This window comes from Eulemur rufifrons, chromosome 1 (assembly GCF_041146395.1).
Source record: "Eulemur rufifrons isolate Redbay chromosome 1, OSU_ERuf_1, whole genome shotgun sequence".
NCBI lineage: Eukaryota > Metazoa > Chordata > Mammalia > Primates > Lemuridae > Eulemur > Eulemur rufifrons.
This window is the reverse complement of record NC_090983.1, coordinates 40,133,024-40,277,202: the sequence shown is the minus strand read 5'-3', so window position 1 is coordinate 40,277,202 and position 144,179 is coordinate 40,133,024. Positions and strand designations below refer to the sequence as shown.

Genomic DNA, 144,179 nt, shown 5'->3' with positions numbered 1-144,179 from the left:
AGAGACGTATATAAGATCACATTATTATAAAACAAATGACTCCCTAAACTATGTATACACACATATACACAAATACACACACACACATATCACAGCATGCTATATATCTAGAATATGTTTATATTCCATAAAATTATAGAAGGTTACACATGAGGTTTTTAACATTGGTACTTAATGGGAAAACTAAATTTACTGTTCATGGTAAAAAAAATTATATAGGATATAATCTCATATAGCCATGTATGAAAGAATGGTCACCTTTCATGATTACCTGAGGGAAGGGGTGGATTCTATATGATTTTTATTTTTACCTTGGTTTTTAATTTTTTAATTGTATTATTTTTTAAAATGAGCATATATGATTGAGGAAGAGGAAACTATATTCATTGTGGGAAAATTTTACATTAATGGGAATATCATAATGATAATAATTCCATAAATTCATCTCAAGACTATGTCTCCCATGTCTCTAGAACTTAAAAAAACTCATGCTAATAGGAGAAGGTATAGTGATTACATATAAGACTTAAAATGTAAGACTCTAAACATCAGGTCATGAAACCAAGGATTTTTAGCAGAAATAAAATTTAATATACATTTTAGTATATGGAAAACCTTCAAACAAGCAGTTTCATTTTTAAAATGGTGACATACTATTTCTGACATTAAATCTGAAGTAAATTAAACAGTATGTTTCACCTATTGAACAGGAAGCAGTCAGATTTGTCTTTACGATCCTATATACATATTTATATATTTAAATGAGGTTTACTGTACACAGTCTGTAATCATGTTACTTTTAATGTTATTGGTTAAATTATAAATTCCTGAGGGGATTCACAATATAATATTATCATTAAAGGAGTTTGCCATCTTTTTTGATTCTGATCTCCATGGATTTCATCATTCTGCATTATGCAGACACCAGGGTGGAGAGGAAGAGCAGACTCAGGTCCCAAAGTTAAGAGGCAGATATAAGAGTAATGAGGCAGAGCAAGATGATCACAAGGCAGAGCGTCTCAGGAGCAGGGGAAATGCCCACATTTGGAGAGCGGGGTGGGCAGGAGAATCCACTGTTGCTGTCCTGCAGGGAGGGCCAGGCTCCCCTTAGGGCCTGGAGATGGAGAGACTTCTAGGACAAGATGGGAATGTAGGAGGTTGATTAGAATTGGATTAGGATTTTGCTGTCTGCATAACTGCTGAAAATAAAAAAAAAAAGAAAAGGACAAAAAAATACTAGAATTGGATTAGGATTCAAAGGCTGTAGTGGAAGGGGCTGCAGTGCAGGGTAACAGGGGGGCTCCCCAAGGCTGAGGAAACACAGAAGGGCATGGGGAACTGGAGGCGGCAGGGGTCTGAGCTGGAATTGAGCATTTGCCTTTCTCCCCGTAAATGAAAGTTACGATCAGCAGTGATTGGCCTCCACCCAATTTGGCACAAATTATACTGGTGCTATAACTCCCTAAGGGTCTCAGGCAGTCAAAGCTGTCTCAGGTATTTGTGTACATGGGCTGGTGACAGTGGAGGAACCTAAGGGCAAGATCTCCTAGGAGTAGGAGGTTCATGGGAGTTCTGGGTTGATGGGTACTCGTGTGCTGAGCTGTTGTATTCTCCCTTTTCTGCGTAAATCACTATTAACAATGGCATTTTTGTGAGTATAAGATATCCACTCTCTGATTATGAGCTGTACTGTTTAGACTCAATAACTGAAGATCTTTGATTTTCTTCACGGAATTCAGGACATGCCCTATTTCAACTAATGCAGTAGAGTGGCTAGAGCATTGTGGTTCTGTCATATTTGGCTGTGACTGGGACTCATTTCTTTGAGCTCTCTTTGTTTCGTGAAGCTCTGTGTTCCAAGTTCTCTTGTCTCTAAGGTCCTTGGCTGATGACTGCTTTGTAACCACATTCTTCTAGCCAACATGATGTAAGTAACAGAGCTTGCCAGTAACATTCAGTATCTCAGATGGAGAGATCACTTTAGGAAAAAAGCTGAAATCGGTGACTCACAGAACCAGACTTTTGGCATACATGGGAGAGGAAAATATCAAGAAAGTCAATGAAGAAAGTATGTGAAAAGATTGTAGTTGCAGCAATTCATTCTTAAGAGCCATTGTTGGCCCCTTCTAAATTTCTGTTCTTTGACTTTTGAAATTCCTGCCTTTGTATCTGAAAACATTAAGCTATTATGAAGTAGAATTTGCCAATGCCAAATTAGAAGTAATTTTATGAGTTTAGAATTTCATTGCAAATAAAACGTTATCAAACACTTTCTTTCAATGTTTTAGTTTTGAGTTAAGACATTTCTTAGATCCAGACAATTACACTGCCAGGGAAGGTTCATATGTTTTAAAAAAATTTTTTTGAGAGAGGGGTCTGGCTATGTTACTCAGGCTAGCCTTGAACATCGGGGCTCAAGTGATCCTCCTGCCTCTGACTACAGATGCACAGTGGCTCCTGGCTCCATTTTTGAAGATATAATCTTGAACTTTTTAACAGGGATAATCAAGAACCAGTTAAGCTTGTCATGGATCTAGTTTTTATGTGACTTTCAATTTCAGATTATTTTGATCTTTTTGTTTTCTGTTTCTTAAATTAGGTTGCTTTGCAAACAACTACATATTCGATGGTCTCAGAATAGGTTAATGGTATAGGCATTTTATGGACTGCTATAGGATTAATTTAGCTTCTGGTCAATCACTTAAAGTCTTAAATAAAACATAAAGTTAATCAGATACTGACAGATGAAGAATGCTAAAATGTAACTTTATAGTTGGTCTCAGATGATTCATTAGAAAATCCTTGATTTATAGATAAGAAAATAGTCTCTAAGAGACTTAAACATTTTTAAAAATTTACCAATTATTTAGGGACAAAACCAGGGCTTCAATTCAGTTCTCTCAGTTGATTTTTAGACTTTAAATTTAACTTTTTTTTTTCAAAAATATACATGGTGAAGAAAAGGCTTCCACTAATTTCAGTGAGGTTTTGGTGTTGGTGCTTGAAGGAAGACCTTACACTGGGAAATCGTTGCCTCCGGAAATGATCAATAACACCTACTCTAGTAACATATTAACTTGTCACTTTATTTGCCTTAACAGCCCTGCATGGGTGGTCCGATAAGTTTGAACCCCGAAGGTAGTTTATAACAGTCCTTAAAAGGCATTTCTTTACTCTATTTAAGTAGCATACCCTGTTTAAGTAGCCTGTTTAATAGGCATCTGAAATCATACCAGATTTATTTTCCATAAACAACATATCCGGGCTTCTCAGGCTTGCGTTTGAAACAAGTAGCCAGTGGGCTCTAGGCATGACCATTCCATTTTTTACTATTGTCATGTCATCTTGTAAAGAGATCTGTTAAACTCAACATATGAGATTATTTTTGTTGTCCTTTCGGCAGCCTTTGACTCCTGGGGCAGGAATCAGTCATGAGATAAAATGCAGCAGCGCAGTAGAGATCCTCCTATGGCAGACGCTTATGCAGAAGCAGGGACTGAGCCAGTGAACTATTCTCTTGTTGGATAAGAAAATATCTGCCAGTTCATTAAAATAGGAATGTGTTCTGGACTTATTTTGAATAAACAGGTGGTTTTTTTTCCTCTCAGTCACCAAAAAGAAAAGATCTATTTTTGGATGTTATGGGTTTATTTTCTGGAAACAGGAGTGATCTTAGAAGACTATTGGTTCTATTGTCTTAAGCACTGCCAGAAAAAAGAAAATGGCTTCAGATCAATTATCCCAAAACGAAGGTCTTTATTTTAAGTAGGCATCTCACCTGGTTTATAAATGACAGCCCTATTTATCAAGTTTCCTGAAACTCATTGTGACCTAAGATGGTCCTTTCTGGTGCAGATGACATAAGACTTAAATCCAGAGAATACCTCTGGATCAAGCAAACATGTTTACTTCCTCAAATCCCACCCTCACCTTCTCTATGCTTCTATCTAGTGGAGTAGAGGGTTCATAAGCAAGATTAATTAGGATGGGTTATAGGAAATAGAGAAGTTATTATCTTTGTAAATATGAGTAATTTTTTATTCTAATACAATAACTTTTCAAAAATTGCTTATGCACATATTGGTTTTATAACTTTCTGTTTAAGCAGAATATTCTCTCTAACCACTCTAGGTAATAGAAGTTAGTTAGGAAAAAATGGATTGAAAATCTTTTGAAGGAAAACGAGCCCTAAATGTGGAATATACACAAAAGAGAAACTTAAAACTGTGAAAAGAAGCTTTGAAAAAGAAAAAAGAATTGCTCCTAGAGCCACAAAAGAAATAATCTGAAAGAAACAAGTTCTCCTGTAATCACTACTAGTACATTTATGACTACTGAGGTAAGGCAATTAAGGATTTATACCTTTTGTTTTCTCATCAGTAAAACTGGAATGATAATATTTCCATGCTTACTTAACAAAATGCCAGGAAAATAACTAAGCTGCCTATTTAAGAGCCTTGTTTAAGTTTTATCAATAATAAATACAATTCAAATTTAAGTTCTGATAGACATATCAGAAGATTCCTTTGGAGTTTTCTTATTTAAGATATTGGGCATATGGAAAGAATTTTTTAGGAGATATTTTAATGAGGCTATTTCTTGCCTGGAAAAAAATGAGGGTAAATTTATAACTTTGAGTAATTATATATTTGTCTAGATATCTGAGAGTAAATCTATTCTTCATATTCCACCTGAAATAAAAGAATGGAAGTTCTTAAACAAGCAAATACTGTTAAAAAGCAAGCAGAATGCATTAGTATAAATATGAGTAAGGCTGCTTCAGGGTTGACCTCACCAGATTATTGGATTATCTTGAAGTAAAAGCCATACAACTGATGTGTTTCTTGACTCTACAGTTTTAGAAATTAGATTCTTATTAGGTCATCGAGGAGATAGCAAGTCCTATAAAACTGAGTCTTGCCCAGTGATTTACAAATCTGAGATCTTAGTCTGAAATTCACAGTTCTCCCTAATGTATTTACAGCGTCCTTTAGTTTTCATCTGCTTAACAGACATATCTTGAGTACTCCCTGAGTAACAGACACTCAACTCGGAGTTGGGAATGCTTAAATGAAAGATATCATTTCTGCTATTTGAGTGAGGATCCACAAATACAAACAATTCATTACAGTTAAGTATTTATTGTTCTGGACATATATATAAAATAGAGTGGGAGACTAGGGGAAAAATCTAAATCAGTTAGATTAGGTCCTTTGCCACTAGCTGAATGACTCTTGTTTCCCCATTTTTGAGAAAGAATATGCATGCATTTTAACCAGTAACATTATACTAAGTTCCATATACTTGTATGGTTGTAGTGTATATGTATAATTTTTAAAACCAGTGATTTTTAGGATTGAGATGGCATCTATTAAATCTTTTTTCAGCCATCATTTAGAAAAGGAGCATGAAAAGCTGTGAGAAAAGCATGGCACCCAACCATACAGTTGGGTCCCAACTGCTGAATGAGAATGGTGGTGATAGTTTATGAATCTGGTAACTTCAGGTTGTTACTTTCACCTGTGAGACAGAATAGGTTATGTGGTGATTCATAGTGAAATAAATTTTAAAAAATGTTTTGTCTTCTTGCAAGATACCTATTTGAAAAACTTAGTTCTGCAATGCATTAGGAAAAAGAGGTTTTATGATGGTGCAATATGCCCCTTAAAAATCATATTGAATCTAATTTATTTATAATTTATTTAGAATATTGGTGCTTGAAAGTAAATAAATTTTTTCAGTTATTAAACCTACCATAAATTTTTTAAAATGCTTGAGGTAAGAATTATTTTAAGTCATTTTCAATTATATTTAATCAGATATTTCAGGGAAAGTGTTACTGGTTCTCAGCGGGGCAGATTTTTGGAATCTACAAAATATTGAGAGACTTCCATAGGCTAAAAAGAATATTAATAAAACTTACATCCATTGAATGCACAATATTTGCCAGGAGTGGTTTTAATGCTCATGAGCATTTCCAGTTTGGGAGCTATTATTAAATACTGATGCTATGAATATTCTTGTCTGTTGTGCCCACGTGCATGCATTTGTGTTGGGTATATATCTAGGAATTATAATTTCCAAGTCATATCATAGATACATGTTTAGCTTTAGGTGATAATACCAAACATTTTCCAAAGTGGTTTCCCCAAGTTTTTCTCCCATTTGCAGTATAAGAGAATTCCAATTACTCATTACTCCTCCTTGGTGTTTTAGCCATTTTAGTGACTATATAGTGGTATAATACCTTATGTTGGTCTTAATTTGCACTTCTGAAGTGACTAATAAGGTTGAGCACATTTTCATATATCAGCCATTTAGATATTCTCTTTTGTTAAAAAAATTGGGGGCATTTGTTCTTTTCCCATAGGGGTTCTTTTTAATTAATACATGAGTCCTGTGTAAAATATCTTCATTGCAAATACCTTTTCCTGTGATATGGTTTGCATTTCCACTCTTAATGGTATCATTTAGTAAAAAAGTTCTTAATTTTAACTTAATACTATTTATCAATATTTTCTTTATAAATATAATTTTTGTGTTCTGTTTAAGAAATATTTACCTAGCAGAGTCATTAAAAAAATACTAATATTGGCAGGGTTTTTTTAGTCCTTCAATATTGTCATTCTTTGTCCTTTAGCTTTCATCAGTTCTGTTGGAAGGCAGCTGACCTTCCTATTGCTTCTCCACTGAGGATGAGATAGGTCCCTTTTTCCTCTGCTGCTTTGAGATTTTCTATTTGTTTTCAGCAATTTGACCATGATCTACTAAGATGTCATTTTGTTTGAATTTATCCTGCTTGAGTATCATAGTGGCTTTTGAATCCATGGCTTGACACCTTTCATTAGTTTTGGATAACTTTTGGCCATTATCTATTCAAATATCACTTATCCCCTATTTTCCTTCTCTTTTTCTGGGACTCCGCATATGATAGAAATTTTCACCTTGTCCCACATGTCTTTTACATTGTTAAATTATTTTCCGTCTTTTTAAAAGTTCATGATTTTCTGGATATTTTCTGTTGTCCAGTCTTCCTCTTCACTATTCCTCTTGTTAATTATATTTAGTCTGCATCCAACTTATCTGTTTGAGTTATCCATTTAGTTGTTCCACATTTTGGTTCTCAATTTTCCATTTGACTTTTTTTTAAAAAAAAAAATAGAGTCTATATGAGTAAGTCTGTTTTTTGAACATTTAAAAACCTTATTTTAGAGTTTGTATCTGAAACTCCAGTATCTGGATCTCCTTCCATTTTTCTCTTAGTCTTTGGTCTTTTGTCTTCAGAGTGTATGTGGTAATTTTTAATTGAATGCCAGACATCGTGAATCGAAAATTAGAACAATAATTTGAGACTCTGCTTTTGCAGCCTATGAGGTGGAGAAAGATTGCCATAATGAGATTGAAATAATCAGAGACTGGGTTTCAATCTTTGTGAGCGTTGATTTATTTCTAGTTTATTTGGGTAATTCTTGGAGTGTATCTCTTCAGCAGTTCCTGCTGAAAGCCAAGGGTGTTTGTTTGGGCTCTTCTACTTTGTTGGGTTCTGAACTAATTTTTTTTTCTCCCAAACTCTGTGAGATGGCTGAAAGCCCTATTCAGCTTCTCAGTCTTTTGTCTGTTGCTTGTAAATTGACAAAGGTCTCAAGTGAATGTGCTACACAAGATAACACACTCATTTCACAGCATTTCCACTTAGGTAGACTCCTTCAGTCTTGGCTCCCTTGATAGGTCTTGGATACCTTCACTCTGATTTTTTTTTTTACATTCCATCTAAATTTTATAGTTGCTCTCAGTGGGATAGTTGGTGTAATACAAACTAGTCTGCTATAATTGGAAGTATCTTATTCATTTTTTCAAGAAGTATTTTTAGTGCCAACTGTATGCCAGGTACTATTATTTGAGGCACTGGTAGTATAGTGTTTAAACACTGTACAAGGTTATTCTTTTCATGGGTCTCACATTCTAGAGAAAAAAGTCAAAATATAAACAAATAATGTAATTTCTAATTGTGATAAAGGCTACGAAAGAAATAAGCAGTGTGATGTGTAAAAGAGTAGCTGATTATGGGCAGAAGGTTACTTTAGGTCATCGGAAAGTCTCTTGTAAGAAGGTGAAATTTGGGCCGGGCGCGGTGGCTCACGCCTGTAATCCTAGCACTCTGGGAGGCCGAGGCGGGTGGATTGCTCAAGGTCAGGAGTTCGAGACCAGCCTGAGCGAGACCCCGTCTCTACTAAAAATAGAAAGACATTATATGGACAACTAAAAATCTATATAGAAAAAATTAGCCGGGCATAGTGGCGCATGCCTGTAGTCCCAGCTACTTGGGAGGCTGAGGCAGTAGGATCGCTTAAGCCCAGGAGTCTGAGGTTGCTGTGAGCTAAGCTGACGCCACGGCACTCACTCTAGCCTGGGCAACGAAGTGAGACTCTGTCTCAACCAAAAAAAAAAAAAAAAGAAGGTGAAATTTGAACTGAGATATGAAAGATGAGAAGGAGATGACAATGAAAAACTAGGAAAAACAGAGGAAAGTATAAAGGCCTTGCAGTGAAGAGGCAAGTGGTTAGGAATTAGTGGGATGAGACTGGAGAGGTAGTCCAGGTAACAGCTAATGCACTATATATAATGGGTGGAATAGAAATATAAATGGAAGAAACCAAAAATGCCCCCCACTAAGTTTCTGACTTGAGCTACTAGTTATCATTTATTGAGTTGGAGAAGACCGAAGAAGAAGCACATTTGGAGAATTGGATATCAAGAGTCCTGTTTTTACATGTTAAGTGTGAGATATCTGTTAGGCATCCAAGAAGGGTTAAGGCAAGAGATTTAAGTTTGGGAGTTACTGGCAGAAAGATGATATTAAAGCAATGCAAATGGATAAGCTCACCTGAAGAAATATTATAGAAAAGGAAGAGAAGAAAACATATCCCAGGCCCTGGAGGATGACACTATTTAGGGATTGCACAGAAGAGTAGGAGAAGCTAAAGTTACAGGAAGAAAACCAGAATACAGTGTCATATAAGCTAAAAGTAGAAAGTGTGTCAGGAAGAAGGGACTGGTTAGCTCTTATGACTACACTAAAAAGTAAAATATGAACTAAGAAATGTCCATTGAATTTGACAATACAGAAAACATTGGTGACTTTGATGAGAACAGGCATCTTAGAGTGGTGGGGTTAGAAGCCAGACTAGAGTGTGCCAAAGAACAAATGGAGACTTCAAGTTCTAGCAGAATGAGGACTGAAGTACCATTCTAGCAGAATTGGTAGCAGAATGGTACCTCAAATTCTGGATTTATTCTCCAGTCTAGCTTGTGGATTTGCTTTTCAGAGTCCTCAAATAGCTACATGCAATCCATAACTACATGCAAAACTTCAGAGAACCAAATATAAGGAAGAATATTAAAGCAACTAGAGAGAAAAGATTACGTACAAAGAAATTGAAGGAATGGAGTAATATCTTTCTGAGAGGTAGTGAACCTATTGCCGGCCTCAAGGCCACATGTGGCCTTCTGGATCCCTGAGTGTGGCCTTTGGACTGAATTTAAATTTTACAGAACAAATCCTTTTATTAAAAAGGGGCCACACTCAGGGATCTGGACGGCCACATGTGATCTTGAGGCTGTAGGTTCCCCACCCTCATATGGGAGCAGTTATTTAAAATATGAGAGAATAAAATGAACAACTTAATGCTGTTAGATTTTAAAACTTAGGAAACATGGGAAATCTTGTGGAAAAATACAAATTTCCAAAACTGACTCAAGAAGTATGAAACTTGAATATGTGAAAGAATTTTTTTTTAGATCTACCAGACCTACCCCCCCCTTTTTTTTTTTTTTGCTGAGGTCTGGTAAACTTTTGTGAAACATATTGTTCCTATCTTATATAACCTGCTCCAAAGACTAAAATAAATGGAAAGCTTTCCAGTTATTTTATAAAGCTATTATAACATTAATACCAATACAGGAGAAAATTAAAATTATAGGCCAATATCATTCATGAACATAATGCAAAAATACCAAGAAAATATATATGCAAACCAAATCTTTCAATGTATTAAAAAAATTACAATCAAGTTTAGTTTATTCTAGAAATGAAAAAAAACGATTTAGCATTCGAAAATCTATTTATATAAGTTATCACATTAACAGATCAAAGTACAGAAACCATTTGATCATCTCAAAAGATGGAAAAAGCATTTTAAAAAAAATGCATCACCATTCATGGAAAGCTCTCTTAGGAAACTGGAGATAGAATGGAGCTTCCTTAATCTGATTTTTTTTTAACTGCCAAATCCTTCAGCAAACATTATAAAACATAGAAACATTCCCTTTAAAACCAGGAACTAAAAGAATGCTGCTATTGTTACTACTATTCAGCCATAGCCAGCAAAAAAGACAAGAAAAATAACTGTTATAAGGATTAGAAAGAAAAAAACATTTATCCAGACTGGACATGACTGTCTACATAGAAAACCCCAAATAATTTACAGATGAACAATTAGAATTATTGAAAGTTCGGCAAGTTTGGATACCACCTAATACATGAAAAATACAGCATTCCTGCATCGTCTTCTGTCTCCTGCAGCTCAGGCTGGTGAGGTGGTTTGAACATGCGGGACTGTCTCACTAGGAGCATGAGGCACTCTAGCAGATGTGGAAGATCAGGGCCTGACCTTCTCAGTTTCACTGAGAGCACAGTGACCAATTAATACTTTCTGTGATTTACAGGATGGAGAAAAGGTCCAAGGTCCGAACACTGGAGGTTCCCAGTAACTGTCTTTAATTGGAGGCTAGTCCTTTTAAATTGAGATGGTCATTTAGTTCAAAGCTGGGAAGTACATTCTAGTTCTTAGGAGGACCTCTGGGAAGCCAATCACAGGATTTCAAGCAACTTACCTACTTTTATTTGGAGCACAGATTATCCATAAATTGCCTCTTGCACCAATAATTCCATTCTTTATTACAAAATGCAAATAAAATAGAAAAATGGTAAAAACAGTAAACTTCTCACACTATTTTACTGATGGTCAAGGAAGGCCTGCCTGAAAATGAGGCCAAAAGAAGTGGTAAAACTGCACTGGTAGCTAATTCCCATCCAAGGAACCCTTAAAATAATCATGCTTTCTTAGAGGGATTCCAATACTTTTATATACAACTTTTCAAAATGAAAATTACTTTGTATTTTTTCTGATTACAAATGTAGTCAATATTCATTGTAAAAATTTTAAAGTTCTAAAAATATAAGCCTTTCTCTTAAATTCTTAGTTCCCTCAGACCCAGCTAATAACCTTGCCTTACTTTATTGAGCAAACTGAGGTGATCCATTTTTCTTCAACTTCACTCTATAAATATATAATTGGTAGATACTTTTTTTTTTTTTTGGCCAGAAAAAATTTCCTATTACTTGAACTACTTAAACTCAATGGACAGTGGTTCCATTATGTGTTAAGAACTTCATATCTTGGTAGTGGGTGGCAAGAATAAACATAGGTAGACTAAGTTTATGGGGGAAAAATAAGTTGCTGGGAAAAACAACATCTTTGAATTCTTTTTTATTTTTTCAGGCATTGTAATAGGACAAGTCATTATATTTTTTCATTTAGATTTCTGCAGCATGATTGGTTTGTGCCAGTAATCTCTACCCATGTGCTCAGTTGCCGAATGAATCCTAAATCTATTCAAGAACAATTTTTGTTACCTCATTTTTATAATTTAAGAACTTTCAGTGGGTATTTGTTACTTCTCTTAACAAATCACCCTAGCTTGGCACTGTGCCTTGCTAGCTTATACTCTCATAGATTCATTTTCTTTCCATTCACATCTTCTATGTGTTCCATGCTCATCGCCACCCCTGTTCTTTAGCATAGGCTATAGAAACTCATTCCCTTCTTTCAACAATTTAAATGCTATGATTGTCTCATGGCCCTGATCAAAAAAACTCACCCACTTCTCATTGACCTCTTATTATTTGCATTTTATTGTATATTCTGTCCTCTCCCACTGTTATGCATTTATTGGTTAGTTTGCTTATAGCTGTATAATTACCTTATCTCTGAGGCTGACTCTATGCAGGGATTGCCTGTGTGATATCCTTGCTCAGAAATATAGAAGCCATAGAAAATATCATTGTTCAGAATACTTTGTCATCCTGTTCAAGCCAAATATTCTACCATCAGAGGGTCACCAGTTTTGGAAATAACTCGTCGTCTTTCCAAATTTCAATACTGGCCATAAGAATTAAGGGATTAGGAGTTGGATAGGAGGAGTACTTCTTAGAACTAGGGCCAGGCTTAACAATCCATTGTGAGGACAGCTGAGAGTTTGCAAAGCAACATGGAATAATAGAAAGATCACTGGCATTGGACTCAGACCTGGTTCAAATTCAAGCTGTACCACATATTAACAGTTACCTTATCTTTTCCATTTTCTCATATTTAAAACAGAAATTATGCATATCTCACAGTGCTATTGTGAAGATTAAATGAGATAGCATGTATACGGTTATTATAGTTACCAGCACACAGTAGGTAGATGCTCAATAAATAGTACTTATTATTATCTCTAAGTTAAAGTAGCTCTCCACTGCATCAGATCAAGTTAACAGTTAAGTGAAATATCACAAGCCATAAAAATTCCTACACGGATAGACAGTGTTTTATGTTGAATTAGCCAGAATTCTCCTTTGAGTACCAACTTACTCAACAGTTGGCAGTTGATTTGCTTTCTAAGGAAAAATCCTAAAAAGATTGAAAACTGCCTCATCAGCTGAGGACCATGGCAGGACTCTGTCCTTGTGTAGAGGGCACACACAGTAAGACATCTAGATGATGCCCACAGTGCTGGGATGAATGTAGTCCGAAGGCAAGTGCACGTGAATTCCTATTGCAAAACAACTCCTCCTAAGATTATAGAACCTTGGCTTTGGAGGCATTTTACTATTCTTTTTAGAAATTTTTATTATAACGTCTCAGATCATCTAACTTATGGTTGAAGGGGAAGTTCACTATTTCACCAACCAGGCCATCCTATTGTAAGTTATAACCGATAGACAGTACTCACTTAACTAAATCCAAAACTTTCTGCCATGACTTCTTCCCACTGGTTCTAGTACTATACTCCCCATCAGAGCAATGTAGATAGGCATAGTCCCTCGTCTATATGAATACCTCTCAGATATCTGTTCTAATTCCTCTTAACTTCTCTAGAATAAACATCCTAATGTCTTTAGTTATATAGCTATATTAGTCAAATATTTAGCTTTAATTTAAAATTATGAGCTCATTAAAATTCATAATTCCAGGGGGAAGCTGAACTATTTTCATCAAATTGAGACAGATTGTTTTTAACAACCAGGGCAATGAGACAATGGAAAGTGAGTCATATCAAAAGGCACATATGCCCCAAGTAAAAAACAAAACATTCAATACGACATTTGAAATAGTAAATTTTGGAACAATGGTTATTGCAGTATTTATCTGATTTTTAATAATGTTTTATGTTCACATTGTATGCAAAAAAAAAAAAAAAGTTGGCCCCATTTTAATGCCAAAAATGGTCATCAAAATAAATGTAGATGAAGATTTATAGAAGCTTAGACCTCATGGGCCTAAGCAGTAATGTTTTTCTCTGTTTAAACTGAGATGAAATTATATAAAGCACCAAAACAGAGAAATAATGTTCAATTGAACAAACATTTCAAGCCTTCCATATGCCAGGTACTAGAAATGAGTCATAAAATACACAAAGTACCTAGTTCCTATCCTCAAGATGCTCAAAATGTGGGGGTGAGGGAATAAATATAGGTGACTGTAACAGACAACAAAAATAACAAAAAAATAAGACACTCATTTATTTCCAGGCATTTCTACCTCTTTGAAGATTGTTAAATTTACAGTGTCTATTAATGGTGACTTAAAGACTAGAAAATGTGTTTTAGTGTAAAATACAGATCTTTTGACAAATCTTGTATAGAAATGATGAGGCTTATTTACTGATAAATGCACAACAGAAATTTCAAGACCAAAACTTAACACAAAAATGCACACTGAAGAACTATAAGGAAAAAATGAAACAAATGAGAACAGACTGATGGTATAGTTGACAACCTATATAGTTGTTAATCTAATGAACAGATTGGATTATATAACATGTAGTCAGGGGATATTGTTCCAAAATACTCTAATGTTCTGCATTAAACTCTTATTTGGAATTTTTCCCTAGTTTGGGTCATAAGACATTTAATTACATTTGGAGAACCAGAATGGGTCTAGAGAAGCCTGATAAATGAGAGTAAAAGAAATTCTGTGAGAAAAAAAGAAATGTTTTTCCTCAGGAACAAGGTTTGAGGGGTGATTTGATTCTTGTCTTCCACATAAGAAAGACACTATCAATCATTTCTCATTTCAGTGACATAATAAATAAGACTAGAATGGCCTTAAGTACAGTTTGGAAAATTTGGTTTGAACATAAGAACTTTTAAACATAGCATGATATACTTTTAAAATATTATAATGGAAAACTGCTATGGTTTGAATGTACCCTTTAAAATTCAGGTGTTGCCAATGTGATAGCGTTAAGAGGTAGGGCCTTTAAAAGGTAATTAGGCCATTAGGGCTGCATCCTCACTAATGGGATTAATACCCTTTTAAAAGAGGCTTCCTGCAGCACCCAGCTAGCTTGCCATCTTCCACTCTTCTGCCATGCGAGCACACAGCCTCCCTCCCCTGCAGAGGATGCAACCCTTAGCGGACAGCCGAACCTGCTGGTGCCTTGATGTTGCACTCTTCAGGCTCCAGGAAATAAATTTCTGTTCTTTATAAATTGCCCAGTCTTAGATATTCTGTTAATAGCAGAACAAAATGGACAAAACCAGAAACTGTCCTGGTAACTTTACATTTTCACCTGTTTGGCTGGTTAGGTAATCTGAAGATTTGCTGTTTGATTCTGGGAAGGTGTTAAACAAGAAGAGGCCTTCCACACAGTGTGGTTAAGGTTCGCAACGAGGTTTTGAAGTTTGCTAAGGCATAGGAGCAACTGGGAGTGGTACAAAAGGGACGTCTCTGGAGCAAAGGATAAGATGCCATTTTCATATCCATAGGTAGTTCTTCATCAAGAAACATTTTAGGTGTCCTGGGCTACAGAAAGTGTTAAAGAATCAATACACATCCTCCCTTTCTGCTTCTGATTTTTAAAGCTTTGCATCCTAAAACCCTAGTCTCAGGCCTGACATGAAAATGTGTCTGTCACCTACTCAGAGAAGATATCTAGGTCTCCCAGCCAAATCCAAATAAAACCTAAGTTCACTGTTTTGGAGAGACCATTTTAGTTTGAACATAAAAAAAAAAAAAATAGCACTCAAAACCTGGATCGGTGAGAAATATATGTAGGAAATAGCCATGTTTTCCAATAACTGCTAAAAGTTTTCTTTTTCCTTAGACCAGTGGACTATTATATGGGAAATGAGGAGGTAAATCTCAAAATGAGTTTTCTCATAGGCCATACTTACGAGCTGCTATTCTATCAGGGTTCATAACCCACAATGGTATTTTTTTCTGTCTCCTCAGTAAGTTTATCTTGTTAGCATTTAAATTTTCCTCTACCTGCCCAATTGGCTTTGGCTTCTTTTTCATAACCTGAGGTATTTTCTGGGGCTGGGAGTGGGTGGGTAGTAAGCATCATTTTCTATTCTAAGTCTTTTCTATAATTTTCATACTTCTCTGTAGCATACAGTATGGCGTGGCCTCCATGTGAGTGAACACACACAAATCATTCCATCTACCTATCCAGTCCTCACCACTTCATGACCAGAAAACAAATGGAGACATTCGACTCTCTGATATGCTAGTAAGAGCCCCAGTGGCAGACAAATGAGTCTCAGGGCCCAGATCCCTTCTGACAGGGTCACATCATTTCACCACTCAGAGCTCTTTTAGAGAGGAGGTTCCTTCTGCCTCGCTGGCATAACCTCCTTTGCTTCTCCCAGTGGTGCAAGCTCTGACCGGTCTGCCTGAAGCAAAATGGAAGTTAAAGATGCTTGTTGTTTAAGTAGGGAAACCAGTGAAGGGAGCTTGCTGTCTACCTCTCTCTGATCTGTCATGAGTGGAAGCGGAAGTTTTATGGGCCTCGGGGTAGAAATGGGAATTCCTTACAGGGAAAAAGATATGGGGGTGTCTAGATTTAATTCTATTAATTGCAAGTTTATTATTTGATGTGCAATCCTCAATCCAGCTCAATACTTCTTTTCTGTCAAGAGCATGGGCTCTGGGGTGAGGCAGTTTATGTTGAAAGTACAGTATTTTGTCATTACTACTTTTATTATTTTTACTTTCTATAACCTTCTGGCAAAAAGAAGACCCACTGAACACTTGTTATAGTTCAGGCACCCGCACCCTAACATTCACCTCAGGCCATCTCTGGGGGGCTTCCTCCTCTCTCTCACTTCCTTCTTGCTTTTGAAAAGCTGTATTCAGCGCTCTTTCAAAATTCTACCGTAGGTCTCTGCCACCACTAGTGTGAGCAGCTCTGGGTTCCCACCTCTGCATCCGCGTTCGAGCCCAGTGAGAGGATGGCAGGAAGGCAGACATGCTGGCCCTGACTCCCGGCCGTAGGCTGGGTGGCTGTGAGGAAAGCCAGCCTGTTGGAACCCAGCAGCAGAGGGTGCCCCATTTCCTCAAGGCATCTTCCCTCCAGGTCCTACCATGGCACCATCTCAACCAGAGCATGGCCTGCAGTCCTGAGGAGAGAGACCACGGCTCTTCTTGTGGCCCAGCCAGCGAGGACTGGCTCAGAGGCCCTGCAGAGAGGGGAGAGGGCCGCCCCAGAAGGGTGGCAGTCCGGCTCCACTCTTTGCAGCCTGCACCCATCAGGGCAGGTGGCGGCGGCCCAGGACACCCTCCCTGAGCCACCCTGCCAGACCTGACCTGGGCCTTCCCGGCCAGCTTGGCCAGACCCAGGGTGGTGGAGGAAGGGTCCAGCCCGGGCCTGGCAGGAGCAGCTCGGCGTAGTGTGTGTGCCAAGATCCCCCATTGCCTGCTTTGTTCCAGACCAAAGGCTACCCAGAACACTTGGCGTGTTCTCGAACGGAGTGAAAGAAAGTAATGCACGTGTGTACGAGCATTGTTCTTCTGGTGGAGGCCAGAGGCTGATTTCTCACCCACGTTTCCTTTCCTTCTGTCCTGGTAATTGGAAAGCAAAACCCCTCAAATTTCTAAGTGTTTCCCCGGCCTAGAGCACATCAAGGACTGACACGGATCTCTCAGTGTGGAACCAGAGGTCTCCTAAGCGTGGTGGAGCCTTAAAGCTGGGGAAGGGAGAGGGCAAGCCAGTGATGTAAGTGAAGAATTAGGCCTAATGGTGGAGCCTTGCCTTTGAGCATAATTATTTAGCATGGTATGCCTGAAATATGGAGAGCTTAATATTTGTTTTATCTAAGTTTAATCAATTTGTATACATTAAAAATTGATACTTATTGGACAAATCAATGTAAGTATACTCACATTCTGTGACTGTCAGAATGTACCCACTCCAATTCCATTAATCACAATAGCATGAAGAAAAATTACATTTCTGGGCTACTGTGTTTGTATATAACAGTTACCTTGGCTAATTTAAGCATAGTAAAAAATAAGAATGCTTGATTCATTTAAAATCTAAAAGAGTCTGAGCTAGATTTTGCATATCTTATGTTTCTCAATTCCTCTGCAATCTAGGTTTATTTCTTTACTATGCTGTGCCTTCAAAGAGCGAAGTCTCATATGTTGGTGTACAGATTGTGAGCTTTTTAGGTTCCAGTCTTTTTCATGTTTATTTTTTCAGTCGGACTCTGGGCTTCAGCAGCCTCATCTATAATGAGAAGGAGTCAAACGAAGTTATCACTAAGGTCCCTTCAAGCATGAATTTTGCATTGACTAATCCATTGTAGAACACAATGAACATAATGGTTCTTTTGTAGTTCTCTTGGGACTTTTACTATTGCTAGGAATCGTGCTGGGCAGATGCAGGCATCACATGGAATGTGTGGCGAAGTGTAACTGAATAATGGCCATGTTTTGAAGTAGTGATGTTCAATGCTTACAGAGTGAGAAAATGGTCTTTGGAAATGTTGTTTCAAGGAGAAACAAGCTTGAAAAAATATTCTTGAGTATTTTTGGGTAGAAAAGTACAAAATGGATGTATCCTTTAAGTGTTTAAGAACTTCAAGCACTTTTGCTGTGTATACTCGTGGTGCAAACTAGTTAGGAAGGGCAGAGTCCCTGGCCTAACTCTGCAAAGCGTGGGGTTTGCGGTGAAAGCAGGTTTGGCTGCTAAGCCTGGCCCCGAGCGAGCGCCAGAACCCTTAGCTGGGAAGGCGGCGGGGAGGCTGCGGGGCTCACCTGCCCTCGTTCAGCACCTGCTGTCCCCAAGGCAGGCCCCGCCCGCGGAGAGGCCTTGGAGAGCAGCTCCTCCTCTTACCGGGGCAGAGCTCAGGAGAGTTAGCAGCCCAGGAGGCTCAGATGAGGGGCCAGGGACCAGGACAGTGAAGTGACTTGCTCGCTTATGCTTCCATTGAACTTTTGGGGGTCTAGTTCCTGTCGCGGAGGCAGCAGCGTATTTGTAATGGGCGTGAGGACGAAGGCCCAGGTCTACCCCTCTAACAGCCCAGTTCCTCCCCGCCCCTGCCTGAGTTGTGATCCTGGCACCTCTCTCCACCGCGCCAAATTCGCCTGCAGCCCGCAGAGGGCGCGCCCTCGAGCCCGGCGTCCCTTGATTGCCACCTGCGGGGCCGGCCGGGTGCGGGGCGCGAACCCGCGAGGAGCGCGCTGCTGGCGCGGCGGGGACTGCGGGAGGAGGGGCCGTGAGCCCGGAGCGCCGCCGAAGGACGCCCCGTCCTCCAAATGCTGCCACTTGACTAACCCGGGCGCTGGCAGGAAGGCGGCGCCGCTGCCCTCGCAGCTGGACTGCACTTTGCCCTCGCCCGGCCTCAGTCCTGCCCACCCTGACGCCGGCAGCCCCCTCCGGAGCAGCGCCGGCTCCGGGAGCTCCGGGGACCGGCCCAGGGCCTGACGCCCGCGAGCGCCAGATGCCTCCTCGGCCCCCACGGCTGTCTGGACGGGCGATGGGCGCACAGCTACCCCGGCGAGGTGTTGCGTAAGTGAACACCTGGGAAGTGGGCGACTGGGGCGGTGGGGGCGGTCTGTCCGTCGGTCTTTGCTTGTCAGCTGTGCCTTTCTGATTTTGCAATGCAGAAACCTGTGAGTTACAGGACGGTTTAATTAAAGTAGACATTTCTCGGCCAGCTGCCTTAGATAGAGCCTCACAGCTGCGTCCCCCTAATTGAGAAGAGTTAGCCCCTACTCCTTCCATCTTGTTCTGAGCCCCCAAATTAAAGGTATTTCATTATGAGTTGCAGTATCATTCTGCTTTTTACCTGAAGAGTGAATGAAGATTTTCAGGTAAAAGATTTGCCCCTGAACGTTATATTTGTATGCCAAGCTGTCAGAATTGTGCTCTGAATGGCATATGTTGCGCAAAGTATTAGCTCTCATGCTCTTTGGAGCTGTGGGAGGCTGAATCTTAAGATGAAATAATGCAAATAAGAAATAAAGCAGAGTGGACGGGTTTGATCCTCAGCCACTAGCCAAGGGATGTGAAAAGCAAAGCAGAACAGTTGGAGTTGTTTCTCTAACGTCTCTCGTCTGCCACCAACACCGCCCCCCCCATTCTTTATATTAATAGAAGTAGATTAACAAAATTATAAACTAGTAAATGTTCTCATCAAAGACTCCATCTTTTTAGAATCTAGTGTATATGGTATTTATCTTAAGAAAATTTTAAGATAAGAATTTAGAGGAATAAGGAATCTACTTTTATTATGACGAAGTATAAATCACATCAATATCAACAGTTGGATGTTCCTTTTTTCCTTTGGATTGCGTTGTTTTCAAGTACCTGATATGGCTATCATAAATAGATGGGAAAAACATTGAATATTCAAGCAGAATGGTCTGGAAAAATAACTTCTGTTTTGAACTTTGTTTTGCTCACATTATAAAAATTACTTATTTAGGCCCTCAATCTTACAGAAAACGGATGCTTTAAAATCACAGACCGACCTCCAGTGTATTTTAATATCTCCTATATAGCATTCCTGAAAGACCAGCTACATTTTGATCGAATACTTCAGCAACAGGGAGCTCACAGTTTGAGGTATTCCTCCTTTCAGTGAGCAAGTCCTTGTACACCAAACGGACGATTGCTTCCTTGTACCTTTCTCATTAGACCAATTTGCTAGTAGCCCTCCAACTTGTGAAATTATAAACAGGATTTTTCTGCAAAAAAGATCTAAAATTTTTCAGAGTCTGAAAAGGTTCCATGACCAAGAAATAGTTAAATGAAAGGTATAAAGTGATACAAAATAAGATTTTTGTCTCCTTCTCTTGATAGCCTTTCAGATCCTTGAGCCTTGGTTTCCTCATTGGTAAAATGGGAATAATATACTCTTACCTACCATTGGGTTACTGTGAGGATTAAATTAATAATCTTCATAAAGTACTTAGTATAGGTGCCTAGAAGTCAGTAAATGTTATCTTCAATAAATAATAGTTTTATGTTTTCTTCCTTATCTAAGACCCTTCTCTGTGCTAAAAATCCGTAGATCAAAATTTAATTCAATAAATCAGTCTAACCAGAACAGTGAGGAGTGCAATGAGTTCCCATCTTCAAACAAAATCATCTATTGCTTAATTGGCTTTTGTAGAAAACACACCAAAGTTGACTAAAAACCTCACCCCCCCCTTCCAACCTTCCATGCTTTGCTGTCAAGGTAGGCGTTATTAATTGTTTTATTATGCAATTAAGCATTTCTTGAATCTGAGCTTTTTTGTTCTGTGGGCTTGTATTACTTAAAGCCTCCCTCCCATTTCCAGTTTGTTAGATTTGTTTTAGTCTTGATTGCAACATACATCATGTTAATTCTACTTTCCGGTTTTGTGTCACCTGCACATTTGCTGAGTTTATTCACCATTCAAGTCACTGATAATATATGGGACAGGTCATTTTGCTTTCATGGTGCCACATCTAGAAGCCCGTGCCACAGCAGAAATGGTCCTGGATTTTTGGAGCCTGGTTTTAGAGTCTGTTCCTGACACCTACTAGCTTTGCGACCTTGAGAAACTTCTATATCAATAAAATGAGGTTAGTAACATCTACCTTCCAGAGTGGTGGTTAAAATTCGAGGTAATGAAAGTGCCAAGTACAATACTGGTTGGAAATATAGTTGGCCTTCAGTACATATTGCTCAAATTAATGAATTAGCTGGATTCAGCCCCGTCTTTCTTATTTAGCAAATGATTCTAGTCCACAGATCAGTATTCTCCATAAGGACAAGAAAAATTTTAATCAAATGCCTTGCTAAAAATAAAGATCTTGAGTATTCCCTGATATACCACAAAAATAAATGACATTAGTTTAAAACTGAATGATTCTTAGTGAACTGTTAGTTCCTAGAAATCCCCAACCTTTTTACTCCCTAATTAGTCCCTGTTTAATGATTAAGTCTTGAATTTTGCCAGAGATTGATATCAAACTTACTGGTCTGTAAAGCCTAGGGATTCAAATTCTTTCCTTTAGTTTTGAATATTAAAAATAAAAACATTAGGGGTTAAAAAATTACGTTTGAGTCTCTAGCCTCTTGAGACCTCCACCCTTCTCCATGTTTTTCTGGAGAGTGTCAGAGTATTTCTCTACTGACATCTGCAGTTTCTCTTAGTACCCTGGAATGTAATTCACCATAATCTGAAGATGTGGATTCTCATAAAGTGACCTCTTCCTCTTGTACCTTAGTTCATTCTTAATGAGGTTTCTATCCTTTCTAGCTTGAAGATAATTTGCCTTTAAGGAAGCCAAACAGTTGCTGAGCACTTCTGCTTTCTTTCTCTAATTAATTAATATACCATCTGCCCTTGGATTTGAGGATTTTCTAGCTGGAGCCTCTTTTCCATATAGTGAGTGTACTGTGAACACCATGCACCAAGTTGGTGGTAGAGAAATAAAACCACTCATGGTATTATAATGTTGGAAGTCTTGGCAGTAGTAAATAACTCTAGTCAGTATCTGATAAGGGGAGAGCTTTGTATTTTAAGAATTAATTTATTTTGTATAAATTCAGAATTGTGAAATTAAGGGTGTTTCACAAGAGGCTGAAGGTCACATAAATTAGTGAAGCTGAATGGGTGCCAGACCCAAGGGAGTAACAGACCTGTGGACTAGAGTGAATGACCAGCTTAGGGATATTCTAATTCTGAGCAGTTTAAACACTGCACTAGCCAAACAAAAACACTGGCCAAACACTACTGCAAGTTTGTGGCCTTTGCATGTAAACACCCTGGAAGAGGCAGAACCATGTAAATTTCACTGTTTTATTCCCAACATCTAACACATTGCAGACACATGGATATTTGAGAAATGGCTAAACTTTAATAAGCATTCATTAAGTGCCTTGAGGTAGAGAACTGTTCTGTGCAAAATAATAAAAGAAAACAATGACTCCTGCCCTCGAGGAATATCTAATCTCATTTGGGGAGATAGCATTTATAAATTAAATAGACTAGACTGATCGGTTCAAGAGAATTTTGAGTAAGAGTTGGAGGTATTCTGGGAAGTCTGCAGGAAGGAGATGGGGCTTCCCCTGTCCTTGAAGATAGTGCTGTGGTGTAAGGAAGGAAGCTGGAAAAGGGTGCTGGGTGGAGATAAGGGAAGTGCTGTGTTTCAACTTGGGGTTAGAAGGAGGAAATGAGTATGAGTGTGGCAAGGAGACTCACTTGATGGGATAGGAAATTTCCTTGGATTACTGAGAAATGAAGTCCAATGGGTAAAAACAGGGCTTTAAAAAATGTTTAAATTAAATGTACCTCTTTTGTCCCCAAAATACTGTACCATCAACCACAGAGAATAAAAATCCTACAATAACTCCTTAGGGAAAGAAATGTAGTATATGTATCATGAAGGAATTATTAAACTTTAAATAGCAAAACTTTCTGAATTTTTGATCCTGTGACCTAGAGTCTAAGTGGAACACTGTATTCTTCTTCCATGTCTCCACGTCAGAGTAATGGTTCTTTTCAGTGCTCAGAATTACATCTACTGCTGCCTAGAATTTAATGTAGTACATAGCACTTAACACTCTTATTTATGTCTCCTTCTTGTTCTAAAATATGTGAAGTGGTTTTACTACATAACATAAAGACTAAAATTCAATTTTTAGGAGAGGAAAAAAGCACTTCTCTACCCTACCCTCTTAGGTTCAGTAATTGGGGCCTGTGAATCAAACTGATAAAAGAGTAACCAGATAAATAAAACAGATTAAATTACATATGTATGTGCAGGAGTTTGCAAAAGAAATGTGATTCATGGAGATGGTTAGAATTTGGGGCTTAATACCGCCTTAACAAAGGGTGGTAAAGTGTGGAGAGGTTCTAGATCAGGTTTTCTTAACTAGTTGATCAGAAGCTACTTTTCATTTTCCTGTGAGGATCTATGTTACGGTGCTAGAGGAATTGCTGCAGACTGAAGTTCCATATTCATAGTCATAAATAGGAGTGGCCAGGTTAAGCCACATAGCACCCAAAGTAAAGCCCAGAAGGGCTGAGGGAAATGCCTGCTTGTAGGTTGGTTTTTTTTTTTTTTTCCCCTCCACCTGAGGTCCTGCTAAATGAAAAGTAGTATTGATACCTGACTTAAGAAAGCTATCACCCAATTGTAACTTTTCAAAATCCTAAATGACTGTTGGCATTTAGATTATACTACATTCCTTAATTATAATCTTAAGATATAATAATTAAAGCACTTAAAATAATTAATAATTTGATCTTAGTAGGTTTAGGAGACAATCTGGAGAAATAAGGAAATAACACAGAACACCTTCCATATTCCAAGGCAGTTCTAGATGCTTTTCATAGAGAATCTCACTTAATTTTCATGATGAATATGAGATAGAGCCTAGTTTACAGATAAAATTATATCACACAGCTCTACCCAGGTTTATTAGAATCTCAAACATTGTCCTTTCACTTATCAAAACTATTTTCTCTGCCTCTCCATTGGGAAATTTTGGCCCCAAGTGTGACCACATGAAGAGTCATCTGAGGCTGCCCTGTTGGCAAGCAGCTGCCCACCGTATGTGTTCTGTGTGCCTGAGGGCGAAACCAACCAGTCAGTTCCTAAGGACCCTACAGTAGTGTTCTTTTGGTGACTTTCAGACTAACCAAAGTCATATTTACAGTATTTCCTAGCTTTTACTTTTTGGTGAAAGAGAAAGAATATTAAATTTAAATTGAGTCCATTTCTGTTTGCCTGTTTAACTGGTGTCATTTGATCCTTATGAACTTAGTCCAAGTTGGTGATTCTCAATATTCCCAGTACAAAGACCTCCATTTATTGTCCAATTTTCACAAATCCCTATAAGAAAATATATTCTTAGCATCCATTATTAGAGAACAAATAATGACAAATATGCTATTAGGAACTCAGTTATACATATATTTTTATTGTTGTTCTTGTTATTTTTTTGAGACAGAGTCTTGTTTTGTTGCCCCAGGTAGAGTACAGTCGGTGTCATCATAGCTCACAGCAACCTCAAACTACTGGGCTCCAGTGATCCTCCTGCCTCAGCCTCCCAAGTAGCTAGGTCTGTAGGCGCATGCCATGACACCTGGCTAATTTTTCTGTATTTAGTAGAGACAGGGTCTTGCTCTTGCTCAGACTGGTCTCGAACTCCAGAGCTCAAGCAATCCTCCCACCTTGGCCTCCCAGAGTGCTAGGATTACAGGCATGAGCCACCATGCCCGGCCAGCTATATATATTTTTAATGAACTCAGTTATGTTTTTAATGAATCGGCATTTTTATTAATTGCATCTACACCTAAATTTGAAAGATCCTATAAATATGCATAAGACTTTTTTTAAAGACTATAACATGCTTTATATAGAGAGTTGCATTAATTCAGGATAGGGCCCATTTCAAGCCATAACTTGAGATATAAAACATCTTAGAAACCTGTGTAAAGGCTTATAAAATGGGACAATAATAAAATAAACTGCCTCTATTAATCTAGTATTTAAAATGCACTTCCAGGGATTTAGTAGCCTGTTTGTTTACAGAGCAGATTTTAGAAGTTATGTGGGGTTTTTTTTGCTGGAACTTTGTGTTGGGCCTAGCCCATATCCAAGTTAAAGCTTTTTGTGATACTTTCCCTGGCATCTTCCCAAGGAGCTTACTCCTTTTAATGACACTGCACCCAGGATGGAGGACCAGAGCTCCAAAAGGAACTATAAATAATGAGCTGCAGGAAATCACATTTTCTCTTTGAAGGACCCAACAGAAGGCCCAGTAGTTGCTAGACCCATTCCTGGGGGAAATGCCAGGGCTGGGGCTGCTGCACTTTATATACTTAGTGCTTTGAGGCTTGACACAACATTGAAACATGTAAAAGGGGCTTTCTTTTCCTCATGTATGACTGTGTGATGTGTATGTATGTGTCTGTGCATTGGGATTCGGGGGAAGAGGGAGAGGGAGTGGTGGGAGGAAAGGCACTGTTAGATTTTATTATTTTTAGCTGGCAGTGGCATGAACAATTAGCCACCTCACCTATTAGGGCAAAGATTAAACAAATTAAGACCTTCTCTGGACATCTACACTATTTGTAGCCTGCATGAGTTCTCATCTTGGTCTTTCTCTCTCTTTTTTATTTTATTTCATTAAGTAAATTTTGAAAGCACTTACATTCTATGGACATAGGTCCTGAACACTTATACTCCCTCAACATGGACTGACTGGATGGTTAAGGAATGTTCTCACTGAAAGCTCTGTGTATCTTGAGATTATATGCTAAGGCATAAAAGATATTGATTTAAATATTTTTGAGAAATTTTATTTGTTTAAACATTTTATATTTCTGTAATCAGCCAGTTAAAATGACAAGAAAGCCAAAATACTTTTCCTGGTTAACATACAGCATTTAATGTATCATGCCTTCAACTGACGGCCATAGTGACTTCCCACTGACAAATGAACAGACTGAAAATTAACTCAGGACAGCTGATCACATCTGCTGTCCTAAGGTTAATCATATATCTGCTTAACCATTAACTTGCGTTAACGGTTAACATTGTTGAAACTTTATTTCTTCTTTATGAATCAACTATGTTATTAGGGGATACTGAAATTATACAAAGCATATTTGTTCTTCAGTGGTGTACAGGCTTGGATTGTAATTGCCTTTTAAGATTCTATCAAGTATTTAAACAGCTGCTACTATGAACAGTACATGCTTCACACAAAACTTTTTTTTCTCCTTTAGCTCTGACTTTAAGGATCATACTTTCTCATTCATTATAAATCTTAAGAGGCTTCTCTGGGATGGAAACTACAGAGCTAAAATCTGACCATGTTAAAAATATGTGGGGCAGTTTACCAATCCCATTCTGTTAGGGTAACTGCAACTTCTCTCAACATGTAATGAGCAATTAGGCAGCCAGTTAGTGGAGCAGTTGATTACCTAACAACATGAATATATCAGTGTCATTTTACCCAAGACAGAACCCGAAGGCTAGAGCTGACAGCTAGTCCTGGGGTAGTGCCCACAGATCTGCTGGGGAGAGCTCTAGGCCATAATGTCCCTGCTGGTGGTCGAGAGACCAGGTCAAGGACAGGGGCAATGACAAGACAATAATACGAGACCCTGGGAAGGAGCTGCCTTGGTCTTTACTGGCAAGAATTAACTTCAAAGTTGGGGCGGAGGTTCTATTAATGTAAATTCAAGAAGAGGAGGAAGTTTAACACTTAAAAAATAATCTGTGACTGGAGAAAGTATCGTTGGAGCAACTGTTATTCCAGGAAGAGTCTGGAATTAGCAGCGGGAGGTCCATGCTTACTTGCCGTAAGAACTTTCTCTGGGTCAATTTCCTCTGCAAGTGGAAACAGCCAGGCCTAGCTGTCTATTTCATCTACTAGTTGGGAAGAGGTGGTAAACATAATATAAATTAGTCAGCAGAAGTGATAAATAACTGAAGAACAGTCATCTTCTATCATTGATAAAAGCACTATGGCTAAACCAGCTGAAGAGTGACAGCATAAATATTTTACTATCTATTTTGAGGTCCTATAGACAATCTAGAAATATGGTCAAACTAAAGAGAGTGGGGGGTATGAAGTATTATTAATCTAGTTCTTCGGATAAGGTTATATATCTCTCTCCCCACTCCATCCCTCTTAGCTACAAGTTCAGAAACAGCACCATAAAGGACAAAGGACTCTCACATCCAATTTCCAATTTACTTTCTCTTTTATTCTCATCAATCTAAAGCAGAGCACTCAAGGAGGTGAGAAATGAAGAAAGCCCTTGAACTGGCAACTGGTGGTAGGAGTAGGTGTGCTCTTCTCTAGGTCCAGAAGAATATGGCTGCTGGGTTTGAGCTGGTTTTAGGCCAGCGTGCAAAGGAAACAGCAGTGAAGCACTGGAGAAGTATAGCACAGGGAGCCGGTCTGTGCTCTGCGTGCTGCCCAATCCCTTTAAGAGCTGGAATTTTAGACTGATTTTAAAATTCCATGTGACTGATTCAAACAGGCAGTCTTTTTAAGGTACAAATACATTAGTCCCCTGGATTTAGGTGTCCCAGAATGTTCTCAAAAACTGATCTGTACATTTTATTAAAGTAAAAATTGTAGTGAAATGTAGTGAAATGTACACAGATGTTAAGGGTACAATCTGACAAATTTTAACAAACATATACCTCATGTAACCAACACCCCAATCAAGGTATAGAATGTCTCCATCATGTAGAAAGTTCTTTCACGATCCCTTCCAAGCAGTACTTACCACCTCCCATCGAAAGGGAACCACTATTATGATTTCAATCCATAGGGTTAGTATTGTCCAATCTTGCAATTCATATAAATATGATCAGTCTTTTGTACCTGGCTCAACATGTTCCTGAGATTTTGGGCAAAATGTTTGAGATTCATCCATGTTGTTGCATGTACCAATAGTTTATTCTTTTTTTATTGTCAGGTACTATTCCATTTTAAGGATATCTCCAATTCGTTTATCCAGTCACCTACTGATGGGTATCTGGGTTGTTCCTATAAATAGCTTTGGTTATTATAAATAAAGCTGCTACAGACATTGGTATATAAGTTTTTTTTAACAGACATGTTTCCATTTGTCTTAGATAAATACCTAGAAATAAAATGGCTGATTCACAGGTTAAGTACATGGTTAACTTTGTAAGAAACAGCTAACCAGTTCTTTAAAGTGGCTGTACCCTTTTACACACCTACCAGCAATATATGCATTCCATGTCCTCAACAACACTAGGCTTTTTAATTTTAGCCATTTTAGTGGGTAAAGGTATTGTGTTTTTTGGAAATATCTTTTTTATTTTTAACTTACATACAGTAAAACTGACTTTATTTTGGTGAACAGTTCTATGAGTTTTAGTACATGTATAGATTTGCCATAGCTATCACCACAATCAGGATAAAGAATAGCTCCATCACCCCAAAAAAGCTCCCTCCTGCTGCCCCTTTGTAGTCACAACCTACTCATACCTCTAACTCGTTATCTGTCCCTATAGTTTTGCCTTTTCCAAGATGTCATATAAATAGACTCATGTAGTAAGTATAACCTTTTGAGACTAGCTGCTTCAATCAGCATGCCTTTAAGAATTATCCATGTTGATCGATACTGTTATGTCCAACTTTTGGCAATTATGAATAAAGCCATGATGGACATTTGTATAAGTCTTTTTGTGAACACAAATTTTCCTTTCCCTAGGATAAACAGGATTAGGATTGCTGGGTCATATGGTAAGTGGTTGTTTCAACTTCCTAAGAAACTACCAAACCGTTTTCCAGAGTGGCTGTCATTTTGCATTCCCACTAGCAAAGTATGAGAATTGCAGTTGCTCTGCATACTCACCAGTACTGGATATTATTTTTACTTTACCCATTCTAATAGGTATATAGCGGTATCTTATGGTTTTAATTTGCATTTCCCTAATGGCTGTTAGGATGTTGGGCATCTTTCATTTGCTATTTTATTTGCTGTTCATAGGTGGTATTGGGTGAAATGTCTGCCTAAATCTTTTGTCCATTTTTTAAACTGGGTTCTTTTTCTTGCTATTGAATTTTGATTGTTATTTATATACTCTGGATTTAAGTCATTTATAGGATAGATGGTTTGCAAATATTTTTTACATTTATCTTTTCATTTTCTCAACTATGTTTTTTGCAGAGGAAAAGTTTTCAGTTTTGATTTAGCCACTTTTATAGTTCATGCTTTTGTTGTCACATCTAAGAACTCTTTGCCTAACCCAAGATCATGAATATTTTCTGTCTTCAAGTCTTTTAGTTTTACATTTTACACTTAGATCTATGATCCTTTTAAGTTAATTTTTGTATGGAGTATAAGGTATAGAGTTTTTTTGTGGGGGAGGAGGGTATATGAATATATACTTGTCCCAATCCCATTTGTTGAAAAGCTTATCCTTTTTGTATCATTTTTACACATTTGTCAAAAATTAGTTGACCATATTTGTATGGTTCTCTCTCTCTTGATTCTATTCTGTTCCATAGATTTGTGTCTAGCCTTTTGTCAATATAGCATCGTCTGATTACTATAGTTTGATAGTCATTCTTAAAATTAGTCATATGAGTACTCCAACTTCGTTCTTCTTTCTCAAAATTTTGGCTATTTTAGTTTCTTTGTATTTCCATATACAATCTATAATCAGCTGGGGTGTGTGTGTGTGTATATATAGTTTGTGCTAGGATTTTGATTGGAATTTAGAATCAATTTGTCACTGTCTACAAAAAGGCCTGCTGGAATTATGCTAAGTGTATACATCAGTTTGGGAAGAATTGTCTTAATATTGTCTTCCAAATCAAGAACAGTGTTTATGGGCCAGGCTCAGTGGCTCACGCCTCTAATCCTAGCACTCTGGGAGGCTGAGGCGGGAGGATCACTTGAGCTCAGGAGTTCGAGACCAGCCTGAGCAAGAGCGAGACCCCGTCTCTAAAAAAAAAAAAAAAAAGAAATAGAAAGAAATTAGCCAAACAACTAAAAATAGAAAAAATTAGCTGGGCGTGTTGACGCCATGGCACTCTAGCCAAGGCAAGAGAGTGGGACTCTGTCTCAAAAAAAAAACAAAAAAAAACCAAACAAACAGAAAAACAGAACAGTGTTTATCCCTCTATTTAGGTTCATTACTTTTTCTTAGTAACAATTTGTATTTTTCATGTATAACATACATGAAATATACGATGTAGCTTTCTTTCATATACTTTGTTAAATTTATCCCTAAGTGTTTATATTTTTGATGCTATTGCAAATGGCAATAATCTTCTGCTAAGTACATGGAAATAAAATTGATTTTTGTATGTAACTTTTATATGTTGAGACCTTGCTAAAATTACTTATTCTAGTAATTTTTTTTATATAATCCTTAGGATTTTCTATGTATACAATCATGTCATCTGCAAATAAAGGCAGTTTTCTTTCTCCCTCAATCTTGATGCTTTGTATTTCTTCCCTACCTCTCCTTCCTTCCTCATACCAGGTAGGACCTCCAGAACAATATTATACAAAGAAATCATGAGAATGGACATCGCTGCCTTGTTCTTATCATAGGGAAAGGTGTTGGGTCTTTCACCATTAACATTAGTTTGAGGAAGGCCCTCCAATCAATACTTTTAAAATTTTTATCATGAATGGGTGTTTTATTGATTGCTTTTTCTGTTTCTATTGAGATCATCTGGTTTTTCTCTTTTTTATGTTACTATAGTGAATTGCATTTACTCACTTTTGAATGTTATACTGCATTCCTTTTATTTCTGGTATAAATCCCACTTGGTCATGATGTATTATCCATATTCGATATGCTGGATTCAATTTGCCATTTAAAATATCTGAGTCTATAGTCATAAGGGATATTGGCCTGTAAAGTTGAGCTTTGTCTTTGGTCTTGGTAACAGGGTAATTCCAGCCTCATATATAATAGAATGACTTTGGAAATGTTTCTTCCTTTGTTTTCTGAGGAGTTCGGGTAAGACTGGTATTACTTCTTCCTGACATGTTGGTAGAATTCTATCATGTAGCCATTTGGGCCTTGGAGGTTTCTTTTTGGAAAGATTTAAATTACAGATTCAATTTCTTTAATTGATATAGGGCTATCAGATTTTTTTTTCTTGTGCCAGTTTTGGTAATCTGGTATTGGCTTAAAGTTCATATTATTCCTCTGTTAGCCTTTTAAATGTATCTAGAATCTGTAGTAATGTCCATTTTTATATATCTCGAAAACATGTGACTTCTCTTATTTTTCTTCATCAGTTTGTATAGAGATTTGTGTATTCGAGCTTTTTAAAGAACTGGCATTGGTCCCATCAATTTACTCTACTGTTTGCTTCATTAATTTCTACTCTTACCTGTATTTCCTTCCTTCTACTTACTTTGGGTTTACTTTTCTTTTTTAGCTTCTTAAAAGATGAAAGCTTAGATAACTATTTAAATTTTTCTTCCTTTCTGTTACAAACATTTAAATCTGTAAATTTCCTTCTAAGTTTTAACAATGTATTTCAAAACTTTGTTGTGTCTTTTAATTTCCCTTGTGATGTCTTCTTTGCCCCATGGGTTATTTAGAAATGTGATGTTTAGTTTCCAAATATTTGGGGCTTTTCTGACTATTTTACTATCATTTATTTCTAATTTAATTCTGGGTGGTTGGAATATATGCTCTGTAAGATTTGAAGCCTTTGAAATCCGTTGAGACCATCATATAAAGTCAATCTTGGTGAATGTTCCATAGGCACTTGATAAGAATATGCATTATAGTTATTGGGTATAGTGTCTTATAAATGTCAGTTAACTCAAGTTAGATCATAATGTTGTTCAAAACATATTATTACTTGTTTTTTTCTTTGGATATTCTATCAGTTACTGATGTTTAAATTTCCAGCTATGCTTGTAGGTTTGTTCTCTCTCCAGTTTTGTGAGTTTTTAGTTCTTCATGTATTTTGAAGCTGTTATTAGTTACATACACATTTATGTTAAAAGTGTGCACCTTATACCTAGCATATAGTTGGTTTATGTTTTTTTAAAATTAGACTTTAGAGCGGTTTTAAGTTCACAGAAAAATTGAGCAGGAAATAGAAAGAGTTCACATATATCCCGTGTGTTTGTGCACACACAGACACAGCATTCCCCACCGTCAACATCCCATACCACAGTGGTGTATTTGTTACAACTGGTAAACCTACATTGATCCATCTGTATCACTCAAAGTCCGCGTTATATTAGTCCATGTTCATTTTTGGTGTTGTGCTATATAATCTATGGGTTTTGACAAATGTATAATGATATAAATTCACCAGTATAGCATCATAAAGAATAGTTTCCCTGCCCTAAAAATTGTCTGTGTTCCACCTATTCATCTAACCTTCCTCCATAAACACTGGCAACCACTGGTCTTTGTACTGTCTCCAAAGTTTGGCCTTTCCAAAATGTCATATGGTTGTAATCATCATAAATTATGTAGCCATTTCAGATTGACTTAATTTAGTAATATGCATTTAAGATTCCTCCTTTCTTTTCACAGCTTGATAACGCATTTCCTTCTAACACTGAATAATATCCCATTGTCTAGATATACCACAGACATACCACAGTTTATCTAACTGAAGGACATTGTGGTTGCTTTTAAGTTTTGGCAATTATGAATAAAGCTGCTATAGACATCCCTGAGTAAATTTTTGCATGGATGTAAGTTTTCAATTTATTTGGGTAAATACCAAGAGGCACAATTATTGGATCGTATGGTAAGAATATGTTTAGTTTTGTATTTCACTAATGAGTTCTGTTGCTCCACATTCTACTAGCATTTGGTGGTGTCAGTGTTTTGAGTTTTCGCTATTGTATCACTGTTGTCTTAATTTGCAATTCCCTAATGATATCATGTTGAACATTTTTCCATATGCTTATTTGCCATCTGTATGTCTTCTTCAGTGAGGTGTCTGTTCAGCTCCTTTGCCCATTTTTTAACTAGGTTGTTCATATTGTTGACTTTTAAGAGTTTTGTATACTTTAGGTAACAATCTTTTATTGTTAAAAGCCTAGCTTTTATCAAATAGGCTTTTACAATGTTTTCTCCCCGTCTGAGGCTTGTCTTCTCATTTTCTTGACCATGTCTTATATAGAGCAGAAGTTTTAAATTTTAGTGAAGTCCAGCTTACCAATTATTTCTTTCATGGATCATGCCTTAGGTGTGGAATCTAAAAGGTCATTGCCAACCCAGGGTCATCTAGATTTTCTCCTATGTTATCTTCTAGGAGTGGTATAGTTTTGTGTTTTATATTTATTAATATGTCTGTAATCTATTTTGAGTTAATTTTTGTGAAGGGTGTAAGATCTGTGTCTAGATTTCTTTTTGGCATGTGGATATGCAGTTGTTTCAAAACTACTATTTATTGAAAAGACTGTCTTTCCTCCATTATATTGCCTTTGCCAAAGATCAGTTGACTTATTTGTGTGGTTTGGATCTTGTTTTTTAACCAGTCTGATCATCTCTGCCTGGTTTTTAGTCCATTTCCTTTCAAATAATTTTCTTATATGGAATGCAATCACTTTGCTATTTGTTTTCTAATTGTCCCATTTTCTTTTTTTTCCTATCTTCCTCCTTTCCTGTCGTCTTCTGGGTTAAATCTATCTCATTACTCATTGTTTGTAAGTCATACTTGCATTACCTTTTTAGTGGTTGCTCTGTTTGATTTTTAAAAATCTTTTCTCCCATTTTTCAGATTGGGTAAATCTATAGATCTATGTTCATGAATCCTTTCATTTGTAACATTCAATAGCCCATACAATCAGTTTTTCATTTCAGATATTATACATTTTAGTTCTCAGGTTTCCATTTTACAGTTTCCATTTTTCTGACATTATTTGTTCACTATAATTGTTTTTTCCTTTATGTTCTAATATATTTAAATAGCTGCCTTATTAGAACTTCATTAACAGAACTTTAAGAAATGCTGGGTCATTTAGAGATCTATTTCTAACAATTTTTTTTCTTAATTGTGGCTCACATTTTCTTGCTGCTTTATATGGCTGATTTGTTTATTGATTTATAGACATTGTGAATAATACCTTATAGCAAGTCTGGATCATGTTATCTTCCTTTAAATGGTATTTTATTTTTTGTTAGAGTGGGACTATTTCTATTTGAATTAGTGGAATGTGGCTCATAGGCTAGCTGGATGTTTTTATAAATGAAGTTTTATTGGAATGTAGCCACACCCATTTGTTTATATATTTTCTGTGGCCACTTCTGTGCTACACCACCAGAGCTCAATAGTTGCGAAGTAGACCATATGTGCCTTAGCCCATTCAGGCCACTGTAACAAAATACCATAAACTAGGTGTTTGTAAACAACATAAAGTTATTTCTCATAGTTTTGTAGGCTGGGAGTCCAAGATAAAGGAACTGGCATATTTGGTGAGAGCCCACTTCCTGGTTCATAGATGGCCAGCTTTTCATCGTGTTCTCACAAGGTGGTGGGGTCAAGGGAGCTCTCCAGGGTCTCTTATAAGGGCACTGATACTCAAATACCACCTCCCAAAGGTCCTACCTCCAAATACCATTATATTTGGGGTTGGGGGCATAAACATTCAGTGGATAGCAATAAGGCTCACAAACCTAAGTCATATGCTATCCAGCCCTTTAAGAAAATCTTTGCCAACTGCTGCTCTAAGGGATGCTCCTGACTCCTAAGATGGTGTCACATTTCTTAGTAGTAACTAAAAGCCTTAAGTGTTCAATGAGATTTCTGTACTCTGGCTGAAAGCCAAGTCTCAGAGCAAGTAATTTTTTGCTAGGTCTTGTAGATCCTTATCCTGCATATGCACATCCCAGCACTCAAACAAGTACCATGCAAATTTCTGCCTCCCTCCCCAAAGTTCTCTTTTCTCTTGCACTGTCTTATAAATTCCAGTTGCTTGAGAACCCAAACCTCTGCTTCTTCAGCTTAGAATTGCCACTTCTGCTTGGGCTCAACATCCCCATGATAATGCCAGAAGATACCCACAAGCAGAACCCTGGGATGATCAAGTGTGGGATTTAACATCTTGTGTATCCCTTCTCGGGAATCAGTCCTGCATTGCCTGTCAGGCTCAATGCCTGAAAATACCGACATATTTTGTCTTGTCTGTCACTGTAGTCTGAAAGCAACCACATGCAATATGTAAACAAATGAGCATAGCTGTGTTCTGATAAACTTTACAAAAACAGGCAGCTGGAATTTGATTCAAGAACTATCATTTGCCGACCCTTAGTATAGATAAATAAATCTAAGCTAGCAAAAGTTTAACTGCTTGCAGTTTTATAAAATTTTCAAGATTTTTAAAAACTGTTTTCCTATTTTGTATATTGCCATTTTTGTTGAGTGATTACCTTTTTCTATTGATAAGATAAAGCTGTTGTTACCTCACATTTCCTCCACGTGAAAGGGACTTTTACATGCCAGTGATCGTATTTTGCATTTTATAACTTCAAAATGAAACCTCCCTTTTCTTGACAGATAAACACTACACGTGAAGAGTGTTGAAAGGGAACATCGATTACTGAAGTGACCTGGAGAGGGAAAGCACTGGTCAACATCACGTGGATGAACTCTCATTTTCTAAAGATGCTGCTAAAATAGTCTTTGCTACTGCTTTCCTTCATTAGTCAAAGCTCTGTGTAACATGGGTTGTATGAAATCAAAGCAAACTTTCCCATTTCCTACACCATTTGAAGCTGAGAAGCAGCATGCGTGTGAAGAAAGCTTTATGCCAGAAGGGAGCCTTCCACCTAGGATGCCTTCTTCAGCTACTGTCAACAAAGAAGGGAAGCAACACTCAGAGACCAATATTGTGGTCCTTGAATATGCACACCGCCTGTCCCAGGAAATCTTGCGTGAGGCCGTGAACCAATGGGCATTCAATAACATCACATACTATGACATCCCATTCATCGAGTGTGATGAGGGGCCTGATGCTGTAGGATGACGACACTTTCTTGACTGAATATGTAGTTGGTGCTAGCTTAAATACATGAAACAAAAGCAAAAACTGGTGTGAATAAGTACAAATAACTCCATCTGGATGTAAAACATGTCTATGATAATGTCACTAGTGTAAGAATACCTAAGATGAAATATGTTTTAAGCAGTTCTATGTTAACGGCAATTTCTCTCTGCATGGGCTTGGATTTTAGTCATTTGAAGGGCTGAATGGAGGTCCTATGGCACCCAGTAATCAGCTGTATGTCACAGCACTTTCTTCCTGAGGCAGTAATGATATCACCAAAGAAAATGCTGAGGAATAAGTGCCCCAAGTTCCAAATGGTTAAAGACATTTCTTTAACATAAAATTTCTGTTAATTCACACCCCCAAAAAACCCCCAGATATAGAGTTTTCTCAAAATGCCTTAGCAAGGGAATGGCACTCAAGCCATAGTGATCAGCATTGGGTCTTAACACAAATGATCTAGCATTAGAAAGCAACCCATGTAGAACTGGTCCATCTTGAACCGTCTTTAATAATTTATTTATTTTTGTAGATGAAAAGCATAACCACCACCTTGAACCTCAGGGCCCTAAATAGCTACAGCTGTTACTGAATGACTTTGAATGACTTAAGACATTGCATATAAAGCCATCTTAAAAAGATGATGATTTACAGAAGCCATAACATTAGTATTTATTGCATTGAATTAATAAGAAGCCCAGTGATATAACTATACAAAGAAAACAAGTATGGGTACCTTTTATAATAGCAATCCAGTAAATATTAAAAATAAGCAGTCTACCTGCAAAGTAGAAAGCAAAACCTGGCATCAGTACTAATTATATATTAAGTTTTACTGCCTCAGATGCAGAGGGCTGGAATATGAGCCCAGATAATGCATGAAGATTTATAGTTGTATTACAAGACAGAACACTCCTTTCGAGGAGTATTCATGTATTTATTTTTTTAGTGGTAACACATGCCTATAGGACATTTGTAGCCACCTACCATACTATTTTGATGAGTCTGGCTATCTTTGGGGGAAGGGGAAGTCTTTCCTTTTACTGTTGCAGCACACACATACACACTTTTTAAAAGGATTAAGTAGTGATAGGTGATTTAAAAAATTACGGGGGAAGATGTAACTTGTAGGAAAATTGGGACTGAGTTTCTAGAATAATCTTTCCATCAAGATTTGCTACACATTGAGTTTAAATGGAAATTATTTAAGCCTGGGTATGTTAGATCCTTTTATTAATACACCATTGTTATTGAAATCTAAAGGCAGAAAAAGGTTTGACCTTTTTAATGAAATAAATATGAATATGACATTATAAGCAGGTAGGAATGCTACCTTTAATTTTAGCAATACTTTGAAACTCACAATCACAGTGAATTCTCCAAGTTACGCAAGCAAAGTTATTTGAAATGAGTGATATGCCATCTTTCAGTTGCCTCTGGACACCTCATCATTCAACTTTAATTCTGCCTAGTCCCAGGATTCATACTGCCCCACTGTACTTTCAGTCTAGCAACTTATAGAATAGGAAAACATACATTCCTCTTCGTATAAGGATCTGAAATCATCAGGCTAAGGGCACAAAGTTTCCCGTAAGTATAAAACATTTCCAGGTCACAAAGAGAAGTTTAGGTTTTTAAGTGTTTACTCAGACAAAAGCCTAGATGGGGTGGTTTTTCATTCATTTTATCTCTCATGTCAGGATATTTGCTGCAAGGTTATTTGATATTTAAAAGATATAATTAGGTGTATGGAATAGTAAGTATTATGGTGAGGACACAGAGCCACATAAAGCAGCATGTCCCATTAAATTTGTCAGTATACACTGAGATAGTGACTAACAGGTTTTGGTTATATCTAAACATTTTAACTTCATGTTCCTTCTCTGCCCTGGGCCCCTGTCTCCCAGGGGTGCAACAGGGATGCCTCCCAGATCCATATCTAGCAAAAAGTCTAATCCCTGTTGCTACCCTCTCTCAGCAACTATGGCAGTACAGTTTTGTCACTGAGAACCCACCCCTGTGCCCCTGAATAATATTTTAATAGAGTATATCTTGTGTACAATATCTCCAAGAGACTTATCTTTGAAATATACGCTGCATTATATGCCAATGCATGAACAAGGAACTACAAGACTTGCATAATCAGTGAGCTAATGGATAAACCAAGTTGGGGACAGGTGGGAGCTGAACAAACAAATTTGTACTACATATGATAGTCATCTCATCACAATATAGTTTGGCCTAATGACAAGATGGATAAGAATATCTTTGATAGGATAATTAGCCTTCCTTTAAACATTTATATTGAAATATTGGCTTTACTTCATTTTGAAGGTCTTTCATGAACAATAAAAAAGGAGAAGGTCTACTGAGAGGGAAGGAAACATATAGAAGACAGACAGAATTTTTAGCTACTGGAAAGGCAAACATTTGGAACATCTAGTGTAAGGGCAAGTGAGCCTCCACCAGCACAACAAAGAACCTCCAGGTGGCAACTGTGGAAACAGATTATCAGAGAAAACAAACGTGCCAATTCCTTATTTAGAGACTTACCTAACCCCACAAACATGCATCACTGCTGCCTTCCCCAGTTGTCTCTTATATGCTGTTACATTTCAGTTACATGCCTTTGATCCAAGAGTTCTCCACTTTTAGTTGCCTTATCAGTTCTTTGCAAACTGCCTGTGATTTTAACAATTAAAGCACAATTTTGAAGGGAACAAAAAACAATTATCATCTTAGTCCCACAGGAATATTTTGTGTCAAATTGCCTTATTAGTATTAAAAACAGACACACTGAATGAATAAAGTAGCATAATACTCATATCCTACTTGATATTATTGGCATTTTATGAGATGAGGGAAGTACACTTTTGTATTACATAGTTTTAGAAATCAAAAGTTATAGATACTTCGTAAGTAATGTCAAGGAATAGCAATTTAAAAACAAAGTTTTAACAAACAAATACATTGTTTGCTGAATCATAACGCCCTCCTTCTATATTTGAATGACCAAATAGTACATGTCTTCCTTGGCACTATGGGCTGAGAAGTACTACCCTGCATCTTAATTTATAAAACTCAAGTTTTGTTAACAGATTCTTTTCTCTGTAGGACTTAGCTATGAAGTGGTATATTTTTTCCAATTAGTTTTGTGAAAACTTTTTTTGTAACTGTACAATAAAAGTCCAGTTGCAATTAACTAGCTATGAGTTCTTATTTAACTGAAGGCAAATGCTTTTCAACATTATATATTATACTTTCAAATCTTTTAACAACAAACACATTTTGTGCCTTGTTAACAAATGTAAAAGTGAATAAAAATCCATTTATACAAATAATTTCTTGGATCACTCAGGTCCAATTTAGGAATTTTAGGAATATAAATGAAAACATGTTCAATATCATGGCATCTTTACTCCAGATCTGTTCCTGAATTTTTTAGAAGAAAAATGCTTTATGTAAAACAGATTAAGAACTGAGAAAATTTAAACAAATATCTTCTGGGCTGCAATTTTTTCCTTTATGAGAAGGGCACAGGACATAATCTTTTATGTCTCTTTCAGCTCTGTTGGCTTTTTGTTCTTACAAACCTGAAGTTCTCTTAGTTTCTAAGGGGCATGGGATGAAGGAGAAACTATAACAAGTTACAAAATAAATGATAAACTGACCTGTAAAAATTATTCTTACCTAGAACTTTGAGTCTATAACATCTTGCAGTTTCTTGTATACCTTAAAAAAACACTTATTTTGTCAACAATATCAATTATTGAAGCTATATTTTGAATAAAAGTCTTTTCAATTAATTTTTTCTCCCAATTTGCACCCTGTGTAAGTACAATTAACTTATCACACATAAGTCTGATGTAAATTACAAAAAGCAGAATGTCTCTATCTTAGAGATTGGCAGTTTCCTAATTTCTCATTCTGCCAGAGTAACAAATATTACAAATAACAAGAAATAATGCTTTCACTTTTACCCTGGGAAGTTATTCTGATTACTTTAAGAAAGGCCAAGGCTGAGTTAATAATACTAGAGACACAACTTCATAAAAATCTTTTCTCTTTGCCCAAGATATCTAATGTTTATAAAAGGAGCTTTTCTGCTACAGTAACCCAACTATTTAAAAATACACTCTTATATGGAGGAAATTCTGTGAGGCATTAACACAGTATCCAAAAAAAAACCTTTCAGCATCTTTATTTTTGATAATCTATACCTAAGTTTATTTAATCAACATATAAACCACTACCAAAAGCCAAACCTAGTTCCCATTTCAATTAGATATACTAACTCAAGAGAATGACCTTTGAATTTTCCCATCTTTTAAAATGGGTTGGCAAACTCTTCCTGACAAGAACCAGACAGTAAAGAATCTCTGTTGTAACTACTCAATTCAAAGTAGCCATAGATAATATGTAAAACACGAGGACAGCTATGTTCCAATAAAGCTTTGTGAACACTAGTATTTGAATTTCATATAATTTTCACAAATCATGAAATATTAGTTTCTGATTCTTTTCCCATTTTAAAATACATAAACCATTCTTAGCTTGCAAGCTGTATAAAAACAGGCAGCAAGCTGGATTTGGCCCATACACTGTCGTTTGCCAACCACTGCTCCAAAATATACCTGGAAAAGGCCAGTCACCTCAAAATTTCAAATCACTGCTTCCTAGAGCCTTAAAGTGATTATTCACATCTTCATCAGTGACTTCTTTTAGACTAGCTGGTTTCCATTTTGGACTCTGGTCTTTATCAATTAAAACTGTCAAGAGAAGATACAGATGTCAGTACATTTCTTTCTGTTATTACCAGATTTTAATTACTAAATTGACAGAAACTATCTTGTACTACGCATAATTTTATATAGCACTTCCCCCCCCCAAGTTTAAGTTTTTGCATATGTTCTACTTTTCTTTTAAATTAAACCCCCAAGGAATTTGTATAGATAGCAATATATTATACTTTTGATGACTGGTGTGAATATTTTCTAACTTTCTAAGCCTCACGTCTAGCTTTAATAAAGCCTACTTAACTAATCCAGTAGTTGAAACATTGGAACTCTTTATTCTTCTTCAAATAAAATTGTAAATGAAACCTCCATGTTACAAAACAGCTAAAACCAGAGTTGGTGTGGTTTAAAAGGAAGGCAGAGGAGGGCAGAGGTCCCAGACGTGCCTACTAACCTCCTCCACATGGGGTTTTTGGGAAGAAAATTAATCACTTAAGGTAGAGAGAAGGGGACTTTATGCATAATTAAACGTGGATATTGTTGTTCTGCTGAATCCTCCAGTTCAGACAGCTCTGAGTTTAAAAATCAACCACCTTCAGGATATCACAAAACCTTTTATTTCTCCTATTTCAGTGTAGTCATCACTTAGTGTAGCCACATAGTATCCCCACAGGATTGTAAGTATGAGACAATTTGTAACCTCTCTTATTAAAGGGAAAGCAATGTCTATTTCCTGGTTGTGAAAGTATACTGTAGTTATACAAATGGTATCATTTTGGAAACAAGGTGGGGGGTATGCAGGATCTCTATATTATTTCTTACAACTGCCTGTGAATCTACAATTATCTCAAAACTTTTTTTTTTTTAAAGGTATGATTGTGGCAGCAAATTTCTAACCATGCTTAAAATGTACATAATCCTTGTGAAAAATGGAAATATTTAAATATGCAAACACTATAGTGAAATGGGAAAACCTAATTTAGCATTCAAAGGCTAAACGGTTAAAAAGCAGCAGTATGGGATCCAAGGAAGGAAGACTGCTTTGGTAGGCAGAAGGAAGCTTATATGCATTTAAATGGGATACTGGAGGCTTTTAAGGTTTGGCTGCCTATACTATGAGATTTTGGTATTGGCTCAGTAGTGATATTAAACACTGATGCTCTGATCCCTACCACTTTGAAAGTTTTATATATTCCCTGGATGGTATAAACAAAGAACGATCCTAGGACATTCTTTCCACAAGAATCTCTTCCTCTTTAAGTGTTCTGGCCAATACTAACTACCTCCTTGAGATCCCACTGAAGAGCAAAAGCAAAGAGAATATTAATCAAATTGGTGTTATTTTATTTTGAGCGAACAAAATTTTTTTACCTAAAACAGATATAGCTTAAGTTCTTGCCATGTAGGCAGCTCAAGTTTTCAGAAGGTCTCCTGAGATACCCACTCAAACTCCATTTGGTAACTATCTAGGCTCTACTAAAATAGCCCATTTTCTTCTATAACCAGAAGTAGTTTGCTGTAGATGTTAAAAATAAGAATTTTTAATAACTGTTTCCCTAATTTGCTAGCTTATTTTGATATGCTAACACATTTTTATAATTAGCAAATCATCGCAAACATTTCATTATGTAAGAACACTAAACAGTTTTCTTTCTGAATAAACAAGCTATGCTGAAAGAGGAGACAATATATTTTATCTTCATTAAAAACTAGCATAAGCACTTGCTTTATGAATCAGAACTTTGATGCTGCTTGGTTTCAATGCTTTCTTTAAAATAACTGAGTACTTATCTAAAAACAATACCTTTCCTTATTAAGAAGGGCTGTTATAACATATAATGAATACTTTAGCAACATAACCCAAGCAGCATACAAGGTTCCCTAAAATTAGAGGTTTAGGCTATAATCTACATGCATCAAGAATTTGCAGAGATTAATGGGAAAAATGCATATTTTACTTTTTCCGTAAAATCCAGCCTATGACTCAACCCTATGTGTCTTCTAAAAGGGTTTGAATTAAGTGCTTATTTCTTATATATCATGTGATTGGTGTTCATCAAAGCTTAGAGCTCAGAGAACATAACCTTTTATTCAGACAAAAAAGTATAACCAGAGTCTGTACTATATTAATATGATTAATAAAAACATAAGAAAATTAGATATGTAAAATGCATATAGAAGGAAATAACTTGTTTTATACAACATAAATAACAGCTCTATATAGGGATATGTATTATACATAAAAAGAATTGTTGCAAGTTTGCTAGGAAAAAAACAACCACTTCACTTGCTTTCTCTAAATATTCTGATTTTGGAGATGATAAGCAAAAGTAGAAAGTATTAATAAGAACATTAGCAAATGTTACTAATTATGTCATATGGTTTTTTCCCCCAGCAATGTTTAACTGTTCAAGTACAGGCAAGAAGGTGGGTAATAGGGTTTGACTACTGCTTGATTTTGCAGGGCCAGTACAAAACAGGGAGGAAGGGTAGGCGACTTGAAGGCTTTTTGCCGGGGAATAAAAGGCCTCAGCAGCAGGATGAGTTCACAAGCTCACACTGCACTTATCAGAGGTAAGTCCGTGACTGTAAGAGCAGAATTACCTCTTAACATATAAATTGGGGAGCAGTGCCACATTATGTGAATTTTTTAAATAATATTAGTTTCGAGGACTGATCTTACCTTATATCCCAGATGGTAATATTTTTAAAAAAAACCACACACACACAGAATTTTGCAAACTTTATAAAGGTTTAATTTCACTAAAAATAACAACAGGTTGATTATCCCTTGTCCAAAATGCTTGAGACCAGAAGTGTTTCAGATTTTGGGATATATGCATCATACTTATGCTCCAATGGGCATTCCTTTAATGCCATGTCAGCACTCAAAAATTTTTGGATTTTGGAGCATTTAAGATTTCAGATTTTTGGATCTGGGATGTGCAACCTGTATCATCTGTAATTAATAGCATATGCTCACAAATCTACTTCCCTAATGTCCAGAAGGAAACAACTATATGTCACTTACCAGCTCTAACGCCTTCATGAAAGTCATGACCTTCCTGAAAGAAAATTGAGATTAAAGGGGGTAATCTCTAGGTGTTCTTATTGCTGGTGATCATCTCTCTCCTCCACCCACTTCAGCCTCCCACTCTCATGGCCACAACCTGAACCATGACATTCAGAGACTGGGCCACCTCTGATAACCCACTCTCTGATCACCACCTCCTGATCTTATAACATTTGTGCAGGTATCTCCACTGCTACAAATCCTTGCTCTTACTGAGGTCCACAGATCCTATGACTTTCTTCCATCTGTGTTGGCTTCACTTTGCTCTTCACTGAGCCCAGTTTCGTCAGTCCTTTAATATGGTCACTTTCTTTGAAAATGTCCTCATCTCCCTCAAACCTCTTTCTCCTTTATACAAACCTGGCAAAATCCCGGCACCAGCTGAACCCTAACATGTACCTCTGCCTACATTTGAGCAGCTAAATCTTGCTACAGAAAATCATACATCTGTGACTGGTTTCATTTAAAATCCATGATCACAAATCTCAAACAGGCATGCAAAACTGAACAATCCATGATCTCTTCCACACTCCCCAAGATAATGATTTATAAACTGTTTTCCATCCCTCTCAAGCTCTACCCCTAAAGCACACTCTACTCTTACTACAAGATACAGTCTTGTCTTCCTACCACTAAAACACCTGCAGCCAAATACACCTGTCTTCCCTTTCATGACTATGGAGGAAGAAACCATTCCCCTTTCAAAGGCCAGTCCTCATGTGCACTCCAATTCCCACCCCCTCTTCCATCTGCACACCAATTCCCACCTTCCTCAAGGGGTTATCTACTTCTCCTTTTCTTGGCATCATCAATGTCGACAATATAACTGAACAGCTGAGTGTCTACAGTTCAAATGTCTGGATTCACATCCTGGTTCTAACTACATATTAACCATGTGTCCTTGGAATAGTTTTTCTAGTCCCCAGTTTCCTTACATGAAATGGCAATATCAACATCATCAGATTATTTCAATCCATAACCCAGCACAGTGTCCGACACATGGCAAGCGTTCAGCAAATGTTAAGTATTATTATCAATCTCTACTGGATCATTCCCAATCATTTACAATGATGTTCTGGTACTTTCCATCTTACAAAATAAAAAAGAATCCTCACTTGATTCCACAGTCTCAGTGTCTACCCCATTTCTGTTTCAAGAGGAGTTATATACACATATTATCTCCACTTCTTCACATCACATTTTCTCATTTCCTCTCCAATTTACTGCACTTGAATATCTGCCGCCACCACTCCTCTAAAACGGCTTGCCAACGTCACCTACAACTTCAGTGTTGTCAAGTTCAAAGGACACTTCTAACCTCAGCTATAGACACTGTGGCAGTATTCACCACTGTTCATCACTCTCTCCTCCCCAAAACATTTCTCTCCTGCTTTGTGACACCACACTCTCCTGGTTCTCCTACCGCTCGGTCCTTTTTCCCCCTCCCACTGCTCTTTCTCTCTCCCACCACAAAATATTGAAGTTCCTTGGGGCTCAAATCTGGTCTCTTTCATTTTCCTTCTATGGGATCCTATCCATTCATTGCTCAACACATGACCTTGGTGATCAGTTCTATTAAAGTAGACGATTATGGCATACCTCTGCTCAAAACCATCTAGTGGCTTCCCATTTTACTCAGAACAAAAGCCAAAATCCTTACAGAGACCTTCACAGCCCTGTACACTCTGCACAGCCTTTCCCTACATTGCTGCCTCTGGCCTCATCTCTCACTCTCCACCCACTCTGTGCAGCCTCCTTACCATTCCTAGCACAGGCGGGCACACTCCTGCCTCAGAGCTTTGTACCTGTGGTCCCCTCTGCCTGGGATGTTCTTCCTCCAGACACTCGCATGGCTCACTTCCTCACTTCTTTGAAGTCTTCACTCAAAGAATATCTCAGTCCTTAATATTTGTAATTATGTACTATATATTTTATGTATTTATTTTTTTTATAGTCTACTTCTCCACTATACAGTAAGTGTTCCTTAGGGTAGGGATCCTGTCTGTTTTGTTTACCTATGTATTCTTGGTCCCTCTAACAGTGCGCCTAGCACATAGTAAGCACTCTCATTTAGTAAATAAATTCCCAAAGTGTTTTTTTTTTTTAATTGGTGCTAGTGTTTTTCAAACTTAAACCTCTAATTCATACCTCTAAGCTCCAGCTCCTAAATGTATTCTCTCCCTCACATCCATCATCAAATCCTATCAGTTCTATCTCCATTTCTCTCAAATTCATTTATTTCTCTCCATTGCCAGCATGCTAGTTTAGTCTAAACCACTTCTATTTTACTCCTGGATCACTGTAGTGAACTCGTGTCTGGTCTCTACAGCCACTTTTTTTTTTTTTTTTCCTTTCTCTTCAGACAATGCCTCACTCTGTCACCCAGGCTAGAGTGCAGTGGCATCATCATATTCATTGCAACCTCTAACTCCTGGGCTCAAGCAATCCTCCTGTCCCAGCCTCCAGAGTAGCTGGGACTACAGGTGTGTGTCACCACGGCCAGCTGATATGTTCACTCTTGAACCCCTCCCTATCTCCACTCAGCCATAATTACCTTCTTAAATCAAATCAAATGAAAAATCAAATCACTCCCTATTAAACCCAAGAGGCTTTTCAATATACTCATTTCTCCTCCTTTAGGTCACAGATCTCAAAGATGTCTTCCCTGACCTACTTAAAGCAGGCTTCCCTTTGCCTCCCAACTCCCTCCTGTCCCTGCATCATTCTCTGCTATTACCAACCCTGTGTGTTTCCTTTAGAGCACTTACCATAATTTATAATTATTTTATACTTATTTTGTTTACTTGTTCTTTAGTCTCGGTAGACTAAACGCCATGAAATCAAAGGGCTGTTCTTATTCAACAACATAACCCTAACACTTAGCACAGTGCCTGGTACGTAATTAACATGTCTGCTGAGAGGATGAAGGAAGGAAGGAATCAATCTAGGTAATGCAGTAAAAGTGCAATGGAAACCGTGGACTGACTGTGTGAGGTACGCAGGAGAGTGGCCAAGAGCACTGGCACTAGAGTAAGACTGCCTGGTTTCACGTGCCATGTCTCTGTCACTTAACAGCTGCACGACCTTAGGAAGGTTACTTCTCTATGCCACAGTATCCTCACCTGTAAAATGGAGACAATAACAGTACCTATCATTCTAGAGTTACTGTGAGATTTAACAGAGAGAATGCATATAAAGTGCCTAGCATAGTACTTGCATATAACAAACACTCAATAGACTTCAGCTGCCACTGACATCCTATAAGAGTGAATTTAAGACACTGCAAATAGAGCTTTCTAATTAGATGAAATGCTTTAAGTATCTTAATAACTATTTCAAGACATTAAAGTATATTAGGGGCCTGGATGTGGTGGCTCACACCTGTAATCCAAGCACTCTGGGAGGCTAGGGCGGGAGGATCATTTGAGGGCAGAAGTTCAATACCAATCTGATCAAGAGTGAGACCCCATCTCTACCAAAAATAGAAAAAAATTAGCCAGGTGTGGTGGTACACACCTGTAGTCCCAGCTACTCAGGAGGCTGTGGGAGGAGGATCACTTGAGCCCAGGAGTTTGAGGTTGCTGTGAGCTAGGCTGATGCCATGGCACTCTAGCCCAGGCAACAGAATGAGACTCTGTCTCAAAAAAAAAAAGTATATTAGCAATGTCTGCCTGCTGGTTATTAAACCAAATATTCCTTTTAGTCTGTAAGTTTGTTACTAAATGATATGATGCTTTTTAAGGACCCTTTGAACATAAGGGATGGTTCTGCCTTTAAAGAGTTTATCATCTGAAAGAAGAAATAACTATGACTTTGCATGTTTCATGAAATCAATATTCCATGTGATTACTTTCCACTTTAATTATATTTACAATGGTACTCTCAGCACTTATTAATTAAAACATGTAACTGATTAAGTTCCGTCTGTGCATTTATTTTATACATATTTGCTTATAAGTAATATCCCTCATTTTATAATACCAATGAGGGAATTCACATTTAGAGAATTTATGCTTCTTACCCAAAGTCACAGAGATCATGCCTAAAAAATGGTTAATTTCTACTTTGAATTCCACATGAGGTTAAAGGATTTCTTACACTTACATGCAAATGTCATTGCTATTTCATAAAGGCTTAATAAAAATCTAGGTTGCAATACTTCCATACACTTAAAGCTAACTGGCCTTTTGTGTTTTTGTAAATTTACAGGTATTATTTTCATGTTTATATTGAATGTATTTTACATGTTCTACAATGAACATTTACTACTTTCATAACTAAAAAATGACAATTAAAAAAAATTCTTACCATACAAGCTTGACTTAGCCGATACTCCATGGTTAATACTTCCTGCAAGGTCTTTGAAGACCCCTCTATGAGTTGCCTTAGTGTGATCTTTAGAGAGGTTGGAGACATCTTACTAATTACCTTTTGGGAGGAAAAATACTAGTTTTAGCCCAACAGCTCCTTTATTGTCTGTAATAAACTGTATTTCCATATAAATCATATTAAAATATGCCCCTTAATAGTACTTTCATGTGTTAAGATTATACCTTAACCTAATCCTGCCAAAGCAGGATTAAAAGTTTTCTAATCTATTACAAAAACATTATTCCACAAATAGAATAAATTCTGTCCCTGTAACTTAAGCAATAAAATAAACCTACATTTGTAGTTTGCGTGGCATAAATTATGATCCCAACTAGCTAATTAATAAAATCAACACCTTAAAAGCTATTCATATTCACAGAGGATATTTAATTTTACAATGTAAAGAAGGTGAAGGAGTAGAGAAACAGTAGCTCTTCCTTCCCAATTTGTGACTATGAAGAAGTGTCATAACTCCAGTCTTCACCTAAAAATCTACTTACCTTGGAAGTAAGGAGAGAAAAGAAGTTACTGTGAGGCATTCTTGTATGATATTTAAATATTTAATAAAATAAGAATTACAGATTTGCCTCCTTGGCTACAATGCTATGCCGCTTCTTTTGAACGCAAAGATGTTATCACTAGTTCCAATACATGTGTATGACTGTAATGTCAACAGCTGCCACAAGAGGTCATTACATGCTGTGTACATCTGATGCCTGCCCTTTCCTTTGTAATTGCAGTGCACAGTTTTCAGGCTTCTTGTTCAATGGTCTCAAAGGTTTAGACTTTACTTGAATTCAAACAATTCTCCACTTCAAAATTCTATATTCTTTGTAGCATCCTTAATTCTGGCAACCAGATTGAAGGAACAGACTGAATGGACAAGACAGTCAGTATCTTACCTAGCAGTTATCAGAGATTAGAGGACTATACAGGAAAAATTCAGAGGTTAGTATCCTACCTACGGCCACAGTGCTGCTGAAGAGATGGAAAGAAAAATGATTAAGGGCTGTTATAAAAAACAGTTCTTCATGGGAACTCATTCTCTGTCCTAGGTGCTTTATGGACATTATCCCACTTAATGCCCTTGATAGCAATCCTGCTGCGCGTTCTCGCCTTTCTTGTTGCAGGCCGTGGGGACGTGGGGATAGTGGCGCCTCTGTAGCAGTCTGTACACTGTGCTAAGAGGCCCCTCCTTTTCTGTAGGCAAGGAGATAATGGATCCATTTTGCTGACAAAAATCACTGGTTTGCTTTAGCAGGAGCAATACCCATATTATCTAAGGTGCACACCTGGCAGAACTTCATTCACAATGCTAAAAGGTACATTTAAGGGAGTGACACAGCCACCCTCTGGCTTTTCTAGTCTGCACGGTCAGTGAAGCTACAACTCCCTTCACGGCTGTGGTGTGCGAGCCCACAGGCATCCCTCAGCACGACCATTACAGTTAACTGCTTATGGCTTCTATTTCTTGGTTTGGCACTTTATGTGCCATCTGGATTTCTCAAAACAAAAAAAAATCTGTCTCTTGTTATACTTTCTCCGTTTGCTACCAATTAATTTCATAAGAAAGGCCTCTAAGGGGACCCCATGTATCTAGGCTTGTCTCAAACATACACAAAGAAATGGGAAAACTTCATTTAAAAGTCTGTTGGTTCAGAGATTTCTGAAATGTATTTTCAAAAGCAGACATTACATAAGAAGAAACTGGTGTACTGACCCAAGGATCTTTATAGTTTCCAACAACTTTTAGTATGCTGGCAATTGAGCACAGAAGCTTAGGGTTGGGACTCTAGGGTCAGACAGCTCTGGGTTGGAATCCCAGCTCCACCACCTCCTAGATGACTGACCTTAGTCTCCTCATTTGTACAACAGTGATAATAATACTACTCGCCTCATAAATGGTATGGCAGTACAGGGTAGTGCAATGTGTCAGAAATCAAGCAAAACAGGGAAGGGAAGGAATATTTATGGAGCACATTTCCCTTAGCCCTCAAGGAAGTACTTTAACATGTTTAATCCCAATGTGGGAAAGGGCATGGCATGCCCACTTTACAAATGAGGAAACCAAGCTCTGATACAAATTTGTCCAAGGTTACATAGAAAGTGAAAGAGCTGGAATCCAAACCCAAGGCTGCTGACTCCAAAGCCTACCTCCTTCTACCATACAAGGCTATAAAAGCAGTCAAGAATGTCAAAGGCTGAAGAAGTTGAAAAAAATAAAGAGTGACGAGGACACTGCACCAGGTAATAAATAGAAGTGAATAAAAACTTGTTTGTATAATTTTGATGGCAAGAGGGAAGATAAAGTCTGGATGGTAGCTTGAAGAAAAATAGTGTCAAGGAAAGGCTTTTTAAATTTTTTTTGGAGGAAAGCTTTTTGGAAATAATGGCAGAAGAAAATGTGCCACTAACTCAAGAAGGTAAAATTGAGGATACTGAAAGAGGGAGATGACTGATGCAGTTAATCCTAGAGGCAGAAAAGGACGGAATGAGAGCGCAGACGGGGCCCCTTGGCAAGGAAATGAGAAACATGGTAGAGGAAATCAAAGGAAAGATGAAAAAGTTAAAGGGGTACATATAATGTGGCTTCAATCATTAAAAAGGAAACACATAAGACCATTCTGAAAAATCTGATAAATGATTAGGACTTGAAACTTTTTCCAGAAATGTGTATTGATACAATTCTGTACCCACATAACATATTTCTACTTCTTGTAAAACACTGGTCAGTGTTCTAACCAATTTATCTGACCCTTGAAAGAGTAGCTGTTTAAAGATTAGTGGGAAGGAAGATTAGTTGTCCCCTGCTGTCCAAGAGCCAACATCTTTTTTCCTTTATCAAAAGATTCACATTCTCATCTCAATTCAACAATATTACCGAGCATTTATTATGCAACAGACACTTCGGGAGAGACATATAATAAACAGGACATAGTCCTTGCACTCAAATAACATTATCAGCATTATGATCACTGCCCTTTGGGTAAGACTCCCAGGAACTCTTCTTTTGACAAGTTCCTGGGAACTTTGTCAAAGTCCTGGGGAATTTCTAACAAAAGGAAAACTCAGGTATTGCCTCCACCCTCCGCCTTCAGGAGACTCCCAGAACACCCAATCATATATAGTGTGACATGCATTATCAACAGAAAAACAATATTCAACATGCCTACTGATACAATTAGAAAAATATTCAATACACCTATTGATACAATTAGAAGAATTCTACCAAGTAGGCCTCAGGGTTGACTGAAAGGCTAAACAGATATGTACCAAATCTTCCTTTGATTCACTATGTGATCTTAGAAAATCATCTTTTGAGGTTTTTTTTCCTTTATAAAAAAGGATGTTATTTATAACATTTTCTAAAACTCTAGGCTCTGTCAGATTCAATCCCGAAAGAAGGAACTTGTTATGGCTAATTTTATTTGTCAGCTTGGCTGGGTCATGGGATGCCCAGATACCTGATTAAACATTATTTCTGGGTGTGTCTGTGAGGGTGTTTCTGGACGAGATCAGCCTTTGAATTGGTGGAGTGAGTAAAGCAGATGGCCCTCCCCAGTGTCGGTGGGCACCATCCAATCCGTTGAGGGCTGCAACAGAACAAAAAGGTGAAGGAAGGTTGGATTAGGCCTCTCCTTCTGTCTGACTCTCGGAGTTGGGACATCAGTCTTCTCACACCTTCAAACTCAGACTGGAATCTATACAGAAATGAACTGGCTCTCCATCTCTCAGGACTTCAAACTATACCACCAGCTTTGCTGGGTCTCCAACTTGCTGACAGCAGATTGTGGGACTTCTCAGCCTCCATAATTGCTTAAGCCAATACCTTACAATAAATCTCTTTCTAGATATTTTATATATCTCCTGGTTCTCTGGAGAACCCTAATATAGAACTCTGTTTAGTAGCCATCTATTAATATATTTAAATCATTTTACTTTTTAAAAATATATTAAAAATAGCACTGATACTGACTTCCATCAAGTAGAGAGATGATGAACAGGAAATGAGGGCTTAAGAAGCTAATTAAACAAATTGGTTTGTTCCCTAACTGAAAGGAATACATAAAGGTATAGGATGAATAAATATGGGTATAATTTTGCTCTCCTCTTAATGCAGGCTATAGCATATTTCAAATCTACTAACATGCTGTGAGATGAACTTTCTAATCCTTCCATTAAGAAACCAAATTCGGCCGGGCGCGGTGGCTCACGCCTGTAATCCTAGCACTCTGGGAGGCCGAGGCGGGTGGATTGCTCAAGGTCAGGAGTTCGAGACCAGCCTGAGCGAGACCCCGTCTCTACTAAAAAAATAGAACGACATTATGGACAACTAAAAATCTATATAGAAAAAAATTAGCCGGGCATAGTGGCGCATGCCTGTAGTCCCAGCTACTCGGGAGGCTGAGGCAGTAGGATCGCTTAAGCCGAGGAGTCTGAGGTTGCTGTGAGCTAAGCTGACGCCACGGCACTCACTCTAGCCTGGGCAACAAAGTGAGACTCTGTCTCAACAAAAAAAAAAAAAAAAAAAAAAAAAAAAAGAAACCAAATTCACTATTTCTAAAAACTTTCTTTTAACTGATAAAAATACCATCTAGAAACAAGTGTAAGTAAGCTAGAGATGACCACTTAAGAAGTATTCAATGTAGTTTCCACGTTATAGAGGTCAGAAGAGAAGGATAAAGCATTTGTTCATATTACACTCCAGAAATAGTTTAATTTGAACAGCAAATATTTTTAAACACTTGCAAGGTATAAGAGAAATAAACCAGTGCAAAACAAGTCAAAACATAAATTGCCTGAAAGAGTATAGAAAGCATTTTGAGTTGAAACAATATTTTCTACAAGTGCAAATAGTACATAGATAATTAAACTAAGAAATACTACAGTTAGAAGCATCTTATGTGGCTGGGACAAGATAAGAGGAAAATATATGCAATACATCTATCAAAGGACTCATATCTACAATATATAAAGAATTCCTACACAAATTAATAACAAGTGTTCAATAGGAACTTCACAAGAAGAATACCCACATGGACAATAAATATATGAAATGGTGCTCAACTTCTTTAGTCATCACAGAAACTACAAATTAAAACCACAATTAAAACCACTATCTTATATACCCCAGAATGATTAAAAGGAAAAAGACAAATATTAATAATACCAAAAGCTGGTGAGACTATGGAGTAACTAGTACTTGAACATAAACTGGTATAACCATACTAGAAAATTATTTGACAGTAACTACTAAAAATGAATATACATATACCTGATGATTTTGCAGTACTGCTCCTAGGTATATACCCAATAAGAATGCATATCTATGCTAACACAAGGCATATACAAAAAGGTTCACAGCAGCACTATTTGTAACAGTAAAAATCTGCAAATAACCTCAAATGTCCAACAGTAGAAATGAATAAATAAAATGTAACACAGAACACAATGGAGTATCTTATAGCAATGAAATTGCACAAACTACTGTTATGTAGGTACAGTGTGGATGAATCTCATAATGTTGAGTAACAGAAGTGAGACACAAAACTGTATAATTTCATTTACACAAAACTCAAAACGTATGGTGTGAAAAGCCAGCATAATGGTTATCCTGAGGGGAAAGGCAGTGACTGGCAGGAGACACAAGAAGACATCTGGGGTGCCCTATAATTTATTCTGAGTATTGGTTACATTCATGTGAAAAAATTTTGAGCTATACATATATGATTTCTGTATTCTTCTGTATGTAATATTTCAAAAATATGAGTTTTTAAAATACAAATACTCAGACAAAACTCACAAAATTCAAGCTCTAAAGTATAATAGAAGTCCCCTCACAACCAGACTCCAATCATTTTTGGCCATATTTTCTGGTACATTACTCTTTGTTCCTTGCTCTGCACACTCTAAACACTTGTCCTTTGAGTATACGGTTTGTTCTGTCTGGAATACCCTTTGCCACTTGGCAACTCAATCTCATCTTTTAGACTTTGCTCAGATATCACTTCCTCTATGAAGCCTTTCAGACTCCCTCCATCATTTTCTGGACGTACACAGTAATTCATGCAAGCCTGTATTTTGGCAGCACTTACCATACTGTATCATAATTGTTTATGTGTGTGTTCCACTAGATTGTAAACTCCCTAAGATAGGTACTGGACCATCATTTTTGTACTTCAGTGGCCAGTATAGCACCTTAGCCATTCATTAATTTTTCATACTCATCATGAAAAATGCTCTGTGATAGGTGCTTGGAGATACAGGGATAAGCAGGCTTCTCAGGAGCTCACAGTCTATGCTAGATATCACTCAATAAAGCAAAGAGATAAGAGGTACAGAGAAAAAGACACAACAGAATAGAGACAAGCAGATAGAGTCACATAGACTTTTATAGGATAACTCTGCCATTTTGTGGTTGCTTACAATATTGCCACTAAAGATCTGAGGCTGTGTTGTGTTTTTGTTTAAATGGGAAATATCTCTTAGCATTTGCCCTCAGGATTGAATGAAATTAAGTTGAAGGAAGAATTTAAACCACAACTAATAAGTCACATCATCTGTTATTTTCAAACCAAGAAGCAAAAGCCCTGTTATATCTTGCATATTAAATAGGTCTTTGATTTTTTTAAACTAGTTTAAATGAACTATAGTTAGGATTTATGTTTTGCTATGAATTGTAAACATTTTCCTAAATAAGTATCTTATACATTATATATTTTTAACTATAAATCTTTTCAAGAAGTGTTTAGACACTAAACCAATACAAATACAAAATACTTAAACAAGTCAAAGTCTACTTCACTGATTAGTGCAGTTTCACAGAAACATTTTTATTTTTTAATGTATTTTCACCATTCTGAAATGTCATATTACCATATAAAGACCAAACAGTCCTTTGGTTAAAGAAATGGCACTAGTATTTCTTTTTTCTTATCTACAGTAAAAGGCTTAGAGCCAGTGCAAGAACAGCGTCTTTTATAAACTGATCGTAAGACTTTCCTGGTAATTTCCTAAAAGCATCATCAATTTAAATAAAATCAAAAGATAGTATGTAAAGATGCAAGTATTGCCAATTCATGATATCCTAAATGCTCACAATAGCGTTTAGGGTCATTAAGGTCCATTAGTGGACTGGAAAACTGTCTTCTCTTCCTGTCTACATAAATTCATACATTTTCCCTTTAAAGTTAATTTGTAGTCTTGCCCCAAAGGCACAATGTATCCATCAACACTGCCATTAAACCGCTCTTATTAATAGCAATAAACAGGTAGTATAATGGGTACCTTCAGCAAATATAATGCATACCTCTATAAAGCAAGCTATTTTTTAACATAATTTACTATGTCAATTTTATTTCTTAAATAATTAGTTTTACTGACATATAACGTATATGATAAAATTTGCTCATTTTAAGTGCCTTGTTCTATAAGTCACTGTATCCCAGGCTGGAATACAATGGTGTGATTATAGCTCACTGTAACCTCAAACTCCTGGGCTCAAGCAATCCTCCTAGCTTAGCCTTCCAAGTAGCTAGGACTACAGGTGCTTGCCACCATACCTGGCTAACTTTTGTGTGTGTGTGTAGAGACAGGGTCTCACTGTGTTGCCTAGGCTGGTCTTAAACTCCTGGTCTCAAGCAATCCCCCCTCGTTAGCCTCCCAAAGTACTGGGATTACAGGCATGAGCCACCACACCTGGCCAGTTCCATAAGTTTTGATAAATGTATACAACTGTATAACTATCTCGACAATCAAGACATAGATATTTCCATCACTCCAAAGAGTTTTCCTTATCCATGGCAACTGATCTGTTTTCTGTTTCTGTAGTTTTACCTTTTCTAGAATTTCATAAAAATAAAACCATAAAGTGGTCTTTTGTGTCTGCCTTCATTCGTTGACATAATGCTTCTGAGATTTACTATGTTGTTGCATGTATAAGTAGCTCATTATTTCACTGTTAGGTATCCCTAACATAAGCCACCCACTTGTTATTCAGGGCACTTAAATAGCTCAATTAGCTTACATGGATTATTTGGCACCATAAACAACCTACATCATAAAAGACAAATTAAAAAAAAGGTGTGAGGAATTCCAACCTTAAAGACAAAAAAAGAAAAGGAAAAAAGGTGCAATGGGACTTTGGAAGAAAATCTAAGAAAGGACATGAGAAGCCATAAAGTAAGGTACTATGAAAATTCTATCAGTTGCAGAGAATTTACAATTTCCTCATTTTTTTTTTAAAAAAAATGCTATCCTATAGTGATTAGCAGTAAAAACCTTAAAAAGGTACAAAGAGATTTTAAAAACACCGTATGTTTTTATTTAATGATTGACAAATACACTGAACAGATTGTATTCTTCCCCATAATCTTGGAGAGAAAGGAACCTCTAAGACATAAAGTAGATAGTTGCAACTGAGAAAACACAGACATAGACTAGATCATGGAGACCTGCAGAAGAGACAGGAATCCCCGAAGAGTCCATAGGGCTTAGGAGCAATCTCAAAGGCTTACTGGGAGAAGTGTTAGAAGCTTTTTAAAAATCTTTTCAAACATTTGATCTACAAACCTTTCAACAAATCACTAACAGCTATTTTCTCCTTCAGAGTTGTTCTGTGTTTCTAAATGACATAATTGAAAGCAGCCCTGTATCTAAGCTCTGCAAGGAAGACTCAGTGGGAGTGTTTCGATCCTCACATCATGTTCCCAGAAGACACTAATATTCTGGAGCTACATTCATTCACCAGAGCCGTAGATCAACTGAATAAAAATGAAAACCTGTCCTTCCAATGAGAGTGCTTATCGTGATCCCAGCTGTGATTTGTGGTTTGTCAAGTATTCGTTTCTGAAAGCAGAATAACCATATGGCCAGAGGAATGGAAAGAAAATTAAAAGACCATATAGTTCCTAACCCTCCGTTTTGGGGTAGGCCATTGGTTTTAAAATAATACGGTTAGTTGCATATCTGTACTGCTTTAAAGTGACATCACATAGCCTTTAAGGTCATGTGCTGCATGACTGCTTTCAAATGAAGTTGCTAAGTACATAATTAATTAGGCCCTATTGCTGGGAGAAAAAAAACAGGAACACTAGTTTTTATATTGCTCTGGAAACAAGAGAACCAACTTAAAGTCAGAATCCTTGAAAAATAAAATAATTATTTACATTTACATAATCATTCCTAAAAGTCGTTAATAGTAACAATCTACGTTTGTGAGTTAGGGAAATGCATGGCTGGGCTACCTACTCTAATTTATGCCTATCCTTGAAAGTTAATAAAATTCTAATACTGAATAAGATCCTAAGAGGCAATTAACTTGGGATCTCCTCCATAAGAATACAGTAACAATGGGGAAATGTTTTCATCTTCACAAGAGCTTACTACAATTTTTAAGATTTCTGACAACTGAAATACTGTGATATCTATAAATAGAAAAATACTATAACATAAAGACAAGCCAAAACACCTTTTAAGTATGAAGGAACATACTTTTTCTTTCCTTTACCTAGAAGTCTGAAATACACCAAGTTCCATCATCATACAATATGTCCAAGAATGTCAATACCTAGTATGCACACATTTATACAAAAATAGTTTTTCTTCTGCTGTTACTAGTTGAGTTATACCGTAGAAAGATCAAAGTGTACCTAATGCAGAAACGTTGCTTAAGACTCAGTTATGGTGGTAGATGGAGTCTCTTGTTACTTTAAAACGGATCACTTTTTATTAAACCTCCTGCTTAGAAAAACCATATGCTGATCTATTGCATATTAAATAGAATTTATAGATCAATGTCACAATTGCAGTGTACCATAAAGTGACTACTCTTCAGTGACTCAACTCTTCTAATATAATAAAAATGTCCCTAAAAGCTTCCCCCACAGGATAAGGACTATTTGGAAATGAAGCAAGCTTACTAAAGTCCTTCTCTGCTACATTTAAAGGACATAAAACCAGGTTGGCTTTTTCCCTCAACAATTTAGACATGGCACTTGGGTTTTAAAAATTAAGGTCAAGGTTAGTGGAACTACTTTCTGAAGCTCACTTGAATTTGGAAAAAAACAAACAAACAAAAAAAAACAATGCAGTAGGCTATGTCACCACCACAGAGCACTGATACCCCTCAGAGAGGCTTCCCTGTCACAAGACTTCACCATGATCAGTCAGGGCAAAAAGGATGTCAATATTACCTTCAACTGCTCTAGGGCAAAAGATGAACCATCTTTCCGTAAGTTTTCAATAATCTGTTCCATAGTATTGGCTGAAAAACAACTATAAAAAAGGAAACGTGATTTCATCAATGTGCAAATGATTTCTTATTTCTAACATACTAATGAATCTGAATATAAGCCCACCCCCACTCCCATCTCAATAATGAAGAATTTTCCAATCTATTTTACAAGATGATGAAATAAAACATTGCTTCCCTAGGTAAGCATTTGCAGTGTACCTTCACTAATGCAAAATAAAACTCAAATTTTCTCTTTTGCTTTCTTGCATCTATTGCACTTACATATAAATAAATATTTCAGCTATGAAAAACTGACGCTTCTAAAATGTAGACATGGCTATCTGATTTTCCAATAGTTTTCCTCCTGTTTCCTGAATCTACTCTGTCAATCTTTCAAAATCACTTCACAAAACCTTTTTGCTGATCACCTTGATAAGACCTTAGATGATAACGTCACAAAGTTAATTCAATTATTATTTTCTAGCCTCTCCCACTTAAATAAAAAATGATATTTTGCACTAAGATGAATAAATTAGCATAGTAATTACTTAAATATAATGAACTTATTTTGCCTGGAAAGAATGGAAAAGAAGCTACTTTCAGAGGTAAGTGAAAATAAAAGCACTATGCTATCTAATCTCAGAATTCTGTGCATTATCAAACACAATGCAATTACAATGTTAGCAAATTCGATGTAATGTAGTCTTTCCAAAGGGATAAATATAATTAAGATCTCTAAGTACCTGTTTATTTTGTCCATGTGTTCCTCGAGTATAAAAGACTTGTCTTTATCAATCTTGGACTGTTTGAAAAGAAAAATCTTTTAATAAATTTGAAGTAGCTCAATTTGTACAAATTCTTATAAATTTTATATTTAATGACACACTTTGTGACAGATTATCACTTTTAATCAAATTACATCTAAGAGACTCAAATAACTACTGTTGTATGCTCAAAATTCACAGTAGGTAGTACTCTAGTTCTTAAGTGTCGAGTGTAAACGTGTTCTTGTATTTTTATTTATACGTCATTACGTATGGCACATTATCATTAAAACGTATCTATGCATTTAAGGACTGTAAGAGACCTGAGAGTTCATCCTGCCCAAATTTCTATCTGAGCTAGTAATTCCCACTACATCCCTGCAGCTCCGACTTCCAGGGAGAGAAAATAGTACCTCAGGAAGAAGCTCACAGGTGCAGGAACAACTATGATAATTAGGTTTCTGTTATTGTTTTAATTCTGGACCAAAAATCAGTTCTCTCATGTTCATAGTTCTAGTTAATCTCTTTCACCTTAATAATTTCCCACATGGCACAGTTTTGTGTCCCCTCACAATCTAGGTGACTTGTTCTTATGGACAAGTTCCAGTTTATCAAGGTCACTCTTCAAGTGTAGGACACCTACCTTAGCTACGGGTGTGGCTGGAAAAGCACAGACGGTTCTACGTGCCCTTGTCTGCATGGATACAACACTTTTACCAATAGGACTAACTCTGGGTTATTGCCGAGACAGGCCTATTATGTGACTGATTTACACTGAGCTCCAATCAATAAAAACTGTCTTTTTTTTTTTTTTTTTTTAACCTGTGCCATTGTAGGCTGTGTTTTTCTCATCCTGTAATTAGGAATTTAGTACTTTGGACTGAAGTGCAAGATTTTCATTTATCTTTATTAAATTTTACATTGTTACTATTAAACATCACTCTAAACTCATAGGATTGTTTTTTCATCCATATTTTTATCTATTTTTCTTAGTTTCAAATCAACTTGTTCAAAATGCTGTCAACAGTCTCATCGAAATCACTGAGAAAAATACTGAGTCCAAGATGACTTCCCTATAGACTAATCCTACACATTTAACAGAACTCTTTGATAAGGCCCTTCAACCCCCACACACCACAGTATGTCCCATAGGTACCCAACTCGATAACATGAGACTGTTAAATGCTCTGATAAAAACGGATGAAGTCCTCATGTGCTCTGTAACCATATTCATTGCACCACGTACTCGGTAGCCCTGTCAACCTGCACGCCTGTTCTTCAGTTCTGGGTAATTTTTTTGTGCTATTTCTCTAAACACTTCCTTCCCTTTATCTTCTATTATGAATTCCTAATGATTAAATATTGGACCTCCTGGAATAATACCTCTAATTTTCCATTATCTCCCTTTTCCATCTCATCATTCTTCTTAGTTTTCTTCAATCATCAATTATTAATCTATTTGTTGTAGGGTTTTTTCATTTTTGCTATCATATTTTTAATTTACAGGCAAATTTCATTTTATTATGCTTCGCTTTATTGCACTTTGCAGATACTGCATTTTTTTTTTTTTTTTTACAAACTGAAGGCTTGTGGCAACTCTGCATTGCAGGTCCATCAGCACCATTTTTCCAACAGCAGGTGCTCACTTCATGTCTGTGTCACATGTTGGTAATTCTTGCAATATTTCAAATTTTTTCATAATTGCTATATCTGCTATGATGATCTGTGATTCGTTATCTTTGAGGTTATCATTGTATAATAGTTGTTTTGGGATGTCCTGAACCGTGCCCATATAAGACAGTGAACTTAATCGATAAGTGTTGTGCATGTTCTGACTGTTTCACCTACTGGCCATTCCCTGACTCTCACTCTTCTAGAGCCTCCCTGTTCCCTGAGACATGACAATATTGATATTAGGCTAATTAATAACCCTACAATGACCTCTAAGTGTTCAAGTAAAAAGAAGAGTCACACGTCTCTCACTTTAAATCAAAAGCTACAAATGATTAAGCTTAGTGAGGAAGGCTTGTCCAAAGCCAAAAGAGGCCAAAAGTTAGGCCTTCTGTGCCAAAAATGCCTGCTTAGCCAAGTTATGACTGCAAAGAAAAGTTCTTGAAGGAAATTAAAAGTGCTATTCCAGTGAACACACAAATGATAAGAAAGTGAAACAGACTTATTGCTAATATGGAGAAAGTTTGAATGGTCTGGATAAATCTAACCATCTACAGCATTCCATCAAGGCAAAGTTTAATATAGAAGAAGTCTGAAGCTAGTAGAGGCTGCTTCATGAGGTTTAAGAAAAGAATCCATCTCCGTAACAAAAAAGTGCAAGATGAAGCACCAAATGCTGACGGAAAAGCTGCAACAAGTTATCCAGAAGATCTAGATAACATCATTGATGAAGGTGGCTACACTAATAACAGATTTTCAGTGTAGACAGGACAGTCTTCTATTGAAAGAAGATGCCATCTAGGACTTTCATAGCTTAAGAAGAGAAGTCAATGCCTGGCTTCAAAGCTTCAAAGGACAGGCTGACTCTCTTGTTCAGGGCTGATGCAACTGGTGACTTTAACTTGAAGCCAAAGCTTATTTGCCATTCTGAAAATCCTAGGGCCCTTAAGAATTATGCTAAATCTACTCTGCCTGTGCTCTAGAAATGAACAAAGCCTAGCTCACAGCACATCTGTTTACAACATGGTTTACTAAATATTTTAAGTCCATTGTTGAGAACAATTGCTCAGAAAAAAAGAAGATTACTTTCAAAACATTACTGCCCACTGACAATGCTGCACCTAAGTCAGCCAAAAGCTCTGATGGAAACACATAAGGAGATCGATGTTGTTTTCATGTCTGATAACACAATATCCATTCTTCAGACCACGGATCAAGGAGTAATTCTGACTTTCACATCTCAGTATTAATATTCAAGAAATATAGTTTGTAAGGCTATAGCTGCCAGAGATAGTGATTCCTCCAATGGATCTGGGCAAAAAGAAAAGTGAAAACCTCCTAGAAAGGATTCACCATGCTAGATGCCATTAAGAACATTTGTGATTCATAGAAGGTGGTCTAACTACCAACATTAACAGGAGTTTGGAATAAGTTGATTCCAACCCTCCTATATGACATTGAGGGGTTCAAGACTTCAATGGAGAAGGTAAGTGCAGGTGTAGTAGAAATTGCAAGGTAACCAGAATTAGAAGTGGAACCTGAAGATGTGACTGAATTGCTGCAATTTCACGATAAAGCTTGAACAGGTAAGGAATTGCTTTTTATGGATGAGCAAATAAAGTGGTTTCTGGAGATGCAACTTACTCCTGTTTAAGATGCTGTGAACACTGCTGAAATGACAAAGGATTTAGAATATTCTACAGACGTAGTTGATAAAGGAGCAGCAGGATTTGAGAGGACTGACTCCAATTTTGAAAGAAATTCTACTGTGGGGAAGACACTGTCTAACAGCATCACATGTTCCAGAGAAATCTTTTGTGAGAGAAAGAGTCAATGGATGTGGCAAACATCACTGTAGTCTTATTTTAAGCAATCGCCACAGCCACCCCCAACCTTCAGCAACCAACAGCCTGATCAGCCAACATCCATCCACATCAAGGCAAGACCCTCCCACTAGCAAAGAGATTACAACTTAATAGACTACAGTGTAAACATTTTTATATGCACTGGGAAAACAAAAAATTCATGTGACTAGCTTACTGTGGTGGTCTGGAACTGAACCCACAGTATCTCTGAGGACAGCCTATTATTATCCTTTGAATTCTTCTCTTTATAATATCTGTCATTGTTTCATAGATAAAATGTTTTCCTCTTATCTGAAGATAAAAATTACAGCTTGGTGTTTTTGTGGGGTTTTTTTTTGCTCTTTCTTGCATTGTCTGCTTCCTTCCAATGCCTTTTTTGTTTTGGCCCAGCAAAATGTGTTATTCTGTGTGACGCACTAAAATTTAGAATCTTTATGTGTAATATAAATTGCAGTTCTAGGAGTGTCAATTATATGATGCATTATAAGATGATCAGGCAAGTTCCTGGGTGTGTTATTAAGGAGTCCATGAATGTCCACATTGATGGGTGTTTTTCCTTTTTCTTCCAATGTATTGCTTGGGAATGAGGTAGTATACAACAGTTCTGCAAGCCAACTAGGGAAAGGGGCCAGAGGTCTTCCCACTTATTTAGGTAATTAAATATGAAATGTCTGATTTTGAATCAAAAGTTTACTACATCTCAAACAAGAAGCAGTACAATTAATAAACTATGCACCTAAACTAGGTTTTGCCATCTTAAGGGTAGCTTGTCTATGTCACCAGCGAAGAAGCCTGGAGAGCAAGTGGTGATGAAATCACGAAAGTCATTTTTCATAGCTTGTTGAGAACTGAAGATTTTTCCTTGCAAGAAATGGTCCAAAGCCTGGAAAGTGGTAGTCAGTTGGTGCAAGTTCTGGTGAATATGGTGGATGATAGCTAGTTTCCAAGTCCAGCTTCTATAGTTTGAGCAGCATTGTTTTTTGCGACACATGGTCTTCCAAGAGGATTGGCCTGTCTCTAAAATCAGCTGCTTAATTGCAAGCATCCTCATTATTTCGTCCAACTGGTTGCAGGAGACATCTGCTGTAATCCACTGACCAGGTTTCATGAAGCCGTAGTGGTTAAGACCAATGCTGGACCACTACACAGACACCATTGGCTTTTTTGGATAAATATTTGGTTTTGGGCTGTGTTTTGGCACTTCGTCTTTATCTGACCATTGTGCCAAACAATTCAATTGTCAAAAAGAATCCATTTTTCATCACACATTGTATGGTGTAGAAATGGTTTGACTTTATGTCGTGACAGCAAAGAAAGGAAAACTTCGAGACGATTTCTCTTCTAAATGCTCACTTAATTCATGTGGAACCCATCTATCCAGTTTCTTTACCTTGCCAATTTGTTTCAAATGGTCCCATATTGCTGGAATAGTAACATCAAACCTTGCTGCTAATTCACAGTAGGTTGAGGTGGATTTGCTTCCACTACAGTTTTCAATTCATCATTATCTACCTTGGTCCCAAGTCACCCACATGCCTCATTTGCAAGATTAAAATCACCAGAATGGAACTTCTCCAACCATCAACATACTGTGCATTCGTCAGCCACATCCTTCCCAAAAATTTCATTGGTATTTTCAGCTGTCTGCGCTGCATTGGTTACATGACGGAATGCATATTCGAAAATAACAAAAATTTTTTACTTATCCATGGTTTCACAAAAACTGCTTTAAGAAAAACTTCAGCAATCACAAACCAAACCATGTGTTTGAAAGAATGAGGATGTTCCTTCATGATAAAAATAAAACAAGAAGTGTCAAAGTGAAATGTCATAGATATCAACTGTCAAACTTAGTACTTAAGGATATCAGACATTTTATACTTAACCAAATAGTATGTTTCACCTCTTTTCAATATAGCATCTCACCCATCCTGCCCTCACAGCTAGACCCGTTTCCTGTTTGATTTGCTCTAAGGAATAAGCCCCTACTCTTCTGCCAGACTATGAGAGGACGGCTGCTCCTGGTTGTACAGAACAACTTCTGGAGGTCTAACTGCTGCTTATAAAAACTTACCAGAAATTTTTCTCTTTTCTACCCTACTCCAACCCCAGTCTTCCAAGGGACTTGACGACTTTAGAAAAGTCTACAGCAAGAATCAGCTGGCTTGTTCTGGCTTCCCCCACTGAAGGAGATGATTTCGCCATTCTTAGGTCTAAGTTAGTTGCCCTCCCATTTCTGATTTCAAGCTTCCAAAATACTGACATCGCAAGTCTACCAGTCTCCTCGTCTGTTCTATTTGTCATTGCAGATTTATGCCTTTTTTATTCCTTTATTACAATTTCAGTGGAGTTTTAGGAGGAAGCATATATTCAATCATCATGTTTAACTAGAAGTCATGCAGTGTTTTTTAAAGATTCCTGGCTCTTACAAGAAAATTTAAGTCAGACATTAGGAATTAAAAGTAAATGCTACAATATACTTTATTATTAAATGGATTTGTATCAGAGTTCACTTTAGCAACTCTAGAAATAGTGTCAACATTGAACATCCATTACAGAAATGTCACACTGTGTCGTAAAAACCCTTGCAAGGGCTGACCACAGGCAATGTACTGAAGTTCACTGAAATGGAAAGACAGCTGTGCAGTTGCACCGTGAAGAAGTTATCTTACTAGTAGACGGCTATCCTAACGATTGTGAAACACTGATCCTCCCACCAAGCTGTAAAGTATAATAAATAAATCCCCAGTACATTTATTTACATCCACAAACTATAATATTCACCAACTGCTAATTTTTAATCACTTTCCTTTCCCCATGAATTAAAACCTGAGGTTAGTACATTAACAAGATTACCTCTGTATGGTAAGTTTCTAAGACATCCGCAATATTTTCTTTTGAAGGAGATTTCAAGGCTAACAAATCTTCCTCTAACATGCTCAACTAAAGGGGAAAAAAGGAAAACAGATTTGAAACCTCATAGAAAGAAAGCTTTTTAAAAATCTCATATTCTTTTATAGAATCCTTGTCTTAAACTTATGATGCTCTCTCTTCAGCTGAGTCACTGAAAGAAATTTTGACTAAAGTTGATACATTTTTATTCATTAAAAAATATTCACTGAAGGTGCACAGGCATTCCCGCATAGCAAATGTTGCCTCACCAGCAATGGACAAAAATGGAAGAGAAATAGACACATTTATCTTTGTTTCCCTCCAGCTACTGAGCACTTGAAATGTGGTATTGTGACCAAAGATCCAGGTTGTAAGTTTATTTTTAATTAATTTTAATTAAAATTGCCACACATGATCAGTGGCTATCATAGTCAAGGCACAACACTATAATATAGCTCCACTTACCTCTCTATCTAATCCCTTACACATGTATCCTATACTCAGCCAAACAGGACTTTTCACTGTTTCTGAAACATAGCTAACACTTCCCTACCCCTGTGGTTTCATTAAATGTGTCCTCTACTTGGAATGTCTTTTCCTGATAATACACACCTTAAGGCCAGGTGAACTGCAAACTATGAAAAAACTTCTAGTCCTTTTTACAGGTAAGCTCTTCCTCCTTTCAATACTTTGAATATTTTCTTTGTATTCTATTTTTACACTTATCACACTTTACTCTGTCAGATGAGACAAATGGTTATTTATATTTTGCACCCACCTCTAATCCCATCCCCAAAGTGTATTATTCATTTTTGTATCCTGTACAGGCCCTGAGTATGGCATTCTACCACCAGTAGACATATTCTACCCACCCACGTGGTTCAGGGGTGAGATAAGCCAGTCCAGCCAGAGTGAGCTAAATCAGCTGAAGCAGAATAAATCCTAGGTCTCTTGCTGGAAATTCTGGGCCAAAACTACCTTGAACTGGGTTTTCTGTTACATGGAACACAAGGAGTTTCAACTACTCTAGGAATACTGTCGTCCCATTTTTACAGATGAAAAAACTGTAAAATGGGGTCAGAGAGGCTAAATTCAAGCCAAGATTCATTTAAATTCAGGCTGTCTACATATTCTTTGTCTCTATGTTGTCCTGTGCTAAGAAAATTGGCCACACTGTTGCGGGGGAGGGGGAGGAAGACAAAGTAACATGTGTTCCATAGTAGATATGCTTTAGAAAAGTCTTAAGATATTTTATAAATGCAATTATTTTGAATGCACTTGGGAAATACACAACCAAGAAAACCCTTCAGAATGTCTTTAAAAAAGAAAAGCCTTTTAATATATATATATTTAGATTTTTTTTAGACTTTCTTAAAGTAGGCATTACTGAGATTCTAATTATTCATTTAAAAACATTCTCTTCAAGGTGCCAGGCACAATAGCCCTGAATCCAGATTTGAGAATTGCGTAAGAGGAAACTGAGAATTGGACAGGCTAAGCACCTTCCCCAAGGTCACACAGACAGAAGCAATAGATCCAGGATTTCACATCCATGTCCACCAAAAGCCTATGATCTCAACCACTCCCAGTGCCTCCCCATGGAATATTTTGTGTTGTCATCCCAACAACACAAAACACACATCCAAACAATTACCTTTTCAGAATCTACAAAGTGTGTAGCAATTCCTGCTCTGTACACATCTCTTCCTTTTAGTCTGAATCCTGTTAATCCAAGGAAGTAACCAAGTTTTCCTTGAAGTCTTGGCAAGAAATAACCTCCACCCACATCAGGAAATAATCCTGTAATTAAATATAACAAAAAGAGATAACAGTGATTCAAATGAAAAAGACCAATACAATGTATTTTAGATCACACAACCACTTCTCTGTGGAGCTTGAATCTATACTACAAATATTATTAAACTAAGTACTGTACAATACAATAGGTACCACAATAGACTTGCTTTTGTGCTACATAAAAATTGTGCTAACTTAACTTGGATATTTTTCAAAATCTTCCTGTCTCATTTCTATAGAATTCAGTAAAGTATGTGATGACACAATGTTTTGTATATTAGAAGTACTCAAAAATGTTTCCTAAATTTTCTTACTACTAATTTACTTTTTAAGAATCTGTGAAATAGGAAAAAATATTTTCTTTCCAAATAATAAGCACAGGAAAAAAAACACATACAGAACCTATGGGATATTATATTATGGAAAAATTCACTATTACCATTTAAATCATTTCCCAAATTTAGTCAATTGCCTAATAGTCAAGATATTTAAATATTGATGCCATAACCATTAGGCCTACTAAATGAACAAGTTTATACCTAATAAAATCACTTGCATTTACACTTTTCTTAACCATCAGTATTTTTAAAATTCCCTCTCTACTGGTAACAACTGAAAATAGCATATATACAAATAATTGCCAGCATACTAATTTTGGTGTTTAAAGTCTCCTTAAACAATTGTGATTCTCTAGTTTTGTAATTCACATATCCATTCCAAGGTTGCTTCATTTGATGAAGCTAAGACAAAAACACAAGCACTCAAATTCTTTCCAGTTCTATTTGACAAAAAGTTTCTAGACTTAAAAGAATAAGCAGCATGCTACTGTGAATAGAAACATCTCCTAGCAACTCAAGCTAGCTAGGTCTCCAGCTGGACTCGCAACCTGCCCCACCATTCCCACCCTCTTCCTCCAGCATCACCCACCTCAAAAAAGTGTGCAGTCATCCAGCCTCAACACCTTCTCCTGTATCATCAGAGACCTTGTCCCTTAATCCCTACCAGGAACCACAACCTGTTGATTCCTCCTCCAAATGTGTCTCCACACAATAGCCAAAATGATCTTTTTAAAAGACAAATCCTGATCAGAGTCTTACGTTAAATATAACAAAAAAACTCTTACATGGCTGCCTATTCCTCTTGGATTAAAACGAACACCTCTATCAGTCTTCAAGGCCCCTAAACACTTTTTCAATTACATCTCTTACTGCTCACTTACCTCATTCCAGACACCCTGGCCTCCTTTCAGTTACCTAACATTCCACACTCCTTCCTGCCTCAGAGCCTCAGCAGAATTCTGCCCAGGTGAGAACACCCTCAATCCTGAAATATGTTCTTCTCTTCCAGGCCACCACATTCTCTCTTTTGCCCACTTGCCTCAATTGTTGCTTCGTTCCAGTCTCCCTTGCTGGCTCCACTTCCTTTCCTTGAATTCTTGCTTTCTGTGCCTAGGCTTGATATGGGGCTAACTCCTCTTCCCTATGTATATTTTCCTGAGCTCCTATGGCTTCAGATAGCATCCAAATGCTGATTACTTCCTGTTATGGACTGAATTGTGTCCCTCCAAAATTCCTACATTGAAGCTGTGAACTAATACAAAATCCCAAGCCCCCCACTGAATGAACAAAGCCCTCTTGGCCAAGGAGACCTCAGAGAAAGCTTAAAACTGAGTTCCCAGCCATGACAGGATGTGAAGTCAGACATGCCTTATTTTACCCCCTCCCTTGCTAATGCCATCAGACTTTTTTTCCTAAGGGATAAATAGAAACCAATCTCATGATCCAGATCAGTATTCTTTCCTGGTAAGAGACCCCCAACCATGAAGTGGGTTTAACTAGTCTATGGAGCACTGCAGAGAGGGTTTTCATGTCCTTGCTTCACCTTTTTGACACAAGAGAGTGGCCATTTCTGAACATGGACCCCATAAAAGGGCAGAAAGCTTGACTAAGCAGGTGAATGTTTCTCTTTTCATAAATATTCATGATTCCTCCTATAGCTTGTTAAATAAGCATATTTGGCCATCCTGCTTAGTATAAATTCCTTGTTCCCGCTATCTCGGCCTCAAAGCATGTGTTCCTGGCTTCTGGCCAGGGCTCAGCTTTCTAGCCTCTTGGAATGGCCACCCACAGGTTGTAACCTTTTATGAGAAATAAAGCCTTCCTTTCCAAATTTATGAACCTCATCATTTTCAGTTAACAAAGCACCACCCGCAATGTGACTGTATTTGGAGACAGGGCCTCTAAGTAATTAAGGTTAAATGAGGTCATAAAAGTGGGGTCCTAATCCAATAGGACTAGTGTCCTTATAAGAAGAGGAAGAGAAACCTTTTAAGAGGAGGAGACATGCAGAGAAAATGCCATGTGAGGACATAGCAAGAAGGCGGCCATCTACAAGTCAATGAGAGAGGCCTCAGAACCACCTGGTTGACACCTTGATCTTGAACTTTCAGCCTCCAGAACTGTGAGAAATAAATTTCTGCTTTTAAGCCACCCAGTCTGTGGTACTTTGTTACGGCAGACCTAGCAAACTAATACACTCTCAAACCCAGTTATGCTTTTTCTCTTGACTACCAAACTCTTAGATCTGCCTTCTAGACATAACCACATGAATAATAAACATCTTGCATGGAAGATGGCAAAAACACAACTCTTGATTCACATCCCTCCAACTGCACTGCTCTTCCCTTAATCAGCCTCATCCATCTAGTAGCACAAGCTAAATAAAGACCTTGGAGTTATTCCTGATTCATAATATCAGCAGATCCGTTAAGCCCAAAACATTTGTCAAATCTATTCACTCTAGTCAACTCTATACCTCTACACTACTCCAAGCCAAAATCTCCTCTCTCTAGATCTGTGCTGACCAAAAGAACTTTCTGCAAAAATGAAAATGTTCTATAATTTGTGCTGTCCAATAAGTAGCCACTACCCACATGTGACTATTAAACATTTGAAATGTGGCTGGTGTGACTGAGAACTGAATTTATTTTGTTTAAATTTCATTAATTTATATTTAAATTTAAAAGGCCACTCTACAGCTAGTGGCTATAATATTGGACAGTGTAGCTCTAGAATAATGTAATAAGCTCCTAACCAATCTCACTCTTTCTACTCTGGCACACCTACAATCCATTATCCTCAAAGCAGCCAGAGTAATGGTATTAAAATACAAACCAGATCATGTCAATCCCTGACTTAAACTCTTCTGCAGCTTCCCATCATACTTAGGTTTAAACATAAACTCTTCACCAGAGCCCCCACATGCCTCTTCAAGAGCTTATTACATCACTTCTGCTCTTGATTGGGACACAGTTGCCTCCATTTGGTTCCCTGAACAGGCAAAGACCCTTACCTTCTGGTCTTTGAACTAACTTTTCCCAACAGCACAATATTCTGCTCTTGGATCTTAATACTGCTAGTTCCTTCTTGTCATTCAAATTTCAGCTTTAAGGACATCTCCTCCAAAAGCCTCTTAAATCATCCAATCTAAAGTAACTATCCGAGAGACTTAAACTTTGGACAAGACAGAGTAACAGGGAACCAAACTTACCCCTACCCCCACCCCAAAACAACTATAAAAACCAGACACGATATACAAAACAGTAGTGTTTTCAACACACGGGACATCAGGCAATAAAGAAAAGTGATCTCTGAATATCAGAAAACAATTAAGGTAAACCTTACAAAAGCTCCAGCTTAATGCCTTGAGAGAGTTTCCAGGCCCAACCCAGTCCTTCATTTGAGAAGAGGAAGCTAAGAGTCCAGAAAGACCAAGACAGAATTCCCATAACAGAGTACCAGAGAGGAGGCAGCTGCAGAGAGAAAGCTCTGGAGAGCTGCAGGGGGTCTCCTTTAAGTATTGATATTTAGCTTAGGACTGGTCAATATACATGTACATGTGCGTGAGGGAACTACCTGAGGCCAAGGAAAGAACCACAGGAAAGGATTACAGAGAACAGTACTGGGAACCCATATAGGGCTGAGAACAATGCATGTTCCTACCAGCCAGACTAGGAAAATTCATGATTCATAGAGCCCTGGGTAGGATACAAAGAAGGACCTTGTCTCAGCAGTGGGAAACATTTAGCCCTAACCAGAGTGCTGTTCTAATCCTACGTGGGGAAAAAAAAAAAATCTTAAAACAAAAATGTTTCCAAAGAACTTAAATTCATCTGAGAAGAAAGCTCAAAAATATTTATAAAAATACAAAAATATCCAGCACCCAACTAGGTAAAGTTTACAATATCTAAAATACAACAAAAAATTACCAGCCATCTAAAAGAGGAGGAAAATACTACCCATAAGAAGGTAATAAAAAAATTAAAATTGATTCAGAATTGACATAAATGTAAGAATTAGCAGACAAGAATATTAACAGTTACCATAAACAGATCCCATATGTTCAAGAAGTTAAATAGAGACATAGAAAATATTTTTTAAAAAAGACCCCAATCATGCTTCTAGAAATGAAAACCAAGATGAATGTATAAACTGAAAAATATTGGAGGAGATTAAGGGCAGATTAGACTTTGCAGAAGGATAGATTAATGAACTGAAGACACAGGAATAGAAACTAAAATGAAAAAGAGAAAAGAAAATTTTTAAGAATGAACAAAGCATGCGTAAGTCATATTAGTATAAATGTAAATGAAGTTCCTGAAAAGGGGTTGGGTGGAAGAAAAATATTTAAAGACATAATGGCAAAAAAATTGCCAAATTTGATAGAAACTATAAGCCTAAGTAGCTCAATAAACACAAGCATTAGAACCATGAAATGCACCAAGGCACATAATAATCAAATAGCCCAAAACAAGAGAAAATCTTAATAGCAGCCAGAGAAGATAAAAAGACACTTACTAACAAAGGAACAAAGATAAGAGCAGATTTTTCATAGGAAACAATGTAAATGAGAAGACAGTGTAGTAACATCTTTATATTACTGAAATTAAAAATCAGAATAGGCAGGGCGAGGTGGCTCATGCCTGTAATCCTAGCACTCTGGGAGGCTGAGGCAGGAGGATCACTTGAGCTCAGGAGTTCAAGACCAGCCTGAGCAAGAGCGAGACCCCATCTCTACAAAATATAAATTAGCCGGGCATGGTGGCACATGCCTATAATTCCAGCTACTCTGGAGGCCAAAGTGGAAGGATTGCTTGAGCCCAGGAGTTTGAGGTTGCAGTGAGCTATGATGACGCCACTGCACTGTAGCCCAGGCAACAGAGCAAGATGCTGTCTCCAAAAAAAAAAAAAAACAAAAATCACAATAGAGCTGCCAAGTGAGAGGGCAGACACCCATAGTCCCAACTACTCTGGAGGCTGAGGTGGGAGATTATTCGAACCTAGGAGTTCGAGTCCAGCCTGGGTAACACAGCCAGACCTCATGCCAAACAAAACAAAAAATAAAACTGTTACTATTTGCAGATGCTATGATTATTTTTTTAAAAAATTAGAATTCTATATCCAGGTCTCAAAACCAATGAACACAGCTTTCATCTGAGGAGACTGGAGAAAGAAGAGCAAATAAAACCTAAATTAAGCAGAAGAAAGGAAGTAATAAATAGCAGAGTAAAAATCAACAAAATAAAAAATAAATGAAAACAAAAATCTGGTTTTTTTAGATCAATAAAATTAATAAACCTCTAATTAGACTGATCAGGAAAAAGGAGGGAAGACATAAATGGCCAATATCAAGAACAAGAGAGACATTTATAAAGCAATTTATAAAGAAAACAAATATATTTCTCACAGTTCTGAAGGCTGGGAAGTCCAATATCGTGGTACCAGCATTGGGCAAGGGCCTTCTTGCTGCGTCATGCAGAGGGTGAGAGAGGAAGAAAGAGCAAGAGGGAAGGGGGCTGAACACATCCTTTTATCAGGAACCAACTCACAATAACTAACCCTCTCCGGAGATAATGGCATTAGTCTGTTCATGAGGGCAGAGTCCTCGTGACCTAATCACCTCTTAAAGATCCTACCTCTCAACACTGTTGAATTGGGGATTGAGTTTCAACGTGTGAGCTTTGGGAGACACATGCAAATCATAGCAATTATGAACAACTTTATGCTAATAAATTGGATAAATTCCTCGAAAGACCAAAATTACCAAAGCTTGTGCAAGAAGAAATAGATAACTCGAACAGACTTACATAGTATCTATTAAAACTTTCAACTTATAGTTAAAAACCTTCCCACAAAGAAAACTTTCTACCTAGATGGCTTCACTGGTAACTTCTACCATTTATTTAAAAAAAAAAGATACCAATTCTACACAAACTTCCAGAAAATGAAGCCAGCATTACCCTGGTACCCAAAGTAAGGACACTGCAAGAAAATCCCAGAGCAAATCTCTCATGAACATAGCTGCAAAAATTCCAAATAAAATTTTAGTAAAGCAAACCCAATAACATATAGAAAGGATAACACATCATATCCAAGTGAGATTTATCCTGGCAATGCCTGGTTGGTTTAATGTAACACCAATCAGAGTAACTCACCATTAACAAACTAAGAAAAAAAATTATCATCTCAATATATGAAAAAAATAACATTTTACAAATCCAAAATTCATTTCTAATTAAAAAAACCTCAGCAATCTGGGACTAGAAGGAAACTTCCTTACTCTGATAAAGGACACCTATGAAAAATCTATACCTTAATATAAAACTTAATCGGTGAAAGACTGAATGCATTCTCCTAAGATCAGGAACAAGGGAAGATCAGGAACAAGGGAAGAATGTCCACTCTCATCACTTCTATTCAACATTGTATTGAGAGTTCTACCCAGTGCAATAAGCAAGAGAAAGAAATAAAGCGTATCCAGATTCGAAAGGAAAAAGTAAAACTGACATTATTTGTAAATGACATATTGTCTATTTAGGAATGCCAGTGCAATTTACAAAATAGCAACTAACACTAATAAGCTTGGTAAATTTGCACTGTACGAGGTCAATACAAAAATCAGTTGTATTTCTATATACTGGTAACTAACAATCAGAGCTGAAAGTTTTTCTTAAAATATCATTTATAATACACCTTGCTCACAGGTCTGAAGAGTCAATATTGTTAAGATGCCGATTTTCCCTAAATTGATCTACACAGATTCTAGACAATCCAAATCAAAATCCCAGGAGGCTTTTTTGTTGCAATTGACAAACTCACTCTAAAATTCATATAGAAATACAAAGGACCTATATAACCAAAAGAACCTGAAGGGAAAAAAGAACAAAACTGGAAGGTTATTACTACCTGATTTCAAGACTAACTATAATGTAACAGTAATCAAAACAAAGTGATATTGGCAGCAAGATCAACATAAAATAGACAACTGACAAAGGAGCAAAGGCAATTCAGTGGCAAAACAATAGCCTTTTCAACAAATGGTGCTGGAATAATTATAATTTCTATATACCAAATAATAAACTTTGATCTGTATCTTTGATCTGTACCTCTCACCATATACAAAAATTAACTCAAAATGATCACAGATATAAATGCAAGAATATATTACCTAAATAATCTTTTATCTAAAATTACTATAGTGTGTATCTCCAGTTAATATTCTTGGTTTTGTGTTTTCAGATACAATTATTGGGCTAATATAAACTTCTAATTATCTTCCTGTTTAATTTCTTTTTTAAAGTTCTTTCATTGTATCTCACACAATGTTCCATCAATTCCTTCAACAGCATAATCTAAAAGGTATGAAAAGAAGATGATTCTAAAAGTAACCATTAAAAAATTCTGTTGTTTTGTTTTGTTTTACCTATTGCTGTTTCTGGCATTGCAAAAAGAGACTTTTCTGTAGTCACTCGGAATTGCCCATGAACTGAGAGACCAACTCCCTGGAGAAATAAGGCAAAACAATTGGTTTAAAAATAATGCTTAAAAAAAAACAAATTCACACACTCACAAACACTGCAAAGCAAGTAAAATGTCTTTAGATTTCATAGGAATTTGTTTCAGAAGATAGGTTGGAGGGTAGCTCTAAACCATACCATTTCAGACAAACTTACTGGACAAAAATATATGGGAATCGCTGATATCCAATTAGATTTGTTTTAGCCAAGATATTTCCAATTAGTATTCTATGTTATGCTTCATGTCCTCTTCCCGAATTCCCTCTCATTTCAAAACAGATACAGGATTTTAAAATAACTCTTCCCTGAACCACTGAGAGTTGCTTATTAATGTAATCAAAAAAGCACAACCAAGTCAGGAGCAGTGCCATACACCTGTAGTCTCAGCTACCTGGGAGGCTCAGCTGAGGTGGGAGGATCACTTGAGCCCAGGAGTTTGAGTCCAGCCTGGGCAACATAGTGAGACTCCATCTTTTTGAAAAAAGAAAAGAAATACAGTCAAGCTATTCTAGCAAATTTCAGTCGCTTTGAATAGAATATTAACACACTTTATTTATTCACATATTTCACAAAATAAAATTAGCAACATTTTTCTCAGATATAACATTTAATGGGGCCAATTATATAACTGTCAAAAATCGGTTATTAAACACTCAAGTTTTAGAAAATGAAAAGATTTGGCTGAAAGCCTCTATCTGTCTTGTTAAATGGCACTGAAAGCAAACATACCAATCATCTGTGAATACTAGATGTTTTTGAATAAGTTGATATGAGAGGTACACACATAATGACAAAGTACCCAAGTTTATGTTAGTTGCTCACATTGTAACATACATTTCCTATGTTATTTTCTTTTCACATTATTCAGAACTTCTATTTGATTGTTTTAGTTCTCATTCTCAAGAGTTTCACCAGTTTCTCTTTGACATCACAGAGTTAAATGACGTAAAACATAACGTATCTGGAACAATGTTAAGCACTTAAAAGTTCTATAAATGTTAGCTAAAGAGAAAGGGCCTCATTTCTGCTTCTTTTAATTTTCATTACAATTTCCTCAACTCCTTCAAGTGTTTTCACCTCATTTCAGCCACTTATAAGTTCTTAAAACTTTTAAGCATTTCATTAAGAAAATACTCAGAAAAATGTATAACTTCTTATAAACTTTATATACTGCATACTACGCTTAAAATTTAAAAGGTCATGTCCATAAACATGAAAATGAATAAAAAATTCTTCAGTCACCTCAAATCCTTTGATGTCAGCATTTAGAAATTATACCCACAATGTTGGATATACTCTGTATAAGCAAATATGATTATGTTATAGGTATTCTATTAGGACATAGTAAATGGAGAATATTAAATTATATATATTTCAAGACTACATAAAAATCTTATAAATTCTTATAAAAATAAAACACTAGTTATAGTAATCATTCCATGTATTAAGTGCCCTTGCCTTATATTCTGTTCTCTTAGTTTATCACACTGCAACTGAAAGTTAAGGAATGTGTTGCTAAGAACTTTAAAAGGGTTGGACGGGATTAGCAGTTTCAGACCATGTCCTATTGAGCCCTAGGACTCAGAAGAGCTGGTTCAGTCTAGAGCTATCTAGAGCAGTCTAGAGCTGCCCAGTCTCCAGGCCTCACTGGCTGACCCTACCTCAATCATAACTCCTCTGGTTATGCCCCCACCTCTTTTAATTAATTTTGAATTCCACAAACAGAACATGACTATATTCTCCTTTATTAAACATTTACATATAAAGGTAAAGTCTGACCACAACCTGATCCTAGTCTTGTCATTTTCTCCCCAGAGATACACAGCTATTATCAATTTGGTAAGTAACCCTTCAGATTTTTGTCCCCCAATGTAATACTAATATTTGAACAAATGTGTATATCTATATGAGATATATTTTCTATGCAATAATATATAATTGTCTATATATAAAACTCAAGCTGCATTCCATGGCTTGCAAAACTCTACATAATTTGGCCCAGCACCTCTCTATCTCCCTCCGCTCTTCCTATGCTCATTCTACTAGCCACAGGGGTTTTGGGTCATTCCTCCAAAATTTCAAGCTTTTACAATTTGAATTAATCATAAAATTTTAAAGTGAGAAAGACATACCAGAGAAAGCCAATGCCTGTTGGATCACTAATTTTTTCCTCTAAAGAATCTGCTCTGCCCAGCAGTAGCTGAACCAGAAATGGGAATAGGACCCAAGGGCAGCCAATCGCGACTAACCAGAATACTGAGGGCTGGGGAATAATGGGGGTGGAGGAGGGTGTGAGTTAGATACAGTTCTGATTCTTAGGTATTTAAACTAAAACACAGTGGGCAGCTGTCAGTCGATGACAGGCAACGAAGCTTAAAGGTCATCTGAAATTTGAGCAACAGAAGACATGACCGCCAAGTAAAAGCTGAAATTATATGGGGTAGGGACCAAAAAACTGAAAAAGCTGTAGCTTACACAAGACAGAAAACAAACATATAAAAATGTTTTTCTATTTCTATAAAGAAAAATAGGCAAACAAACTACTTAAATTTGCCTTAAATCCACATCTGCAGTCCAGTTTTCAGGAAGATAAATAAACTCTGAGGCAGTTTTGTCCTTGTATTCACATTTGATCCCTGAACTTGTCTAATAACTGCCCCATTCTCTTTTGTGGATCCGTTTGAGTGAGCCTCTATTCTTTGCAATTAAAAAAAAAAAGACTCTTCACTAGAATTTTAATTAGAACCAGGCCTACATTCTGTTAGGCTTCAGCATCACACAACGTAAGCCCCTTTAGTCCTCTGGCTCCCAGTATACACTCATTGCAATACTGCTTTTCCTCCCAGCACAACTTCCTAACACTGCTCTCCCTGACTAGCCATTCCCATTGCATCTTCTGGAACCCTCATTCCTTTACAAAAGAACAATGTAACAGACAAACTTCTCTATAGAGGGCCAACTCCACATCCTGAACTCCAGAGAAAGGAATTTATAAGCCCCATATTTTTTTCGTGTAGAAACTATAGATCCTGTACTCACTGATTTAGTTCTTTACCTTTTATTACACAATATATTTTGTTTCAGATTTGGCTGATGACAGTAGTGAATGAAATAAAAGATTTCAAGATTTTAGTAAAACGTTATTAATGAAAAGCTTTCGGAGTAACTGGACACTGACACAAGTAGCATTAAAAGCCAATTTTAAAGCCTGTCGATAAAGATGAAGGCTGGGAATATTCAAGCCACCTGACTTGGAGATACTGGGAACGAAAATGTTGATCCATGCCGAATGGGATGTAGAACCCTAATGGCAGATTCATAACTAATTCTTCTACCTTACATCAAAGGATCCATTACAGGTTGCTTCCAAGAAGTCCCCCTTAACTTCTGAAATTTGATGTTTTATTTAACCATTATTCTTAGTACTCATTTGCTAGACTAAAAAGGCTTCAAAGTCTTCAAGTTTTATTGTGTTAACTAATTTTTATACAGATTCATTCTCCAAATGTTAACACTTTATTCCAATTCCTACTCTCCTCAAATACCCTCCCCATATTCTACTAAACCCAGTAGTCAAATCTCATGTTTTATCTAAATGAGTATACCAATAGCATTTCACAGAGTTAAATGCTCACTGCTACTTTATGAAACGCTTTACTTGGCTTCGAGACATATTTTCCTGTTTTCTTTCTATTTAATTAGTTGCTCTTTCACTTGTCCCTGACGTCAAAATGTTGATCTGTCACAATGAGCAGATGCCATCCTACTCCACTTCACCTACACTCTGTCCTGTGTACATTCATTCCCTGGGTGATCTCTCCCAACCCCAGGATTTTAAGCACCATCTATAACATTAATGACTTAAATTATTTCTCCTTTCCCAATTTGTCTACCCAGTTGTTACTCTAGCAGCCTATATAACATCTCCACTTGAACGTCTTAATAAATACCTCAACCTTCACACATCAAAAGTAAATATCTTGATTTCTCCTTAAATATGCTCCTTCCCTGTCTTCCCTATCTCAGTAAATAGCCATTCACCAGCTGCTCAGGCCAAACACGTCAACGTTATTTTCCTTCCTTCCTATCCCATAATCTAATGTATGAACTGTCTTGACAACTCTAACTTCAAAATACATGCTGAATTGGGCCATTTTTCACCATCTCCCCCAATTACAACCATACTTGAAGCCACCACCATCATCATCTTTTACCTCGGCTAGTTTCTCCTGCTCTATTTATTCTTGCCACAATCTATCCTCTACACAGAAGTCAAAGTAAGCTTATTAAAATGTACAACACATTATGTCATTTTCCTGCCCCAAAATTCTCCAGTGACTTCCCAGCATACTAAACTATTAATGCTATCATTATGGCTGATAAAGTCCTATGTGACCTGGTCCCTTTCTACTTCCATAATCATGTGGCCTACCATTGCCCACTTCCATCACTTTCATTCTAGTAAGCCACACTGGCTTGTCTTTCCACTCTCTTAAGTGACATAAAATATACATTTAAAAGCACATAAACAGTAACAAGTATTAATAGTAAGCATACGGTTTCAGTGAATTATCTTAAAATGAACACACTCACGTAAACCCAGATAAAAATGATCAGAAATTCCTTTACGCACCCTATCAGTCACTACACCCTCCATCTTTCAAGTAACTACTATCCTGACCTCTAACAAAAGATTAGTGGGTTTTTTTCTGGTTTTTATCTAGATATAAATAGAATATATATTATCATCTGGCTTCTTTCAGTCAACATCATGTTTGTGAGATTGATTCATGTTCTTATGTGTAGCCATAATTTATTCTTTTTCATTGTATACCATCTCTTTGTATGAATAAGCAACAATTTGCTAATACATTCTACTGTAAATAGCTATTTGGGTTGTTTCCCGTTTATGGCTATCACAAATAACAATTTAATAACCATTCTTATACATATCTTTTGGTGCATGTGTGCACATGTTTTGGTTGGGCATATATCAGGGAGTAAAACTGTAAAAGAGTATTAATTCATTCAACTTTAAAAGATATCAAAACAATTTTCCTAAGTGGTAGTACCAATTTCTACTCCACCAGCAGTATATGACTCTGCTGCTCCACATCCTCACCAATACCTGAGTTTGTTTTTCACATTTTAGCCATTTTAATGAGGATACATTAGTATTTCATTGTGGTTTTAGTTTGCATTTCCTTGATAATACATGTAGTTGAGTGCTTTTCTCTGTTTATTGGATTTCTGGATATCCTCTTTTTGCAGTGTCTGTTCTAATCTTTTGCTCATTTTTCTACTGGATTTTTGTATTGATTGGTAGAAATTCTTTATATATTCTGTATATAATTTGTCAGATATATATTTCAAATATCTTTTCAGTCTGTGGCTTTCCTTTTCACTCTCTTAAGGATGTCTTGGAATGAACAGAAGTTCTTATTTTTAATACATTCCAATCTGTTGGTTTTGTTTAGTATGCATTTAGTGTATTCTTTAAGTAATCCCTCCCTACCCAAGATATTTTCCCATATTATCTTCTAAAATATTAATATTTATACTGTATTATCGTTCATATTTAGATCTACAATCCCTCTAGAACTGATTGTGTTTATAGTGTGAGGTTTGAGACAATATTCATTTTTTTCTATATAGATACACAAATGACTCAACACGATTTACTGAAATGAGCCTCTTGGTTTTTTATCCAGCAAGAAGTAATCAAAAGATGATTTTATTTAATAAACCCCTTAAAGTTTATCACTGGATTTGGTATGCTAATATTTTAAAGATTCTTCATCTGTGTTCATAAGGGAGATTGGCTATAGTTTTCTTTCCTTGTAACATCCTTTGTAGGTTTTAATATCAAGATTATGCCAGCCACATCAAATGTAGTAGCAATGTTCCCTCATATTCTATTGTCTGGAAAAGTCTGGGTAAGATTTATATTATTTCTTCTTTAAATGTCTGAAAGAATTACAAAGTGTATCCACCTAGGACCGAAATTTTCTTTGTGAAAAGGTTTTTACAGATTTACTTTCATTAACAGTTATTATGGATTCAATTTCAATAAAGATTTTTTTGTGTCAGTTTACATACATTGTAGGAATTTGTCCATTTCATCAATATTTTGAAATATATGAGCATAAAGTTATACATAACATCATATCATCTTTTTAACGGTTATAGGTTTCCAGAAGGATGTACTCTTTTTCGTTTCAAAATTTGTAATGTATTTTGCTTTTTATCAATCTCACTAAGGATTTATCAGTTTTATTAGCCTAAAAAATTCTGGGCTTTGATAATCTTTACTGTTTATTTTGAATTTCATTTATTTCTACTTTGATCAATTCTACATTGTGATGTCATGCAAAGTGTAGTGCTTATGTTCCAAACATTCGGGATTTTCCAGTTATCTATTATTGATTGCTAACTTAATTCCATTGAGGCCAGAGAACATATTCCATAAGATTAATCCTTTGAACTATATTGAGACTAATTCTATGCCCAATTTTGGGAAATGTTCCATGCACACATGAAATGAACATGAAGTCTGCGGTTACTGAGTACATGTTCATTATTTATTAAATAATGTTCATTCAAATCACACATGTGCACGTAAAATATGTATATATGTATACATACTGAGTATGTTTCTGTTTTAAGCTATTATTGAAAGAAACGTGTTCAAATCTTCTTCTATGATTGTGGTTTTATCTATTTCCGCTCTTAGAGCTTTCCATTTTTTTTATAAGATGAGTCATTTTTAAACGTTTGAAAATATCACACCAGTAGAGTTATTTCAGATACGTAGAGGTGTGTTCCTATAGTTTTCTCAGCTTTATCACTTAAGAGTCAGGGTGGCCTGGATTCAGAGTGGATTCAAAACCCAGCTTCAAATCCTCCCAATTCCTGACTAGATTGAGATGATCTGTTATTTTTAATGCCCTTAGTCTAAACACCTACCAGAAACAAAGATATATCTTCCCTGGAGGAAGATAGTATCATCCTAGGGCTCAAATAATCTCTACATTTTTAATACTCAATTATAAATAACTCAATTAAAAATAATCATACAAGAACAGACCACAACTAAAAGCAAAGAGAAACAATATACAATAGAAACAGATTCATAGGACATTCCAATTTAGATGTTATATCTAACTATTCTATAATTATGAAATATCCTGGCTCAAGTAAAAATTTTTACCATAAAATGTACCTCATTTAATATTAAAATAGCTACATCAGCTTTCTTTTAGTGTAGGATATCTTTTTCTTTCTTTTGCATATAAACCTTCTCTGCCTTATATTTATGGTGTCCCAAGCACTCTGACAGTCATTGTTTTTTAACTGATTATTAAACAATCCTTTCATAGTAATATATTATAATCTACTATAAAGAATGCTAATATGGAAAAGTATAGATAACAGTTGAAACAAAAATGGAACAAGTCTATCAATGTAGTCAAACTCATACTCTGCCCATCACAAAAATGAACATACTTATTAAAATCTTGCCACCCCTAAAGGCAAAAATTGGGCAATCTAAGACTTTTTTTAAAATTAAGAGACATAGCTAGGTGTGTTTTCAGATAGTTCCAATAGGAGAAAAAGTTGACGCAGCTTTATGGCTTTTAAAGATCATCTAATTATAATTAGTTAAAAAGGACAATTTAAATCATTCAAAAATATAAATATGTTAATCAGTAACTAGGAATAAGCATTCACTTCCACATTTCCAGATATTACCATTCTAAACAAAAAGCTATTAAAAAACAAACAAACATGATAATCCTTGCCTTTACAAGCGCCCAGATGATGCTCAAAGGAAATGTTCATTGGGGCTATTCTGGATTTTTCAATCTAGGATACTCAACTGCTAAGTGATTCAAATATTCTAAAATTTTAAAAAATCTGAAATCTGAAATACTTCTGGTCCCAAGCATTTTGGATAAGGGATACTCAATCTGTAGCATTTAGACTGTCAAGAAAGGGGAGAATTTCAGTCTTTGAGGATACATACAGGTGGCAGACCTGATGGGAGAAGAGATAATTTTTTTTTTCAGGGGAGCTCATAAAACAAAACTTTCTCAGGGGTTTCTCATCTGAACCACAGATCATTGCAAATGATATGACTATTTTCTCAGTTCTCCAAGGATAATACATAACTGGTACCATTCTAGAAGCACAGGACAGAAATAGGAGATAATTCATTATGGCAATAGCTCTCAAACTTAACATGATTCAGAATTACTTGGAGGGCTTGTTCAAACAGAATGCTGGGCTCTACCCCTAGAGTTTGACTCTGCTGTGGGAACCAAAAATGTGTATTTTTAACAAGTTCCCAAGTGCTTCTAATGCTGCTATTGTAGGGATAGTATCTTGAAAACCACTGCCTTAGGGCACTAAGACTAAATTCTCTGGTGGAATTCTGGTTAAGAAAGGCTAATATATCTTCATTTGAAAGTCATTTATGTGCTTTAAAGTATTATAAATATGGAAAACAGAGACCAGTAAGAAGCAGCAGTATCATCTTTACTTCTACTCAAAACATCATCATCTTGATTTGTTTCACTGAGGTTTTTTTCTTTAGAAATAAACAAAAGAGCCTTGGCTGTTACACATGTAGGAACATACAGAAATACTGTACCAACCTGTACATGCAGGGGGGCTAAAAAATATGGCCAATGCATTTAGACATCGTATGCCAGAGCAATGATTCTCAGGCTTCTATAAAAAGATGGAAGTTCTGCCTACTATCAACACCAACGGGCAGTTCACCAATCCTTTCATATCAACACTAATCTTGAGTTATAATTTTGAGTAATCTCTTGGTCAACTAGAACAAATATTTATTGAAATATTTTCAACCATGATATGTCAGCAATATATTTTCTAAGCCCATTCATTCCTGAGAATATTTTTCTTTTATATTTATACTAAATGACAACTTAGTTGGGTAGAAAATTCTTGGGTCTTAACTATTTCACAACTTTTCAATCCATTTACCTTCGGCACTTTGTATAACAGAGAAGTATGAAGCCAGATTTATGTTTCTTTGTATATAACCTATACCCTTCCTTCACCCTTGGCCTGAACACTTGCAGTTGTTTCTTCTTTCTTTAAGCTTGTAGTTAAAAATATTTACCTAAGCTTTTGCCTAGGTGTGGGTCTCTTTTTGGTGATATTATCTGAAATTTTGTGTTTCCTTTAATTACATATGCCTCAGGTTGGAAGTTTTGGGTTTTACTTAAAAGAAAGTCTTCTTCAATTATATCTGACCATCATTTCTGTTCCAACTGTTTGAGTTATTTTCAATGGAATATGTATCATTCCTTTGTTAAGTTCCCAATATCTTTCTTTCATAGCCGTTACCTTAAAACATTCATTCTCATCATTTTTATTATTTTTCTTTTTTGAATGTCTTATGAGAGCTTCTCAAGTTTGTCCTCCACAGATATAACTGCACTATCTGTAATATCAAATTCAACTCTTTTTAATCCATTGCCTTCGAAGTGGAATGTCAGTTTTGCTATGTATTTTAGCACCTAGTCATCCTTCCCCACGTCATCTGTTCCCCTTTTCAGCCTGTAGCCCTTTCATCTGAGTCTGCTATCTCCTTATGGGGTTTCTTTCCTGTTTGGGCCACATTTATTTTTTACATGCTACTGGGTACACCCAATGTTTTTATTTTCATTTCTTCCTGGTTCCTTTCACACTTGTGGGGCAGCTCTTCCTTCAGTGCTTCAGATTATTTCCCTTCCCTTTATTCTGTAGTTTTTCCACAGAACTTTTATGCTCCCATGTTAACACTTTTGACAAAGCACAACCAACCCACACTCAATATCTGCCAACAAGCAGAGAGGTATAGATTGCCTTTCCTAGTGGAATCCTTTTCCAAAATGATGTGCAAGATCTATGCAATAGCCAGTGCCCAACAGGCCTCATTTAGGTTAGTTCTACTAGAATAAGTGGCCTTCTTATATTCCAAATAACTAAGTCTCTGAAACACTGAACAGGTGGAATTGTTGAAATTCTGCCCTTTGGCCTCCTACTTCCTACCTACCTAGGTCCTATCTATTGTCAGGGCTCAGAACATGCTACCCAAAATATGGCACCTTGGAGGTCATTCTCTGACTTTCCCCCACCTTTCTGTGGGAGAGCTAGCCATAAAGAAATTCTCTGGCTGACCTCTCCTGAAAATACATCATTAAACCCTCATTTGACAAGTCTCTACCCAGCAATACACACTGAGGAAAGGAATGATACACAGAGAGACAGATTCTTCTTGAATCTGAACACATAAGCTTACTTAAGTTCCCCCAGTTTATTACGATTGGACCATACCCTTTTTGTCCAATCTACATGACTGTCCATTGTTCATCACACCTAAGCATAAAAATACAGTTTTCTCTACATCTCTAGGTCTGCATTTCTGAAAGTTACCATGTCACGTAAAGCTTTAAATAAATTTGTTATGCTTCTCTTGTTGATCTGTCTTTTGCTATATGGGCACTGGCCATGGCCCTTGCAATGGGTAAGGAAAAGATATTACTTTCTCTCCCCTCCACTACCCTTTTAGGCTTAGTGCAATTCACCATCTTTTCCATGCAGCCCTTTTCCTGCCAAGACGACCCATTCTGACCCCTCACTTCTTTAAAGCCTTGTCTTTGGTATAGTCAGTGCCAAAATTTATCACTTGTTCTGTAACTATGTCATGTTTTCTCCAACTCCATATCAAGTTGTTCAAGGCCAGTTACATTTTAGATTTCTTTGTAATAGCACAGAGGCAAAATAAATATTTGTCAACTGATAGAAATGCAGTTACAGAGAACCTCATAAAGAATCCAAACACTTCCACGTAGGTGAAATTTTGTGCCACAGACAACCAAATCCCCAATACCGAGAGTAAGAAAAAAAAAAAAACAACTTAACATTCCAGTTTCTCTTTTGAAGCTGTTGGAAACAATCTACTTCCAACAATACTTATTTGCAAGTACAAAAAACGTTCACATACCTAAAAAAAAAAATGCAATCAATTTCCATTGCTTAAAAAAACCTTGCTAATTCAAAAGTTAAAATAGCATATAACATAATTAAGAACACAAAATACTCTTTTGGGTTGAGATAGTCTAAAAGTACCACAAGCAAATATTATATCCCAAATATGCCAGGATCCAAAATTCACACAATTTTGTTTCAATGAATTCTATTGTATTACATTCATCACCTCACTGTTTAATAATTCACTTAATTTTAACACAATTCATTCATATTCATGATCAGAATAAAAGTCTACTTACCCCACCCATTGTAATTCCATGAATAAGGGCAACATAAGGTTTCTGGCAAGAAGCTAAAAGAAACAGAGCTGCAATATTAGTTGCAATGTTTAAAATATATTCACTTTTTCTAAAAATCACGTGTTATACCAACTCTATATTTTCCCTAGGAAACTTTTGCAAGGAATATCAAAGAGGACTAAATGTATAGCTTGTAAAATAGATTATTATTTAAATGTCAATCCAAACACAATCCTGATTATCTATTGCACACAGGAAAACGCATGGACTGGAAGTCAGAAGACCCAGATTCTTGATTCTTGTCTCAGCTTTATCATTAAATGGCAATTCAACTGGGCATTAAATGAGATGTGTGTGTGTGTGTGTGTGTATATATATATGAGTTATATACATGTTAACATCAGATATGTGCATACCGTATGTTAATATGATGTCCATCTAGCAATTTTGTAAGTAGTCCCAATTAGCCAACAAGCCACCAAAGCAACTCTCAAATTTCACATTCACAAGGACTTCCATTGTCCTCACTTCAATTTTGATCTGTAGTTTCCCAGAAACTATGGAAAGGAATTTATTCATTGGGATAGAGATATATAAATACACACATCCCATTTCAGCTATAAATACACATATTTCGGATATTAAATATTAGATGCTAATTGATATAGGACATAAATCCAGAATCAAATTCCTTATTGACTATGTCATTACAATGTATAGAAATTATACTTTGGAGACTTTCTCTCGGTATGTTAACATTTTACCAAATTCTCTTTTCAAAGTGCTTAGAGGATTTTTCCCATCTCTTTTTATTTAGTATAGAACTGTATTAATATAGTAGCCACTAGCCATATGTAACCATTTAGATTAAAATTAATTACAATTAAATAAAATTGCAAATTCAGTTTCTTGAACACACTAGACACATTTCAAGTGCTTAATAGCCACATGTGACTAGTGGCTCTCATGTTGGACAGAACAGAGACAGGATATTTTTATCACTGCAGAAAGTCCTATTGAACAGTGCTGTTATGTAGAATATCTGAATGAATAAAACATTTTAAGTAAATTTGGTATGAGGAATTTTAGGATTTAAAGAAGTGATAGATGTCCGTTCAATTTGGCTCACTGAGCTAAAATGGGAAAGAGTGCCCTTTCCCTACTCTTACTTCAAAGACACAGAAATTCTAGAAAAAATAAATTCTAAATGTATATCTAAGTTCAAAGCCAACCAACGGAAATCTCTAGATACCAGAAACAAGTAAGAACTTCAAAGTCAATGGCCAAGTGGAAGCTACAGCTAAAGATTACTAAGGGGTGGCAAGGGAGGAAGGGAAAGGAGGAGGAAGGGAAAGGAGGAGGAAAGGAGGGAGAGAGGAAAGGAGAGATATGAGTAGAGGATAAACTCTGGGCCACATAATCTTATGTACTTAGCTGCCTGCATAAAGCCTCAAGTTAGGAGAAACTATTCCATTTATAAAACAGCACTAGAAAAACTCCTCTGCTGATTCATGAACTCAGTAAGTAGGTTTGCCCCTGCCTGAGAAAGGAGAGAAAAAATCTGAGAAAGCGGATGCTCAAGCACTAATAACCACCACCACTACCAAAACTGAACAAACAAATGAAAACACCCCTAATAAATTTGGAAGTAATGTCTTTAACTTGGGAAAACATTTCTGCAGATATCCAAGTATGACATTTTAAAAGCTTTCCCACTGACATCAGTAACAGACTACTATACAATCATTCAACAAATTGTAGCCAAAATATCACAAGTCATAAGATTGGAAGAAGATTGGGAAAAAACTACAAGCAGATGATAGAATTGCCTATGTGTCTAATACAAGAGCCAAGAAAATCTATAGAAATACCAATAGAATTAGCAACAAATGTCATAGGGCTACTGGATATAAAAAGTTTTTTTTCTTTTTCTTTTTTTGAGACAGAGTCTCACTCTGTCACCTGGGCTAGAGTGCAATGTTGTCAGCCTAGCTCACAGCAACCTCAAGCTCCTGGGTTCAAGTGATCCTCCTGCCTCAGCCTCCCGAGTAGCTGAGACTACAGGTGCATGTCACCACGCCCAGCTAATTTTTTCTATTTTTAGTAGAGATGGAGTCTTGCTCTTGCTCAGGCTCCTGACCTCAAGCAATCCTCCCGCCTCGGCCTCCCAGAGTGCTACGATTACAGGCATAAGCCACCACGCCCGGTCTTATAAAAAGATATTAAAATCAAAAGCATTTCTATATGCTAGAAATAGTCACTTAGAAAATGTAATAGGAAAATAACCATTAAATGTAATAACAAAAACCATAAGCTACCTAAGTATAAATCTTAAAGAAAATTTTAAAAAGCAAGATCTTTATGGAGAAAATTTTAAGACATTATGGAAGGACATGAAAGTCAACCTGAAGAAAATGTTCTAAAACTGGCCAGATGCAGTGGTTCATGCTTATAATCCCAGCACTTTGGAAGGCCAAGGCAGAAGGATTGCTTGAGGCCAGGAGTTCGAAACCAGGTTGGGCAACATAGCAAGACCCTATATCTAAAAAAAAAAAAAAAAAAAAAAAATCATGAAAAATTAGTTGGGCATGGTGGCACCTGCCTGTAGTCCCAGCTACTTGGGAGGCTGAGGCAGGAGGATCACTTGAGCACAGGAGTTCAAGGCTGCAGTGAGCTATGATCACACTAGCCTGGGTGACAGAACAAGACCCTGTCTCTAAAAAAATGAAATAAAATCAAAAGAAAAAAAAATGTTCTAAAACTAATTTATGGTGATGTTTGCACAACCTGGTAACTTTACTAAAAATCATTGAATTGCATACTTGAAATGGGTGAATTTTATGGTATGTAAATTATAACTCCATAAAGTGGGTTTTTAAGTCTACATGAATAAATGAAGAGATATGCCACATTCATGGATGAGAAAACTCAATATCAAACATGTCAATTCCCTCCAAATTAATCCATAATTCATTGTCATTCCAATCAAAATCTCAATGGGATTTTTTGTGAAACCAGACAAAACAATTCTAAAATTCATATAGAAGATCAGAAGTCTAAGAGTGGCAGAGACAAAAGATGTGTAAAAATAAAAAAGTCTTAAATACTTCACAGAAGAATTTGGAAACAAAGTAAAGATGTATAAACACTATGATCCATCCAATTCCACATATTTCTAGAGACATTTTTGCACATGGGCAATAAGGTGCATCTACAGGGGTACAAATATCTATATTAGTAAAAATTAGAACCGACCTAAAATACTCATTAATGTAGAATAGAGAAGTAATATGGGATACAATCATAATATTGGATACTATAAACAGTTACATTTCATACTAAAAACAATTTATGGAATGATATATACAGTAAGATAGTATTTATATAAGTTTTCAAAACACAAACTAAAACTTTTGTTGATAAATATGTAGTAAAAATATAAAATATGGTCTAGGATACACTACAAATCAATTACAATGGCTTTTGAGGAGAGATAATGATTGCTTCTAGGGAGAGAAAGGAACGGCACTATGAAAGCAACAAAATGGACTGAACGAACTTTAAAACTTGCAGTATTATATTTCTTTTAAATAAATTTTAAATCACCAAGCAAAAAAAAAAATATTGATGCCGTTAATTCTGGGCTGGAGGGTACACAGGTATTTATTATGTTATTTCCTATAATTTAACATTTGAAACACATGCTTGATAAAAGTAAGTACTGCTTTACTTCCAATGAAACCTGGAACCTTGACTATAAAGACATTTCATTCCCAAGAATTAGGAAATTCTATAGTTCATTTTATACAGAACACTAGGACACAGCTTTTTCTTCTCCAAGAAAGCCAGCCATAAAATCAGAAATCAATATTTTCATGTTGATTTCATGGCAAATAGCAGTTAAGTATAACTTACTAATATTAAGGTATAATTGTTTTGGAATAAGCAGCCAGAATAGTTTGATCAACTTTATTTATGCCTGGCACATAGAACGTAAAAATTTAAGAATGCCCATTGATTGTATTTTCAACAAATCATACTGTCCACCTCAGTTCTTGATTCCATTTTCAAAGCTCATGGCAGAGCACACATACCAACAGCATTGTTCAGCATATATTCTTCTCTGAAAAAATCTTCAGACATCTGTTTTGCCTTTTTAGCTTCTGAGATTGCTATGAAGGGAGAGAGAGAGAGGAAGGATGGATGGATGGATTACAAATAAAAAAAAGTTATTTTACAGTCAATATAGTTAAATAGATTAAAAGTATTATGATAATTAAATACGGGGGGAGGGAGTAAAAGGGGTACTTTAAAATTGCTTGTTAACGTTTTGAAATTGCCATGCCACAGACATATCACAGATCCATAGTCCAATATCAAAGCGTCAAGGCAAAAATTCCTATTCTTACTTTCTATAGTTCTCACAAAATGTTATACTTACAGTAGAAATTATATTAATATGTAGCTACAAGCTGCATTTTTTTTCTATTTCCCCTAGCACCTGAATAAACATTTGCTAGATATATCTTTCCCTAGGTAATGTATGTTAATATAAAATACATTATATATACATGTGGGCGCAAGTGTGTATGTGTAGTACTACAGTGTATTCCATTTAGTTAAATATTTCCACCACATTCATTTTCCCCATGAAGTATTTATTGGGCATCTACTATGTACCATGCATTGTTTTAAGTGCTGCAGATAACAAGACAGCAATATAAGACGGCTGCCTCGGAGTTCAGACTAATGAAAAAGACAGACTACTAAAACACACTCTTTCTGCTAGGCCCACTATGTAAGGATGGGATGCTGTCAGAATAGGAGCAAGAAACATGTAATTAAAAGAAGGCTTCCCAGAAGAGGTAAGCCAAAGCCAAGTTTGAAAATGTAGGTAAAAATTTCCTAGAAAATGACAGGAAGAAAACTTTCTAGTAGGGGAAGCAGTACCCTGCAAAGGCACAAAGGCAAGAAAGAAAAGAGTAAAATCAGGAATCAAGTAGTTTTAAAAACTAAAGGAGAAAGGAAAAAGGTGAGGCTATGGAGGTAAACGAGATAATAACATTCTTATTAACATCAACAGAAATGTAACTTCTCAAAGACTTAGCTACAGCATATTACTGCCTGGCTTAATAAACAAATGTTCAGTAAATATGTGCTGAATAATGAACAATATCAAATGATTTCATTTCTATTGCAATCTATTATCCACAGTTTGCATCTCCTACCATACTCGTACTCTAGTCAATCTCAAGACTGCCATCAAAGTTTCCTTCCATATATTGCAAGCTCATGTCTTTCCTGTCCTTAAGTCCTGTGAGTTATCTACTAAAATACAAATTAAATGTATCAAATATACATGTTTCCTCTCTTATGGGAAAGCATAACATAAAAATATGTGGACTATAGATTTTTAGACTAACTCTAGAATTCTGATATATCTTCCTTCAAAATGTTCCATAGGTTGACTTCTTTTCCTGGTTTTTAAAAGAAAGATCTGACATCTGCTTTTGCCATTCTGAGGCTTTCACTGATATATGTCTGGGGAAAAAAGACTCTTATCTGTTATGCTTTATTTAGCCCTTAGCACTGCCCACCAATTCTAAAAGGAAAGGAGTACAAGTTCTATTACCTTTGGAATTAAGTTCTTTTACTTCAAAAATCTCAGGTTTCCTTCTCATCTTATTCTAATTTTTATTCTATCAATTAATTCCATACAAATTAAAATTAAATGATCTTCACAGTCTTTTTTAATTTTCTAAATGTGCACTCATTGTCTTAGACTGTAATTGTTTTAAAAAAGTCCTGAGCCGGGCACGCTGGCTCACACCTGTAATCGAGGCCAAGCCAGGAGGATCACTCAAGGTCAGAAGTTTGAGACCAGCCTGAGCAAGAGCCAGACCCTGTCTCTACCAAAAAATAGAAAGAAATTATCTGGACAGCTAAAAAATATATACATGGAAAAAAAAAATTAGCCAGGCAAGGTGACACATGTCTGTAGTCCCAGCTACTCAGGAGGCTGAGGCAGAAGGATTGCTTAAGTCCAGGAGTCTGAGGTTGCTGTGAGCTAGGCTGACGCCACGACACTCTAGCCCAGGCAACAGAGTGAGAATCTGTCTCAAAAAAAAAAAAAAAAAATTGAAACCCTTTGCTTTATACATATAAACTAGAATAATTCTAGAATTTGTAACTATATGCCCAAAGATCAATATAAAGTTAGGCCTATATGCAGAAATAGCTCACAGTCAGAAGAAACTAAACTCAATACATAAAGCTCTGCCCATCTGTAAACTGACAAGCTTATAGGCCTGACTCTAGTGGAAAGGCTAATTTCTGACCAAAGAACCATGTTTTTAAAATATTTACATTGCAAGCAAAACAATAAATTCAAAAACAATTCAGTTAACATCAGTTCTAGCAATCAAAGTTTCCATTAAACTACAATTTTAAAATTTAGTTACTTTAAATTTAATAGGTGGCCAGGTGCAGTGGCTCACGCCTGTAATCCTAACTAGCACTCTGGGAGGCTGAGGCGGGAGGATCGCTAGAGGTCAGGAGTTTGAGACCAGCCTGAGCAAGATCGAGACCCCATCTCTACTAAAAATAGAAAGAAATTAGCTGGACAACTAAAAATATATATATAGAAAAAATTAGCCGGGCATGGTGGCACATGCCTGTAGTCCCAGCTACTCGGGATGCTGAGGCAGGAGGATTGCTTGAGCCCAGGAGTTTGAGGTTACTGTGAGCTAGACTGATGCCATGGCACTCTGGCCTGGGCAACAGAGTGGGACTCTGTCTCAAAAAAAAAAAAAAAAAAAAAAAATTTTAATAGGTATTTGAAATTATGTCTTGAATCAGCTTATTTACTATTCCTACAGTAATGATTAACATAAACCATTTAATGAACAAACCAAAGACTGTTGTCTTAATCCAAAAAACACATATAGAAAATAAAAGGGGGAGAAAAAAAACCATCCCTGGACACTACCAATTCCATATGGAACAGAATACATAATGTAAAAACAGTTTTCAGTATACTATACATATAATATGGACAACTAGTGGTGATAATAAAAAGTATATGACTTTGATCCTGAGAACAAGCATTTCTTCTCTCTTTTGTCTTTAATAGTTAAATGTGGACAGATTGTAAAGACCTGAACAATTAGGAAAAATAAGGAGAATTCATGTTGCCTTCAAATCATGAATAGTAGGAAAAGTTATGAAACATGTGAGAGTATGTCATATTTGAAGAACGGCAAGTCACTCAACATGGCCAGATTGTCAGGTTACGTGACAAACAGAACTGCTAAACATCAGCTATTCTAAAATATGAAGTGAACCCACATTTAACTGGATATTTTGTTTGCAATGATTCAGGGACAGACACAAAATATATAAATTTCAAAAGTGCACATATGTAATGAAAAAAATTCACTCTTCTCATTTTCTAATATTAACTATAAAGTCTTTAAATTTTTATTTTTCTAAGTTAAGCATGTGACCTTTTTATAAGAATCTATTGCCTTTATGACAAAAAATTCTAAAAAGTAAAACCAATTACAAATTACTACAAAAATCTGCCAATACTTTATCAGTTCTACTGGGGGAAAAAAGTATTTAGATGAAGGCAGAAAAAGTTTTTACCTCTGACATCACCCCCAGCACAGAAAGCCTTTCCTCCAGCTCCCTTTATAATGATCAGGAAAGTTTCGGGATCTTGTTCCCACCTCTATCCAAGTATAAAAGATAGTACAAGAAAATTATAAATATAACTCATTAAAGATATATGCATATGCATATATACACATTCACATACATATGGATGTGTGTGTATACACACACATATCATTTTATAAAGCATATCCAGAAGAACAAATCCCATTCCATTCCTCATTGAATGAACTTCATTTTCTTTTCTGAGATAAAGTAGAAGCTATTTCAACAAGGTTATTAGATGAATCTATTTTGTGATACAAATTTCAAGACAGCACCTGAAATCTTTGCCATAACTTTGAGACCAAGATGAACAAATATGGCTTCATAATGTTACATAAAATTATAAATTTGGAGAACAACCCAAAACTGCTAATAGGGCAATAACCTTTCTACCGTGGTGATACAGGGCTCTCTGTCCTACTGACAAATTTCTAAGTAACAGAGTGAAACCACTTATGACCAAATATGCAAGTGATTTGGGATTGGTGAAGACAGTGTATAAGTAAATAGGATGAAACAATCAAGAGCCAACAGAAATTTGAAAGGCTAGAACGATGGTCCAAATGACATTAGTTAACTGAAGACAGAAAAACTAACATGGGTTCTATAAATTCTAAACAGGTTGCATACCCCTTATCAGAAATGCTTGGGACCAGAATTGTTTCAGACTTCAGATATTTTTGAATTTTGGAATATCTGCATATATATAATGAGATACCTTGGCGAGTGGGGCTCAAGTCTAAACATGAAATTCCTTTATGTTTTATGTATACCTTATACACATGGTCTGAAGGTAATTTTATTTTTTCTTTGGGGATGCTGAATAAACTGTGTTTTGTTCATCTGTATTTTGACTGAGACTCATTACATGAGGTCAGGTATAGAATATTCCATTTGAAGCATCACGTTGGCATTTAAAAAGTTTTGGATTTTAGAGCATTTCAGATTAAGGATGGTCAAACTTTGCTACAGAATAAATATATGCATGCACAGGGAAGAGAGATAGCTGGACAGATGTGATTGTCCAAAAGGTTCACGTGGACTACATTAATAGAAATATGTTATTCTAACATGGAAGATTCTACTTTCTTCCACTCTGGTCCAACTCGAATCTGTAACACTTGGCTTATTTCTATGTATCACACTTTAGGGCATACTATAAGGTATCCCAAACAAAAACACAAGAATGGAAGATAGACTCATCAAATGAAGAATTAAAGAACTGGTGGCCAGGGGTAAACTAGTATTTATTCAATACCTACATGGCAGACTGCATTAGGTACTTTCATTTACTAGTCACTTAATCTTCACAACCATCCTATGAAATTGTCATCATCCCCATTTCACAGCTGAGGAAATTAACTTTCCCAGCCTACACAGTTAGTAAAGTAGAAATCTAAGCTTCAAACCAAACAGTCTGACTTTAAGTCCTATGTTTTTCTACTGTCCCATGCTGTTCACTTAGAAAAGTTTATGGCCTCCTCTAAGAAACGGCAGGCTAAGCAGTTTAAAAACAGCTGTTTTCAAACGAAAAGGCTGTAATGTGGAAGCAGATTACATTTGTACAGCTCATGCCCTAAGAAGCAGAGCCAATACCACTGGTTGAAAGGTCAGAGAAACAAAAACACAAGAAGAAACATGTGAACAAATCAGAGCAAATCATCTAGAAGTGGAAGGGGCTGTCTCAGCAGGCAATGAACTCCCCATCACCAGGGGTGCCCAAGGATAACCACACAGCGAAAGCAACTGAGGACCCAATAATCATCAGTGGAGCTTGGGCACAGATCCCAGAGGGTCCTAGGATGGGAGAAAATATCAGAAATGTTCTATTATGATATACTTTTGAAAGGATCCATATTATTGCTTCAAGAAAAGTACAAACCTTTAGCTGTGGATAAATCTGCCGAATCATATTAAGATTCAGTGCATTTAGGAACCTTGGCCTGTTCAGTGTTATCACTCCTGCACAACCTTTTCGTTCCAACAGTACGTCTCCTGCTACATCTGTGTGCTTGGACATTCTCTGTATAAACAAACATTAACTTAATTAAGTTTTTATCACAAGCCAACATCAAAACATAAGCAAAAGATGCAAATCTTTCATGTTAATAGGAACTAAAGGAACAAATAACTAGGTACACCTGACAAAAGTTTCTAAAGTTATTTAGATTCCGTAGATGGACAATTCCAAAGCAAACCACATACACCTAAATATTTACATTTTTACTTCTGTGTAAACTGAATCAACCGGTTTAGAGTAGAGCCTAGTCCTTGAATTCCTAGGACTATGAAATACTCTTAAATCTTTTAATTTATTACTGTATACCAAGTTCTATGTTAGGTGCTGAGAAAGCAAAGATGAATGAGAGAAGGCAAATAATTCTGACTACAGTAGCTATGCACAACTTGAAAATAAAGGTGATACTTGAGCTGGGGCTTGATGTATACCAAGAAAAAGGGAGGTAGAAAAGTCTAGAAAGAAGGAACAGCACATGCTAAGCCACAAGCAATGAATATTTGGAAATATCAAGATGTTAAACATGAGTGGAACAAAGGCTGGTTGAGGAAATGAGCGACAAGAGGGTAGGCAGATAAGTAGTTTGAGGCCAGATTATAAAATGACAGACTGGCTGGGCACCATGGCTCTGTAATCCTATCACTTTGGAAGGCAGAGGCCAGAGGATCGCTCGAGCACAGGAGTTTGAGGTTGCAGTGGGCTATGATCATGCCACTGCACTCTATCTAGCCCTGGCAACAGAGCAAGACCCCGTCTCAAAAGTATATACAAATAAATAAAATAACGCAACAGGCTTAAATGTCATTATAGCTGAAGAAGTTGCATACACACGGATTTAGGACCTCACAAAATATAACTTAATCACTGAGTCTCACTGCTCACATAATATACGGTACTGATTAATCTAAGACTTGTAAAGAACATGGTTTTAACTATATACCAACTTCCCAAGACTCTGCTATACATAGCCATCAGAGCTCGTGGCACCACCATCCTTAAAACATTCCTTTATCTAAGGATAATACCTTAAACCCCATGTGGAAACAGTGTGTTATATAAAATTGAAAGTCAGTTTAAATTAGAAAATTTACCTGGAGAATGTCAATTAAAACTAAATATCACAAATTAGCTAAAATATAATAAAATCCAGAAGTCCATATTTTGACTGTAGTAAGCAACATGTTTACACAAAGTTTAAGTTCTTTTTTACAAACCCATGTTGCGTATAACATTGAAGTTAATTTTTACTAAAATTATCAGATAAAAATAATTTATGTGCACTTAAAAGGGTTATTAAACAGGCTGTATCTTTTCAACTATAGTTCAACTTAACTATAGTAAGATTTTTTTTTAATCAAATTGATAAAGATCAAAAAGTTTGATATCCTGTGACATCCAGAGTGTGAGTAAACAGACATACTATGAAAGCAGAAACTATTACAGAACCAACGAAAAACAGTCTGACAACACATTTAAAGCACACACTCTGACACAGTAATGCCTGTTTCAGAAATTTACCCTATAGATTATACTTACATATGGGGCAAAATGAAATGCATACAAGGTTATTTACTACAACATTATTTGTAATGGCAAGAGACTGGAAATGACCTAAATGTTTAACAGTGGGAAACTAGTTAAATAAATTATGGTCATTCATGCAAAAGCATGCTATGGAGCCTTAAAAAGAATGATTAAGGCCAGGGGTGGTGGCTCATGCCTGTAATCCTAGCACTTTGGGAGGCTAAGGCAAGAGGATCACTTGAGGCCAGGAGCTTGAGACCAGCCTGAGCAAAAATGAGACCCTGTCTCTACAAAAAAAATTGAAAAATTAGCCAGGTATGGTGGTGTGCACTTGTAGTCCCAGTTACTTGGGAGGCTGAGGCAGGAGAATCACTTGAGCTCAGGAGTTAGAGGGTGCAGTGAGCTATGATAATGCCACTGCACTCTATCCTGGGTGACAGAGCGAGACGCTGTCTTCAAAAAAAAAAAAAAAAAAAAGAAAAAAAATGATTAAGCAACCTCTCCATACACTGTTATGAAACAATCTCAAGTGCAGACAGTGTAATTAGTGTAATTACTATGCTAACCCCCGCACAGTACATGGACACATTCAAATGTATATAGGGTTATCTATCTCTAAGTGGATACTCAAGGAATTGCTAAAATGTTGCTTCCAGGAAGGGAAACTGGGCATCTAAAAGAATGGGGTAGGATAGCCCCCTTAAATTCTTTTGAGTTTTGTACCATGTGTATGTACTACCTATTCAAAACAATATTTTAAGTAATTTTTTAAAACAGTGATAGAGTAGAGGTTTAAAAGGTACTAAGCTATATGACTTAGAAAACCATTTTTAGTTTTCTTACCTTATTGGTACTAAAATCTGTGGTACAAGAAAACTACACACAAAAATAAAAAAAGAAAATAGACTCCCAAACGTCTACAGTCATTTTCCATAATGTTGACAAAACACAAGACAAGTTTACTTACCAGCTAAAGAAGAACAGATAAATACAGATATAATCCAGGATACAAGGAACTATAATTTATGCCAACAAATACAACCATAGTGGCCAGATAATTGAAAATAAAGAAGCTTTAAAATTAAGTGTGTTTACAGAGGAAAGTGTAAAATGGAAAGCAACTTGGCATATGTACAGAAAATCCTTAAAATGCTCTTTTGAATGAACAGTCATATTTTAGAAACTTATTCTCAAAAAATAAGCCAAAATCTAGTGAAACATTTATAGTATATTATAATCTATGTTAAAAATATATACAAATACACAGAAAAAAACAGAATGGCCACATATACATCAAACTGTAAACAGTGACTTGAGGTCACCTTTGATTTTCTATGTTCTTCTGATTTTTCTACAATAAGCATAATAAATACTTGATTACTCAACTGTCTCAAAGGATTAAAGTACAATTATTTATAACATTGAAAATATAATAATCAGATTTATGATACAACCATATAATAATGTATAGTTATTAGAAAATGTGTTCAAATATTTAATAGTGCATAATAAAAGGTTCATAATAAAATGCTCAGTGAAAAGGGTCAAAAATAGCAAATATACATGAGACAAAGATCAGAAGGAAATATACTAAACTGATTAGACGTGGGTAGGATATTGGTTATTTTAATTTTCTCCTTTTAACATTTTGATTTCTAAATTTTCAACAGTGATCTTTCACAGGATTTTTAAATAATTTTAATGTTGTTTTTTGAAATTATATCCATTTCAATATATGACCTTGGTCATTTGCAACTTTTCTCAAAAATATTTTCTCAAACAAGTGTATCCGAATACAACCTTTAAATGACTTAGAGATTGCAAAGATTCTCTCCTTGCCAAATTCTAGTCAGGCTCTTCTGAATTCTCTTTTCAACTAGACCTTGAATTGTGCCTTAGTGTTTATCTCTGCATTGTGCAATTTTTACAAACAATCCTGCTAAGTCAGTTTAACCAGAATCTCTCACCCTTATTATCTGATCACCCTCAATATGTGTTCAGGTTCTTCATTCTCTACCATGTTTCAGGTAATGTCTGATCACCCAGGCCTGCCTTCAACAAGAATCCTATTAGGTTGGTTTAGTCAGAATCCGCCCTTACCCCTAATGTAAACCTCTTAGTAATCTTCTGATCTCTAACACACCCACACATTCCCTGCTTCCATGCTACAAATTCTCATTTTTCCTTGCTGTATTCAGAGTTAAGCCCAATTTCTCCACCCTACTGCAAACCCCACTGCAGTGGTCCCTATAGCTATCGCAACAGTCCTGAATAAAGTCTGTAAGGTCAATAAGAAATCTGTGGTATTTTCACATAAAACAATGAGAATTAATTGAGCTAATATACATCAAGTACTTAGTGATATAGTAAGTGCTATATTAGATGACTTGTTATTTTTATGTGCAAGGTACTTGTCGGGCTCTACAAGGGAAATGAAAGTGAATAAAAATTATTTCTTCCTTACAATCTGATAAACTAAGGATGTTTAAAGTTTTCATTAGTACAATAACAGCTAATATGTATAAAATGATTATTATATGTCGTGTACTATATCTTTATGCATTATCTCATTTATCATTTAAAAGCATTCTAAGGTAGATACTATTATCCTCATTTTATATATATATATATATATATATATCAAAAGGAAAGCTGCAAGAGACCAAGTAATCTGCCCCAGGATTATGCAATGAACCCATTCTTTATGCCTAGACATTCTTTTAAGATCCACACTCTCCAGTATAACCTTATGCCATCCCCTACAAGATATGTGTGTCAAGTCTTGAAGCTGTAAAGTTCAGAACCATGCTGTACTAAGGTCCAAGGAACCTACCATCCCAGTATTTCTCTGCTTCCCTAACATTTTAAATTACACATATAATCTAATAACGCCAGCAAAACAAAGTGGAAACTTACCAAATGTTGCAGTATGATATTAGTCCTTTTGAATGCATTAAACCTGAAACAAATGTAGAATATAATGAGCATAGTAATATGAGTAATCATGTCTCAGTTTACAAATACTATATCATCTTTTGCAATACCTCTTCTAAAGGGTATAAGAACAAAAAGTTCAAAAAAATTTTAACTCTCATTCATTGCTGGTAGGAACACAAAATGGCACAGTCACTTTGAAAGACAGTTTGGCAGTTTCTCAAAAAACTAAACATACTCTTACCATGTAATCCAGCAACATGTTCCTTGGTATTTACCCAAATGAGCTGAACACTTAGGTCCACAAGAACACCTGCACATGAATTTTATGGTAGCTTTAGTCTTAATTGCCAAAATGTGTAAGTAATCAAGATATTCTTCAATGGATGAAGGACAAACTAACTTTGATACAACCATACAATGGAATATTACCCAGCTATAAAAAGAAATGAGCAATCATGCCACAAAAAAACATGGAGGAAACTTAAATGCATAGTACTAAGCAAAGAAGCCAATCTGAAAAGGCTACATACTATGTTATTTCCACTGTATGATATCCTGAAAAAAGCATAAATATGAAATCAATAGAAAGATCAGTGGTTGCCATGGTTTGGGAGAGAGAGGAAGGGATGAATTAATGGAACACAGGAGATGGTTAGGGCAGTCATACTAATTGGTATGATACTGTAATGGTAGATACATGTCATTATATATTATTTCTCAAAATTTCCTGCCCAAATTTTCAGCTCAATTTTTCTGTAAACTTAAAACTAAAAAATAAAGTCTATTAATTAGCAAAAAATGGTTTGGTAAACATGGAATAAAACAGGCATCCTCAGACACTGCCAAGAGATGTACAAATTGGTACTACCTTTCTAGTAGCCAGTCTGGAAATACAGATCCACAACTTTTAAAACGATCATATCCTTCAACCTAGTAATTCCACAAGCATGTGCACTAATGAAATCCCAGAGATACGATCAAAGTTTGATTTATAAAGATGTTGACAACCATTATTTGCATGAAGGAAAAACTGAAAATGAATAGAACAACTTTTTAAAAATTGTGTCCTCTATACATAATCATTACTTAGCTAGTAAAAATACTTAAAAATTTTTTAAAATACTTATGACATGGAAAAATAGTCATGAAAGTACAAAAAGAAACCAGGCTATAAAACAACAAACATAATACACTTCTAATTTTGTTGTTTTAAAAGTGTTTGTTGCACTAAGAATACAAAGCTTAAGACACAAATTGGCCAAAGTGACGAATAATAATAGACATGAAAATGGTAGAGTGTTGGAGGAGCTGGGAAGGGGCAGAAACAAGCATGGAGTCTTGGAAACTGTCTCTATCCAGATGATGGTTACAGTACATATATATAAGTAAAAGTTCACTAAGCTAAAAACTTTGGAATAGAGCACCTAAGTATCTTATGTAAATTATAATTTGAAAATAAATAAGAAGCAACACAGGGGAAGGTGACTGGAAGGAGGGTGGCTTCTGGCATGCTGGTATCGCTCATTTCTTAGTCCAGGTACTGGTAATTTCAGGTATGTTTGGTTTGTGAAAATTCACCAAGTTGTATCTTTACGCTTTGGGCCTTTTTAAAAAAAAAAAAAATTCCAAAACAAAAACATAGCTCTTGCCCTTGAGAAACTCAGAATATAGTGACAGATGAATAAAAAAAATACTGTAGTAGGAATATACTGAGATGCATGCTTCTTGTTTAAGAAGTTAAATTTAAGAGCTAGGGAAAAAGACCAAAATTAGAATCAGTAGCGGCAGCAGCCTGATAGGAACTGTGCCCGAGTGCAAATATATATGTGATGGAACTGATAAATTGCCAATTGGTTAACTTTTCAAGGATAACTTAAGATTACATGAGGAGCAAGAAAGCCTAGCTGAGGCTTAAAAAAAAAAAGTAATATGACCATTGTTACCACTTGTAATCATTGATGACTGAATTTATAAAAGTCTTTGTAATCCGACTTATTTGTCAGAATTTACTTTCCTTTTATATTACATTCAAATTGAATAATACTACAAAAAAGGGGGAAATCATTCATTTGTTTAAATCAGTTACACTTCACACTCCTGGACTAGAATAATTTGAATTTACCTTAAACCAAGTAAAATATTCTTATCAAATCAGTGATTCCAAGACTGGTCTGCACAAAAGAACCACCTGGTGACTCCTATAAAAATTCCAAAGCCCACATCACACCTAAGACCAATTAAATCAAACTCTGGAAATAGGACACATGATAGGTATTTTGTTTGAAGCGCCTGTAAACGATTCTAAAGAGAGGTTGTCAATAAAATCAATACTTCATAAAAATTAAACTGAAGTGACAGATCCTAGCTTATTTAGGGGTATTTTCTAAAAAAGGTTTTCATACAGACTTTCAAAATCTGAACTACACTTGCCCTAAAGCACCATTCCTGAAATTTTTTTCAACTTGACTCAGTTTTCTTTTTTTTTTTAAATTATAAGTATCAAAAAATGTAAGAGCTGATTTATTTAGATTCAGAATGACTTTGAATTCCTTCATAAAGCCAGTGCCCAAATGTCAGTTCAAGGTTCAAGAGGGTGCTGCCAGATCAGCAAGTCTTTTGTAACAATTTAAATAAGACCTGCAGCATAGAGTCAACGGAGTAGTACTGACCTAGCTTCAAGTCCCAGGTTTATTTACGAGATAGAGTCCTAAATAAATAAATATAGAAAGAACGAAAGAAAGAAAGAAAAATAATCTTATTTCACGCAGAGAAAGTAAATGTAAAGCTAGCAACTGCAAGTGCAAAGCTTTATACATGGCATTTACAGGTCACAAAACCCTGTGGACCAATACCACAAATATATATATAAGTACAACTAGATTCTTTGCCAGATTCTATATAATCATATTGCTTCAATTTTTTTCCAAATCACATTCAACTGTCATTTAACATTTCATATTAACTTTTCTAGCTCAAAATGTACTTGAGAATTTGGAGTCTCCAAGTAATTCTCAATTAATGGTCTTACCTTTCCTTTCTATTGGCTCCAAACTGCCACCTGGTGGAGCGAAAGAGGGCATGCACATCTCACTACCAATTTCTTAATTCACTTGAACAGGCTTATTTCCTTCAGGTGATGTCAATTTGGCTTCTGGGAACAGTTGTTCTCAAGGTGTGGTCCCTGGACCAGCACCATCAGCACTCCCTGGCAACTCGTTAGAAATACAGATTCTCTGCTGCCCCACTCAAGACAATAAACTGTAGGGGCTGGGCCCAGAAATCTGTGTTTACAAACCTTCTAGGTGATTATGATAGATATACACTAAAGTTTAAAAACAATTGTCTTAGAAGGATGAGAACTTTATCATTTAGGAACTTTCTGCAATTATCCAATAAAATATACATGGATGCACAAATTAAAAACTAAAAAAACTCTACATGAAACAGTTTAAGCAGAAAGATGATATAATAAAAGTAGTGCTTAATGAAGATTATTTACACTAGAAGTAGGCAAGGTAAGATGTGAATAGAGCAGAGAATCAAGTCCAGGAGGCCAAGTAATTCAGGCATGAGCTGATGAAGAACAGCAGCTGTAGAAACTGAAGGGAATGATTTATTGAGAATTATTATGAAGTTAACGACTCAATGGAAAAGGAAAGAATTATGTCAAAAATGACTTCAAGATTTCAAGCCAGGAAAGCTAGGAGAATATAACTATTGAAAAGACTGTGAAGGAAGCTAGCTGGTTTATAGGATGAAATATGATTATTTTGTAGTTTATACTGACATAAGTAGAAACATTCAACAACAAATACGAAAAGAACTTGAGCTTGAAAAGAAAGTTAGGACTAAAGACATGTCAGGAAGTCACAGGCATATGTAATACAATCAGTGAGGCATAACAATCTCTCAGCTCCCTATAAGAAATAAATGAGAAAGCTACAATTGAAAACTAACAGCCAGAAGGTTGCTGCCCGAATCTGCAAATGTGTTTTCTGGTCCGCAGTGTTTCAGAACTACAACATTTAACAAATCAAGAGATTGCACCTAAAAATGCAGTTTTCCAGCTTTTCCAGCAAAATAAATAAATAAATAAATGGTAGTTACGAAAACCCTGGGCTAAGAAGCAGCCTCCTTTAGACAGAGCACACTCTCCAGCTCACCAGTGGCCCCCTAGTCCTCACAGCTGCCATCAAGCCGGCATCGCTCAAAGCTTCCTTCCTGGCCTCTGCATTTGGGTTTGTGACTCTTACCACAGAAAAAAACATAACAGAGCATCAAAGATTGAGCCTTTGATCAACTAAGAAACAAGTAGAAGTAAAAGAGATAGAAGCAGCCAAACAGCAAGAGCTTAAACAATGTAGTTCAGCAGAGTAGAAAGCAGATACAAAAGGAAATGGCTACCACTGACATCTTAGAGAGCAACCTCTTTGAAGAGGCTTCGTGACCCAATCTAAATCTGCCTCTCACAACTGTACTTTTAAGAAACTTATCAAAGTTTCTGGTAACTAAACATTGGTAACTAAACATTGCTTTAGTTTAAGTATTTATTTCATGTCTGCTCTCCTTTCAGACTCCAAAGGCCATACATAAGGAACAGTAAAAACCCCAAGTAGTCCAGGATGGCTATCGGGTAATAGAAATCCTCACAGCAGTGCTTCCCAGCAGCTGGAACAGTAAGTACCGTTGCATTCACGAAGTACACTGGGGCTCAATCTGTGAAATCCAGGCTGGTGAGATTACTTACCATCAGTGTCAACCATGGCCTGAGGCCTTTTTTCCTCTCAGAAACATACTCTGTGGCACCCTGTTCCCTTATACATTTGTGGGTTAGGCTGTTGTAGGCTAGATGATCTTGGTCTTAGGTCTCTGCTTTCTTGGGCAATATCCACTCCAGGGCTGGACCTGGAAAAAGTATCTCTGATCAAAGCCCCCATACTGGTCCTGGCCTCACCTACACAGTCTACATCTTGAAATGAGGGGTGGAATAAAGCCATGCTAAACCATGTAAATGACAGATTCTTCCTAAGTCAATTAACCTTAACAAACATGTCTTTTCTATTTGTTTCTCAAATAATTTGGTATTTGCTGACATCAAAAAAGTAGCAAGCAAAAATTACATGTACCGATTTTCTTAGTATTTACCAAATCTCACCATGAGCTGGTGCAGGGACAACTAATTTTAGGGTATGAAAAAAACAAGAAGAAAAACAACTCTTCAATGTATAACAAATATTTACTGGAATCAGATCTGTGGAGACAATGTTAGACAATTAGAGACTTTCCCATGAAGCAGTAGCTACTACTCTTAAGTCAAATATTCCCATCCCTTTGCAGGAAAACCCTACGGCAAACTCTAAGGTGTGAAGAACCCAGAAATCTAAGTTGTCAAGGAAATAAAGACAGTTCCCCCTTCAAGTGGGCACAGCTGCGACCTGGTATTGCATAGACACAGGCAGTACTAACTTCCTAAGATTGCTACCAGATTTCCTCGATTGAGCTCAAGCTGCAGTGAGTAGCACTTTTGAAAAGTTAAACAGAACGTTTTCAAACACGTTGCACCAACCCACGCTAAATGTCCGAAACACTAGCCTGAAAGTCGCAGTCACCTGCGTTAACGCCGGAGCCGTTTCATAAAGCTGAATGCACAATCACGAGCACAGCTGCAACAATTAGCGAAGTACGTGTGTTTGTTAGCTGCACAAAACATGCCACACAATTGCTGTAAATTGAATCCCTACGGGTCCCCGAACTGTATGTACCCAAATTTAAAGAAAGGAAAGAAATAAGGGTCAAAAGGAAAGAAAGTTGTGCAAGTCAAGGCTGAATAAGAAGAGTCAGTGGCAGGAAAAGAAGTTCTTGCTGCAAAGTAGATGCTAGAAATAGAAAAGGAAAAACAAGGAGCTTGGCCGGTCGGGGGGGGGGGGGGGGGTTGGGGCGGGCCTAGGCTCGGGTTTGAGAGCTGCGCCTGCAAGGGCGACTCAAAACTTTGAGGCCAAGTAGTACCCACTCCCGACCCTTTTCTCACTTGGGCGAGTGCAGCTGAGGAGCCTGCCCTCGGCCGCTCGCTAGCTCGTTCACTCACCTCTCCATGAGCCTCCACACCTCCCGCCGCGCCACTGCCAAAACACGTCGGAGCCAAAGCAGCAGAGCCGATGCACAGGAACGGCTCCTCTGTCTCACACGGGGCACAGATGGCAAGCCCAGGAGAAACCGAGGCGACGGTCCTGAATCGCTCCCTTCTCACGTCAGAACCGCCCACAGCCGCCGCACGCCGCCAGCCACCGATGACAAGTCCTCCAGCGGGCCAGAGCGGCCGCCAGCGGCCTTTTCCGCCGTCCGACGCCTAGGGGCGGGGCTAGAACGCAGCTTGAGGAAGTGGATTGAGGGCGGGGGAAGAAAGATGAGCCGGGAGCGGGGCCCCGGGGCGGAGCTAGGGGCGGGGCCAGGGCGAAGGAGGATAGAGAGCTGAGGCGGGGCGGGAGGAGGGAGGAGAGGAGACCTGGCTGATTAGCAGGAAGAGAGATTGCCCTCTAGAGGGTACCTTGGAAAAAGCCCAACCTGACGTCTAGGCTAGACCTGCTAGTTTGAGTAGCAGGAATTGATGTGAAAGACTTCTCTGGAATTTTAATGATTTTTTAATTAAAAATGTAAACTTAGTATTCTTTTCTTTGAGAATCAAACAGATGAAATACGCTTGATAACAGGATGTAGTTTATTCCTAACCCAGTATAGCAGAATTCATTTCATATTGGGATTGGGACATTTTCTGTTTTCTTGGGAAAAGCTCTAGATCTTCCATTCTTCCTCAATGACTGACAAGAATCATCTGATTAAGAGATAATATGTCTTTAACAATTACTAAACGTTACCGTTGTCAGTAAAAGCATGATTACATTCAGAAAGTAGCTTACTCTTAAATGAAACCAAAATTTAAGTCAAGCACTAGGATCCACTGCAAAGTTGAGAAGAATGTTCCTTTACTTCCAGATCCACCAAATGTCTAGTAGCAGGCATTTCATCACCAATAAAGTATTGACATATTTATCAGAAAAAGGAAATTCAGTGAAGAATTTCAGAGAGAGGGAAGTTAAAAGAGTTATTCTTACTCCTTGATATTTAAGGAAATACACTGTCAGGCCTTTGATCAAAAATTATGTTGTTAACCTAGATCAAATATACTCAAATGTCCACTGAGCAGAGGACAGACCACAGACATCACAAAAGGAACTCTTGACCTCCAGTTCAGTTATTAACCAGCAACAGGACATCATTTGATAATCATCATCATGTCTCATTCATCGTGCACAAAAACGAATGGTTCATCTGAGCTAGCTGGAAAAAGCATGGGCTTTTCTGCTAGACAATCCCACATTCAAATCTCAAATCTTCCTTGTCACCCTAGCTTCATGTGTGTGCAACCTGTGTCTCACAAAGCCCCATGCTTAGAAGAGCCCTGTTCTTGGTTTAATGCTCTGCTGTTAATAATTTTTGAACAAGGGACCCTATATTTTCATTTTACAGTAGGCCCAAAAATTATGTAATCAGTCCTGCCCCAGCACACCAATAGTTTAGTGACCTTGGACAAATATGCAATTTTTCAGAGCTTCAGTTTTCTCATCTGAAAATGAGTGTGTTGATGACTGAAGACTAGAGATACTTGTAAAAATCAATTGAAATATGGGTGGAAATACATGCATAAATTACTTAGGCCCTCCCAGGCATTCAAGGCCTGTCAGTTATACCACCACCTTCCACCAAGCCAGCTACCTGTTCCTAAATTCGCTATTTCTGTTAATGATGCCATCAGTTTTCTGGCCTCCAGCTCTAGAAACCTTGGAGCCCTTTAAAAACTTTTTTTTTTCCTTAACATGATATTTTGAAGATTTTCAAACATATAGCAAAGTGATAAGAATTTCAAAGTGAATACCTATATACTCACCACACCGATTCTACCTATATTAACATTTTATCTTGCTTTATCATCTGTCTTTATCCTATAACTATCTTATTTTCTAAATGAACTTCTAATTACAGACATTGACATACTTCCCAAGTATTTTACATGCATATAATTATATGATTTATAAATTCTGTGATGTTAGGGATTCTATACAGGGAACTATATAATCAAGAAGATCCTGGCCGGGCGCAGTGTGTCACACCTGTAATCCTAGCACTCTGGGAGGCCGAGGCGGGAGGATCGCTTGAGGTCAGGGGTTTGAGACCAGCCTGAGCAAGAACGAGACCCCATCTCTACTAAAAAAAAAAAAAAAAAAGTAGAAAGAAATTAGCTGGACAACTAAAAATATATAGAGAAAAAACTAGCCGAGCATGGTGGTGCATGCCTGTAGTCCCAGCTACTCGGGAGGCTGAGGCAGAAGGATCGCTTGAGCCCAGGAGTTTGAGGTTGCCGTGAGCTAGGCTGACGCCACAGCACTGTAGCCCGGGCAACGGAGTGAGACTCTGTCACAAAAAAAAAAAAGAAGAAGAAGATGAAGATCCTCTGTAATAATTATGACCAGTAAAGTCTTCTGAGTTTCCTTAGACTTATTCGTGTGTATGAAAACATAGCAATAATAATATGTAAGTAGTATAAATTTTTTATAGTATGCCTATACTTCCCTATGGTGAACATTAGATTCCTTAATATTTGATATTTCTTTTTGGGAGGGGAAAATAAAATCAAATGAGTGTCAAAATGATATGTTTTTCTACACTTACAGGAAAATTTTGAGTCCTTTTTAGAGTCTCTTTTACATTGTTCTGGTATTTGGTTGGCTGAGGCTTTCTACTGTTCCTAATATTGCATTTCCCTATGGAAGATAAAAAAAAAGGTAAGAAAAGAGAAAATAGTAAGTATCGATATCCTGTTTTCTGATGATATTCAGCCACTATGCTCAGAAACCTTCTTTGAAACTAATCCTAAATCAAATAGGATTAGTTAAAATCCTATTAAACAAATCCTAAATCAAAAAAGAAAAATGACTCATCCCGCAATGCTAGTGGTAAAACTAATTTAAATATATATAATTTCTGCCTATATGTAGGAGCAAAACAGTCACTTAGGGCAAAAAGACAGTGGAATCAAGACAGCAAAGTTTGATATGTGTTTTTAAGATTCAAAGTGGATGAGCTAGGAAATAATTTACAGCTGATAAAAGAGTTGTGGTAAATGGTAACATCAAAGATTTTTTTTCAAGTTTTGTTTTGACTTCAACAGTGACAACAAATTAGAAACAGCTGCTGCTGTACACTGATCTCCTCCTAGACTCTGGAGTATGGTGAGGTCACAGCCTCCATATTCATCCACAGGATAAGATTATCTACGAGGATGGGGAACGGGAGAGCAGGATGGCAGTGGAGAAGTAAGTGGTGGCTGAGAATGAGCTTCGGTTTCCCCATCTTGGTGTCAAGCCACAGTCTGCAACTTTCATTTAGCTCATTGGTTGTTACAGAAGCATCTAATGAACTGCACTTGTTATTTCCAAGAAAATTTAACTGTATATATCGAGTAATACATTTAACTTTTCTTCATGATCCTGTTGAAAGAGTATGGGTAGGGTGGGGATGTGTATGAAGAAAAAAACTATGTGAAGTAAGTTCAAAAATCACAGGAGTCAAATCTATGTTCTTTCTAATTTTCCAATGTTTTCATTTATAACAGTTCATTTGTGGAAACTTTGGATTAATCACAATAAGCAAACATTTCTGGGTCAGCACATTCTATTAAAAGACTTGTAAAACGTATTTTGGATCAAACATTCAATGTGTGTATGTGTAAAGGCATTTTGAGACAGAGTCTCACTCTGTTGCCCAGGCTAGAGTGAGTGCCGTGGCGTCAGCCTAGCTCACAGCAACCTCACACTCCTGAGCTCAAGGGATCCTCCTGCCTCAGCCTCCCAAGTAGCTGGGACTACAGGCATGCACCACCATGCCCGGCTAATTTTTTCTATATATATTTTTAGCTGTCCATATAATTTCTATTTTTAGTAGAGATGGGGTCTCGCTCTTGCTCAGGCTGGTCTCGAACTCCTGAGCTCAAACGATCCGCCCACCTCGGCCTCCCAGAGTGCTAGGATTACAGGCGTGAGCCACCACGCCCGGCCAAGGCATTTTGAAAACTAAAATTAGTTTTAACTTGTGAGGCATTAGGAGTAATAGTACAGTACCGATAAACTGTATGTACCCAAATATATTTAAAATGTCCTAACACTACCTAAATAATGAGGTACCTTATATCACAGAAGAAAGTTATTTAACAAATAAAAAAGGGAGCATAATCAACATGTAAGAGATCTACTTGTTGTCTTTTCTTGCCTTTCCAGTCTCTTGTTGGCTTAAGTTTTTACTGGAATGATTTGGTAAAGTGAGGTTTGGAGGAAATAGAATGGGTTTGGTTTAGGAAAAGAATTTGATTCTGTGTATTGGACATTTTAAAGAAGCCTCTTAAAGCCCTATTTTTAATGCTTAAGAAATTAAATGACTTTTAGTGCACTGTTACCTGTGAAATTTACTACATATTCATACTTGCCACAAAATATCAAAAGATAGATTACCAAAATTTTTACAGTTCTAAAAATAAAGCTAGGCAAACTTATTGCCAAGCAAAATACCCAAAAATGGGTAAGCAGTCAGGATGTAAAATTAAATATTCAAGACAACAAAGTATGCAATAAAATGATTTTACAAACTAAAGTGTATCAGGGAGGATTCAACTGTAAGTTGATTTTAAAGTCTTCCATGGAAAGCTAAAGTAAACAAGAAATTATCCAGGGAATTTTAAGAATTGAAGGAAATGACTCATTGATAATATGCTTGCTCTAGAGGGTAACCTTTGTACTAAACAGCAGAAACTCCACAGCTAATCAGCAGAGGCTGGGCTTGGCAGTTTACTAAGGAATGTCCAGATGGAGCACAGGAAAAGGCAATCCAATGTTTCCTCCCTGAATTTTTTGCTCTCAGATTCTAGCCTTTAATTCCTTTGAGATGGGGAAACTCAAATCCTAAGGATCCGTATACTTCAAAGCTTTTGAATTTACTATATTTTACACCCGAGAATTCAGTAACCAACACTTCTGTGGAAAGGTAAGTATAAAAAAAGATAATTCCTATTTTTTGAAGTTTAACAAATATACGCTTTGTGTGTGTGTGTAGAGTATGACAGAATAAAGATTAAAAACTCAGGCCCAGTGACATCTTGACAGAGAGAAGCCTATTTTCCCATGCATTGGTAAATGACTATCTGCTATGACTTGTTCTAGAAATTTATCATTTGCTTTTGGTATCTCCACTACTTGTAGCCCTCAATACCATATTCCACTCCCCCTCGTTTATATAGTTTAATAACCTTGCACTGTGCGGTAGAAAAAAAAAAAAATTCAAAGAGTTTTAAAGATTCTATTATAAATGTTAAGGATTCCTCCTCCAAATCTTTAAAAAATCATAGATATGCTTTTCTTTCATGAGAGTTATTCAATCTTTACTAAGGCAAGTATAAATGGTTTATATTAGTTAATGATTTAAAAGAACACAAAAATAACATTGCGCAATGTGGTGCTAGGAAGCTCTTACAACTTAGTCAATTCAAATCTGGTCCTTGTTACAGGGCACCGACATTTTGTTAACTACCTATTAATAATATCCTATATTCAAGTCATTTTTGCATATGCCTGACAGAAGAGATAAAGGTGGCAAATGCTGCAAAACATTATAATCCAGTGAACTACAGTCAAAACCAATTTCAAGTTTCCAGCAGCTGATTTCAAGTTCTGAGGTGGGGTAGCAGCAAGCACACAATGTTGATCCATGTGGCAATTGGTAACTTCATGCTAGTTTGATGTGATCGATATGCCTGAATGAAGGCTATGACTGAGTCCAGAAAGGCTGAGTGGCCTACTGACACTCTGCTATCGACTCTTACTCTAAAGGCCTTGGCTAACATGTCATTAAAAATCGTATTTCAAAGGAATATTTAGTAACATGGCAAAATGTTCATATATGATGATGAAACAACAGTTTTCAAAAAAAAATGTCTAGTAATGTTTTTAAAAATATTACATATATATACACACAGAAAAATCAGAAAGTTACACCCCAAAATGGTACAGTTATAGTACCATTTTTGGTACTATATACTCCATATACTACCATATGGAGTAGGTTTTGTTTTCTTCTTTACACTTTTTCACATTTTTCAGCTGCCACAAACTTTTCTTCATGATGCGCTACTTTTATAACCACAAAAAAGTCACTTGAAAATGGTAAATAAATTTCATCTGAAAGCATAAATATTAAGAATATTTTGAAAATAATATTTGAATTTGAGCAGGAAATTACCCTATTATTATTAAAATGCTATGCCCTTGTCACAGTAATCCAAAGAAAGGTGAATGAAATAAAATAGATGACCCAGGAATATGGCCAAGTCTGTATAAGAACTTAATTCATGATACATCAGTCATCACAGATTAGTGGGAAAGGAATGTTTGTTCAATAAAGGCTTAAATCTTAAAAATTAAATAGTAAAAGAATTAGAGGAAATATAAATGAATACTGATCTGATCTTTGGTTTAAAAAAGGATTTTCTAGGTATTAAAAAAAGAAAAGATCCATAGATTTGACTACATAATAAATTTTTAATTTTGTAAATAGTAAAAACTGTTACATAAAATTAGAAGGCAAACAAAGAAAAAGTATTTGCAACAAATGTGCCAAAAGGTTGTGACAAAGGGTTAAGTCAATTGTTAATTTAATTAAACAAGATAAATAATAAGACTGCAATTGCTAGTCTGTGCATTCCATGAAAGCACAGGCATATATATTGTTTATCACTTATGTCCATTAGCATAATGACCAGAACATCATACAAGGAATTAATATGTATTGAATGAATTGAGAAATGCTCAAACATGAAAAGATGACTTAAAGAAAAAGGAGAAGGTAGCCAAGGAGAAGAGGAATTATAAATGGCTAAGAGTTGTAGGGAAAAATTATTTCGGTAATAAATAAAAATGTAATTTAAACTATGATGAGAAGTTAGGAGAGGTTTTTTGGGGTTGTGTATGTGATGATACACGTAGTAACGAGATGTGTAACATCATTCACTGTGAGGAGTATCTTGAAGGGCAATTGGTAAAATCATATTGTTGACCATGTAATTCTAGCAATTTAAAGAAATAACAGACACTTCATGTTTATGAAGGGTATATCTTCTAGATTCTTGGACTCTCCAATTCTGTCTTCTCAAATTGTGTTCTGAGGAGCCCTGGGGTTCTGCAGAGGTGTTCCAAAGTCTGCCTCAAATATAGGAAGAAGGTTCCTCCAACACTGTCTCAACCAGAGCAATTTGACTTTTATCTAATTTATAGGAGTCTAATTTTGACTCCATATAAAAATTTTTTCCTTAAAGAGTCCATTGAAAACGTCACAATTTGAACACTACTATACTGTAGTACATGTAATAGATACGATAAAAATGCATGGCATGTTACGTCTCAAAAACTCCTGGAGAAGTGGAGAATAGTCAGTGTAATGTCCCCAAATGCTGGCCTTACAGTAATATTAATAATTCAAATTCCTGCTTTGGGAAACATGTAAATCACTCTATAATTACCTTGCAAATAGTCAAAATCTCAGATATAAAATTTGATACTATCCAGGACCCACTGCAATAAGGAATAAAAGATTTGTGTTCAGTGATGATCGACAGTGTTCCTTAATATAGTAGTCTGTCATAACGGAACCAACTTCCACTCAGATGTTTCAGCCAAAGAGAGTTTATTGAAGGGACTATTTACAAAGGAGGGGTTAGATTTAGGGTTAGGAGTGGATGAAAGACAACAACAAGAGACATGGAGGAACCCAGGCATTGGCATGGCTAGGCCTGAAGAAATAAGGGGAGGAAATCCCCTTAACAGAGCCCTGTGAAAGCTGGCACAGTGGAGGGGGTGCTGCCTTGCAGGAGCCTTGGAGGGACAAAGCCACCGTCCGAACGCTGCCAGAAACAGGGAAGGAGGTGGGAAGATATACCCCAAACTTTCTCCTTTTCCACCCTCCAATCTACTGCCAGTGTCACCCAATTAGTGTCACCCACTGGCTGAATCCAGCTGGCAAGAGATCCCAGTGGGAATAGTTTGTGAAAGTTCCACCTTCTGAGGCCCAGGGTTTAGCACAGAGGGGCAGAAGATGGATCTGACAGACAGCAAGTGGAGAATAGCCGGCATACTCACAATGGCGGAATACAGCAGTCTCCCCTTATCTGACAGGGCCATGTTCCAAGGCCCTCAATGGGTGTCTGAAGCCATGAGAATACTGAACCCTATATCTACTATTTTCCTATACATACATACCCATGATAAAGTTTAAGTTAGAAATTAGGCACACTGAGAGATTAACAGCAATAACTAAAAATAGAACAACTATAACAATACACTGAAATAAAAGTTATCAAGCACTGTGGCCATAACTTTCGCAGTTTAAGGTATAACAGCAAAAGTAGCAGGAATTTCTTTTTCCTTATTCATTATTTCATGGATAGAAGAATTGTTCTTACTGTAGATATTAGCAACTTCATTATAAGATTTTTTTTCTTTCCTTAAGTCAAGAACTTTTACATTTCACTTAAAGCAAGCACTTTATGGTTTCTCTTTGGCATATTTGAATTGCCAGTGTCACTATTCTTGCACTTTGGGACCATTATTAAGTGAAATATGGGTCACTTGAACACAAGTACTGTCACAATCTCTCCGATAACCAAGATAGATACTAAGTGACTAATGGGAGAGGAGCATCTACAGCGTGGACACGCTGGATGGACAGATGATTCCCATGTCTGACAGAGACAGAGCAGGATGGCCTGAAATTTAAAACTTATGAATTGTTTATTTCTGGAATTTTTCATTTAATGTTTTTGGACCTTGGTTGACCAAGGGTAACTGAAACTGCAGAATGTGAAACCTAGGATAAGGAGGGATTACTGTACCAGAACTCAGATGCCTATTAATAAAGGAAAACTTAACTAAATGATGGTGTTAACTATTCTGCAATTAAGTATTAATAAATAATGGTGCTCAGAAGACCATTATGTAATCAGGGCGTATAGAAGAGAGGGTGACCCTGGTCACATGAAAGAGTGGATTCAGAGATTTTCTCAAATTGACAACTGAGGCACTTTGTTGTCCCCCAAGCAAGGTTTCTTATATTTTTTTACTTATAACAAAGACACTACACATTCATTATAGGAAACATACACACACACAACAAAAAAAACACAAATATTTACAATTCTACCCTCTCTCCTAGACCACTATAAACATCTCCATATGTTTATTTCTTTCCAGATCTTTTTCTATGCATTTATACACATATGATTATGTTGTATTTGGGATCACACCATAGATATTCTTTTGTAAACTGTATCTTCTACTTAATAAACCATAAATACTACTTCATGCAATAGATACCATTCTGCAACATTTTAAAAATTTTAAAACCTTTAAAAACTTATTTCCTTGTATCTGGTTGTAACTAATTTCTATTCTCAGACATTTAGCTTGGTTTCTCTTTTGGCCATTACAGAACATACTGTGATGAACGTTCTTTGCATTACTCTTTGCACACATTATTATCCTCCAATTTCAGGCCACTGACTGTTTTTCTAGCCTCAAGATAGCCCTCAAATCTATTAAGATTTTATATTTTTTAGGTTTTTTTTTAAAAATGCACACAGAAGAGAAGCAACAGAGACATGTGGTCTTCAAAGTGCAAAGTTTTTGCTATCTGGTCTTTTATAGAAAATGTTTGTCAATCCCTGTTATTGAGCATTTTTGTATTATAAAAGTTCCCAGAAATGTAATTTTTGAGTCAAAGGGTGTGAACATTTTTAAAGCTTTTACTACATTCTGCCAAACTGTCCTCCAGAATCGTTAAGTCAATTTATGCCTTTCTCAGTTATGTATGAGTTTAGCTGCCACACATCCTGCCCCAAGGGTTGCTGGCCCAAATCACTAGCTCTAAGTATTATTTTAAATTCTCAGCCAATTTGATGGTGCATTATCGTTTTAAGTTTTCACTTCTTCTTAAAATCTTTGGCCATTTACATTTTCTTTTCATGACTTAGCTAATTTACATTTTGCCCATTTTTTGGAATAGAATATTTTTTCTTTCTAAGTCCTTTTTAATAATAAGGATACTCTCTTATCTTTCATATATATTGCAAGTTTTTGATAATTTTTATTTGATTTTTAATTTTATTTTATGGGTTTATTAGATGAAAGAAGTTAAAAGTTTAATAGTCAAATCTGTCACTTTTTCTTTGTAATTTCAACCTTTGAGGTTAAAAGCAATTCACTTATATTTTCTCCTTGCCCTTTTAAGACTTTTTAAAAACAATTAAATCTTTTAATCCTGCTCAAATTTAGTGTCCGAGAAAGGTTTTAAAAGGATGTATAGGTAATATTATGTTAGTCCTGGAGTCAGATTGCTGGGTTCGAATTTAGCCTCATCACATCCTACATATTTGAGTAAATTACTTAACCTCTATAAGTCTCAGTTTTCTTGTTTATAAAATGGAGATAACAGTAATACTTGCCATAGGGTTGATGTAAGAATTAACACATAAAATCACATAAAGCACTTAGCATAATGCTATGAGCTACTATTACAGCAGCAAGAGAACACTCCCCCAGGCAAAAAGCAGTAACATGCATAAAGGTGCAAAAGTATGAAACCCCTTTGTGCATTTAGGAAACTAGATGAGTGTGGTAAAAGGGGGTGTGATGTGTGAGGGGCAGGGCTGACAGATGTGAGGGGGTATGGGCCTTGAATGCCATGCCTAGGAGCTTGCTCTCGATATTACAAGAGATTGGGAGCCAATGAAGGCTTTTAAACAAGCAAGAAACCCATTGAGATGTGTAACGTAGGATGATCTCTGTGGTAGCAAAGCGGAAAATGGACTAGATTCATGTCCCCTGCTCTAGCCTCCCCTCCCCAAATTTCTGCTCCCTAGAGGCAAATTCTTTGACCTTCTAACTATGCCTCTGGTGTTTCTCTCTTTACTTCTAAATATCATGTTCCAACTATTTCTTGAGTTTGCCATCAGAGAGATGGTTATGAGAATAATTAATGCACCATAACCCCTGAGGATCCCTAAGAGGAGGAATCTGAGAAAGGAGGTAGCAGCGATCCGACTTGCTAGCGAGTGAGTGGAAGCTGGGGAAGGCACAGGGGAGAAGTTGTCTCAAGTTCTGAGAGGACAGGAGCAGGTTGGGAGCAGAAAGATGAGCTCCCTTTGAGGGATGTAAAGTTTTAAGCACCATTTCCTGGAGTATGACAAATGGCCTATTGCCCTAGAGTCCTATCGTGCTGGTTCCTCACTGCTCTGAGGACCAAGTGTTGACAACTCAGTGAGGCTGTCCTGGGTGGTTTGGGAAAATGTAGCTAAGAAAACCTGCCAATGCGAACTTTAAAGCAGAGCTTCCTAATGACATGCCATGGAATGAGTGACAGGTATGCAGATACTGTATTTGTTTTCTTAGCCCTCCAGGTGGAAAGGCCCGGTGCCCTCCTACAGAAGCAGCCTCTCCTGTTTACCCTCACTTCCCACCTTGCAAAGTTATCCTTTCCTAGCTGTGCCATGAAATAAAAGTATGTGTGAAGCACTGCTTTAGAAGGCCCAAGGCACTCACACATCAGCCTGCTGGGCAAGGTAGCTTGATCCCTTCTGCACAAAAGCTTTACGTTGCCCTTTTTAAATTTATACCACTCCTCTATCTCCACCCATTTCTATCCCGCCTACCATTCAAAACCATCCTTAAGGTACACTGAGTACCCCAGTTTAGAGGGTGGAAGAGAGATGAATTCCCCACCCACGGTACCTTCCTGTCTAGGTGGCCCTGGGACCACTCCTTATAAGGCAAGTGCCCAGAGACACTGCTGTGGTTTGATGAACACCCAGCATGCTGACATTTCTATTAGGACAATGGCACTCCAGTACCACCGGCAGGAAGTCCATCTTCCAATCTGCCAACCCATCCGTCAAACCACAATCCTCCAAAAGTACGGATGAATGGTGGAGAAAGATTTTAAAAGTGCATGCGTGGGCGGCTGCAAGGAAACACCACCACCACTGGATGGGGTGGCCCCGGAGCCCTCGCCTTCCTGGCCCTCCCCTCTAACATCACGCCCCACTGTGACGTCGCGGTCGCGGGCGCGGGCAGGCGTGGGATGCCCCCGCCCGCCCCGGGAGCCTCGAGGCGTCACCGCGCGTTTCCACGCTGCGGTCCCGAGGGAAACGAGGGGGCGGCGGCCGGGCGGGTGCTGGGCCGGGCGATCCGGTGCTGAGCGAGGCCGCGCGTCGCCCCGGCTTCACCTTCCCCTCGCGTGACCTCCGCCGTGCTCCCGCCCCCCGTCCTCGGGCAGAGCCTGCGGCAGACGCCCGGCGCCCCTCTCCCAACCTCCCGCGCCCGGGCCACTCCTTCTCCTCCTCCTCTGCATTTTCCTCCTCTTCCTCCTCCCTCTCTCCTCCTCCGCCTCTTCCGTTTCTCGAGGGAAAGGCTGCTGCCTCCTTCTCGGCTCCGCATCCCCGGCTTAGGTAATACGTTTTCCTCCTTACGCCACCCGCTCCCGGTGCCCGCGCCGCCGCCGCCGCCGCCGCCTCCGATCTGGGTCCCCGGGCTGCGGGAGCGGCGCGCGCCCCGTCGCCTTTCCGCGGGGAAGGTGAGTAAGTCAGACCCGCAGGCTCCGTGGCTCCGCGCCCCGGCCTGGGAGGTCCTCTGTCCCCGCGGCCAGGCTGCCCCGGCCCGGCCCTGCCCCTCGCGTGTCGCGCGGCCCCCTTGGCTCTGCAGAGCCACCGGAAATAAATAGGGGGCGAGAAGAAAGAGTAGCAAACAACTTAAAAGACAAAAACAAAAATACCCCAATCATTAGCATTTTTAGTTCGACAGAGCTGATCTGACGGTGGTCGAGAGCAGTAGCCCAGGTACAACAGGTAGGTGGCGTAGCTGTCAAGCGCCGCTGGGTCGCAGCGTTTGCTTCCAGAGATGCTTCTGAGTGTTCATAGCTGCCGGCTACCTCCAGTGACCTACTTGATGAGTATAAAATAAACACGATGGGACTATATTTAGAAAAATATTTACCTCCTTGCTCTTAATTCTCGCTGCATTGTGAAAGGCGGCCTTGTGAGACGTACATAAATAGTTGGTGTGGCCAGCCTAAGTAGGTGGAAAAAATATTTAACCTGGTTTTGGCAGAATCACGTAGACGGTTAGGCACAAAAAGCGTGAAAGAAAATTCTTAGATTATTTAGTACATCTATGAAAAACACTTGTAAACAACCATGGTGTGTTTTTTTTTTTTGTAGATTTTCAGTTTTAAAGCTAATTTTAAAGTATTAAATAAACAGAAGTTTCCCCCACTGTGTGGATGGTGTTTACTTCAAAAGAACAGTGGATTAATTCTGTGTGAACAAGCCACTTATGTACATCCCATATGTTGAATAAAAGATTTTTTGGCCTTTTTACTGTTATTCCTAGCTTTGAAACAAACAAACAAACAAAAAATGTTGGTAAGGATCAGCCCTGCTCTGCTTGATAATAGTATAATGAAAAAAAAAAAAAAAACCCAAAACCCTGAACTATTGTTGACTGATGAATTAGCTAAATGATCTCCTTCTTACCTTTTAAAATAGGGACTATGAGGGAAAAAATAAAGGCAATGGAAGAGTTCGTTTTTCCAATCAGATATTTGTTTCCATTCTTAGTTGGAGCCTACTTCATTTTTAAGTTTCAGTGGATTTTTGTACTACTTTTGAAGTTAGTTCTTAGTCATGAAGAGGATTATTTAAGATGCATAAAGTTACACTTTACTTTTTGCATAGAATAAGCTGCTTCTTTTCAAGCTTTTGGACTAAACCACCACTTGCTTGGAAATTGCAGCTTGAACTCATGCCCTTTAATGTGAAGTATCTTATTAAAGATTTAAATGATACCCATATTTGTGGTAGTTCTGAAAAAAATGGAAAGGTAATTTCTTACTTGACATACAAGGCTTGTGAGAGAAAAGTTATAAAAGTAACTCATTACATAGGTATTTCCCCTTTTATTTCTGTCTCTGATAACAATTAGAAATGTCTTAATCTATTTCATGTTATACAGAAATTGCTTTAAGGATAATTATGTTACATAAAGTAATTAATAAAAACAAATATTGTCTTCATTTGTGAAAGTTGAGGATGGTGTATATGAGAACTTTTTCCAAATGTGATTCCTTATAAATGTCCTTGTTAATATACTTTGAATCTTGTAATGAAGTTAATAAAACTCTCTACGTTGATGTTTTTGTTTCGCTTAGTTAGAGCTTAGAAATAAAAGCTTTGCTTCCCATCTCCCATGATTTGTGTTGAGCAGTGTTTCCCAAACTTGTCTGATTTTTAAAATTAGGTAGGTAGTAGGCAAGTTGGGGTGGGTGAGGAATAGTGGTTTAGAAAGATAACCAGGTTGCCACTTGACACTTACTGAATCAGAATTTCTAATAGAAAGGAGATATGTAAAATAGGCAAAAATGATAAAATTTTAAAAGGGTAAACAAAAAAAATAGGCAAATTTGGGAAACGAAGGTGGGAAATGACTGTTGCTGGAATAATTGGCTGATATAACCTATTAAGATTCCTGTACATAAAATGTTCTTAAATGGAAGCTGTGACTTTATAAATATGATGATGTCACTCATTTAGGAAATCTGAAACTTTTATATCCTTTTGTAGTCAAGTGGTTGAATTTAGCTAACCTGTTTTTTGCATGTTTTTTTGTGCCTGATAATTTCTTTTTCATATTATGGATTTATTTGTTACCTCTTCTATGTTCCTGATTAAATGTAGAGAAAACAAACATGCGAATTTGAATAACTTATTTATAACTGTTTAAAAAACGACTCCCAATCCCATCCAAAAAGGAAAAAAAAAACTTAATTTGGCCATAAAGCATGGTCCATTGTATATTAGGTCATTAAATATGAAATGTCTGATTTGAATCAAAAGTTTATTATATCTTAAACAAGAAGCGGTACAATTAATCAAATTATGTACCTAAACTATTGACACAGTTTTGTCATCTTAACAGCAGCTTGTTTATGCTAGCATCGAAAGCCTGGAGATCCAGTGGCAATGAAATCACAAAAGCATTTTCCACAGCTTGTTGAGAATTGAAGATTTTTCCTTGTAAGAAGTGGTCCAAAGCCTGGAAGAAGTGGTAGTCAGTTGGTGCAAGGTCTGGTGAATACGGTAGATGACAGAGAGTTTCCAAGTCCAGCCTCTCTAGTTTGAGTAGCATTGTTTGTGCAACATGTGGTCCAGCTGTTGTCTTGCAAGAGGATTGGGCTGTCTCCAGTAATTAGTCTTGGCTGCCTAATCACAAATATCCTCCTCATTTTGTCCAATTGGTTGCAGTAGACATCCACTGTAATGGATTGACCAGTTTTCATGATGCTATAGTGGATAATACCAGCACTGGACCACCAAACAGACACCATTATCTTTTTTTAATGAATATTCGGTTTTGGACTGTGTTTTGGTACTTCATCTTTATCCAACCATTGTACCAAATGCTTGCAATTGTCAAAAAGAATACATTTTTCATCACACATAACAATACGGTGTAGAAATTGTTTGCCTTTATGTCATGACAGCAAAGAAAGGCAAGCTTCAAGATGATTTCTCTTCTGATGCTCATTTAATTCCTGCAGAACCCATCCATCTGGCTTTTTTATCTTGCTGATTTGGTTCAAATGATCAATTATTGTTGGAATAGTAACGTCAAACTTGGCTGCTAATTCACGCATAGGTTGAGATGGATTCGCTTCTACTACATCTTTCCCGTTATCCACCTTGGTTCAGGTTGCCCACGTGGCTCATTTTCAAGATTAAAATCTCCAAAACAGAACTTCTGGAACCATCAATGTACTATGTGTTCAGTAGCCACATCCTTTCCAAACACTTTGCTGATATTTCGAGCTATCTGCGCAGCATTGGTTCCACGAAGGAACTCATATTAAAAAAATATTTGACTTATCTATGGATTCAAAAAAATTGCTTTGAAAAAATTTGCAAGATAATCACAATCCAAAAACTATATGTTTGAAAGAATGAGAATATACATTCACAATAAAAATAAAACAAGTTGACGTCAAAGTGAAAATGTCAGAGATATTAACTGTTAAAAGTAGTATTCAAGGAAACTGGACATTTCATACTTAATGGCCTAATATTAAAACAAATTAACTAAATAATATATGAAATATCTATAGAAAATTTGTGAAGATGAATGACCACAATAGAAAATATCAATTTTCCTTTTCTTTCCTTCTCTTTACATTCCTTTTCTTTCTCCTTTTTTGAGGGATAGGAAGTTATTTACTCACTTGTTTTTATTTTTAATCAACAAAATATTTAAAATCTCCTGAATTAATTATCTAAGTTTAGGTTAATTTAAATATTTGCTAACTTTACCAATAAATATTTAACTTTGTTCTTTTCGTCATAGAGTGACAATAGTAGATTTCCCTGAATGCAAATGAGAGTGGTAATTAATATCAAACGAGTTAAAGTCAAATGGCCAAAGAAAATTGTTCTTTTAATATTGCTTACGGAAAACATAACTGAAAGTGATGCCATATTTTTTTATTATCTGCAGCTTTTTAAATGAGGATTTGATCTTCCAAGTTCTAGAAAACATCTGTGCTTAATTCCTGGGAATTTGCAAGAATCACATTTAATCCCAGTTTGATCTGGGAAAAATGCAAAGTCTGTTTTTAAAATATAGCTGATTATAAGCCTCATAAATAGCAAAGAATGGGGGAAATAAAAATAAAGAATCAGATCAAGGCCGGGCGCGGTGGCTCACGCCTGTAATCCTAGCACTCTGGGAGGCCGAGGCGGGTGGATTGCTCAAGGTCAGGAGTTCGAGACCAGCCTGAGCGAGACCCCGTCTCTACTAAAAATAGAAAGACATTATATGGACACCTAAAAAAATCTATATAGAAAAAATTAGCCGGGCATAGTGGCGCATGCCTGTAGTCCCAGCTACTCGGGAGGCTGAGGCAGTAGGATCGCTTGAGCCCAGGAGTTTGAGGTTGCTGTGAGCTAAGCTGACGCCACGGCACTCACTCTAGCCTGGGCAACAAAGTGAGACTCTGTCTCAACAAAAAAAAAAAAAAAAAAAAAAAAAAGAATCAGATCAAGAAGATAAATATTGGCCGGGCGCGGTGGCTCACGCCTGTAATCCTAGCACTCTGGGAGGCCGAGGTGGGCGGATCGTTTGAGCTCAGGAGTTCGAGACCAGCCTGAGCAAGAGCGAGACCCCATCTCTACTAAAAATAGAAAGAAATTATATGGACAGCTAAAAATATATATAGAAAAAATTAGCCGGACATGGTGGTGCATGCCTGTAGTCCCAGCTACTCGGGAGGCTGAGACAGGAGGATCCCTTGAGCTCAGGAGGTTGAGGTTGCTGTGAGCTAGGCTGACGCCACGGCACTCTAGCCTGGGCAACAGAGTGAGACTCTGTCTCAAAAAAAAAAAAAAAAAAAAAAAAGATAAATATTAACCAGCTTAGGCATTTATCTATGGTTGCAGGATCCAGGAGAATGCAAGTGCATTTAGTATATTTATATATCCGTGTGGCTTTGATGAGCCATTTATATCTTTTTAGTACTTTGAACTTTAAGTAAAAGGCATTATAAATATTTTTGTATCAGTTCATGTTCCTTTAAAGGCAAATGTTACATTCAGTATTCTGTATTGACTTATTTAATGTTTTGTAAATATCTGTTAAAAATAAACATTTGCTTCTAGAAAGTGAAAAAGTAAATATTAATAGAATGCAAAGAGATATGCTGCTAAACCCAGTCTGCCAAAATGATATATAACATGATCGATGACCTCAGCTTTCATACTATAACATCCAGGAAATGTATTTTAGATCAAGTAACTTATTTAGCATTATAAAAATAAATAGTAATAACCATCTTCCAGAAAGCTCTGTAAAGAACTCCTTCGAATTGTGTTTTCTAATAGTTATAATCCTAAAATTTACGTAATGAAAAATGTCTTACAGATTAATTCTGTTGCAAGAAAATCCTTTTAAACATGTTTATCTCTAATGGAATGAAAATCAGTCAACTTACAGAACTCTGACTGTGTGTCATGGGGAGATGGAATGCGTATTCTGCTCTTAAGGTATTTACAGCCTTGGAGAGAGAACCATGGTGTGCCAAGGAGTGGCTTGGGTGGGGATTAGCTTTAGCCACTCCTCATAATATCTATTAACCCCTTCACCTACACCGAAACCACTGTGCAGACCGTCCTCAACTTACCATGGTTTTTTGACTTTATGGTGGCAAGAAAGTGATAATTCAGTAGAAACTGTACTTCCAGTCCCCATGCAACCATTCTGTTTTTCACTTTCACTATAGTGTTCAATAAGTTACGTGAGATATTCAACACTTTATTATAAAATAGCCTTTGTGTTAGGCTAATGTAAGCTAATGTAGGCTAATGTAAGTGTTCTGAGCATGTTTAAAGTAGACTAGGTTAAGCTATGATGTTTGGTAGGTGAGGTGTATTAAATACATTTTTTGGTTTTGTTTTTGTTTTTGTTTTTTTTTTTTTTTGAGACAGAGTCTGGCTTTGTTGCCCTGGCTAGAGTGAGTGCCGTGGCGTTAGCCTAGCTCACAGCAACCTCAAACTCCTGAGCTCAAGCGATCCTCCTGTCTCAGCCTCCCGAGTAGCTGGGACTACAGGCATGCGCCACCATGCCCGGCTAATTTTTTCTATATATATTTTTAGCTGTCCATATAATTTCTTTCCATTTTTAGTAGAGATGGGGTCTCGCTCTTGCTCAGGCTGGTCTCGAACTCCTGAGCTCAAACGATCCGCCCACCTTGGCCTCCCAGAGTGCTAGGATTACAGGCGTGAGCCACCGCGCCCGGCCAATTATTAAATACATTTTTGATTTAGAATATTTTCAACTTACAATGGATTTGTCAGGACGTAACTCCATCATAAGTCGAGGAGCATCTGTATATAAACATACAATCTAAGTACAGCCATCCTCTATATATGCAGGAGATTGGTTCCAGGACTGCCTGTGTATACCCAAATTGGCAGGTACTCAAGTTCCACAGTCAGCCTTGCAGAACCCACATATAGGAAAAGTTGGCCCTCTCTACGTGCAGGTTTTGCATCATGCAAATGCAGTATTTGCCTACGTAAATGCAGTATTTTCCATCTGTGTTTGGTTGGAAAAAATCCACATACAGTGAGTGGACCTACGAAGTTCAAACCCATGTTGTTCAAAGGTCAACTGTATTAAAAACCCGTGTGATTGCTGTGCAAAATCATCTTTGAGACAAATAGCCTACCACCCTTCTTTAAATGTAATTTGCATACCCTTATCCCAACCTCCTTTTTTTTAAAAAAGGTATCAATTGACAAATATTTTTTATGTCTTTATTAGATAGATGATAAATATAAAAAAATATTGAAATATACATTTCTTTGAGCTTGTAATTTTTCCCCTTTTTTTAACTTTAAAAAAGTTGTGGTAAAAGATATGTAACATTGAATTTACCATTTCAACTATTTTCAAATGTATAATACAATGGCATTAAGTACATTCACTTTGCTGTGCAGCCGTCACCACTATCGATCATCCCAAACTAAAGCTCTGTGCCCGTGAAACAGCAAGTCCGCATTACTTTCTCCTCCCAGCCCTGGTAGCCACTGTTATACTTTCTGTCTCTATGATTGGCTCTTCTGGGTACCTCATATCAGTGAACTCATACAATATTTGTCCTTCCAGTCTGCAGCCCTGGGATTCCCTGTTCTGCTCCTCAGTAACCAGTGAGGGCAGAGCTTACTGTTGCACCTGGCGTTTCCTTAAATTGCTGCATAAAAATTAGTTGAGCTACATTCCCTTTTCTCTGCTCAGATCTACTGAATCAGTATCTCCAGGGGAACAGTCCAAAAATCTATGTTTTTAGTAGGTGTCCCAATTAATTCTTGATTTTACTATTTTGGAAAACACTGCTTTAGCACAAGCTCCCATTTACAAGCTACCAGAACAACATTTGAGAACAAGGGACATCTTTGCAGCCTATTGCTTTGAGCAGCATAAGTGAGCAAAAATGTAAGCTAATGTGGTCCATTAGTAGCCTCGATAGAGCTAGGGTAGACCGACCAGTTCAGAATGCTGTGTCAACAGTATTTGAAGGTTAGGGAGGAGGGAGGGAGAAATGGTAGGGTTAAATAGATGGGTGTACATATCCCATGTTAAATGTCTTTTCTCACAAAACCAAATTAAACTTACTATTTTGGGCAATTTAATCAACAAAATTAATCTTGTCAAGGATAATTCACCTCTACACGAGAGAGTATTCTGATTTGGTGCTCAAAAAATGTGGTTCAGTTGCCAGTCATTCAGATACAGCTTTGATTTGCTTTTGTAAATGAATACAGACTATATGGAGACTTTTATATAAATAAATATGGGCCCATGTGCCTAACAGCACCTGGGTAATTCTGATAAAACCCAAATAAACAGAAAATCAAGGATGAATTCTATAGTTACAAAGCTAAGAGGAAATTCATCAGCCAACATTTATTGAACACCTCTGGGGTATACAGTAAGGTACGGAAAACAAATAGTTTTCCAAAATGGTTGCACCAGTTTCATTCATGCCAGCAGGGTATAAGAATTTCTGTTGTTCGTATCCTCACCAAAACTTAAAATTTTCAGTCTTTTTATTTTGGTTATTCCACTGGATATGTAGTGGTATCCTGTTGAGATTTTAAGTTGCATCTTCCTGATTACTAATAAAGTAGACTATCATTCCATGTATTTATCGGCTATTTGGATATCCTCTTTTAAGAAGTGCCTATTCAAGTGTCTTGCCCTGGAACTGATTCTGAGAGGGTGAGTGGGCACGAGGTGGAGAAAGCGGGCAGAAGGGCCTTGCAGCCAGAGGGAGCAGCACGTGCAAATTTATGGTCTTCCGAGAGCATAGGAGTAATTGAGTTGATGCCTCCAGTAAGTAAGTGGGAAATCAGCTACTAAAAGGCCAAACGTATCAGAGCCTATGAAGTAATGACAGGAATATCACACAGATTTATGTGAAATGACACCAAAAAAGTACAAGCAGTCCCAAACTGTAATACTTAATGGATTCTGAGAAATGTTTGACAATCAAGTATCTGCAAGTCACACAAAGCTTATACAATGGAAAGACAGTTTAGTTTCCAGTGAGCTAAAAGGTAGTATTGCAAATCCCTAGTAATGCTTGCGTTATAGTTTCCCTCTGGTCTAGGAAACCAGGTGGGCAGATAAGCATCTCATAGGGATATCAGGGCAGGCTACTGTTAGCAGGTGGCACAAGAAATTGAGCCCTCCTGCATACTTTGTGTGAACCCACTTCTGTTCCCCATCCTGTCTGCCAGGACAGCCTCTTATCTGTAAACTTCTCCCTGAGGCAGCCCTTAGGTGTGGGGCGAAAGAGAGGTGGAAAGTCTGTATTTTCCCTACAACAACTGCGCAAGCCACACAGAGCCTTGGCTGCCCCCTCAGCATGTGCCCCGAAGTTCCGACAGCTGTACCTCCTTGAAAGAGGAGGTGTCACAACAAACACCTTCTGAAACACCCAGGTACTTCATGGAAACCGGGCCTTTTCCCCCAGCAGCAATAGCTGTCAGGCAGGGCTGCCGCACAGTAGCTTCAAATTGCCATTCTTCGGAGGATGAGCGAAAGACTGAATTCAGGATATGAATGGGGGAGGGGTGTGGAGTCCATGTACAATGGACAAAAATGTTGGCTCTGTAGAAGTATCGGATTTTCTTCCAAAAGAAGGGAATCTCAACAAATGCTTTGACTTGCTGGCCTATTCATTCAAGAGTGGTTCTCCATGTCGTCACACTTCTGTCACTGCGGACAACCATGCTCTTCACACACGTACAGGCACCTTGGCCCTAGAACCCTCACAAAATATCCTGACAAAATACGCCTCTCTCATACAGACAGAAAAATGGCTCTCCCAAGCCATTCACAGATGGTCTGCTATGAAGCTGGAGTAGTCTCACAGACTCTAAGAGCCAGAGTTTCCACCCAGATGCCCAGAAACTGAAGCAGTCAGATCTGGCCTACATAAAGGAACTTTATTCCGGGTTACTCCGAGAATTACAAGTAGTTTTCCAGGCTTTGGATTTAATGGACTAGTAAGTTTTCAGAAAAGGTTGCAGTGACCCATATAAACTTGCCAAGCTCTTACTTTCTCAAGTAAGGACATGTGACTGTGGTTTCTGTGAGGTGGTATTTAATAGTCATAGCTGTCATTTATTATCTACTAAGTGCAAAGCTCTGTGCTGGGTACTTTTCCAGAAATAGCTCATTGATCTTTATGACGTCACACTGCAAAATAAGTATTATCTTCCTGTTACATCTGAGGAGAGAGGCTCAGAGAGGCCGAGTGAATTACCTAATGCCACACAGCTGATTAGTGGCAGAGCTAGGTTGTGAGCCCAGGTCTACCGGATTCCAAAGCCTGTGTCTTTTCCACTCTATTGTTTATCACATCTGAAATAGGTGTAAATTATATAGATATGATTTTTAAACCTCTGGTTTTCTGATGAGACCACAGGATGGCTAGAAATGGGAGTTTTATCTTTGTAGAGAGCTTTGGGTTTCCAAAAAATTTTTAAGATCCTTTTTTTCATCTGACCTACTTCCATTTTTTCAGTATTTCTCCAACTGGACTAGAAAATCCCACGAAAGCTAAAGACACCCTAATTCTATCTGACATGGTGACGTAATTTTATGTTAATGTACAGACATACATTTGTTCTGACGTGAGGAATGAAATTTCTTTAAGCCTGTTTTGCTGAAATGTGACTTGAAATGTGTCGTAAGAAAAGTAAGCTTATGGGAGATTGTGTCAGTGCTCATGCATCATTAATTATTTGGCTGTTGGAGTGAGTAGCTCTTCGTGGGAAAGACTGCCTCACAGATCTGCCTTACTGACCACATAGATGGGGAAGAAAACCCTATCCCATTATTTTGACTGTTTGGCCCGAGAACAAGTGACAAAGGAATAGATTGTGTTTGCATTTGCTAAGATAACCAAAGCCTCTCTTTTGGGAGAGGTGTTACGGGTTGAACTGTGTTCCCCCAATGTCCATCTGTTGAAGCCCTAAACCTCAGTACCTTAGAATGTACCTGTATTTGGAGATAGGACCTTTAAAAGTTATGTGAGGTCGTACAGATGGGCCCTAATCCAATCTGTCTGGTGTTCTTAGAAGAGGGAGAGACACCAGAAGGTCCTGCCCACAGAGGAAAGGCCAGGTGAGGGCGCAGTGAGAAGAGGCCATCTGTAAGCCAAGGAGCAAAGCCTCAGGAGAAACCAAAGCTGCCAACAGCTTGGTCTTGGACTCCCAGCCTCCAGAGCTGTGAGAAAATAAAATTTTATTGTTTAAGCCACTCAGTCTTAAACAACAAACCAAGACCAGAAGAACTAGCTATTAGGCACTAGAGTACCTCCTCCCTCCCCTCCCCCTTGCCACCAATGCCACTACAGCCATTTAAGGGAAACGTCAGTAGAATATAATATTTGAGCTTTTACTACCCAGCAGGGTACTTTACAGAGAGGCTGAAGATCAACTGGGGAAAAGGTTTTTCTGCAAGTAAAAGGGAAATCAAGTGTCAATTAAATAATGATATATAATGATCAAACTAGTGGCAGATATCAGCTAGGTGTATGTTTAGTTTTTGCTATATAATACGCCTTATAATGTGCTTATGATTATTATCCAGCAATTACTCATTTTTTTCCTTTATTTTAACAGCTAACAATTTATGAAAAAATTTCATTGGCTAGATTACTGGTCAACATTGTGGGCTTCTGCCAGCTCACAGGTTTGAATCTTGTCCTGCCACTTCCTAGCTATGTGATTTTGGACAAATTACCTCCTTGTGCATCAGTCTCTTCATCTGTAAAATGGAGATAATAGTGCCTACTTGATAAGGTTGTATGAGAATTAAAGTAGATAATATATGTAAAGTGCTTAGAAGGATTCCTAACATATAGTGGGTACCTAATAAACGTTAGCTGTTATTATTTCAACTTTGGCCTATCTCTGCACATGAACAACTGATAGCAGAACCATCGCACCTGCATGATTCCACCAAGATGCCTGCCACCAGGTGCCAGGTGCCCCTGAAATTGCCAGCATAGTAGTAAAGAAAAATAAGCAGCCTAGAAAACAGGAGCTATTAAATCTCACTGTTTAAAGTCATCTAGGATGCTGACAAAAATACAGATGCCTAGGCCTTGTCCCCAGAGATTCTGATTCACTAAGGTGGGGTGGTGCCCAGAAATCTGTCTTTTTAGTAGGCACCTTGTGGAATTATGATACAGGTGATTCTCAGAACACTCTGAGGAATACTAATCTTCTATAGTCAAAGCTGTTACATTATGATAAATGTTTTCACTTACTAATTATAAATCTATAATTTTCATTTAAAGTATAACATTTAAATAAAACTAACTTAGGTGAATGAGTATGTAAATTTACTTTTAAAAATCATCTGAAAGATAATTTCCATGAGTGTTAATAAGAGAGAGGTATTGATAAACCTGAAGAAAGAAATTCTGTGTTGATGTAGCCCTCAATTTCTCTGTAGACAAATTATCTCAAGTTGGGTCATTCAAGGCGAGGATGAGGTCATTCGAGAGTGGTTAACATTGAACTCGGGGATCAATTTGGAACGAAACACATGATTATTGTGTTATAAAGAATTCCTAAAATCTGTACACCTGTTACTTACAGGGCTGCCATTCACAGCTGATAGTTCTTTCCATTGGTCAAGTTGCTGTGCACGCTAATCAATGACTGCTCAGGTGCGGTTAGAGTGGTCATTATTGAGGAAATAAAGCTCGGGTCTGCAGAGGAGGGAAGCAGCTGTGCGGGATACTTAGATACTATTGGTTCATTGATTCTTTCCCCTTCACTTACAGTAACCACAGAAAATTTACTAAGAACTGAAAATTAAGGTTATGGAGTTTATACTCTTGGGGCCATATATTATACTGAGATATGCATGCATCTCTGTGGTTGTATATTATATATGACTTATAATTTTTGGCATGTATATGTCATATATGCCATAAATTATTTCTAAGTCAGGGTGCCTCAGCTTTATTATTAATGCAACTGTTTTTTTTTAGTATTTAGATTCAAGTCCACTACAGTGAATATTTCACCATATCATTCATTCCTGAAATACAAGGCCTTTAAGTAGGCAAGTGTTTTCGTTTAAATTGTAATTACATCCTCTCTATCACCTGAAAGCTTTTTGTGTCATTGCCATAGTCCCATTTTGTCTGGACCTTTGCCTCACCTTGATGAGTTGAGAAATTCTGATACCATCGTGCTTAATTGCCCCAAGATACTTTAAAATGTTATTTCTTATAAAAGCACTATATATTTACTGTAGAATATTGGAAAATTACAGAAAAACATAATGGAAGAAAAAGTCCTCCACAATTCCACTACTCAGCCATAACTACCATTAAAACTTTACCCACTAGTCTTTCTTTCATCTGTCTCTGTTACGTGTATAAACACAAATTGGTAACATACCATCAAATTATATTAATATATGGTCATAGGTAATTTTTCACTTAACATAATTGCATTAATATATTTATAATTATTAAATATTCTTCAGAAACATGATTTTACTGACTGCATAGTATTCTATGTTTTACCAATATTTAAGATTTATCTTCAACTTGTTGCTACCGTATATATTATCAATCCTCCTTTTGCAGAAATATTTTAACTCTGACTTCCTTAATGCAAATTAAGGAAAGATGGGTTCCTGACCAAAAAGGCAGTAACATCTGTGGGAATCTTGGTACATTTTTGTCAGATCACTGCCTGGGACCTACCTGTTTGCATGCCCATTAGCAAAGCATCAGCACCTGTTTGACCACACCGCCTCCGAGAATGAATGTTAACTTTAAAACATATATAACAGAGAAGATGTCTTGTTGCTTTTATGCACTTTCCTTTTATTACTACTGAGCTTGGACATCTCATGGTGGTTGACCCATAATCTTAAGAAGAAAAGAACTTTTTTTTTTTTAAGCAAACTTGAGACAAACCAACTATGACAATTCCAAAGTAACTCCATTGCATTGGCATCTTCATAGTTGCACTAATTCTCAGCCTTCTAGAGTCCATTAAGGGAACAAGGAAACTTTTTATTATCATAGTAAAGAGCCCAAGCCACTGTGTATGACTGATTCCACACCCTGCCGTTTAATCTTGTGTAACCTGAAGAAGTTACTTAACCTCTTTAAGCTTCAGTTTCTTTAACTATAAAACAGGGCTGATAATCCTCACAATAATGAGATAGGAATTACTCAAGCTTCCAATAACAGGTAGCTACTATTAAAAATGAGAAATGTTTCTCTCCTAATTGCAACATAAGCCCGATAGAGATATGGAGGTATAATAGCATAACACTCTTAAAAGCCAGAACTTTTCAAGTCCCAACAAGTTTGCATGCTTCACTTCATGTTATTATTTAAACTTAGCAGAGGAGCAGCACAGATAATGGGACTTTTTAAAATGGGGTTCAGGGGAGTTGGCTATGAAATGGCTTGTGCTGCCAGTCCAAGAATGGTCTTAGAATCTTGCAGGACACACAGTGCTTTCTTGTGTGGTACTTACTACTTTAGAAAGTTGCCCCAAAACTATAGCACAAATCCTCTCCCGCTTCTCTTTTCTTCCCACAGCGTGACAGAACGTGCAGTACTTCAGCACTGCTGCTAAGCCTACGTGACCGTTCTCAGGTCATTACAAGAATTTGGCTTTCCGTTAACATTGTGGTGTATGTCCACCTGCTTGCCTGTCTAGCGATTTATAAATATAATGTAGATTCTGCTTCAAAGATTTTTATTTCAGTGATAATTCAGTTCTTTGTGTAAGGTATTTTTGAGAGTGCAAGTATTTTTTAAGATTTTAAAAAATACATTTCAAACTTTAGATTATGTCTATAGTCTTCCACACTGAAGATGTGAGTGGGATATATGTTAACTAGCTGTTCACCAGGCTGACCAAGCTGACTGCCAGATGGGTTGGTAGCAGTGCCGGAGCTACCCTGACAGCAGGCTCTGAACTGCTTTCTCTTTCACATTCTGGCACTTTTTCAGCTGACAGCCCAGAGAGTGGGTACTGATTCCGCTAGAAGCTGCAACTGAAAAGCAAGGTTCAGACATGTCCGATATCCTCCGGGAGCTGCTCCGGGTCTCTGAGAAAGCTGCCAACATCGCCCGGGCGTGCAGGCAGCAAGAAGCGCTCTTCCAGCTACTGATTGAAGAAAAGAAAGAGGGAGAAAAGAACAAGAAGTTTGCAGTTGATTTCAAGACCTTGGCCGATGTACTGGTACAGGAAGTTATAAAACAGAATATGGAGAACAAGGTAAGAAAGGTCACAGCCAAGGTAATTGCAAAATACTTGCCTGTGTGACTTTTTTCCCCCTCATAAAAAGCATGCTTTTTACTCCCCTCACCCCCTCAGAATACTAGATCTTGGATTCAAATAAATGTCTTGGGGTTTTTTTCTCCCTTGTTTTGATACGATATTAATAAAATGTTCATTGCAGAAAATCTTTAAAATACAGAAAAGTAAAGAGGGAAATAAAAATCACTCACAATTCTAATACCTAGAGATAAACATTGTGATATAGAACCTTTCATTTATTAACGAGTTTCTTAATAAATAATGTTCTCTAGAAAATAAGCAAAAATGAGAATCCTCTTAATCTCATCACTAGAGAAAACCACAGCTATGTTTTGTTAAATATTGTTAGAACATTTTCCTTCTACTTGTATGTGTGTGCATGATGTGTACGATTTGTTTCAACAGAAATGAGAACACATTGTTTCGTAACCTGATTTTTTTTAACTTGATATATTAAGTCATACCTTTTGGACTTAGTCATTTATATAATTGCCTTAGTTATGGGATTGTGGCTAGAGACTTAAAGTCTCACTTTATTCTAGAAGAAAAACATTCTTTATAACAAACAATGATTGTCATTCTAAGTATCTTGAGCTGACTGGGGAAAGAAACTGTGTTTCTAAGTTGTAGTAATAATAATACTAGCAGGACTTATACATGCTGACCATGTGCTAGGCACTGTTCTAGGGGCTTTAAATATATTAACTTAAGTCTTATAACAATTTTATGATGTAAGAACTGTTATTCCAATGTAGTGGATGAAAAAGGGAGGCACAGAGAAGTTAAGTAACTTGCCTAAGGTTTCACAGCAAGTGAATGGTAGGACCAGTTTTTCAACACAATTTTAGTCAGAATGGCTCCAGAATCTGTTCTTTGTACTACTATATTGCCTTTTATATGATAATCTAATAGTTATTTTTTTTTAGATTTGGGAAGATAGAACTTCATTATGGCGTTATAAAATATTAGAATAGTTTCTATGAAATTATCAAAATACTAGGAATCATCTAGAATCATTTCAGTGAAATCTTGACCATAAGCCAGAGAAGAGAATAAATGACATCATGAAATCTCTACAAACTGTACTTTTTCACGCTGTTTAATACCTGGCTCCAGTAAACTAAATGAAGCGAGTTTATTTTTGTTTCTTACTTATCAATATAGTTGAATGCAAAAGATAGTGAAGCAACTGGATTAGAAATGTACCAACATTGGCCGGGCGTGGTGGCTCACACCTATAATCCTAGCACTCTGGGAGTCTGAGGTGGAAGGATCGCTCGAGGTCAGGAGTTCGAGACCAGCCCGAGCAAGAGCGAGACCCCTGTCTCTACTAAATAGAAAAGAAATTATCTGGACAACTAAAAATATATATAGAAAAAAATTAGCCGGGCATGGTGGTGCATGCCTGTAGTCCCAGCTACTTGGGAGGCTGAGGCAGAAGGATTGCTTAAGCCCAGGAGTTTGAGGTTGCTGTGAGCTAGGCTGACACCAGGGCACTCTAGCCAGGGCAACAGAGCGAGACTCTGTCTCAAAAAAAAAAAAAAAAAAAAAAGAAATGTACCAACATTAATTTTTATGGGCTAATACTTCAAAGCATTATAACAAGTTTAGGCAATTGTTCATTTATGAATTGTATGCCATTTTGACTATAAAAATATCTTTATCTCATGACCATTATGTCCTGTGGCCTCAGGAACAGGTCTTTAAGCAGGCTGGAGAGATGGAGCTTCCGTCCTCAATGCATGGGCTGGTTGCCAGCCCTTGTTGACTTGTACCGTCCTGCAAAAGAGAAAAAAAAAAAGTGGTCATGGACATTATTAAAGCTATTGGCCATCTGCAAATGACTGAGTTCAAATATTTGAAGCATTTCCTTTTGTTCCCCAAGAACATCATGCATATCATAATTCACATATTCTGAGAAAAATTATCTTTACTACAAAGATCAGAAGCAAAATGTATCAAAAGCTTCCTTATCATACAGAGATGAGAAAATTCTTACTTGATTCCATTTATTCACTCTATATTGATGCTTAAATTATTGGCAAATAAAATATTTCCCTTTTTTCTATATCACCTTCCTAGCCTGATGGCTAATGATACTCCCAACAGGTGGGGAAACATACACCTGAAAATAAACAAAATCTAATATTATCTTCCAATCCCTTCTATCCAGGCTCAAGTAAAAATTTTAGGTACTTGATCAACAATATTAACTCATATAAGCTACTAGGGTGTTGCTTAAATTAAAACATCTCCTTTGCAAACATTCCAGTTCTATGGCCCTTGAGTAGAGGATGAAGTTTCTAGAAGTACTTCTGCAAACTGTACAGGACATAAGGAAACTAGACATTCAGTATGATTTGAACTTCCTAGAGGGGCAAGGGAGCAGGAAAATTAAGCACTGAACCAAGCTGACTTCATTTTTCTAGTACTTGGATTAGTTTCTAGAACTGGAAATTTTAGAATTTCAGAACTAATTATGTTATTTAATTTGAAATATAAAATTAATCTGTTCAGAATTGAACATGTGTGGGTTTTGTTTTGTTTTTTTTGGTCATACTCTGAATCATTCAGTTTCCAGGCTTGGAAAAAAATATTTTTGGAGAAGAATCCAATGAGTTTACTAATGATTTGGGTAAGTATAAGAATCTTAATGTGTTTTTATAACTTAATTATCATATGGTATTCTAATCTTCAATTTATATAATAAAAGATTTGGAAGCCCTTTAATATAAATATATTTGAATGTTAAGGTTCATTCAATTTCTACCTCAGAATATCATGCCATTTAACTTAGATAGAAAAATGTAGCCTCTTAGAATAACTTAGTCCATGTATCATTTTAGATATCAATCTGTGGATTTAGAGAATTTATGATTTCACCTTTGAGAAAACTGTATGGCCCTTTGGAAATCTAATGTAAGTTATCAATGTTCCAAAATGTACGTCTACATAATTTCAGACCCCAGGTTTAAACCCATTTGTGAACTCCCTGGGGAGCCCATGGTCCTTGGCTAAGAGTGTAGAGCAGGCCCTGGCCCTGAAACACTGTGTGATCTTGAGCAAATCACCTCATCATTTCCCCGGGTCTCAGAACCTCTGTAAAATACTTGAACTAATAGAAAGGCTCCTTTTAGTTCCAAGTTTTCAGTCTTATTTATTTAGTTTCCTGTGGGCCAGATTCTCCTGTGATGGACCTCCATGTTCCTTTGTTGTATAGAGGAAATCATCACAGTCTCCATCTGATTCTTTTCAGAGAAACATTTTTTTTAGTTTGAGTTTTTTGTTTGTTTAATGGTTAAAGACTAAAATAGTGAACTATAAATACTGATCATATAACTAGTAAATATCTAGAGGCACATTTACAGAGAAAAAATGAATTTCTAGACGAACTGAATTTTTTAGTCTCCTTCATTGACTATATATTAAGATGCACTGGCTCTGTATGCTAGTTCTATGACATTCAGTAAGAAGAGAGATCTCGTTTAAACCTTTGAAGGTTTAAAAAAAAAAACTCTTGTAGGATTTCTTACGTCAATCATATTTAAAAATCCTACCTTTGGACCAAGTGTGGTGGCTCTCACCTTAATCCTAGAACTTCGAGAGGCCAAGGCAGGAGGATGGCTTGAGGCCAGGAGTTTGAGGTTGCAGTGAGCTATGATGATGCCACTGCACTCCAGCCTGGGCAACAGAGTGAGACCCTCTCTCCAAAAAAAAGCTACATTTAACTATTTGTTAAACAGCTATTTTAATGTTTCATTTATCTAGAATTAAAGAGACAATCCATTTTCCTGTTTGTTGAAAGGGCAGAGAATCGTGGAGAGAAGAGAGGAGATGGAGTATGATGTCAGTGCAGGCAGGAGCAGATCACAGGAAGGAGTTTGGATTTCCCTCTAAATGTGATGGGAAGCCACAAATTTTAAGCAAAGGAGTGACACGATATGATTTGCTCCTTTAAATGATCCCATGACTTTTACTGGGCCCAAAGTAGGTGTTAAGTGGAAATTCTTAGCATTATTATTCCCTAACTCTAACAGTCTAATTAAATTTGAATTTAATTGACTATTTCATGTTGATTCAGTCATCATTGTAATAGATTCATACTGTGCTTCCCAAACTTTACTGATCATATAATTACCTCAGGATCTTGTTAAAATTCAGTAGGTCTGGGGTGGGGCCTGAGGTTCTGAATTTCTAATAAGCTCTCAGGTGATGCAGACACCTCGTCCTCGGAATAGATAGAATAGCCAGGAGTATTTCTCTATATGCCTAAAAGCCCCAAAGTGCTATGCTTTCTTAATTTTTAACAGTTTTGTTTTTTATTCATTGCCATCACTTTTTGTTGCTATTCATTTGTCTATTTTTACCAGCCTCTTCCCTCACTTTTATTTGGAGCTGGGACCCAGACTAACCAAGTGTCTAAGAAACTCGTTTAAAGTGGTGGTAGGCTGGGTGCAGTGGCCCGTGCCTGTAATCCTGCAAGGGAGGCTGAGGTGGGAGGATCACTTGAGCCCAGGACTTCGAGGCTACAGTGAGCTCTGATCACACCACTGCATTCCAGACTGGGCAACAGAGTGGGACCCCCGTCTCCAAAAGAGAAGGGAGGGAGATGGTATATCATCTGGACTCAGTAACCTCTGGTTTCATTTGGAGGAGCAGCTTTGCTTATGTTCTCATTCTCAGGTCTCACAGAAGAGAGCTATTTCTATGTATATCATTTAGAGTCAGAGTTTTACTACATTTAAAGATTAGTATACTTCATCTTTTATTACTTAGCATAAACAATTTTCGGTTAAAAGCAGTATCATAGTGGGTAGAAGTACTTCAATGTGCTGATAAAACCTCTGTTCTTTTCAATAACATTCAGGCATGAACAGGATGACCTATATATATATATAAAAGTCAAGATAAAAATAAGTAAATAAAAGATTAATGATCAATGATTCAGAGATTCTTAACTGGTCTATGTATCCCTTAAATTAGATACAAAATTGTGCCCATGTGGACATTTTTCTGGGGAGGTCTTTTGATTCCTGGAACCCATCCTCACTATTCAGATTAAGTGCATGAGTGGCCACTAGGCATCTTTGATTTTTACAAAGTCCCCCAGGTGCTTCTGACAGTCAGTGGGCTTAGGAACCACTGGCATGGAGATATTGCCCTCACCTAATCTAAGTGCACAGCTTTCTTGTCCTTTCTCCACTGAAACCCTTGAAATACAATGGCTTTTAGTTTGTCTTTACTCTAGGGGAGAAGATTACCTTGAGACTCTGTTCAACAGAGGAAGAAACAGTAGAGCTGCTTAGCAAAGTCCTTAATGGTAACAAGTTGGCATCTGAAGCATTAGCCAAGGTTGTTCATCAGGATGTTGCCTTTACTGACCCAACTCTGGATTCAATAGAGATCGACATTCCACAGGACATTTTGGGAATTTGGGTGGATCCCATAGGTAAGTATAGGAGAGTATGTTTGCTTTCATTTATTTCTTCTTATATTCACAGTCTTTTTTTTTGCTTTGAAAAATAAAAATTGAGAGTGTAGTTTAACTCTCCTAGAAGTTTTTAAAATTATAAAGTTTTAAAATGCTAAGCATTGAGGTGTATATATATTGCTATGCACATATATACGTATCTAACAGATCTGTGTGTACATACCACATGTACATACATACAGGCACATATACAAAGACAAATTAACTCATCTTTAAAAGACTTCAAGGTAAATAAATGAGAGGTGATGGCAGTTATCAGCAGTTGAGCACACGTGCTATTTGAAGAGCACTTGGCTCCAGCAGATTGTTGCCATATGGCAGTATAGGCCAGATCTTCAGATTTCTTTAAAAGAGAAACCAAAATCCAGGTTTTTAAGTCTGATATCCCAATTTGTAACCCTTGGCTGCTAATTCAATTAAACAATCAAAAACACTGTACAAGTGAGGCAAAACACAGCTGAATGTGACTCATAAACAGTCAGTTTATGAACCCTAGGTAAACCTTACCATTATTTATTGTCATTACTGTGGTAGAACCATAATCTATAACTCATTGTTTTAAAAATGTAGCCATTATCCTTGATAGTGCTATTAACACAAAGGCCTGGGTATTAATTTTAAGAATTACCCCTCCTTTTTTTCCTACCTCCCTGACATACTCCACCCAACACAATGAGACCATTCATTATGCTGAACTCCCCCCAATCTATACCATCCTACAAGCACATTAACATGTTATAGAAATGGGTTTAGTCATCAGACAATTATATAACATGCAGCCAAAGATTATATATGGAACCTAAGAATCTTTCCTAAAATCTTTTATCCCTTAAGGGTAAACTGGCATCAGTTATGGTTTCTGAGGGATGAGGATCTCCTGTTTCTTGGTTCCACCCTGAATTGATTCCGTTTCCTAGCTCTTTGGATCTTTTGCCAGGCACATCCTGAACTGTGTGTAGGTCACTAGATGCTGGCAGTCACCTGCTGGCATATACGTCTCTTAAGGGGAAACCCAGCTCCTCTGCCTCTTCTTCACAGGAGCACCTTCATTTCTTCCTTTTATGCCATCATTGTCTTTCTTCCAGCTTGAATCACATAATAATAACAAAAGATAATTGTACCTATGACAGATTCCTGGAATGAGGCTTTTCCATCTCACATTGTACTGGTCCTTTGATTAGTAACAGTTCTAAAATAATTCCACCAGTTATCCTGAGTTACTAGCTTTAAAGTGCTTTTGACAAGTGACATATATTTGAGTGCTTATCATTTGCAAGGGGCTATGCCAGATGCCACAGGAACTATAATCATGTCCTCTCCCCTCAAGAGTTCTCAGAGTCAGGACATGCAATTTAAGCCATTTAAAAGTCAAATACAAGTGGTCAAATAACAATTCAATACAAGTAACATCTGAAGGTAAAACCTGATTGGTCACCAAATCAGTAGAAGAGAGAAATGACATAGGACAGAGTTTATAGATGTATCCATCATTATCTTTCAAATAATCTTTATCTAAATCCAAACACACCTGCTTCATTTTTCAGATTCGACTTACCAGTATATAAAAGGTTCTGCTGACGTCAAGCCCAACCAAGGAATCTTTCCCTATGGACTTCAGTGTGTCACCGTTTTAGTTGGTGTCTATGACAGACAGACAGGGGTGCCCCTGATGGGGGTCATCAACCAGCCCTTTGTGTCACAAGACCAAAACACCCTCAGGTAAAAGACAGATGTTTTTGGTACATTATGGTTTTAGAATCTATGACCTCAGCTTTGTTTATTGTCAGCATTATCAATCACTACATGACATTCCTGTGACTCGATCCACTGGGGTGTTCCCATTAAAAGTCTGCCTGTTGGGATTAAGCTTCTTTCTATTTTCAATCCTGGATGTAGCATAATTTTATTTGGGGCCGTGTACATGCTGGTAGAAATTCAAAGAAATACTATCTTGAAGAAATCAAGGTTTTACATTTGGAATATAGCAATCCTGTTCCCTGTTTCTAGAATCCACTCAAAACCAGATGAATAGAATGGTGGTAACACTGTCTTCCAATACATGTGGAACAAGATAGATGTTATCACCGTATGGTCAGTTGAACTTTTGTGTAATTTTAGAAGAAATTCAAAATAAAATGTGAAAATTTATCAAAGGAAAAGATTGGTAGATATGGCCAGAATTAGAACCTAATTATGGCGTAACTGCTTATAAATATTGTCAGCATCACTTCCCTTTCTGCCTCCTCCTTCCTCACCCTTCCATGGGCTCTGGAACAGAGCATAGAGGACGGCCAGGACTCAGTGCCTCTGATCCATGGCCTGTGCTTTGGGGTTGACTCTAGAGCACAGCAGAGTCCAACTGAAAGAAGCAGCTGCAAGTTTTTATTGAAATAAGTCATATTTTTACATTCATATAGGACTATATATTTTTATTGAACTTTGAGTTGCTTCAGGTAAGACTTATTCTTTAATAGTTGTAAGTTTACAACTCTGAAATTTTGATATTTTTCCTCTGCCTCTTCCAAACCAAAAATGTGTCTCTGTTACCTTTTAAAGATCATTAAGATAGTGAAAAGAAACTGGGACAACATGTAGACATAATCATGGCCTAGAAATGGAAGTGGTCAACTAAGTAGTTAGAGGTGCAGATTCCGGACTGAGACTGTCTGGGTTTGAATGCAGGTTCTACCACTCACTAGCTGAGTGGGCTACAGCAAGTCATTTGCATTCTCTAAGCCTCTGTTTCCTCATCTGTACATAGAATAAATTACCCAACATAGGTAGTAAGTTAACCGTTGATAAGTGGAAGGTGCTTTTATTGTTACCAACAATACTGTTATGAGTCCATCTCTCTTGGTCGTAGAAACCAAAGTGAAACTAGTCAATGAGAGAATGAAAAGATGTTACCAAATGAAAAAAATCTTGTTATGAGGATTGTAAAAGATTTGCAGATTGAAAAGAGCTATTTATCTGTTCATCTTTTGCCCTATTAAACTTTAAATGCCAAGAGGATGATGCAGTTTTGCAATGGCTCTGGAAGCTGGAAATTCTACAAATATTTTAGGGCTGCCCTACATTGATGTGATAATGAAGTAAAATTAAAAGCATTCTTAACTCTGTAACAACTCAGCTGCATGCCTGTGAGTAACTTCTAGGAATAAACTAGCCACTTGATGGCTATTACTAGGCTTAAGGGCATTAAGACTCACTGTGTTATGATATCATCTTTTCGTATCATTAAGTTTGAAAGCAACATGAATAATAGAAAACAAATGTGATAATCACCTCCAACTGAAATCTTCCTTCTACAGGTGGAAAGGACAGTGCTACTGGGGCCTTTCTTACCTGGGGACCAACATCCATTCACTGCAGCACGCCACCTCTGAAAGAAGCGGCAGTGAGACTCAGCCTGGAAACACCAGCTCTGAAGCAGAATTCTCCCACCATTTTTCAGCAGTCATTAGTACAAGCGAAAAAGAGACTATCAAAGCCGCATTGTCACGTGTGTGTGGAGAGAGCGTATTTGGGGCAGCTGGGGCTGGTTACAAGAGCCTTTGTGTTGTCCAAGGCCTTGTTGACATTTACATCTTTTCAGAAGATACCACATTCAAGTGGGACTCTTGTGCTGCTCATGCCATACTGCGGGCCATGGGAGGGGGAATAGTAGACTTGAAAGAATGCTTAGAAAGAAATCCCGAAACGGGGCTCGATTTGCCACAGTTGGTGTACCACGTGGAAAACGAGGGCGCTACTGGGGTGGATCGGTGGGCCAACAAGGGAGGACTGATTGCGTACAGATCCAGGAAGCGGCTAGAGACGTTCCTGAGTCTCCTCATCCAAAACCTGGAACCTGCAGAGACACAGACATAGCTGGACCATAACTCGACCTCAGTTATATATAAAGCGAACTGTGAAGCTATGTCCCATTATCTGTCTTTTGAAGATAGCTTTGTCCTATTGCTGGTTAACATTCACCTTCCTCTCTGAGGAGCATTTTTCCATTATGTGTTCATGATAATGTTAACTTCAATAAATTAATATTCATGCAGCAATTAAATTGATATATGAAATTCTTACAGTAAATATTAAGCCATTAGGATTCCTTGAAACATATCAGTAAAATATCGAAGAGGGAAAAAAACCTGTTCAATTAAACTACTCCGAACATCTAAATGATAAGAGAAATGTCCTGAAATATAAGAGAATACAAGAAGGGATTGCTTAGGTTTTGTTTCCTGTCTTGAAGAGAAATCTGCAGGTACAGCCTATTGGC

General features: G+C 37.1%; 2 protein-coding genes across 8 annotated transcripts; one reads left to right on the top strand and one right to left on the bottom strand.

The window, feature by feature from the left end:
• Nucleotides 1-35,605: 35,605 nt before the first annotated feature.
• HIBCH (3-hydroxyisobutyryl-CoA hydrolase) lies at nt 35,606-107,079 on the bottom strand. 5 transcript variants are annotated; one of them, XR_011235749.1, is made up of 17 exons: nt 106,933-107,079; nt 100,827-100,869; nt 96,252-96,392; nt 94,298-94,382; nt 90,745-90,822; nt 86,651-86,703; nt 75,251-75,329; nt 67,347-67,492; nt 65,657-65,743; nt 59,244-59,302; nt 58,460-58,541; nt 48,204-48,323; nt 43,854-43,887; nt 40,721-40,855; nt 38,640-38,768; nt 36,823-36,867; nt 35,606-35,649 (listed from the first exon to the last, which is right to left on the bottom strand). XR_011235749.1 is itself a non-coding variant. In XM_069490943.1 (14 exons), the coding sequence occupies exons 1-14, from the start codon at nt 106,938-106,940 to the stop codon at nt 40,740-40,742; spliced, it is 1,131 nt and encodes a 376-aa protein (XP_069347044.1). In that variant the 5' UTR covers nt 106,941-107,079; the 3' UTR covers nt 40,230-40,739. The 5 variants fall into 5 exon arrangements, 3 of the variants coding, with proteins under 3 accessions (XP_069347044.1, XP_069347200.1, XP_069347265.1); XR_011235748.1 differs by having other exon boundaries at nt 36,823-38,768; XM_069490943.1 differs by lacking the exons at nt 35,606-35,649; nt 36,823-36,867; nt 38,640-38,768 and having other exon boundaries at nt 40,230-40,855.
• A 4,719-nt stretch (nt 107,080-111,798) lies between these two features.
• On the top strand, nt 111,799-143,935 carry INPP1 (inositol polyphosphate-1-phosphatase). Of its 3 annotated transcripts, none has more exons than XM_069469305.1 (6): nt 111,799-111,935; nt 134,106-134,373; nt 136,990-137,050; nt 139,664-139,864; nt 141,451-141,625; nt 143,218-143,935. In XM_069469305.1, exons 2-6 carry the CDS (start codon nt 134,170-134,172, stop codon nt 143,774-143,776), a joined length of 1,200 nt encoding a protein of 399 aa, XP_069325406.1. In that variant the 5' UTR covers nt 111,799-111,935; nt 134,106-134,169; the 3' UTR covers nt 143,777-143,935. The 3 variants fall into 3 exon arrangements, with proteins under 3 accessions (XP_069325406.1, XP_069325414.1, XP_069325420.1); XM_069469313.1 differs by lacking the exon at nt 111,799-111,935 and adding an exon at nt 119,502-119,564; XM_069469319.1 differs by lacking the exon at nt 111,799-111,935 and adding an exon at nt 131,725-131,783.
• The last annotated feature ends 244 nt before the right edge of the window (nt 143,936-144,179 follow it).

Bases quoted from the DNA above. Each gene is read 5' to 3' on its own strand.
- HIBCH (XM_069490943.1), bottom strand. The intron at 58,542-59,243 runs GTACTTAGAGAT...CCTTTTTTATAG, and splicing joins CACATGGACAAAATAAACAG to TTGTTTTTCAGCCAATACTA. The intron at 43,888-48,203 runs GTAAGAATTTTT...ATTTTCTTTCAG, and splicing joins GGCTAAGTCAAGCTTGTATG to GAAGGTCATGACTTTCATGA.
- INPP1 (XM_069469305.1), top strand. From the start codon at position 134,170: ATGTCCGATATCCTCCGGGAGCTGCTCCGGGTCTCTGAGAAAGCTGCC. The intron at 134,374-136,989 runs GTAAGAAAGGTC...TGAATCATTCAG, and splicing joins AACAGAATATGGAGAACAAG to TTTCCAGGCTTGGAAAAAAA. The intron at 137,051-139,663 runs GTAAGTATAAGA...TCTTTACTCTAG, and splicing joins TGAGTTTACTAATGATTTGG to GGGAGAAGATTACCTTGAGA.